Source organism: Gopherus evgoodei, chromosome 4, assembly GCF_007399415.2.
Source record: "Gopherus evgoodei ecotype Sinaloan lineage chromosome 4, rGopEvg1_v1.p, whole genome shotgun sequence".
NCBI lineage: Eukaryota > Metazoa > Chordata > Testudines > Testudinidae > Gopherus > Gopherus evgoodei.
In genome coordinates this window covers 76555768-76672503 of record NC_044325.1, presented here as the reverse complement: position 1 = coordinate 76672503, position 116736 = coordinate 76555768, and the positions used below count along the sequence as shown (strand labels likewise).

At 51.2% G+C, this 116736-nt stretch overlaps 1 protein-coding gene across 14 annotated transcripts; it reads left to right on the top strand.

Moving 5' to 3' along the window:
* Positions 1–10809: 10809 nt before the first annotated feature.
* On the top strand, positions 10810–112508 carry DGKZ (diacylglycerol kinase zeta). 14 transcript variants are annotated; one of them, XM_030559940.1, is made up of 33 exons: positions 10810–11804; positions 45096–45194; positions 73267–73375; positions 74424–74519; positions 76635–76712; positions 77068–77124; positions 80198–80266; positions 80769–80840; positions 81166–81282; positions 81371–81442; positions 81829–81924; positions 82192–82274; positions 82881–82941; positions 83782–83895; positions 84631–84771; positions 85565–85643; positions 86105–86160; positions 87107–87169; positions 87437–87510; positions 87617–87728; positions 88309–88508; positions 89130–89230; positions 89577–89656; positions 90926–90967; positions 91293–91362; positions 95168–95208; positions 98319–98509; positions 101502–101533; positions 103145–103188; positions 103699–103819; positions 104530–104566; positions 104882–104981; positions 108825–112508. In XM_030559940.1, the coding sequence occupies exons 1-33, from the start codon at positions 11563–11565 to the stop codon at positions 108939–108941; spliced, it is 3066 nt and encodes a 1021-aa protein (XP_030415800.1). In that variant the 5' UTR covers positions 10810–11562; the 3' UTR covers positions 108942–112508. The 14 variants fall into 14 exon arrangements, with proteins under 14 accessions (XP_030415800.1, XP_030415792.1, XP_030415793.1 ...); XM_030559933.1 differs by lacking the exon at positions 10810–11804 and adding an exon at positions 24698–24863; XM_030559930.1 differs by lacking the exon at positions 10810–11804 and adding an exon at positions 30754–30985.
* The last annotated feature ends 4228 nt before the right edge of the window (positions 112509–116736 follow it).

Sequence of the window (116736 nt, the reverse complement as noted above, 5' to 3'; positions counted from 1 at the left end):
TTGCCTTGGGGAGGCTGGGCTGGCGGGAGGTGGGAGGAACGGTTCCAGTGTGTGGTGGACCAGCAAGGTTCCAGCAACAGCCTCGAGTTGAGGGCTGGTGCAGTGGCATAAACTGCTCCCTGGCAGAATTTCCTATGTGGGTTGTACTGAGCATGCTCACATGAACTGAGTCACCTCAGTAACATCAGCTGAAGCCTCGCTGCCCATTCTTACATGGCAGTAACTGCTACTGGTGGGAAGATGTGCCAGTTGCAGTTTGTGCCACTACTATATTGGCAGGGTTTGAGTGACCAGTGACAGTCTGGGGGGGGGGCACCTTGGACAAGCAGCTGGGGCCAACCCTGTGTCGGGGGGCCTTGGACCAGCCCCGCTCAGTGTCCCATTTTCCCTTTGGAAAATATGGTCACCTGATCTCTGACACAATGGCTCTAGCACGGCTGCAGACAAATACTTAAATAGTCATTGGGCCAGAGAGGGAGGATGACTCCTTAGTCCAGTGGTCAGGGCACCCATATGGGAGCCCAGAGACCCAGGGTCCAGTCCCCCTGCTCCTGTTACTCTTTCATTATTTTGCCACAGTGGAACAGGAGAGATTGAAGGAGCCCCGCCCTATCCCACATCCGGCGATCCCAGAGCTCAGTGGTTAAAGCACTCTCCGAGAAGTGGGAGACCCTGTCCCAATCCTTTCTCCCCCTCAAGAAGTGTGGGGAGGGAGGGGTTGAACCTGGGTCTCTTATATCCCAGGTGTGTGTGTGGTAGGCATTGGGTTACAAGCTGGGCATCACGTCTTCCTCTAGCCATTTTGTGTGGTTTGAGGCAGGCACCCAACTCATTCCTGCCAGAAACACTTTAGGCACCTCAGCCATAGGCTGGCTCCCATTTGTGGATCACTAAGCCGAGATAGGCATCTCCTTGCATCCCAGCCCCAGGCATCTACCTCCGGAAGGGGCACACTCCTGTCGCCAGCATCTCCTATTGGCTAGCTGAGGTGGCTCCCAGCCTAGCATGCTGGCTTTTGTGGATCCCACTGTAAGGAACCCAGCTCTCCCCATTCCTTGCATAGGGAGCCTAGGTGCCTAGCCCTGGCTTTGTGGATCACACTGTTGTTCCTGTAATTTCCTAGGGCCCATGATGCTCAGCACTGCAATGCCTAAGTCCTTTCATGGATCCCAGCAAGTCCCTTGTTTACAAGCCACCTCCAGTCTCACTTTATTGCTCGTCTCAGTCTCCTATGAGCGCCAGCTGACCAGTGCTTCAAACTCTGCCACGACCAGGAATGTTCCAGACCCGAAAAGTATAATAACCAGATCTTAAAAGTCTTAAAAGTCCCATATAAGCTTTCCTGTGTTTCTTAGTGTTCATTGATAATGAAGGCCATCTTGCAGGCCCTCGTTCCATGGAGTTGGACCCCAAACACCCACCTCAAGCTCAAATCTTCAGGCACCTTTAAAAGCCCATATTATTCTTCTAACCGGCTGATGAAGACAAGGTTTGCGCTGGAGCTCCTCCTCTCAGCATGACATCTCCCTCCTTCTCTGTCTGGCTGAGGCCTGTCCTCAGGTTCAGTGATAATAGGAAGTGACTCCGAATTCAAAGAGCCAAGGACTTTGCTCCCTTAGCTAACCTGTTCTATCCCAAACTCTAGCCAAGTGACAGAAAATGTCCAGATGGGCTCTGTGCTGCAATGACGGGCTGTGCCCGCCCAGTTCCCTCTTGTCCCTCCCCCACAGAGATACAGCAGCTGCCAACAGGCAGACACCCACCTTTGAATTAGAAAATGCCTTTGCTGAATAGGGAGAAGGGAGAGGTGAGATGAGCTCCCCAGGATTCCATTCCAGACCCACCTCAGAGTCCATCCATTGCCTCGGCAGCAGCTGTAGCTACCCCCAGAGATCACGCAGTTGGGGCGCCACTCATCAGACCTGTTGCCAGCTGAAGACCAAGATAGGATTGCTCCCCTCAGTGGCAGAATCAGCTACTGTATGCAGCAGATTCCCTGAAAACTCCAGCCCCACACTCTGACTTGTTCTACTCCAGCTGTGGAGATGGGCAGAGGAGAGCTGCAGCTGGCACAGACCCTGCAGAAGCCCAAGAACTCCCCCATCTCACCTTGCTCAGTCCTTGCCCTGGGTATTATATCATTTGCCCTTTCTCCACTCTCCCATCTTTTCCCTTCTGGTGCACAGGGGCCAATCATGGGCTCCAAATGCAGGCAAAGCTCTCAGTGGCTTGCTTGAAAAAGAACCACAAAATACAGAGAGAATGAGGCCTTCCCCCATAGAAACAGAATGACAGCAGCAACGGACAGGAAAGGAGGGAGATATGTTTATCATCCTGCTCCTCTATCCCATGCCAGGCTATTTATTAGCTGCAGCTCCTGGAACAATATCCTGCGGCTGGGACTCCAAATTCTGGGAACTGATGTACCAGATAACTCAGGAGACCTTGCAAACACAGACCACCCCCCAAGTCCCCTCCTTGTAACCAGAACCTCAGGGCCAGAGCAACCACTTAGGCAAACTAGCTGCCACAGGGAGAGAGGGGAGGCAGTGGGCAGGTTTAGCTGGGTGGGGGCTGGGGGTGGCACAAAGTGGAAGTTTCGCCTAGGGTGCGAAACTTCCTTGCACCGGCCCTGCATAACCTCAATACTTCTCACTAAGAGAAGTATGTCACAGGCAGCCACCCCCAGCTAATGTTGACTCAGTTCTCCCAGGGAGAATGGAAATCACCCCCCACAACTCCCAGAATCACTGCAGATGACTTGTCTAATTAGCCCAGGGTGTCAAGCACAGGTGTTAGAGGAAATGTCACAGCACAAAAGTCACTAATGAACTAGCTTCAGGGGTTAGTAAATAGCTAAACTGGAAATGCTATAGCACCTCCTGCTGCGAGGGGTTCGGGCTGCAGCAGCTGTGAGCTGGCGCACAACCAGCGCTTGCTTCCTAAGCATCTTCTGGGATAGGCTGGGCTTGGAGTAACTGAGACCACAGCCCCTCTACCAGTGTTCCTGCCCTGTTTCCTAAAGTGCCTCCTCTAGGAACGGTCAGGAAAAAGAGCAATAAACTCCTTCACCTCTTGGACTCCTGCACCTTTTCCTGTGGCCAGTGTTGAGAGCTGCACCCCAGAAGCCATTTGAAGTGCACACATGAAGAAGTTAGCAAAGCTTTTGTTATGGTCTCCCACAGTCTTCTTGCCAGCAAGTTAAAGAAGTATGGGCTGGATTAATGAACTATAAGGTGGATAGAAAGCTGGCTAGATCATCAGGCTCAACGGATAGTGATCAATGGCTCCATGTCTAGTTGGCAGTCGGTATCAAGGGTCAGTCCTGGGTCCGGTTTTGGCCAATATTTTCATTAATGATCTGGAGGATGGCGTGGATTGCACCCTCAGCAAGTTTGCAGCTGACACTAAACTGGGAGGAGTGGTAGATATGATGAAGGGTAGGGATAGGATACAGAGGGACTTAGACAAATTAGAGGATTGGGCCAAAAGAAATCTAATGAGATTCAATAAGGACAAGTGCAGAGTCCTGCACTTAAGATGAAAGAATCCCATGCACTGCTACAGACTAGGGACCTAGTGGCTAGGCAGCAGTTCTGCAGAAAAGGACCTAGGGGTTACAGTGGACAAGAAGCTGGATATGAGTCAGCAGTGTGCCCTTGTTGTCAAGAAGGCTAACAGCATTTTGGGCTATATAAGTAGGGGCATTGCCAGCAGATCAAGGAATGTGATCATTCCTCTCTATTCGACATTGGTGACGCCTCATCTGGAGTACTGTGTCCAGTTTTGGGTCCCACACTACAAGAAAGGTGTGGAAAAATTGGAAAGAGTCCAGCAGAGGGCAACAAAAATGATTAGGGAGCTGGAGCATATGACTTATGAGGAGAGGCTGAAGGAACTGGGATTGTTTAGTCTACAGAAGAGAAGACGGAGGGGGGATTTGATAGCTGCTTTCAACTATCTGAAAGGGAGTTCCAAAGAGGATAGATCTAGACTGTTCTCAGTGGTAGCAGATAACAGAACAAGGAGTAATGGTCTCAAGTTGCAGTGGGGGAGGTTTAGGTTGGATTTTAGGAAAAGCTTTTTCACTAGGACGGTGGTGAAGCACTGGAATGAGTTACCTAGGGAGGTGGTGGGATTTCCTTCCTTAGAGGTTTTTAAGGTCAGGCTTGACAAAGCCCTGGCTGGGATGATTTAGTTGGAGATAGGTCTTGCTTTGAGCAGGGGATTGGACTAGATGACCTCCTGAGGTCCCTTCCAACCCTGATATTCTATGATTCTATGATTCTAAGTTATATTGGGCTTACAAAACTCAGACACAATGCTGCATGTTACTTAGCGCCATCTACTGGCACTTCATCTATTAACTACCGTACCTCTGTCCATCCATCTCTCCTTACAAGAACTCCTGTAGCAGGCTGGGGCATTGGTGCTAACTTAACAATCGGGGGTAGGGGGAATGAAGAGCGTGGCTGGGGCTCACTTGGGCAGTCTGATGGGACTAGCCCCAGCTTGTTTTGGAAATGTCAGGAAAATTCCAGAAGTTGAGCATAGCGCTGAATCTGAGCCAGACCCTTCAAGGACAGGGAGCTGGATCCTCTCAAATTCACTTTGGACTGGCATGATATGAGCGCTAGCTGCCTCTCTCCCAGCTGTTGCAGGAACAAATGGCTCATGACCTCACACACTACTACCATATCATTCCTCCCAAAGGAAAAACAGGTCACCCTATAATGGGCAACTTTGAAAGCTGGGGCAAAGGGTGGTAGCTCTGCTACCCCCTGCCCTGAGTGACAGCGCTGCTCTAACAGCCTGTAGCAGGAAATGAGCTACCAGATGGTGAGTCTTTCTGGCTGGTGATGGAGCCAGGAGCTATCATCATGGTGAAGTTTATGAGGAGTAAAATGTGGTGTGTTGGGAACTGGTTCAAAATGACAAGCTATCATTTCCAGGCTAAGGAACTCTGAGGAAAACCATGTGATCTGAGACAGTCAGCAGCCAGCCAGTCTGGAAAGAGCCAAGTATGGGGGGATGAGTTGCACCTTGCTGCCATAGGGAGCAGCCTGTTTTCTCACTCTCTGTTTTGGGGTTCGTATGTGTTATTCTGAATTCAAAAAGAGAAAGTAGTGTTACAATGCAACCTTCCAGCAAAAGTATTTATGTTTTTATCTAACTTCTCTCTTGTTTGGCATGGAACACAGCACAATCCATGCCCAATAAATTCAATCACTTCCTTTGATAAAATCGCAAGTGGAGGGGATAAAGGGAAGGTGTAACTGAGCTGATGTCAATGAGAATTAGTTTCTTATCAACATATTAACTCTACTTGGCTTGTGCATGACTCTCTCCCATATACTGAAAACCAACTGAGAGAGAATAAGTTGTAGTGCTCATGATCACTTAGTGCTTAAGATGCTTGCAAAATGTCTGCTTTACTTGTCATCTGGTTCCAGCTGACTGTGCATAACAACACTCTCTGGGAAGCTCAGCCCTTAAAAGCACAAGTCAAAACTGAACAAGACCCCTATCTTCCAAGGGGCCAAAACTGAATAACACTTAAAACAATCAACATAAATACACTGCAAAATTACAAAAATACTTATTAACAACTTCATAACTAAATGCATTCAATTAGTCTTTGAGCTGCTGTGTACTGTCACTTGGAGCACCAGGGCTCCCCTGGAACACCACTACTGCTGTCAGGCGATGGCGAGACTACTTGTTCTGGTTGTTCCATGTCCTCGGGCGCCGTTGTCTTAACATGGTGTGGTTGTTGCCTGTCTGTGATCCTCTTGGGCAAAACAGCAGACTCAGATCCCTTATCTCCCTCCTGTCTGGGACTTGGACACAGTGTTGCCTATTCCTCCTCAGTATGTGTCTGTCTGGGGAGACAAGTTCATATGATCGCAGGTCAACCTCTTGTGACACCACTTCCCATCATAGAGCTTCACAGGGTCATTTTTATGAAGTGGTGGCACCTCCAGTGACCCCAAATTATATTGATTTTTTTTGTTTTGCCTCATCTGTCTCTTCATATATCTGCAAGTCCCCAGTGACTCTGACATCAGTTTCTAACAGGGCTGGCATTCTTGTTTTCTGTTGAACAAAATGTCAGCACCTCCAGCAGAAGATTATCTATCTGCTAATACAACGGGAACAGAAATTAGCCCAGGATAAGGTAGAGGCAGAGAGTGGGAAGCAGCAGTGCTTAATGCTGGTCCAGGAATTGGCTGGGCTCCAGATACAGAAGGAGGCCAGGGAACAAACAGTGATGGCAGAGATGGATTGGGTTATAGTGGATACCTAGAGAGTCCTGCTACCCAGACATGTCCAGAAAGGAATATTATACCTGTGTCCAACCATGTCCCCAATATTTCACTGAAGAGGATCTTGTGGGGTCTCTCCAAGCTAAGCACTAGCTGGTTATCACTGTTAGTGTGGGACATTGTATGAGAAATATTTTTAGAGTTATGTAATTTGTAGAATATTAGGTTCCAAAACTGTTGGAGGTGAAAAATGTCACCTGAGGCAGGGTGGGGCTCAGAGCTGACTCAGTCAATGCTGACATCCCTGGACCCAGTGCAACTTTCTGTATACAGTCTGGAGTAGATGCAGGCTTGAGCATGGACAAAGACAAAAGAACCCCAAAGGAAAACACTCAGTAAGGGATCATCAGGTCTGAACTGAAGCTAATGAAACACCCTGATTACAAAATGAGACAAAAGTCTGGGACTGTGTGAGAGAAGGGAAAGGGGCACAAAATATTATCCATTATGGGGGAGACACTCTGCCAGCATGACTGTCTCATGAAAAGTAGATCCCAGCTCTCTGGACTGGACAAGCGAGGTATGGAGTGACCACTGGGTGAGAAATACCTAATTAGTCAGGAAAGTAACTTATTTAAATATAGCTATAGAGTGCATGGTACATTTTCTTTTACCTGTAACCTCCTGTTTCCAGATCCTTTTATTTGAACCTTAAACTCAAGCTCTGTTAAATAAACTTCACTTTGGTTTTACTATTAACATGTCTAAGTGCCTTGTGCTAAGCAGAGTATTGAAATGAGGCAAAGCCAGTAAAAGGAGGCAGTGGATCAGTGCATATTGTGGGTGGCCAGAAGATAGGGGCCTGGGCCCTCAGGTGTAACAAGGTGGGGTGTGTAAGCTACTATCCTCCGGTGGGAAAGAGCAGGGCTTGCAGAGCCCAGAGTGGAGTGATTGCATTGCCTGAGAGGCCAGGGCAAATGCAGTGGTCCTTTGTGGGTAGAGGACACCCGCTCCATGGGCTCCATTATGAGGACAGGGGAACTGTCAGAGCAACTGGCAGCCACAGAATGCAAGCTACAGATGGTTCCGATGAAGAAAGCAGCAAGCTGTAGCACATTGGGCCACTCTGGAAGGGACCAGTCACCTGATCATCATGGTCAGTGACCTTAAGGGAGAATTAGCGTCTCTATGTGGAAACAGCTGGAAGGTCAGAGAAGATTACGTGGAGTACCCTGGTAGGTAGGGTGACCAGACGGGATGAAGAAAACATTGGGACAGATGAGTCGCACCAGCAGAGCAAAACAAAACCAAAACCAAAAACGCAGGAGTGCGAAATATCGGGACAAATCCTGGACAAATGCCTACATATCAGGACATCTGGTCACCCTACCTGGTGGGGAAGGCTAGATTGAAAGGCTGGCTGGCTTTAAGGATTGTGGGGAATTTAGGGAACACTGATGTGTATGAATTTATACAGGGTTTGGGGTGAGAGCTGTCCAGATGGGGCCTTGCAGCTCTGAAAATAAGTGCCTGTGAAAGAGGCAGGTTTTCCTGAAAAGGGGGGAGGTATATCTCAGGGTGGCTGACCCTCTAACTGAAGTAAGTCCAGCTCCCCCATACAACAGAGGCTCTCCCTCCCAGTTGGATCAGTTAAGGTGAGGCTATAAAGAGTCAGGGGAGGGAGGAGAGACTGGCTGAGAAGGCCTAGAAGCTGAAGAAAGTGAAACCCTAAAATATAAGGGGGGAGCTGAGAAACTGGTTTGTTTGGATGGACAATAAAGCTGCCTGAATGAGAGTGGGCGTGTGGCAGAGAGGAGAAGTGGAGCTTGTTACAGCCTGCAGGCCAGGCATTGTCTCCGTATGTGTGGGTTCCATGTGCTGTTTTTGAGCTCTCCCTGCCCTACTGCCTCATGTCTCTTTTCTTGTCACATTTGGGATCATTTATCATGTCTCCACAGTCCAAGCACTGTCCAGCCCTCATAAGCTCCATTCTGGACTGGGTGACTTCCTTTGCTTGGCAAATTCAGATTGCTTTGTGCAGAGTGAATTCTGGGGCTTACAATAGTCTCTCGCTGTTTTCTCCCTTTCCCAGATTCCAACCCCAACCTGGTCCCTTATCAGGGACTCTGCACCCTAAACTTGCAAGACTGGCTCTGCAGCCTTGGAGCAGTCACAAACTCCTCTGTGGTTTCACTTTCTTTCTGTGCTCTGCTTGAAAACCTCTCTCTTGCGTTTCATTTTGGCATGGAGTGCACAGTACTGCTCAAATCTCTGTAATGCGCTTTCATTGTTCCCTGACAACTGGTAAGCACATCGTGTGCTTCAGAACCAGCTCTTAGGAATAAGGGAAACCTTCTGACTATCTTCCTTTTTGCTAGCACCCATTGCTTGCAGATACAAAGGGTTGGGGAGGGGTGAAAAGCTTCTCTTGTTTTCTATGTATCCAGAGAGTTAATTCTAGAACAGTTCAGAGTCCCCATTCTTCCGTTCAGGGTATTTCTTAGTTCCTTTCGACTCCTGCTCCCACATGGTGTTCAGTGATCACTAAGTGCTTATGATGCTTGCAGAGGGCTGCTTTTCTCTGAGTCTGGTTCTAGCCGACTGACTGCGCATAGCAACAGGAGCTTCCCAGCGCCCAATCTAGACTCTCTTCTCGGGGAAGTTCCGCCCTTAAAGGCACAGTCTCCAGTGCCACATAAGCAAAGGCTAATGTATGAAGTAGAGTAAACCTAGAGTCAAGGTCAAGACTCAGTAATACTGGTCTCTTCCTGACTGAGCTAAAAGATGATGGGTGAATAGCATTGATTATATCAACCTGTGAGGAGCCATGAACTCCAGTGAAGACAGAAAAGCACCTGAGAGGCAAATCAGAGGCACAGGCCCCAAACAGCAAGGTGAGACTCAGTCTGGGGAAACACAGCTGGAGAAAAATAACCTGAAACCTAGATCCTCAGTAGGAGGGAGAACTGGAGGGGGAAGGGGCAGGAATGGCCCAGAAAGACAGGGCTGCGGGGCAGAAAACGGGATAGTAGTTTGCAACAATATGGCCACGAAACACTGGTGAAATTCTTAAGCTGGGTACTCAAAGGCCTCAGTCCCAGAGCAGGGAGGGGGTTAGTCACTCTCTGGAGAGACCTCACCTGGGTTGCCATGTTCAGCCCTGGGGACCTCAGTACTAGAAAAATGTCCTTTTCTTCCATTGTGCTCCAATATTCTTGATTTCAAGGCTTCTTGTGGGGAGCAATAAACCATAAAACAATCACACATCCATGCAAGCAGGAAACACACTGTGCACAATACACAGTCAGCTCTCAGCCTGGTTGGCAAACAATGAATGCACTGATTTTGTCAGGGACCGAGAATGTCTGCAACTTTTGGGTGTTAATTCCACCCAGACGGTGTAGCTTGGGAAAAGCTGATGATCAACTGGAGGGAATCCAGAGAAGAGGAACAAAATGTATGTGGGGGCTGGCGGAGCTGACTCACGCACAGAAAGAGAAGAGCTGCATGTTGGGAGCTTGGCTGTGTGACAAGTCACGACTATGTGGGTGGGGTGGGTGGAGCTGGGCTTGATCTTGTGCACAGCATCTGTAAGGTGTAAACCCGAAGGAGGGGAAGAACAAGGGGAAAATGTCACAAGCGACACTTAAGGCTGGACAAAGTTCTGGTAACTAGACTGGAGGTTCCTGTGCTGTCCTGGTCCCTGAGGCTGGGGATGGGTTTTTCTAGTTTGTGTTTGCATGATCCTCCAGTCTGCATTTGGACCAGGAGTGGGAGTGGGAACACCTCATGCCACTCTCCAGCAACCACTCTCAGAGACATGCTAAAGCTCTGCCCACCCCCACTTTGGCTGGAAGGCCAGCGAACCAGTGAGGTTGAGGGAGGAAGAAGGCAAGGGTGGGAGCTCCTGGGATTGGACAGAGCCTTGGCAGGGGGGAGACCAACTCAGGCTGTTGCAGCAGGACTGGCCTGGGTACCAGCTGAGAGGTGATGATGGAAAGTGAGCATGGCACTCATTGGGGTGGGTGGTCTCAACAAGGGCAGTAGGACCAGGGCAGCAAAGAGCGACTGCAACCGGCAGGACAGGGAGAGATGTCCCAGGAGCCCCTTTCTGCTCCGGGGTCTGGACGCGAGGGAGACACAAGGCAAGTCCCCAGATGATCAGGGAGGAGAAATGACTTTTAATCAAAAAGGGACGAGCAGGAGCTGGGGCTGGGCTGGTCCTGAGGGAAGGAGAGTCACTGAGACAGCATGGACCTACCTACCACTGGGCATTCATCCCCCTGCACAGGGTGAAGCCCTGCCCTGAGCATGCTGCACACTCCCAGCCCCACCCCATGTCGGAGACTAGAGCACTGAAACTCTTTGTAACTCTTTGGCAGCCTTGTGCAACTTTTCAGGCCAATCAAATCTCACTGCGTGTGAATTTGCATGCCTTGTTAACTTGACTGGGCGGCTAGCTCCATGAGGAGAGATGAGCTAGAATAGTGTGTGTCAGTCAGAGGAAGCCCTGGCTGAGAGCAGTGAGGGCTGTGCCGTGTTCCCCAGTCTCTGCAACTCTCTGGGCTCCAAAGGGTTAAGTGCCAGTTTTGGCGTGTATCTAGGTGACACTGCGCTCTGGTGTAGCACTAGCACAGCCCCTTTCCCCCTCTCTCTGTGCGTTGTCTGTCTTCTGGCTGCTGTTTCTGCTGCAGGATCTGTGCACAGGAACCTTGCTCTTTTTTGCTTCTGAGTTTGGCTGCTACTGGAGGAGACACTGAGGTCTCTGGTGACTCAGCCCTGACCCCTTCTCCCAGCTGCGGAAGAGCTGGGCTCCCCCTCTCCTGGTGGGAGCTGTGCTCTTCACGGCTTTGTTGCCTCCTGGGATCCCTGTTTCTGATCAGGACTGTTTCTTATTCACCCTTCTCCCCTTCATCCTCCTGTATTTGCTGGGCCAGGCAGATCTCTGCCAAGGAGCTCAGCTGTGCCTGGGTTTCCCCCATCCAGACTGTTCCTGTTTGCCTTTTGCTGACCACCCTCCAAGGGGCAGAGGAGACAGACTGAGGCTGAACTACAGATTCTGAGCTGCATTAACCGTCCAGCCAGGAAGCCGATAAATAAGATTGGCAAAAAGTTGGACTGTTTTTTTTTTCTTCCCAGGAAACTCAATCCATCGCAGGAACCTCACTGGGGCCCTAGAGAACAAGTGAGGTGCAGCACCATTTTGGGGCTGGGCTGAGCATACCAGCAGCGTGCACAGAGGGAACAGGACTCTTCTGGGCAGCTGTCTGGTTGGCTATTCTTATCACCACTGTGAATGGCTGAAGCGCCCCGGAGCTGGAGAGGCTGCATGCCAGCCAGAGAGGATGAGGGGACCCAGGGAAACCCCCAACGGGCAGCAAGAGAAGGGAGTTTAGGACTGATGCAGCCTGCAGGCCTCCAACTGCATCAGGACTTGGACCCTCAACTGGACGAGATGAGAGGAGCCAGAATGGCAGCAAGGGCAGAGATGGAGGAGCAGTTCCTGAACCTGGCCATCAGAAAGCAGGTGTCCTACAGGTAGGAGCCTCCCCTCACTGCACGACTTTGAGGCTAATGCAAAAAGTGATGGAAGCTTCTGTCATAAACAGATAGCTAAGGGTTAATGTTCTTTTACCTGTAAAGGGGTAACACCAGTAACCTGAAACACCTGACCAGAGGACCAATCAGGAAACAAGACTTTTTCAAATCTGGGTGGAGGGAAGTTTGTATGTGAGTTCTTTGTCTTCTGTCTGTCCCTCTCGGCTATGAGAAGGATTTTTCTGTCTCCTGGCTTTCTAATCTTCTGTTTCCAAGTTGTGAGTACAAAGATCATAAAACAATAGGGTTTTATTGTTTTTTTCTTCTGTATTTACATGTGTGTAGTTGCTGGAGTGCTTTGAATTGTATTCTTTTTGAATAAGGCTGTTTATTCATAATTCTTTTAAGCAATTGACTCTGTATTTGTCACCTTAATACAGAGAGACCATTTTTATGTATTTTTTCTTTCTTTTTATATAAAGCTTTCTTTTTAAGACCTGTTGGAGTTTTCTTTAGTGGGGGCTCCAGGGAATTGGTGGGAGGAAGAAGTCAGGGGGAAAAATCTCTGTGTGTTAGATTTACGAGCCTGACTTTGCATTCCCTTTGGTGAAGGCGGGGGGGGTGGAAGAGAGATTAGCTATCTCGGTGCTTGTGTTTTCCAGGACTGGAGACAGGGAGGGTGGAGTCTCTCTGTTTAGATTCACGGAGCTTGCTTCTGTATATCTCTCCAGGAACCCAGGGAGGGAACACCTGGAAGGAGGAGGGGGAAGGGAAATGGTTTATTCCCCTTGGTTGTGAGACTCAAGGAATTTGGGTCTTGGGGTCCTCAGGGAAGGTTTTTGGGGGGACCAGAGTGCCCCAAAACACTCTAATTTTTGGGTGGTGGCAGCTTTACCAGGTCCAAGCTGGTAACTAAGCTTGGAGGTTTTCATGCTAACACCCATATTTTGGACGCTAAGGTCCAAATCTGGGAAAAATGTTATGACAGCTTCCCCGGCCAGTCCTGGGAAACTTCACGGCTCCCCTGTTACCTTCACGGCAGCGGGGAGCTGCAAAACAGTGCCAGCCCTTCATTGCAGGTGCGTGTGGGACCTTCTGCGCAACAGAAGCTTCTTTTCCCACCCCAGATTTCTAAGGTCATCCCCTAGGGTAGCAGGGAGATGTGTCTGTGCCCATGCCCCAATGTGCGTGACTCTGGGGGCACCTGCTGACCCCCCTCACTGACACATGTCGGTGTGGGGTTATTTTACACAAGAGGCTGTGGGAGCTGAGCCCTGGTGCACCTGTCCCATTGAGGGACCTTGTTCCAAATTGCTGTGGGTAGAGAGAGTCACCATGCAGAGAAAGAGGGTGGTGGTGAGGGGTGTCTCTTGGTTCAATAGCTGGTAGTTTGTATTCTCATTGACCTTGGGCCTTTCGGCTCTTTTCGTCATCATGCCTGTCACTTTAAATTTCCCCGAAGTCCGGTGCTAGGCCCAGCAATCCTGGGAGGTACAGATCAAATAGGGTCCTCCCACAACCTCTGCCCAGGGAAACAACTGTCCCTCCCCCAGGCTTTTTCCCCACTACCATCCCCACACCCCTATCCCCCTTTTCCTCTAACAGCCCTCTCCTGCTTCCCTTCTCTATCCATGGGGCTATGGCTTTCCTCAGGCCCTTCCCTAGCATGATGGGCCCCACACATCTGCACAGCTGCCTCCTGAGGACACTGGCATTGCCTTGACAGTTGCTTTGCCCTCTATGGTGCCATTTTCCTCCCTCTCCTCATTGTTGGACTCTCCTGGTCTGAGCTGAGACATTGTTCTTTCTCTCCCCCTTGTATCATACAAGGTCAGTGGGCCTCAGCTGCAGCCATCCTGGGAGCTTAAAACCCCTGAGCAGTGATAAGTCACTGAGGGGACTGATGCTGGTTCTCTAGCTCTGACCTGGGAAACCTTCTGAGGTTGTTGCAAAGGGACCCAGTATGAAATGATTTGCTCCTTGCATGGCTCTTCTTCCATTGAGTTTGCTCTGCCTCCAATTCCCCTGTCCTCTACATCCAAGAGGAGTTAGCCGGGGGGAGAGACAGCGTTTTTGCTACCCCTCATGGCCCCTAATGAGGCTTCCCACTTCTGTGAGCCGTTACCACACACATTCCCTGTCTAGTTGTGTTTTTATTCCTGAGTAGCTCCAGCCTCCTGTCTAGGGTTCTACTCATGTCATGGTGCCTCCAGTAGCTCGGACTCCATTCTCCCTCCTCCGAGAGGGAGGGTTGGGGCCAGATTGTCCTCTCTCACCATCTGAACCCTGGTGTAACACCACTGATCTCTGTGGAGTTGCTCCTCAGTCTTACTGGTGTAAGTGAGAAGAGACCCAGGATCTAGCACTGCTTGCCAGAGTAGGAGGGGGCACATATAGTATGGACTTTGATATGGTTAGATGCCGTGGGATTGGATCAAGAGGAGAAAGGTGGGGAACAGCTCTTGCTTTCTTGTGAGCTGGCTTGGATAATCCATCCCCCTGGATCCTGCATTCTCCTCTGGGCTCTGTGTGATTGATTATTCATCAGGGGGCCTGATGAATTACAAAGAGAGTCTGCGCTGAGGAGCTTAGAGTCTAAATATCTTATGCTGAGGAGACATGCAGAGTAGAAGGCTGGTCCCATGATCAGGATGCTCACTTAGGCCTTGCGGCGACCTGGGTTCAGTTCTCTGCTCTGCCACCGACTTCCTGTGTGACCTTGGGCAAATCACTTGGTTTCTTTGTGCCTCGGTTCCCTGTGGAGATACTAGCACTTCCCTAGCTGAGAGATATGTGATGAGACTAAATGCAATAAAGATTGTAAGGCACTCAAATACTGCCCTAACCTGGGGGCCACACAGGTACCTTAGAATGATCCCTATCTTTCTGGCAGGGCAGTAGGGCAACCTTCTGCCAAGAGCTGACCAAACTCACCTGGTTGCTAGTCTCTGAATGGGGAAAGGAGAAGTCCAAGTCCTGCATGGGCAGGCCCCTCCCCACCATGTTACTGGGTCGGATCTCTGGACCCCCCACGTACTCAAAAAAGTGAAGAGGTGCAACAGGCTGCATGGTTTGGACCATGGGGATGATTTGCCTTAGTTTGGTGCTTTATCAGCAGCTTTAAAAGGTTTCTGCCCTACCACTAGCGAGAGTGAGGGCTTATCGTGCACAGTGGAGGCCGCAGAGCAGGATTTTCCTTTCTTAGCTGTTTTCCTACAGATGTGCATGAACAGATTAGCTGGCTGCAATTATCCCAACCCCTCAGGGGAGGAATGGAACATATTGCAACCTAATTTAATCAGCCTGGACTTGTTCCAGCTCTAATATTTCTGGGGATCACTTTCATCCTGCTATGGTAGGCCTGATCTCCCTCCATTTACAGCTCTACTGATACTCCTCAGTCCTGACCTGCAGAGCCCCTGCTACTCTTCCAGCCCTGAGTCTTACACAGCTTGCAGATGCCCCTCATCCTGACCCCCAGCACCAGGGCTCTTTGGAAGACACTCTGCCCGTGGTACTGAATTTCATGGTGTTTCTGTGAAGGTGATGGGTTGACAGGGTGTTCAGAACTAGGGAGATCTCACTTGTGCCCTGATCAGGCTTTGCTGGCATCTAAGCAAAAACGGGATGGGGGTGCTGTGGTGGGAAAGTGTCTCAGAGCAGGACTCTGCCCTAGGGGTCCTGTGAAGCCAGCAGGCCTGGCTGCTCCGTAGGGACAGTGTGGAACAGGCACAGGTCTTTATTCCATTATGATACAGTGGATTCAGAGGTCAGCTCTGGGTGAGGTGAGGACATGATGGAGCCTTTGGCAGCTGGAAGGGTAGAGAGCTGCAGGCAGCATCTAGCCCTTGCTCTCTTCTCTCATATGCTCCGCCCTAGACAAGGGCAGCCCTGCGTGTTGTACTTGAGCACTTCCTTTGGCCGTTGCTCAGTCATGGCGTAAGACTCGGTAGGTGCTTACCCAAGGGCTTACATGTGGGAGGGTGCAGAGGGCTCCTGCGGTAGCTGCTGAGCGTGGATACTGCTGTGCAGGACGGTCTCCTCCGTGCGTCACACTGATCAAAGCAGGTTTCATGCCACGTGAAGGTGCACTGGCCAGCAGAATAAATGGGGTTTCTGAGTCCCTACCCGCTGGCATCAGTAGCTTGCCCAGTTCCTGCTGTGGCCCCATTAGCCAGCATGAGGGAGAGGTGACGTCAGTCATTATATAAAGGGGTTTGAAATGATCGGAAATGATATTTTAAGCCTCTGGATATCTAGTACCTTCCAGAATTAGCTCCTGCGCTGCTTGGAGTGGTGGAATGGGGGCTCAGTGCACAGATTATATTTAGTGCTTCCAGCAGCGGGTTTGTGCCAATCCTGCTAATGACGCTGAATTATGCCACAAACTCACTGCCTCAGGGACAACTGCCCCATTGGGGAGATGCCTCCAAAGTACCAGCAATTCTTGCTCCCTCTGCCACCGCGATAAGAGGCTAAGCAGGTGCCAGATTTTAATGCTTGACGCTCTGACAGTCACTCATGCTGTGACTCTGGGCAACACTTAGCCAAAATTGTCAAAGTAAGGGGCATAAAGTTAGGCTCAAATCCCCTTTTATTTAGGCCCTTCTACTGAAGTGGGCTGGTTTCCTACGGTGCGAGGCACCTGTAGCTCCCAGGCCTGGCAGCAGCAATCAGGGGTGCTTGGCCACTGTGAGAATCAGTCCATTTACCAGACTGAGGTGCCTCATTTTAGGCCTGCATGGTTGAATATTTTGGGCCACACTCTGTCCTGAACTCACGCCCAGACAAAGGGGAACTCACCCTGGCTCACTGGCCCAGGTAGCCCTGCACAGGAAGTGACACATTCGGATTCATCTGTTACACTGGCTGAGTCAATAATCATCCCTGCACCAGATGCCTCGGTGCCAGGGAATCAGAGACTGCCCCAGAAGACACATGGCAAGTGATGAAGCCCTTGGCTGCCTGAAGTGGAGCATCCTCTTCTTTCTCCAGCAGAAACCCGGGGGCTGCATGACAGGGCTTGGGCCTGTCCCTGCTGCAGCCTCAGGGATCTCAGCAGTTTGGGTCTCTCATGTCTTTGGCACCTCCACAGAGGTTCCCTGCAGATGCTTGAGCTGCAGCTCATAGCATGAGCCTCCCTTCACCATCACAACCTCCCAGCTTTGTGGGCTGTGCAGGAAGATGGGCATGGGCAGAGACTGGGGTGAGGGGCGGGCATGGGAGGGCATCGCCCCCGCACTGGATACATCACAGAGTTGATGCGTAGAGGTGAGGGCTCCCAGATTTTGTTAGTTTCCCCACATGGGCTGCCTAAGGGGAGGGCAGGAGAGCTGTTCCTCACCCTCACAGCAGAACTCCAGTGTGGGGCCATTTCAGTTTTACTAGCTTTTAAAATAAGAGACTTGTCCCTGAAACACAGACCTCTAGACATAGGGGCCACATTCTAATCACATCGTAGCAAGTGAACGTAAGATCTGAGCTTCTTCCCAAGCATCTCAGTGTACAGCATTGACTGTGTCAAGCTCAGGTGAGTGACCGAGAGAAGAGGGAAGGTTAAATGTGAGTGGAATGTGCTTAGGCAGATGGGCAATGAGTACAGGCTTTAGCAACGGATTTCTCTGATGTATGCATTGCATGTGCTGAAGGAAATCATAATTACTGGACAGGGTCTGTTTTGTGCTGAGAAAACAGTTCACACTTGTTTTACTGAACAGCAACAAAGCCCTCCCATCCCAGGAGAGCAGGGTATTTTTCTTTCTAAAAAGGTGACATAGGGAAAGAGAAAATCTAACCTACCAGTCTTGCTGAAAGACACACATTTTGATGCATGTCATGTAAGGATTTCTTTTCAGTTTAGTATGTCAACAACATAGTTACATGAAAGTGCTCAGTTCTGTTTATTCAAGAATTTGTTTTTATGCTGTGTTGATTTTTAAGTGGTAGCTGGTAAACATGGCAACTAAGTTAACACAAAAAACTAGGGGAGATTAAATAATGAATGAACCACATTTGTGATGTCAAGTATACTGTAATTTACGTACCGCTGACAATCGCTAAATCCAGCAGTTAGATCTAGGCCTGTTATTAATAGTATTATGACCCTTTCCTCTCCCCAGTATTGAAGTCAGACTATGCCAATGCAGCTGGGCCTGTTTGCACTGCACCCAGAAAGCAAACAGCAGGGGCCCAGCGTGGCAACCTGAGGCTGAGCTGTCCCCCTGGCTTGGGCTTCTTGTTGCTCATGTGCTCAGGACAGGAAATGTGCTGTGGCTCTTGCAAGGGCAGGAGAGCAGCAGGGAGGGAGTCCATTTCCCTTTTCCTTCTCAACCAGCAGGGCTCCACCTGGGCTCTGGAGACGTCCCCGAGGGCAGCAGCCAGCTCCAGCACTGCTCACCTCTGCTGGCCCAAGTGCACACTCAGCAATCCCTACCTCTTGGCCTTCATTTGCTCTGCCAAAGCTGGGGCTAATATGTCTCATTCCTGCCCTGCCAGACCCTCTCCTCTGGGCTGCTTGGGCCAGTCAGCCCCTCTGGTCTATCCTGACGCTTTCTGCTGACAGCCCCATGCTGCCCCTCTTGAGGCAGAGCAGGGCCTGCTGCAGCAGCCTCGTGCTTGTTGCCTGCAGTGATCCAGCGATGAGCTCTCATCTGCCCTGGCCTCCAGCGTGGCATTAGCCCCACATGGAGACCGGTCGTGCTGTAGCATGTCTGCTCCTATGCCTGCTTTGCAGAGAATGATGCCCCAAGGTGACTCATGGGCCGCTAATGAGGGCTGGGGTGACAGCATCATGACTTCTCAGCAGGGCCACAGGGATGGCAGGTAGTATGCACCTGATGCTTCTCACAGGCTGTGCCAGGGAGCTAAATATAACCCAGAGCCAAAGGAGGGGGCTGCTTTGCATTGTAAATCACGAGGCGGGGGAGAGAGCTCTATGGCAGCCTGCTTCACATGCAAGGGGCAGAGTGGAGCCACGGAGAGTCAGCAAGACCTGCAGAGGAGAGGAATCTGGACAACCAGGGGAGCTGGTTGCATCTGCACCTCTGCTCTCATTCAGCTGTGGCTGGCTCCTGTGCAGCCCAGGGGTTCCAGCTCAGTCATTAGCTGCTCTGCTTGCTACATTGCAGAGAAAAACTATTGAAACACGGGTACAGCTAAGGCATCCAAACCCCAGAGCAGGCAGCTGATACCAGGAGGCTGAGCACAGGAGAAAAACTGTGCCCTGCTCCATTTCTGAGATGCAGCCTATTTGTAAACCCCTTCTGCTGAGCCACTGCCTAATGGCCTCTTTGCAATTGCTGTGGTATAGTCAGATTATATGTCAGTTTTCAGAGTAGCAGCTGTGTTAGTCTGTATCCGCAAAAAGAACAGGAGTACTTGTGGCATCTTAGAGACTAACAAATTTATTTGAGCATGAGCTTTTGTGGGCTAAAGCATCCGATGAATGGGGCTGTAGCCCACGAAAGCTTATGCTAAAATAAGTTTGTTAGTCTCTAAGGTGCCACAAATACTACTGTTCTTTTAGTCAGATTAAAGGAGCTGCACAGGGCCCTCAGGAGGGTACTCCCAATGGACAGGGCCTTCAGCAGGAGCTGCAGAGATGGTTATGAGCCCTGGCAAAAGCCCTGGGGAATAGGGTTGGACTGGGGACAACAGGAAGTATGGCTGGGTGTTCTTGCACCCTGGATTCTCCCCAAAAGCTGCAAGGCACACAGGCATCTGGGCAGGAATTAGGGCTCCTGGCAGTCCAAGTGCCTCCACTTTACCCTGTGCCAGGCTGTGTGCCAGCCTGAATGTGCCAACAGTCAGACAAACTACTACCAGATGCGGGTGACACCATCTACTTTGGGATGGGACATTTCCCCTTGATGTGAAGTAAGGCTTGGGCTGAAATCAGAATAGGAGCTGCATCTGCATGGCCAATACACTAATTCCTGTAGCCTCAGCTAGCATATGATATTACTGCTCCCTGTGTGGGTAACAGGCAGGTAAAGTAAAGGCTTATCCAGACCATTATTTGTTAAAAGTGCATGGGATGTGCAGGGTTGGGATTTATTAATTCATAAGGTTAAAGTCAGCAGAACTTGACCCTTTTATAAACTATCCCATGTTTACACTGAGCACAATGAACTCCCTTCCCCATCAATTACAAGGTGGTCTAAATCTCTCTCTTTGACTCCGCTGGCTGCATTAGGAACATAATAGAATAGCTATCTGGGTAAGGCAGTGCACACAGCTGCTCTCTTGTGGATGGAAATATCACTCTCAGTTGTGTGTCATAGGTCCTGTACTGCTAAACAGGTAATGGAGATTCTTCTTTAGCCCATGTGTCTTATGGAGCAAAAGCCCCTGAGCTCTATCCCTGCTGCTCTTTGAGAGTCTCTGGGTGGTCTTGCTGTGCAGCTCATGGACTGTCACGAAGTCCTGGGTAGCTCAACACCGAGCAGAATCCTGGAGCTGCTGTCATTGAATGTGGGTGTGAGGAAATGAGATGCAAGAGCACATCAAGTGCACCAGCTCCCAGCAGGGGGGCTGTGTGCGGAAGGGGTGAACAGCTTCTTCCAGCTCAGCCTTTCCTCTGAATCCTGCCTGCTAGCCTTTTAATCACATTAATCGGCTGCACAGAACCACCTAATTAAATTCCCAATTATTCCCACCAAGCTGTGCCTGCAGCTCTTCGACAGAGCCATCCATCTGTGCTTCCCTCTGTGCATCCGGGACAAAGGGAGTGCTGCTGCAAGAGGCTGCTGCTCACTGGCACTGCTGTAGCTAAGCTCACGCTTCTGGAGTCCCAGCCGGGTACCGCTGTGGGGAAGCTCACACTGCCAGAGTCTCAGCTACACTCTGACAGGAAGGCCTAGGTAAACTGTTTGCTCCTTATAGTTCAGATCTCTGAAGAATCTGGGGAGGTGTCCCTGACTCCTTGTGTTTCCCTTGTTCCACATGGGTAGATGGATTCACTTGCTAGTGTATTCTCCTTCCACTTGCCCTGCTCTAGCTGGAATCCTGTCCATGGGACCGAAGACGTGGAAAAAATCCAGCCTGTGCTATGTGTCAGGGAGTCACTTGGCTACTCCTGCTCTGGAACTCAGTCAGCTTTTTGACCAAGAGTTTGTTCCCCTCTCAGGAGCTGCATAGAGCTAGGCAGGTGCTTCCTGGGCTCAGCAGGCTGAGAGCTCCCAGGCAGGGGCCTCATTTCAGAAAAATGTTGTGGCAAAGTTGTGTCAGAATACAGAACATATGTGATATTATAGCCTGACAAGGTGGGAGAAGTGGAAGACCTAAGGGAGCATATAGACCTCTGAAAAGTCTGGGGGAGGGCAACTCCTTTAGGAAATGAGGCCCCTGCTCCCAAATGCATGGGGGAGGCACTCACAGCCCCATTTCCTCCATGTAAGTGCAGGCTATTTCACACTTAGTGTAGCCCAGGTCCTGGCTTGGGAAGGGCTGGCTTGAAGTGGTTTCCATTCTATACAGGGTTTACAGTTTGGTTCAATGGCTCTCAGCACCCCCACTCTACAAATTGTTCCAGCGCCCATGGAGGCAGCAGGCTGTGACCGAGCCTGGCTGTGTGGAGGGCAGGCATGTGCCATTCCCAGTACTCTGCTCTAGCCCTGTCCTCTCCTCTTCCCTCCACGGCGCGTTCCTTGCGCACGCTCAGTACGTGTGCAGTGCGGTGGAAAACCTTGCACCATCTTCTGGCAGGCTTCTGGAAGTACAGTACCATGCTGGCTGGCCGGGGAGTGCTGGGGCAAAGAGATCCTGTCTTAGGGCTGCTGCGAACTGCCCTGGGTCTGCTGCATGGTAGGGGAGAGTCAGTTGGCAATTTCAGGTCCTCCAACATGGGTGTTAGTGACACAGGGATGCAGCCTGTCTCTGCTTCCCCGAGTTTTCTGGGTGCAGTGTCTGTGAGGGAGTGACGGGGGCAATGATCATCCCAAATCCAGGGCAGAGCAGGTTGTCATATAATCCCTGGGCTCTTTTACCCTGTAACCCTCATTCAACAAGTCTGGGCCGTGTTAAGTCTCTAGACCTGCCTGGTGTGATCTAGGTTTCCTGAAGCCTGAGCAGATTGACGAGGCTGCCTCTGCTCCTGTGCTGTTCACCAGAGACTGGCCCAGAGACGCCTTTCTAGCATTTATATTATACCCAGTGCATGCCGGGGCAGGACTCTGGAAGTTCAGAGAGTCTTTCTTGAGGGGATACACATGCAATGTGAATGGGATCCAGCGAGGGACCTTGCTGGAGCATGTTTGTGTTTCCATTAACCTGCCACAGTACAGTAGGAACAGGTCGCAAAAGTGCTCAGCGTTTTCCTGGAGTTATGCAGCCTAAGTAAGTAGGAGCTGCTGGAGGCTATAAAATGTACAGGGAAAGTTGGCTTGTGTTAGCCCTACCATCTACTTTGTAATGAAAGAGGGAGAATGGGAGGGGGAAGTTACAGAAATATGAAAGTCTCAAAGAACAGGGGGTTCTTTTGTGTGGCAAGGTCTTGATCAGTGGAACTGGAGTCACAGGGCCAGTGTTCCTTGGATAGTGTCTGTAACAGCCAGAGGAATTATCATCCCAAATTCTGGGTCAGAGACTGACATGCAGTGCTTGGCTCTTCCACTTTTACTCTTGGGGGAATCCTGCGCCCAAAAAATTAAAAATTCTGTGCACAATATTTTAAAATTCTGCATATTTTATTTGCAGAATAAATGTGAAGGCTCCAGGATGGCATTGAGGAGCACAGGCCACTGGCTGCACAGAGCCAGGAGATCACTGTGCAGCTCCCTCCCACACTGAACATGGACTCAGTGGGGAGGCTGCACCCAAGCCTGACACAGCACAAGGACGGGGCCTGCCCCAGAAACATGCCCCTCCTCCATGCCATGTGCGCCAGGTGTGGGCAGGCAGTCTCAGCAAGTCAGGATCCAAGTGTGGAGGGACTTAGTGTGTGGGGATCCCGCTGTGGTTTGAGAAGGTTCTGTGTGGAGCAATCTGGGTGTGGGCAGCTCAGTGGGGGATCCGGGTCCGCGGGGGATCTGGATGCACAGGGGATTATTGGGGGGTTCTGGGTGCAACAGTAATGGGACTCTGCAGGGAGGTCCAGGTGAAGGTGGTTGGGGCTCAGTGGGAGGGGTCTGGATGTGGGGGAGGATAGAGCTTGGAAGGTGGGTCTGGGTGTGAGGGATTTGAGGGGGTCCAGATGCTGGGGGAGTGTGGCTCAGTGGGGTGGGGATTCGGGTGCAGGTGGCTCATTGGGGTGATCCACATGCAGGGGGAGTGGGGCTCATTGCGGAGGTTCTGAGTGTGTGTGGGGTGAGGATCGGCAGGAGGTTGTGGGTATGAGGGGTTCTGGATGCACAGGGGTTGAGTGGTTGTGGGAGCAGCTCCCTGTACAGGCATCCCTCCACCTGCAGCTAAGGAGTGATGGGTGCAGGAATCAGGGTTGGGGTGGGGGTGGGGGTGCAGGGGGGAAGTTTGCAGAGCTTCCTGCAGCTGGGGGAGAAATCTGGGGGTGGGAAAAGAGGAAGTCCTGTCCTCCCCAGCTCAGCCAGGGCTAGTAGCTGAGCTGAACAGGGTAGGGAGCAGAGTCTTCCCCAGTCCTACCGCCTGCACCACAGTGATTTACCTCTCTGCTGGCTGCCCTGGGCGCCCAAAACATACTGCTGGGGAGAGTTGCATGACTGCTCTTGTGGGTTCTCCGTCAGAAAGTCATTTTTCTGCGGGAAGCAAAGAAATCTGCGGGGGACATAAATTCTGCACATGTGCAGTGGCACAGAATTCCCCCAGGACTATACCATGTAACTGTATTCAGCAAGTATGGGCTGTGTTGAGCCTCTGGGCGTGTCTGGTGAGATCTAAAGGTTTCCTAAAGCCTGAGCAGATTCAGACTAAGCTGAGTATCCATGTGCTTGTAAAAGTGCTCATTCTTGTCTAGCTCCCACCACATTACACCTGGCGGTCTTGCTTTTCCCTTGCTGATGCAGGTGGTGACTGTGAGTTTCAGGTATGTTCAGTCACCATAATAGACATGTTCAGACATATCAGTCTCATAACATAATGTGCTTTTGCCATTTCCACAAGGTCTGTAGCTTGTTTACTCGGCTTCCTTCTGATCTGCCACTGCCAGAAACTGTCTCAGTGTTAGTTAGTGCTGTTCTGGAGTGAGAATGGGGTAGCTGCAATAAGACAGACTGAGTAGCTGTGATTGTGACAGCTCTGAGTTTTTCTGTATACTGGACCTTTAAATATCTCAGGTCTCTCTCTGCCTGTCTTGAGCAGCTGCCATTTTCTGTGACTGTATGATGGGGGTGGGAGTGAGAGACATTCTATAATCTGCCATGGAGACTTTACTCTTGTGCTTTCTTGTTTTGTTGATCTGTTAATCTGTGGTGAAATTTACTGGATCTGAAAGGTGCTTGGATCCCACTGGTGGGTGTGATATAAGAACCTGGATAGACAAAATGTTCCCAAGCCTGGGGAATACAGCTGTCCCTACAGCGTGTATATTGTGTGTTACTTGCAGTGTCTGAGTCAATCCTGAGTCCAGGCAGGTGGCGGCCTGGGGTGCCATTCAGTGTATTTGCTACTGTGGCTGCCTCTTTTGAGGTGTTTGGCTGATCTGAGATGCTTTGTCCCTGGGGGACTGATTTCTCCATCCCAGAGTCCTGTGCACCAAGGCTTGTTTCCTCTCGCCTAAGCTGGAGTAGAGGCTTCTCTGGACACGCTTCTGGGCATCCCAGCTCTGCAAAGGAACTTAGCTTGTGGTGTGGGCTGTCCGGGGCTGGAGCATTGTTCAGCGAGGTGCAGCAACAGCGTTAGCTGTGCTTTCAGGAAGTGCAGAAAGAGGAACCAGGTGAAGAGAATGAACAAAGCCACTATTCCCTCACAATTCTGATAGCAGAGAGCTGGCAAGGACCTGCCCGTGGAATGACTCCAAAACTCAACCACAGGGAGAAGCAGGAGAGAGGACCCAGGCTACAGTGAGGAGCACCTGCCTGCACTGCAGCAGATGTGGCGGTACCAGTCATGGGACGTCCCCCAAAGCCTACCAGAGGCCACAGATACAAGGTACCCCCTGTGCTGGGTCTCTTGCTCTTGAGTGCTAGTTTTCTCTTGCTTGTTGGGCTGATGCCTTCTGCTTCTAGTGCTGACAGCAGCCACTTATATCTTACCTTGAGAGGGAAGGTTTCTTTGGAGCTTCCTGTGTTCCCAGATCCTTGCCTGTAATCCCCTTCCCTTATCCCAATGGCTGTGGTAGGGTATTGAGATTTCCTGGCTCTAACATTCAATGGGTGTCTACGTACATAGTCAGTTTGTTCCTGCATCTGATTCCATTTGCACATGGAGCGTGTGGTGCATCCTGCTAGGGAAAGGGATGGGGGAGAGGCTCATAAGACTGTCTGCCCCTCCCCCTCCCCTGAGTCTGCTGGAAATGGGTTGTGGATGAGGCTCCTTAACTCCTGCCTAGAAATGGTTGTGGGGACACCTAGGACTAAGCATTTCCCTGGGGTGCCTGGCCCACAATGACAGCCCCCCCCCATCTCTAGCAGGGGGTCTTCCCCTTCCAGCCTTTACACACTGAGCCCTCAGCCTGACTTTGCCTGGTTCAGGGACAGACACTGAGCTCACAGGACCCATCTCACTTCCAAAGTTACTTTTTTTCTGTGCAAAAAGGATTGGCAACTCCCATCACCAGGAAACAGGTTTCCTTGGTGAAATCAACATCTCCATTATTAAACATAACTCTAAAACCTCGGTGTGTCCTCAGGGATGTTGATCTGTGGAGCAGGCCAGCACGTGCAAAGCTTTCAATTAGGGCTGTCAATTAATCGCAGTTAACTCACACGATTAACTCAAAAAAATTAAGTATCAGAGAGGTAGCCGTGTTCGTCTGGATCTGTAAAAACAGCAAAGAATCCTGTGGCACCATATAGACTAACAGACGTTTTGGAGCATGACCTTTCGTGCGTGAATACCCACTTCGTCAGAGGCATGCATCTGACGAAGTGGGTATTCACCCACGAAAGCTCATGCTTCAAAACGTCTGTTAGTCTATAAGGTGCCACAGGATTCTTTGCTGCTTTCAAAAAAATTAATGGCAATTAAAAAAATTAATGGTGATTAATCGCACTGTTAAACAATCGAATACCAATTGAAATGTATTAAATATTTTTTGATGTTTTTCTTCATTTTCAAATATATTGATTTCAATTACAACACAGAATACAAAGTGTACAGTGCACACTTTATATTATTTTCATTACAAATATCTGCACTGTAAAATGATAGATAAAAGAAATAGTATTTTTCAGTTCACCTCATACAAGTACTGTAGTGCAATCTCTTTATCGTCAAAGTGCCACTTACAAATATATATATATTTTTTTGTTTCATAACTGCACATTGTTTTATTTTTAATGCATTTTCGTACATAATTCTACATTTGTAAGTTCCACTTTCACGATAAAGAGATTGCACTACAATACTTGTCTGAGGTGAATTGAAAAATACTATTTCTTTTGTTTTTTACAGTGCAAATATTTGTAATAAAAAATAAAGTGTGCACTGTACACTTTGTATTCTGTGTTGTAATTGAAATCAATATATTTGAAAATGTAGAAAACATCAAAAAATATTTAAATAAATAGTATTCTATTATTAATAGTGCGATTAATCACGATTAATTTTTTGAATCGCTTGACAGCCCAACTTTCTATTTCAAAATCTGTGAGGAAAACATTTGAGCACCTGGGGGAAAATAGAGAGACCTTCAAAGTGTGAAATGAGCTTGACGCTGACTTGGAAATGTATAGAGGGGATTAAACCCAAGTCCACTGTACAGCCCTATCCTGGGGAGGTGCTGTCTCTAGCTCTGCAGAACCTCGTGGTCTGCATCTGACCTTTTAGTAGCATTCCTACTGCTTGTTCTGACAATTGAGCGTTATAGGCTTGAATTGTGGGTGTATGAGTGAGGCAGCAAAAGGAAGGGGCTTGGAGCCCAAGAGGTTGTGGGGGTAGGAGATGCTGAAGGAGGACAGTCTGGGGGAATGATAGTTTCTGAGGCAGCTATATGAGCTCAGCCCATGTCTCTCTCTGGGGTAAGAATTAGCTGGCTGATCTCTCATTCCCAACCACCAAGGAGATGGGGAGGGATTTTTACTCTGAATAAAATGCAGTGACCTGTAATCAGTAATATTGGAGAACGTAGCGAGAGGAGTTTCCAGCAAGCTCCTGGGCTGCTCTGAGATCCTGCTCTCACGAGCTTAAGTGCAGAACGGAAGGATGCCTGTTTGGCTTCTAGCCCAACCTGTGTGTGTGGTGTTCCTGCCCATTCTTCCACAGAAAACAGGAGCATGTGGCTAGGGCTGCCCAAGCAGCAGGTAACAATGGTGCATGATTTAACAAGTCTTCCTAGCCATACAGAATAGGAGACACTGCAGTTCAGAACTTGTGCACAGGATATTGCCAGAGCTTGGTGCAAAGAGGGCAAATAGTGTTGGAGAGAAGAGTATAGTGAGTAATATAATTTTACAGCTCCCTGCTTCTTGCAAAGATCTTGCCATTTAACAAGTATGATATGGCCACAACATGTGCTGGGCAAGAGAATACTGGCAGTGGGGGAATAGCGCTCACTGTTTGTCACAGGAACATATTGCAACCTGTATTGTGGTTTGGACAAGGAAATAAGCAACCCGCCTGGCTTCTGCCTTTGCTGGAATCATCTGTCTGCTGAGGAACTTGAGAACTAATTTGTCCAGGTCTCTGTGGGACACGTGGGGGATAAAGAGAGAAGTGGACAGAGAGCATGGGGCAGCTTTTAAGGAGAGGAACTTGAAAGCTGCTGGACAGTGCCTGTCATGTCTCTGGGGCTTTCCTGAATTGATATGCATCAAGGGAGCTGATTTTAGGGCCTAAGCAGCTGTTGGGGGCACACCCAGGGAAAATTCAGATGGTTCCTCTGGGGAGATGCACAGTTAAGAATCTGGCCTCACTTTCCCCTTGCTTTGATTTTAGTATCATCATTATCTGTATCCAGAGGCCCTAATCAGCATTGGGTATAATTGAGCTGGACACTGTGTTAACACAATGCTGCCCAGAAGGACTCACAGTCCACATTTAAACAGGATGCTACAGTGAATGTAACAAAAGAAGGAAGGGGAAGCTCTCTTGTTTTTGAGTTTGGGCAGCAGCTTCCTGCTAGCATGAGAGAGGGAGTGTGAGCAACACTACTTTACTTCCTGAGCTGACAGGCTGACTGGGAGGGAGCTCAGCATGTACAGGCCCCCTGCACTCTAAGGTGCTGAACACACAGTTGAGGGTCTGGATCTCTTGAGTTTTAATTCTGGCCCTGACAGTGGTGCCCTACATAATCGTGGGCAGGGCTCTTCCCCTCTCTGCCTCTCTGCCTCTGTTTTCCCATCTGTAACATGGGGGATGTGGTCTTGACCCTCTTGGCAGAGGGATTGTGAAGCTTTAGGAGTTAGTAGTGTCTGCAGAGAATTTTAACAATGGGAGGTTGTCACAGGGTTCATGCCACTCACTGCTAGGGCACCTCTTTGTGACTTGCCACTGGTTTGACATCTTTTCTTGTAGTTTCTCTGCCCTTTGTCCCAGTCTTTCACTCTGGGGCCTCTCTCACACTCCACACACTTCAGCGCTGTCTCTTCATTGCTTGGCCCTCTGGCCAGGTCACTATAGTTTTTCCTCTTTAAGTATCAGTCTCTGAAAACAAACTGCCTCAGGCAATCTTCAAAGTCCAGTGCCTTGTCTGTGCCACTCCCGCAGCAACTGGTAGGGAACCTGGGCCCACCTTCTACACTGGGTTCCAGCGTAGGGACCCTACACTCAGCAGCTAAGATCCAGATAGTTTCAGCCTTGCTGTTGTTTCCCCTAGGCTTCTTCCTACTCCTTTCTCTCCACCCTGAGAGTGACCGCTGATTCTCTCCCTCTGGAGCAGCCCCTTTCTGCTCTCCTCTTCCTGCCTAGCTGGGCTTCAGATTCAATGAGGGCTGTATAACCAGCGTACACCTCACTCAGTGCAGCCCATCCTGGCAGGAAGATCCGTCTGAGTCATTTTAACTCCTTCAGGGGTGGTGTGGGGTGAACACCCCATCACAGAAGTACTGGATACGTGGTAAGCCCTAATCCTTCTCCTCCTCCCTTTGCTGTGTAAACACTTTAGTTCTCCATACACCTTGCTATGGCCCATAGGCCAATAACAGTAGTAGCCACAGGAATCAGTCATGGGGTGGCCCTTGGGACAGGTCCTGAAACATCCTTGTCCCTCTAGGTACACTGTGAGCTGGAATGGGTTCATTTCAAAGCTACCTGCTCCTATTGATACCAACTCCCAGTCCAATAAAGCTTCACCACTCAAGCATCTACTAGTGTGGCTATCTGTGTTTTGCTGTGTGAGTTGCTTGCAGGCTACTGATCCAAAGGGGAGCAACAGCAGCTTCCCATGGGGGAACCAAGTCTATGGAATGAGGCTGTCCCTGGATCACGCTTTCTTGCTGCCTGGTAAATTAGGTCTTGCTAAAGCATTTCTGGGACATGGAGAGCCAGCTGAAGCCAAGGTGGCATTTAGACAGAGAATGGATGAGATTGGAGCTCAGCCTCTGACTTGCTTGGGGTGATGGTGACCAGATGCCTTGAAATCTAGGATATCAACAGGGCACTACAGCAAGGAAGTTCACACAGCTTGAGTCACAGATGGCATTGCCTTGCAGTGCTGTGTAGAAGCTTGTGCTACTGGAGTCCTAGTTAACTCTTCCTTAACCAGAATGACACCATCCTCATTCTAATGTGGATCAGTGGCATTGAGTTTTGTCTCTGTGCGGCAGCTTTTTGGCTAAGATGTGTTAACTGTTGTCATATGAGGTTGATTTGGTGTCAGATAATGTAAGGCTTCTTTAATGCACTAAGACAAATAAGGTGTTGAGACAATTGCATGAAAGTGAAAGGGTTGGCAGGATGTGGCTTTGCTGCAGATGAACCAATCCAAACATAACGAAGGCACTGCCGAGATAGTCTTTGTACTGGCACCAACAAGGCACTGCTCTGAGGAAGCTCACATCAGTAGAATCTTAATTCAAGCTAAACAGGGTCAGTTCCGATCAGTGTTTAGATGGCAGGCCCCCGAAGAACATCCCCAGGGTGTTGGGGCTTCAGCAGGTGGCACTATATGCACAGTCGGCACCAAACTAGTCTCCCTGCACAGTGCGGGAGCCATTGGATGAGCGATCCCAGCGAGCTCCGGAAGGATCCCCCAGAGCTCTTTCCCCAGGTCTCAGTCAAATCCCCTTGGCCTCCTTCATTTCCCCCTGCAGTTTCCGCTGGCGAGTCATTTCCCCCCCTTCCTGCCCTGCGCCGGTCCCCCCAGAGCAGGCTGCCCAGTGCCCCGGGGAACTGTCCAGCGTGCAAGCGGGCGCTGAGTTGAGCGCAGCGGCAGGGCCGGGGACTGGGGCGCCGGCGGGCCCGGCCGGGCCCGATATTGTTGCGCGGGGCTCTGAGCTCCCTCCAGCAGCTCGCGGGGCCCGAAAGCGGCGGCCCCAGAGCGGGGCTGTCCCCTCCCCGGCGGCTCTGCACCGGTTGCCCCCGCGCCGCATCGCCCCCTTTGCAGCCCGCTGCCGCCTGGAGGCAGGAGCGGGCCCCGCCGGCTGGCTGCAGAGTGCGGCTCCGACGGCAGGTGGGGCTGCCGGCCTGGCGTTGCTGCGCGGAGGCAGCTGCGCGGGCAGCTATCGGGGGTCCTCGGGCGCTACCTTGCGCGGCTCAGCGCTGCCTCTTCCTGCATCGCTCGGGCTGCCCCTGGGAGGCGCCCGGCGGGGCATGAGCCAGGCTGCCGGCGGGGGCGGGGCGTGCTGTGCTTTCCCAGCCCCGGGGCCAGGCGGGGGGCCGGGCTGTCTCCGGCGCGCTCCTGCCGCGGCACCGCATGGGCAGGTGGCCCCCGCTGACCGCCGGCACCCACGGCTATGACAGGGGCGCCCGGCGGCAGGTGAGCGCAGAGCCCCCGGGCCGGGTCCGCCACGGGTCATGGAGCCGCAGGAGCAGGAGGGGTTCGCGGGCGCCAGCGCCTCCAGCTCCCCGTCCTCCAGCAGCTCGGAGATCTCGCTGGAGCCGGAGAAGGGCCCGGCGCTGGGGCGAAGGCACAGCAACAAGAGATTCACGGGGCTCAGGATCTTCGGGCGCAGGTGAGCGGCGAGGGAGCCACGTGCCCTCGTGGGAACTGGGCCGCGGGGCTGGTAGCCTGGGGCTGTAGTGTTCGCGCCACACTGTCCCCGGGGCCGCTTGTCTGCAGCTGTGTCTTAATGTGGGCTCTGATTCAGGATCCTGGGCACCCTAGCCTGGCTTGCCCTAACACAGGTGCCTGCTGTGCTGGTGCCCAGAGCTCGCTCCCCCTAAACTCTGGTCTTAGGGTCTACACTTAAGTTTTGTGGGTATAGCTATGTCACTTACGAGGGGAAATAAATCATGCCCCTAACCAGTGTAGCAATGCCTGCAAAAGCCCCAGCCAAGTTATACCAGCAGAAAGGTAGTTTTTGCCAGTATAGCATATTTCATTTTGAGGACTGGCTTGAGCTATACTAGCAGAAGAACTCTTACTGGTGTAAGCTGCGTCTCTGCTAGAAGGATTTGTTACTATAGCTATGGTTTTCTAATGTAGACCAGGCCCAAGTCTTTACTGTCATATTCCTGATGCTGCAACTTGCAGGGTGGGAGGTATGTAGAGTTTGGAGAGAACAAACTACAATTTAGCATTTCCAAAGAACTTCACAAGTCAGGCACAACACCTCTTCCCCTTCCCTCATGCTCGCCATTGGACGTCTTTATTTTGTTGCTTATTATATGGTTAAACTTTGGAACTCACTGCTGCAAGATACTATTGAGTCAGAAAAAGAAAAAACTCACTAGTATAACAGCAGTGACACTGGCTTTTGTACAAGCTCAAAGGGTATTGATCCTCATACTTCAGAACATCCGTTGTTCAGTAGGTGGGGTCAGCAAGAAATCCAAGCGTATAGTGTCATGAAACTAGCTTCTGGCTGTTGGAAATAGAAGAGGAGGCTACATGAACCATTGGTCTGTTGTTTTTTTTTTTTTTTTTTTTGCTACAGTGGGAGGTGATATGAGGCACGAAACTCCCTATTAGTCATACCCAGTCCATTTCCCCTAGACACACCTTTCCCTTGCTCCTGGGACCCTCAGATAGTACTGTTCACCCTCTGGTGAGTGAAGTTGAGCTGTGTTGTTGCTGGTTCACACTTCCTGACATTTGCTGATTCCTGTAGAATTTAGACTGTATGCTTCTTTGAAGCAGGGAACATGTCTTTGTACTGTTTGTGTATGTATAGTACCAAGTATAATGGGGACCTGATCCTGACTGGAGTCTCTGGGTGTTTATGTAATAGAAATACTAAATAATCAGATTGGGAATTCTCCCCTGCAACACCAGTGGAAGAGGTTCTATGTGGGCTTATCTGGAGAATCTAGGAGCTCCTAGATATAAAGCCCTTGTCTCATCCTCTCCTTAAATGGCATTGGATCAGCCTGCCTTGGAGGTCTGAGAGGAGGCAGGACTGTTCATATATAATAAAGCCAGAAGGGACAATTTTGACCATCTAGCCTGACTTCCTGAGTAACAGGCCATAGAACTTTCCCTAAATAATTCCTGGAGCAGAGCTTTTAGAAAAACACCCAGTCTTGATTTAAGCATTGTCAGTGATGAAGAATTCACCGTGACCCTTTGTAAATTGTTCCAATGGTTAATTACCTTCACTGTTTTAAAACAAAAACAAAAAACAACCCCCCCCCCCAAATTTTCATTATTTCCGGTCTCTTATCCAATTAGAGATAAGGGCACAGCTGGAGTGGAGACAGAGCTTGGCTATCGAAGAAGTGTGTTGGGAGTGGCATCCCAGGAGTCAGTATTAGGGACAGTATGCATCCCAGATGAACAGAGAGGCACATATCAGCTGGGTTGGGGTATGGGGACTGGTGACCAGAAGGAGCTGTTTCTTCAGGTTTCCTGTTGTTCCAGTGTTTGTGACTTGACTTAGCGCTTGTGGGGCAGGCGGATCTCCAGACCAGGAAGGGTTGGGTCTCTTAGGGTATGTCTGTATTGGGTGGGAGGGGAAGGAAATCCATGGCAGCGAGTCTCAGAGCCCAGGTCAACTGACTTGGGCTTATGCTACAAGGCTCAAAATGGCAGTATAGATGCCTGTAGTATAGTATAGATCAGAGGTTCTCAAACTGGTCCACAGCCCACCAGTGGTCCGCGAGCTTCATTCAGATGGTCCGCAGATAGTTCCCTTTAAGGTGCGCATGCCTGGGTGGCTGCACACAAAAAAATGAAGGGCCTCCCACCTAATTAGTGGAGCTGCGCAGGTGTGGCTCTGCTAATAAGGTGCCTGGACCCTAGAGAAGGTGTAAAGTGAGGTGATGGTCTTGTTAGGAATAGAGGTTAGGTGGGAGGGGGGCAGTGGGGTGAGAAGAAGGGGTGGGGGGAATTTGAGATGTGCAGGACTGCAGCGGCAGCTAGAGAAAGAGGTGACTTTCCCCAGCTCCAAGACTGTGGCTGCTGGGGAGAGACTCCCGCCCCTCCTTCCCAGCCCCTGCTTGAGGGCTGCCACAGCAGGAGAGAGAGGGCACATCCATTGCATTAGAAAGGTAAGACTACTGGTATTAAAATATGAGTTTTCTGCTTTTATTTGTAGGACAAAAAAACTTTATTATTATTATTCACATAGCACTTTTATCCAAAACACTTTACAATAGTTAGCTAATGGTACAAGCAACATTTGGACAGATCATTAAGTGGTCCACTGAGACCCTTAGCAATTTTCAAGTGGTCTGTGGGAAAAAAAAAAAAAAGTTGAGAACCATTGGTATAGATACCTATACTGCTATTTTGAGCCCTGTAGTGTGAACCCAAGTCAGTTGACCTGGGCTCTGAGATTCGCTGCTGAGAGTTGTTAAGTGTTTTTTGCAATATAGCTGTAGCCATAGGAGCAAGCACCATGTCTTCCTCTGTATCTTGTGCTCCTTTCTCCTTCTCACTGGGCCACGTTCCATCCTTCGACTGAGGAGCTTTCTTCAGAAAGATATTTGAGCTCTCTGCTTACTTTTTGTGCAAGTAGTGTCAGTACCACTTGCTTTGATGGGGAGTGTGGGAAGGGGCTGTGTAGGTCTGTTCCTGGCCAGCAGGGTCGGGCTGCTGTCCTTGGACTCACAGATTCTGTATGTCACAGATGTACCCTCACTGGGCTGAGCAGGGAGTTCTGTGTGGGAGGCTGATGGTGTGGATAGGAGCAGGCCATAATTTCAGTCCTAGAGATGTAGTTAGAGGCTCCTGCCCGCAAGAGAGCGGCCTAGTGTCTGATTAGTCAGTGAACAATATGCAATGGCAAAGGACTGGACCAGATGTTGTGGTGACAGCTGGTTGAATCGGTGTGTAATCACATTGGTCATTGTGGAGGCTGCACTGTGCTCTGTATGGTGGGTGTTATTTTAAGTGGTCACCTGTGTGGTAAATGTTACTAAGTGGTTGCTAGTCTGTTCACACATTGCAAAATAATTCAAGGTAATACATGGTGAATAAGTGTGAATCAAATACACCTTGTTCCTTCCCTCCTGGCCTCTGCTATTCCGGTCCCGGGCAGCCCATATACAGCTCTGACAATGCCCCTTGATCCTGACATGCCCCTTTCCCCACACCCTGCTATTCCAGTCCTGGGACATCTCCACAACTGAAGCTGCTGACTGTGTTCAGGGAGTATGTGAGGGTTATTTTTCCTGGTAATGTCAGAAGTTTTGAGGCAGGTTAAGAACTTGGCTAAGCTGTGAAATGTCCTGGGGATGAGCTGGACACAAGAGTGAAGGGGTTGGTAATGTTCTTGGACTCTCAGTGAGCACTGTTTCCTTTGAATCTCTGAATGTAAGTTGAGTAAAGGGAAACTTTATCCTCCCCCACAGCTCTCTTTCCTGCAAATATGGGACTCTGGCTTGTTTCTGCACTTTCAAGGCTGACTGAGTAACATCTCCTTTCCTCTCTCCGTGTGACAGAACAATCCTGCAGCCCCTGGGAGATGGTAGGAAATGAGTGCCATCTGCCCCCCACAGAGCATTAAGCCTGCAAGCCTAGCAGGTGCTTCAAGCAATGATTGTGATGTCCCCATGGCTGTGAGGCTCTGGGGTGCTTGCTTGTACTCCATTTTCCTTGCCTACAGGCCCCGTGTGCTGCTTCCTCCCCCATCACCCACCTGAATTTGTCAGATTTCCAGTGTTTGCCCCATTCCTCCTCAGCCCTAATGCTCTGGGGCACTAGCTCATTGTTCAGTGTTCTGGAGACTGTTTTTTTCCCATCCTCCAGTCAGGAGTCTCCCTCTTTGCTCCCTCTCCCTTGCCAGCCCTTATATTGATATGAGCAGGCCTGACATGTTGCCAAGGTGATTCCATCACAAGGCTGGCTCTAAGCAGAGGCTGAGTGGCAGAGTGGAAGCTTCTTCCTTCTGCTCCGGTTTCAGATTTGGCGGCAGAGGCTGTGACAGTGCATGATGCCATCTCTCCTTCTCCCAAGATTAGACTGTGTCTCTCCTCTCCTTCCCAAGGGGAATGTGTCCTTGAGGGTATATGTACTGCAGTTTTATGTGCAGCATTATCTGTAGGGAGAGAACTGGGGGGGGGGGTGTATCTGTATGGACCCCTTGGTGATGAGGAGGATGGCATGTCACACAGGACAGTATAGAAGGAGGCAGGGTGTGTGTGGGGGGGGGGGGAAAGGGACGTCCTGCATACTCATGACATTGTACTGTCCAGCATTGCTGGAATCTCTAGTCCAACTATCTGGTGGCTGTACCCTTTCTTGTACCTCTTCTTTCAGCAGAAGCACCATGCTGGAGGAGTAGGTTGTTCCCCTCTGGATGGGGATGATTTAGATACTAAAGAACCTCAGTCATTGGCTCTGCAGAAAAATATAGGGTAGTTAGAATTCTCTGTGGGCCTTGGAGAAAGGGAAAGTCCTTGTACGGTGATCCTTGGGGTGGGATGTGAGTACCGGGTAAGACATCACCTGTGAGCTGCTTCAGTTGCTATGCAAGTGGCTCCCATGTGAATTTCAGAGTGGCCAGTGAGTTCGAGTCCCACCTGATTGGGATTGAGGTGGGGCGGCATTGGGTGTATTAGGGGTAGTGTTTTGGGGAGGATAGTACTGGACAGTCTTTATCCCTAGTATACACTTCCTTCTAACAGTGATTGACTGAGAAGCATACACCTCCCTTAGGCTGGAATGTGGCCAGCACATAGGGGTTAAATCCACAGGGACCTTTTGTGACCACAAGTGATCAGAAATTTGTGTTTATATCCTATAGGAAAGATGTTCCCTCCAGCATCACAATGCCCCCTAGCATTTGGGTCATTCCTCACTTATGTAGGTCGGCGCCCCCTGCTGAGTCATTCACATCACTCTCTGAAGCACCTGACTGCCCCTTGAAAGTCTCCCATCTTAGCACTGCCCAGACCTGACTTTGCTCACTGTAACTTGAGCTGATGAGCTTGTCGCCTCAGGTGATATGGTGACAGCCTTGTCGCATTCAATCAGATAAGCAGTGAGTACATGGAACTACAGGCAATATTGTGTAGGAGAGACTGAGCCAATGCTAGCCCCACTGCCCTTTGCCTGGCGTGTGCCTTCACCAGCAATGTGTGCCCCAGATACCCACCCACCCAAATAGCTGACACCTGATGTGTCACCACTACCTCACTGCAATGGAATCCTGCAGGTGGATTGCAGCATAGCCCAAGCTGCTTACAACCACATTCAGCTCTCATAAAAATGCAGTGTCACTGGAGTGGCAACAAATTCAAATGGTGAGGGCATTCCCCCTGCTTCCCACTCTTTTCTCTGGGATCCAGAGTGGGCCTCAGTGGCACGTGATGCCTGTGAACTTGGTGCCGCCTCTAATAAAGTACTCCCTGAAGAGCTTGGAATGGGCCTGTTAGGTGGAAGAGGCAGTGGCACTAGCTTTCTGTGAAAGCCACAATTGCAACAAGTTAGGTTCATGCATTCTGAGGACAGGCTTATTTCTGTATCTTGTAATTGCCATAAAGGGAGGCTCTGGAATTGATACAAACAAGTGCACAGTGCATGCATCTTGGCCCCAGATGGCCAATTCTTTTAATTGGGCTGATGAAGAGGTTAGAGCCGATCAGGTGATATGGAATTTAATCCCTACCACCTTTCTGGTTACCCTACTCCTCATGGTGTAAGTGAGCAGTCAGAATGAAGTCCCTCCCATGAGGGGGGAGGGGTGCATGTGATGAGGATTAAATCCTTTCCTAACCTTCCTTGCCCTATAGGTGAGTAGTTGAAATAGGGCCCCACCCATGGAGTGTAATGGGTTTTTTGTGAGAGGGGGTAAATAGGGTGATCAGAACAAACATTGGGAGTTGTAAACCATGGGGATTTTAATGATCAGCAGTGATGGAGGTACAAGCCCCAGTCCAGGCTTGTAGATGGAGCTGCCAGCTAGCTTGTGGTATGAATCTGTCTGACCTCCTTCCCTTGGCACTGTGCTGTCACACTGTGACCCTGGGAATGGGGTGAGAGGAGCAGTTACGCTGGGGAAGGTCTGTGGGGTGAGGCAGTGTGCTGGCAAACATGAAACCAAAGCAAACTCCCGCCTACGCCTCTCTGAGGTGTTACTCGGTTTGGGGACATGGTGTCTCTTTGTTTCATGTATGTGTGGAGGTGGATGAGAGGAGGCTCTGTAGCCTGTACTCTGCTGGGCTGTCTCCTCCTCCCCCAGTTCCCATTGCACTAACTATTGTTCACTGTCCTCTTTAATTGGCTACCTTTCTGTATGTGAACTCAGATAAATTCACTACCAAATTTTCAGGCTGTTGCTCTTGTCACAAACCAAAGGGCCTTGCCCCAGGATATGGGCCCAGTTTGCTGCGGAGTAGTACATGGGGCCTTGTATATATCTCCATGCTGTTGCCAGGGAAAAGCAGCTAATGGTGCAGGGACCTTGCGGAGGACTGGTTCCAGGAACCGAGAAACCCTATATGGCAGGGGTTCTCAAACTGGGGGTCAGAACCCCTCGGAGGTCATGAAGTTATTATGTGGGGGGTCGCGAGCTGTCAGCCTCCACCCCAAACCTCGCTTTGCCTCCAGCATTTACAATGGTGTTATCAATTAAAAACACCTTTTTATATATTTAAGGGGGGTTGAACTCAGAAGCTTGCTATGGGGAAAGGGGTCACCAGAGCAAAAGTTTGAGAATCACTGCTGTATGGAGATCAGAAAGCCATGGGGATGACCTAGAATTTAAAGCCTGCAACCTGCTGTGATCCAAGCAGAGCTCCCGTCAAGAATTCAACACAGAAGTCCCACTAGGGACTCAGAGACAGCTGCACCTGGATGTGGCTCTTGAGCAGGGGGTGGGAAAAGACACCTCCTTCCCCACCCACCCCCACACACATACTAGCTGGGGTCACGGAAGTGACCCATGGTGAGCCCTTCAACCTCTGGTTCTTCCCATTCCTTTCACTTCACAGATAATGAGCATGGTCAGGGAAAAGGGAAGAAGAAGGGCTTTGCTGTTTGTATGCCTGTACAGGAGCCAAGGCCTGAGCTCCTGAGCTGAGCTGCATCTGCAGGAGTTTCGGGCTGCTGCTCTTCTCCTGCTGACATTTCTGTTTATTTGTGGGGGAGGTGACAAGCTACAGCTCCTGCTTGTGCTTCCCTGCGGAGGTCAGAGCAGTGGGCTGTCCGTGTCTCCATGTTTGCTGCTGTGGAGAAGGTGGCAGGTCTCCTAATCTGATTAGGGGCCAGAGTGTGCCTTCCAGGAAACTCTGTAATCCGGTCAAGGGGACAGGAGACCCAGGGGAGGGCTACAAACCCCTTTGTCTGGGGGAGTGGGCCCTTCATTAGAGTGCAGAGGGGAACATTCAGGGCCGTCCTTACCCATATGCAAAGAACGCAGCTGTGTAAGGCACGAGGAAAGCTTGGGATAGTAGTGGGGTTGAATTCATGTGGTGAGATGTTGTGAATTGGCCAGGCAGGCCTGGGCTCTGTCAGGAAATAAAAACACTGAGTTGTGAGGAGCTGGACAGGCCTTGTCAGGTGGGGAGAACAGAGGTTCTTTCAGAGGGTGATATGGCTCTGGAAGGAGGGCAGAGATACTGACTTAGGCTGGTCTCTTGTGTTGTAATGCAGAGGAGCAGACAGTCTCTCCTGAGACCTGTTGAAGCCTCTAAATATAGCTTCCTTGGTCCTCTGGTTTCATTTCCTACTGTTCCCAGGTCATCCCTTGAGATGACTCCCAAGAGCCTGTTCTCAAGCATTCACTTGCTGTCTCCTGTGATGAGAGGGTTGGAGCCTGTTACCTCCTCAAGGTCATTGATTCCAGTGCAGCCCAGGTCAGGGGTGAACATCCTTGCCATCTGACACTGTCAGGCTCTCAGTCCAGCCTCATGTGGGCAGGTGTCTGCATTGCAGAGTCCAGCACCTCTGGTGGGACTCTTTAGCCCAAGTCCATAGTCCTAACAAAGAAATCAGATAGGTTTTGGGACTTGAATGCCCTTTGCACCCCTACAGCTGGCCCTTCCAGGACGTGACTGAAGGACATTGGCAGGATGTGGTGTATCCCACGATTCTGTGGCTATTAAATTCACCCCTGGCCACAGAACTGTGTCCTGGAATCTCTGCTTTTAAATAAATAAATAGTTTCTTGCCATGGTGGTGGTGGTGAAGGAAACCTCAGAAAGGTGAACCCAGGGTAACCAATACAGCATTGTCTTCCTGAGCTTGTTGAGGGCCTGAAGCAATATCCCCGAGAGGCCTGCCTGCCTCAGTTCCCCCCTCTACGGTGGCCCAATAACTTCACTTCAGGCTTTTTTATCTCAATGCTACACCTCGATGGGGTTGGATAATTAAAACAATATAGTCCAAATGGTCCACAACAAAAGTCTCCCCCACACAATCTGTTTCTCACCCCAGTAAAGCAGTCATAAAAACTCAGGACATCTTGTGTGTGGTATGTGGAGCAATGAGGGACTAGTGCCTTCAACCATGCCCAGACTCTCAGTCCTCCCCTGTCTGTATGCAGATGTCCTCTCCCCCACTCCCCCCATTCCCAGTGGCATGCAGTCCTGCTATTTTCAGAAGAAACCCCCGGAGCATCCTCCCTCATTTCCCTTGCCTTTCCCGGGTCCTCTAGGTCCAGCTGTCCGGCTCCAAGAGCCAGCAGGTATCTCCCAGTGCTGCTCCCAGCCTTCATCCCTCTCCAGCCTTCTCTGGCCTTGGCTTTCTGGCTCAGTAAGGACAGCCGGCTATCCTCTCCCTGGCTTCCCCCCCCCCCGGCCCGCCCTTTTCAGCCTCCCAGCCCTGTCTTTGGGTCTATAAGATTAGCCAGTTAGCCCCTCTGCTTTAATTCTTGATGATAATTCCTTCCTCTCTGCAGGGGCCTCTATCATCTCTATCATGCAAAGCTTTCCCTAGAGACCTATTCCAGTCTCCTCCACACTGCTCTGATTCACTGGGTGTAACTCCTGACCTTTTTTAGCCCCCAGGTGCTGCCCCACCCTCTTGATTGGCCAAACTGGGAGCACACGTTTTGTCACAGGAGGGCTGGACATGCGTCCTTTACAGGGGCCAGCCACTCTGTGATAGGACTGTAACTCTTCAGCAAGATGAGTCTGTGGCCTAGTGAAAGTGTGGGGACATCAACATCAAAACAAGCTGCAGCGACCGTTAGACAGTTTCACACTTTTCAGCATGGATCGGAAGTAGCTGTAAAATGCTGAGACTTTCTGCAGCAAGATCCCTAGATCCTTCAGTGGAGTTCGGATCTGGCTAAGGAGAAAGTTGGGTGTGTGGGAAGTCTGCTTCCTATGCTGTCCCCAGTCTGGGGAGAAATAGAGGCCTCCATCTCCTGGGCTCTGAGTCAGGCATCTTTCACCAGGCCCAAATTCAGCTAATAAAAAGTTAAATTCTGCATGGTTGTGCTGTGCAGATGGCCACTGCCTCACTCAGGGAAGCTGAAAGCCAGTGGCCGGTGGGAGAAAGGAAAGGGAAACAGAGGCTTTTTTCTCCCTCCCCTCCCTGTACTGGGTATATTCAGCGAGATGCTGATGTGAAATGCCTGCATTCAGTTTATACTTCATTGGCTTGACAAGCTATACAAACACAGCCAGTGTGTAACGGAAGTGGAGCTCTCAGGTCTGTGTCACAGATGGCATGATCTGCCTAGGGCAGGGCTTCACCCTCTGTTGGGTTAATACCCAGTGATAGGTAGCTTGATGCCATCTCCACAACTCTCCCTTGTCCAGGCCCAGCTCCTCCTCATTGCTTTTTGATTAAGTTTTTTTTTTTTTTTTTTTTGTCCGTGATCAGTTGGAGACTTTCTGGCTCCTTTGTGTGCGGACCATAGCCAGTCTCTCCCTGTGATGCTGGTTGAAGTTGCTCCTTGCTAGGTTTGGAATGTGCTTTGTGACTCAGTCTCCACCTCTGATTTATGATCACAGGTTCTGCATCTGATGAGTCTGTCATAGGTTTGCACCTCTCCCTGCAATGAGGGATCTGCTGGGGTGAGGGATCCTTGCAGGCAACTGTAGTTATTTGTTCATCCCTATGATTTGGATGTTGGTCTGGTGCACTGAGGATCATTCATCTTTGGGGGAGGTTGTATGCTCTCCTGGTTGGGAGGTGACACCTGACCATGGTGCTATAGGACTGAAGCATGGTTTTAATTGAATTCAAACATCCCAGATTAATCCCCAACAACTGCTCACTTAGTCACATGTGCATGCATGTGCCTGCCACACTGTGCTTACAGAGGCTACTGCAACTGTTTTCAGTGTGCCCTGCAGAACATTCCCTGCTGTCAGTAATGGTCACTAAGCAGAGTAGTTTAACAGCTCAGCAAACTATTCATGGAGCAGCAAGTAATGGCAAACTTGAGTCACAATGCAGAGGTGGTCACAACCCCACATTTGGGTGTGTTCCAATAAATGCTGCCCTGATGCCATCCCCTTGGGCCATAGAAATCTGGTCCAGGTTCATTTTTCCTCACATTCCAGAGGGGCTTCACCCCAGGTCCATTTCAAGGGGGCACAGGATGCTAGGTTCATCTCTTCCCAGGATGGCTATTTGGGGGCAGTCCTGGTCTTGGAAACCAAGTCTGTGTTGGAAGTGACATGAGTCCATGGGCTTCTGTCCTAGGAAGCTAACAAAGCACCTCACTGCAAAGGGGTTTCCCCTACTGTGGTGCAGCTTGTCTCTACAGGAAGTGCTGGTGCCACAAACAGCCTGCCGTTCACCCGCTGCTGGAACTCTAGTGTGACAGATGGCCCAGGTGCATTTCCACCACGTGTATCCAGTAGAGTTGACGCTCCAGCCCTAGGAGTCTCCCTTCTCTTCCTCCTAGGTCACATCTCCCCCTCCCTCTCTTGAAGTCTGTGTTAGGAGCCCAGGGACGCCCAGAGCTGAATTCTCCTCTCCCCCTAGGGGAGATTGTCTGGCTCCATTAGTGGGGTGAAGAATCTCAAGCCTCAACACACATCAGCCCTGAAGTGCCTAAGAAGTGGGGGTCCATGCAGATGCTGGCTGGGACCCACTTTTGCCACATAGCTCTCAGGGGAAGGAGAATGTGCTGGGCCATGTGCTGGCTGCTCTGTGTGAAAGTTCTCTCAATCGGATTATTTGTATCTTATCTTCTAGTCAGTGCCATCAATGACCAGTGCCTTGAGTTGCCCTGATTCTGCTGTAAGCCTCTTACTGCAAAACTGGGGGCCACTGTTAAAAAGCACATCACACCCAGGAGCATTGCTGCAGGCACCTGGCAGCCAGCTGACTGTGTTAAAACACAAGAGGTTCTCCATGGATTTTGCCCCACTTAGGGGCTGGCAGATGGCAGGATTAAGGGGCTGCTCCACTAGGATGGGGTCCTTCAGTGACTTTCTTTGAGCATTGAACTGGGATCTGTTTTACTGGGGCTTGCATGGGCATTAACACAGTAGCATCCCTCTCAGCCAGCTCCTAATCAGGGAGGAGATAAGATCCAGTAATCCTTCCTCTCCTCTGTGGAGCAGTAGATCAACCCAGTGTAGGGAACAGCAGGGCTTAGGCCAGGGGCTCGTACACACTGGCTGGGCTGTTTCCTTGCTGTTGCGCTCTTGTGCTGGATACTGGCAGACATAGGCCTGCATGTGTCATTGCTCCTCCAAACCCAGCTAACTCCACTTGTAAATCCATCTGCCTTTCTCCCTATCTAGATACTTAGTAGTCCTTGTAACAGCAGTAATCCCCCTCCCCCAACGAACACACCCACCCTGCCTTGCTGTCCCATGTTTTCCAGATGCATGTGACAAGAGCTCCTTTCTTGCAATCTTCCCCATGAGCTTCCCCCTCTCCCTTTCAATAGGGGGCATGGTGCCATCAGAAGGTGATCATGTGGTTATCAGATCAGTGGGAGAGGCACATGGGACAGGCAGGATGCTGGCTCTAAGAGCTGGTGGTGCCCTACGGCGGAGGCTGTGGGCTGCCCAAGAGAGAGGCTGGGATGTATGACTGGGCTAGCCTGTGTGATACATGAGGAGGAGCAGCAGGGCAATTCAAGTTTCACATTTAAGGTGGGCAGCGCTGCGGTCCTGCGACCCTCTCAGGCTGTCCTGGGGCTGCCTTATAAACCTTGTTTCAAGGATGTGTCATTCAGCTGGAGCTTGGAATTGGAGCTGTCAGTCCAGGTAGCGGCTTTTTATAGACACTGTTGTTCATCGGTGGTTTGGGTGCTGTGTGTATATCTCATCACTGCCCTGCACGCCCCCTCTGGGAAGTGAAGGAGGACATCACACCTCTTGTCCGAAGCTGCCAGCAAGGACCCAATTGTACAGGTGCCTGACATCAGGCCGTCACCAGCCTGAAAACTTTGACTGTAATTTGAATACTGTGGAGAGCAGACAGCAGGCTAAATGGGCCCTTTTCCACCTCTAGTTTCTGTGGTGGCTAATTCACTGCACACGCAGGCCACTCATTTGGTTTGGATTTGAACTGCTGAACAAAAACCAAGTAAGCCATTCCCACCGCCCTTTTGCCTGGTCGGAAGTGCGACTGCTTTTCCCTAAGGCTGGTGTCCAGAGGTTGAGCTGTGGTGGAATTCGGGGTGCAGTTATCTTGGCTCTTGTTTTCCCAGCTGCCCTGACTAAACAAGGCTTTGTGCTGGTTCATGCAAAGTTTGTCAGGTGCCTCTATCATTTATTTGAAATTCAAATCAATAGCTGTGACTAGCAGCCAAGGTGTTGGAGTGAGGGCTGCCAAGGGAGAGGAATCAGTGCGGTGCAATGGGCAGGAGGGCGGGGGCCGGGAACACAGTTCCTGTTGTTAGATCAACCACCTGACTCTCCTCCCTCAGCCTTGCTGACAAGTATCTGGGTCACACACAGGCAGCTGTTTGAAGCACATTACCCATGCACTCTTGCTGCTCATAGGGCAGTGCTGCCACCTGGTAGTGAAAGTCATCTGCTGCATCTATTCTGTTGTCTCAGAGTTGAGCCTACAGGTGCTGTGAATCAGTGGAAGAGGATATAGAAGGGAGATGGTCTAATTTTCCCCCACCCCTGCGGTTCCTGTTTCCAGGGGTGGGGGAAATGTTTCCAGGGGTGCAGGAATTAGAGATGTGACCTGAAGGGCGTCCTGACCTCCTGGCCAGAGGCTTAGGGGTCCCTTGCAGAGGGTCAGTAGTGCAAATTTTCAGACTTTGCCCTATGTGTTTTGGGCTTGGTGGCTGATTGACTATGGGCACAAACTGGCTCTGCTGCCCACTTCCCAGGATAGTCCCAGCTGATGGCAGTAGCGGCCTGAGGGCTGTGTTTGGTCTTTGCTGGCTGTAAAATGGAAACTGAGGTCTTTCCCTTCCCTCCATGGTGTGGCCTTTTATTGTATTTAAAGTGAATTTAGTAATGTGGTGTTACACCCAAGGCACAGGTATGGGCTCCAGTGATATGTTGCTGGCATTAAGCTGCTGGAGTGGCTCATACAGGCCAAGGTCAGAAGGGACCATTGTGATCATCTAATCTGACGTGTGTAACACAGGCCACAGAACTTCCCCCAAATAATAACTTCCCAGGAGTGGTGGTGCATGCACTGTGGGGGGTGCAACCACGGTGAGGGCCTCAGAGTGCTGGGTGTTGAGGATGGGGGTGAGAGGGCAAGGTTGCTTCGTGGTGGGAGGGGAGGCTGTGCATGTCATAGTGTTGGCAGATAGGGGGATGTGGAGCTTGCTGACCACTCTCTTTGTGTCCTAGACTCCACCTGCCCCACAAAGGCGTTCTCCCTTTCCTCCAGGGCAGCCAGCCCAGCCGTTGGGGATCCAGGAGGATAAAGCACAGGCCAGCGGTGTATAAGTATGTGGCATTTTTATTAACTTGCCCAAGCCGTGTAGTTTCGGCAACTGCAGCAGCATTGCTGATGAAGAGCTCTCCTCCCTCCCATGCGTGTCTCACCTAACGTTACCCTCTTGTGTCTGCACTAAAAAAGGCTTCTGAGGGCCAGGCTGCCTGCCCACCTTGTGTGTCACTAACCTTGTCCCAGAGGGCAGCACTCTGTGCTGGACTTTCATCTGCTATCGTGGCAGCCTTGCCTTGGTTATTCTGCTACTGTGAAGCTTGTGACCTTACAGTGTCGCTGTCTATGAGCATTTCTGCTGGCTGCAGAGGGGGTGGACAGTGGAGCAGTTGGTGGCAGTCCCGGATTTATGACACTGTAGTACCTAGAACCATGACAACTCGCGCTCTATAAAGACCTAAGACTGGTAGATGATCTAAATCAGTGGTTCTCAACCCAGGGTACGCAGAGGTCTTCCAGGGGGTGCATCAACTCATCTAGAGATTTGCTTAGTTTTACAACAGGATACATAAAAAGCACTAGCAAAGTCAGTACAAACTAAAATTTCATACAAACAATGACTTGTTTATACCGCTCTATATACTATACACTGAAATGTAAGTGCAATATTCATATTCCAATTGATTTTTTTATAATTATATGGTAAAAATGAGACAGTAAGCAATATTTCAGTACTAGTGGGCTGTGACACTTTTTTGTATTTTTGTGTCTGATTTTGAAAGCGAGTTGTTTTTAAGTGAGGTGAAACTTGGAAGTACGCAAGACAAATCAAACTCCTGAAAGGGGTACAGTAATCTGGAAAGGTTGTGAGCTACTGATCTAAACAAGAGTGTCCAAGGGGTTGCAGGAGGACATGTGGGTCAGATCAGGGCATGAAGCCGAGCTTCAGGAGAGTCTGAGCATGCCAGATATGGTAGGGTATGGATGGGAACCTCTTTGGTCAGGCCGTGTCTGGTATTAGACAAGTTGTGCCCCAGGAGTGAGACCTCAGACCATCTCTCTTCACTGAAGTGGGGCAGGACCTAAAGAGGTGAGTCCTGAGGGTAGATTTCATTAGGTGAGCTGAGGGGGTGGGACTTGGTCCCAAATTCTCTTTAGTTGTTCTTTGTAGTATGGGAACACTCGGAGGCTCCCATTGTGCCCACTGTGCTGGGTGCTGCACAGACACACTGGAGCGTGTAGTGCCTGCTCTGAAGATCTTTGTTTCCTTGTTTTTGTTTAAGAGGGTGCCCAGACAGAAAATGTGAAAAATCAGATCGAGGTAATAGGAGCCTATGTAAGAAAAAGATCCAAAAATTGGGACTGTCCCTATAAAATCGGGACATCTGGTCACCCTATCGCTTAATGTGCTTGTGCCATCCTCTCTGCACAATAACCCCTGTGTTTCCATGTTTCCTGCTCTTCCCTCAATGCCCATGTGGTGGGTGGCAGGTCAGTGGTGAGCAGTGCCTTCCAGGCCAAGTCCCTTTGTGATCCCCTGTCCTGTGTCCCTCCTATGTTAAAAACAAGGAAGAGTCCGGTGGCACCTTAAAGACTAACAGATTTATTTGGGCATAAGCTTTCATGGGTGGTAAAAACCTCATTTCTTCAGATTCATGGAATGAAAATTACAGATGCAGGCATTACATTTTCACTCCATGCATCTGAAGAAGTGAGGTTTTTTTACCTACGAAAGCTTATTCCCAAATAAATCTGTTAGTCTTTAAGTTGCCACCGGACTCCTTGTTGTTTTTGTGGATGCAGACTAACACGGCTACCCCGGATACTTGACACCTCCTTTGTTAGACACCAAAGGCTTAATCAAGCAGAGATGTAAGCAGTTCACTGCTCAGTCTGGGACTTCTTGGAAGTCTTTTGGATGGAGGCGGTGTGGTTGAGACCCTGCATCTTTGTGTGGCACTCCTGGGGGTAGGGGGGACAAGTGAGCGAGCCCCAAATCTCTGTGAGGCGGAATGAAGAGGTTTGGAAGGAAATGAAGTGCTGCAGGTTAAACGTGAGGGGGCGTGTGCGCTCCTCTGTGCTGTGCTCTTAGAGGAGTTTGAGATGGAGGAAAGGTCTCCAGGGCTCAGCACAGATCAACAGCAGTTTTCTGGTGTTTTGTCCAGCCACGCTCTACCATCCCCAATGATGAGACTCCCACCAGGAGATAATTCCTCAGCCTCGTCCTTCTTGCTATTGAGACCTTTCTCCAGAGCTCAGCTTGTTGTCCCGTTAATAGGCTTGGCAAATTTGATTTTGATTTTTTTTAAATCATTTTGATGGACGACGCTGATGTTTATTTCTAAGTATTTTTCCCCAATTTTTATTGATTTACACTTCTGCAGTTGTGGGAAATTATGGAGGGTCAGACAATGGGTGAGGGGTGTCAGCCAGCAATTATGTAATGATAGTAGATGAGATTCAGAACGTTAAAGCTGTATTACCATTCAAACACACACAGCATATGTCCAAATCTTCACCTTAAATCAAACTCCAAGTTCTCTCACAGCATTATTCTTTCTTTGCCTCTCTACACTTTGATTATTATCAGTGGAAATATTTTTGGTCAGTTTGTGTGTATACAGTGAAATCAACATTTACCAACAAAAATCTTAAGCCTTCCAAACCAACCCATTGTCACTTCGTCTCATGCTCCAAGTTCTGCCCCAAGTTTCTTCTAAGTCATCTCCATCTTTTGAAATTTTCCCCTCCAAACATTTGGAGACTTTTCTGACACACATGCACGTTAGCCCAGTTAGAGAGGCAGATTGTTTAGCTTTTTAAAATCACTCCTCAGAGAGGAAGCTCAGCAGAGTCTGCACACATTGGTTGTTTAGCTCTGGCCTGGAGTGGAATGAGTGAGATCAATAGCATTTACCAATTAGCTCTGGCCCCAGTTCCCCTGACGCTCAGGCCTGGAGATACATAGCCAAAGGAAGCCATTAGCCAGCTAACTGGCTTCTATGCTGACAGCAATTCTTGGGTCCCATTAGTGTGTACATTAACCCTTTAGTGCCCACTCCTGCAACATCCACCCAGCCGTTGTGAGACACTGATGCCTGGTGTTTGGATTGCTTTCTTATACTGGTGCTCCCAGAGTGCTTTCCCCAGCAGTACTGGAAGTGAGAGAGCAAAGGCAGCAGTCTGGGGTTGGGGGCACTAGCAAAGTCATCTTACTGTGTGCAAAGGCAGTGTCAACGAGCAATAGGCAGAAACCTGGCCAGTGGCCAAGTGTCTCTTTCCATGTTGCGTGATGCCCTGGACTGCTAGCTCCTGTCAGCGTGTCCAGCTGTATAAAGGACAGGGGAGACTATTATGCCATTCTGCAAATGAATGTTACCTCCTCGCCTGGAATTCTGGAATTTTGGTCACCTTGTCTCCCAAAGGACAGCACAGAAAAAAAAACAGGCCAGAGAGACCGTGCATGAAAAAGATTAGTGGCCTGGAGAGACTTTCACATGAAGAGAGACTGAGAATGATAAGTTTAGAGAGGAGGAAAATGAGAGGGGACATGATAGAGGCACACAAAATAATCAATGGTCTGGAGGAGGGAAATCGCTCTTACTTATCCTTTCTCATAATACAAAATCCAGTGGACATTTTGTGAAAGGCAGAAAATTTAAAACTGCTAAAAGGAATTACTATTTACATAATGCATGAGTAACCTGTGGAACTCACTGCCACAAATTATATGTGACACCAAAGATTAAAAACAGGATTAGATGCTTACATGAATGATAATGTCCACAGTTAAATGAACTGGGATGGAAACTCCTCCTGGGCTTAGGCCAAAGCATAACGTGCTTGGGCTTATGGTTAAAGCGCTGGACTGGGACCTGGAAAGTCTGGGTTTCATTTCCTGGTACTGCCATGGACTTCCTGTGTGACTTTAGGCAAGGTGCTTTGAGCCTGATTTTTCAGAAGTGCCATTGATTCCTAGCCCTCCAAGTCCTCTCTCTCCTCTTCATTACAGACTCTGCTAGCTGGCTTGGGCACCTGCAGGAACTGCTGCTTGCTCTGTGGTTACAGGTGCATTTCCCAGAATGGAGCCCAAGCTCAGTTGCTTGGAAAACTTGACTCAGGGCTACGTGGTGGTGGCTCAGTGGGAACAGCCCTTCGGAGGATCATTGCTGAGAGCTGTGGTTTCTGCTTGAATGCATCAGACTGAAACTGGTGACAGCAATAGAAGGCGACAGAGCCCTTTAGTTTCCCCGTCCAAATTGCACATGGGTGTTAGTCTCTCACGTGTGTGGGCTTTAGAAAGAGATTTGCATTGTTGATTCTGTGCAAGAGTTTCTCTTTCCTTTCGAACCGCACTGGAGGGGACACCAGCCCATTTGGGAAGAGAGAAAAGAGTTCAGCCTCTGTGGCCCACTCAGTTCCCAGGCTCTGTGCTGTGATTGCCATTCATGCACTGGGAACTGGATGAGACCTTCCATTTATTCCACACTGGCCTCTAAACAGTCTTCTGACAGACAGGACTTTGGAGAACTGGCTGGGTCCGTGGAGGGGCCTTTGGCTGCTTTGCCTTTTGGAAGCACCTTGGAAGTGGAGCTTTGCTTGTTCTTAACTCAGGATTATGAAGGGCTTTTCAGGGGGTGGCCAGAATCCACATGGAGCTGAGCACCTGCTCGTGGGGCGGTAGTATTTTCATTTGCATGTCCACCTCCTGCAGGGCCAAAACAGGAAGTCTGCATGTGACATAGTTGAGAAACAGGAATTGATGGAGCTTCTATTCTCTCCTAGGGCTGTCAGAGCCGCTAGGCCTGGAGATGCAAAGTGTGTCAGTAGGACACAAGTGCCTCTGGCTGCTCTCTGCAAGGTGAATGTCACTGCCTACGATGGGGGGCCTAGAAAGATCTGTGCTGCTGCTCCCAACCACCCTAACCTGGCATCTCGCTGACACTTGAAAGCAGTGGAGGCCAAATACATCTCAATTTTTATGTCTTAAAAAAAAATTAAATTGGAAAAATAATCGCCCAGTCCCACTATGTGAATCTGGATGATGATGATGGGCGGCTCAGGAACCACCTTCTGGGTAGCCCAGCTGCAATCTGTGCCCCCTTCCTTTCAGCATCACACCCATGCTTGTTACAGCTAGCACCCCAACCACTCTGGGAGTGCCGAGGCATACCTACATGCCCAAGAAATCCACACTCCCTCCAGATCCTGAGATCAGGCAGCCCCTTTGCAGGCCCTTTAGGCTCCTTTGGAACATTATGCTGAGCTAAGGGCTGTTGCTCTTCATAGCTAGAAGAGACAGGTACTTGGGGCAGGAAATGGCCCAGAGCCTGGAATGGAGCTGGCAGGAAAAGGGGTGCTGTAGGGGCTGGAGAGGCATAGTGTCTGCTCTCTGCTAGGCCCCTCCCTGCAGGAGTTCTCTGCAGATGCTTTTTGGCATCAGAAGGGGAGATATAAGTGATTGTGTTTATGCAGGGAGTAGGAGGAGGACAGATTCCTCCCCTGTATGTGAGCTGGGCTTTACTGGAGAGTGAGCTGAGCATGGGCTTCAACAAGTTAATGTTTCCTGCTGCCCCCCCCTTGGGCATCTGCAGAACTCTGGTTCCCTTCCCAGCCAGCAAAACAAAAATAGGGCCAAAACCAACTGCATTTGCTGCAAAAGCAGCAGCTCTGTACTGCAAAGTTCAAGAATTGCTAATGTCTTGTCCTATCGGCATCTGCTGCTGCTTTGCTACAACTGTTTGTTCCCTCTGCAGTGACAAAGATCTTGTCGGGATATATAGCTGCATGTAACGGTAGCTGCTGCTCAGCCTTTGGTCCCTGGCTCTCCTCTGGTTAATGGTTTCCTGTGAGCTGCTTTCTAGATACCCATCAGCAGCAAGGGAGCTGGCCCTGTGTTTGACTGTGCTGCTCTGGCAGAAAGAACCTTGACATTTGGTGGTTATGAATTTACTATAGTCTCTCACCAGCCTCTAAAGTGTGCTGGGTGCTGTTCAAACAAACGCAAAGAGTTCTCCCAGGCTAATTTTAGAGGTGACATGGTGAGGTGAGGGGAACAAACCGTCAAAGGAGACAAGGGGAGAAAAGACGAGGTCCATCAGTAAGGTCATGCAGTGACTCAGTACAGCTGTGTGCATTTCAAGAGGCTCTAATTACCAGTGGTTTTGTCTTAAATAACAATAACCACTGACTCACTTACTACTTATGAATACCGTAGGAAGAGTGCTTCTTCAGTGCCACTCTGCTCTGCAAAATGACTGCAGCAATGGCCCCTTCATAGCCTGCGGAGCTATTCCTCGTGTATCAGTCACAGCTCTGCCATCTGGTCAGATAGGAATTGGGAGGGGCCCTAAGGGTGGAGGGCAACATGAAAAAAAACTTGGGGGGGGGGTGTACAAAGTGTCGTCAGCAGATAACACCCTCCAGCGCCTGCATTCTCTACAGTCGCACCCCCAGACTACTTTCTGGGTGTGGTGGGTGGACGTAGTCAGACTTGGGCAAAGCACCATAACACTTCTACAGGTCACAAGAGAGAATCCTGAGGGACTGACAGGCCCAAGTGAACTCTGATGCAGGGCTGTAATTGTCTAGGTCACTGGTTCCTATCTGGACCCTGATCAAGGGGACTGGCAGGCTAAGGGAGCCTGGTGAATAGGATACAGGGAGGCTTTCATCTCTAGGTCACTGGTTCCAGTCCAGCATATGTCAATAGGAACCAAAGGCTGTTCCCATCTGATACGTGTTCTTTAGCTGCTGTGTGAAATGATGTGGTGGACCTCAATACAGACACAATGGTCTGGTATCCGCAGCACATGTACCACCCTTAGCCTGGATGCTAGTCTCCCTCCTTGTTGGTAGACCCAGCAGGGAGGCCAAGAACTGAATGAGCCATGGAGACCTCTTGCCCCAAAGGGGGATCTCTCAAGGGGAGAGGAGGGATGCTGTACTTCACCTGTGGAAAAACAGACACCTCAGTCTCCAGGGTTGCCAATTCGGCACCTTTCAGGAGCGCTACGTTTACTATTTTGTTAATTATTAAGTGCTAAGTGAGCAGGAAACCCCCACTCCCTGCTATGTCACCACCCCAGCCCCCACCTCTCTATCTCTCTGCCTGGGCTCAAGAAGAAACTCTTGTCACATGTACAACTGGAGTTGCAGAAGTGGGCAGTTTGTGAAAGGAATGAACAGGGCATGTGCCCCTCACTGTGTCCCTGCAGGGAGGCCAGACAGGGACTGTCCAACAGGGAGTTCCCTGCTCTCAGCAAGCCTCCAGCCCAGGGTGGTGCCTGGGGCAGGTGGGGGGTTGGGTTGAGATTGCTCCATGAAATCACATCTGTATGCAACAGCAACGTCATTGCACACAGAGAAGGCAGCACATCACTGTGTGCCCAGGTCGCATTCCTCCCAATGAATGAAGTGTCCCTGTAAGTAGGAGCCATGTCACTAAATCTGTTTATCTAGAGAAGCTGTTAACAAAGGGAAGGAAATGAGCTGGAAGGGTGACATTTGCTGAAGTGACTGGCTCCAGGCATGTCCATGCCCTGACTGAATGGCAGGGACACATGGAAGGGAGAGACGAGGGGCAACGGTGGAAATGAGGACAGTTATCTGAGTTGGTATTGGGTTGCCTTCAACCTTTTGCTGTGTCCGTGTGTGTTTGGAATACACGGAAGCCTGCCATTGGGTCAGGAATGGACACTAATGACAGTGGATGGGGTGAGGGTACCTTGAACACAGGGTGAAGTCCTATCCCAGGCAGATTGTCCCCATCTCGGACACAGAGCAGCTGAGAGCTCATTCTTTTATGCTTGAGTTTGTCAGACCAATAAAGTATCATTGCGCTCAGGTGTGTGTGTGCTGGAGGCCACTGGGGTGTCTGAGAGTTGAGAGACAGTGAGTCTTTTCTCCCCCCTCCCTCCCCCCCCCCCCGCCTCCGGGAGAGCCTGCCTTCGGGGCTGCTCAAAGAGGAAGTACATTCAGTTATTTTAACAAGCGCTGTCACAGTTTGCAGCGTGGGGAGGAGGCAGAGGGATAAACAGAGCCCTCGCTCTCCAAACTAGGACTTAATCTGTGCAGGGCTGGCTCTGCTCCTCTGTTGTGGGCTCTTCACTTGCAGGAACTCGGCTCCTCTGCATCGGATCAGGTCACATGGGCTTTTCCCACCCTTTCCCCTTCTTCCTCTCCCCTAGGGTCGTGTCTGTCATTTGTGTGTTGTTGTAGGGGGGAGGTGGAGGAAATGAGGGCTTTGGGGAAAGGGGTGAATCTCTGGCTCAGTGGGTATAGACTGAATAGGTACCTCACCCCACCACGCTGGTTAAAAGACAGGGAGGACAGGCCTTGGGCAGGGGGAGAGAACCAATCTCAGGGTGAACTCTGAGCCCTCCAGCCTACTCCTTGCTGAGCTGTTTCCCTGGGCACTGGAGCAGGTCAGAGCTGCCCTGTTGAGCTACCAGTTTCCTGAATGTTGACATGGAGGGTCTTGGAGCCAAGGTCCCCGGTGCATGCAACTTTAGTCACAGTGCCACCCTGCTGCGCACTAGTATGAATTGACTTCAGGGAGGAAGAGAGGGGTGTCTTAGGGGACACAAGTCTCCAGCTGCGTGACCTGCCTGTCGGTTTGTTATTGCCTGTGTGTCATCAGCACACCAGCATGCTAATGGAGCTCAGGAAATAACAGTCATTCTGTGCAGCCAGGGACTCTTGTTTTCAGGAAAAGTCCCTGACGCAGATCTGCCTTGAAAAACTGATGATCTCACCGGGAATTCATCCTCTATTAGTTTGCTGGGCTCTCGGAAGCTCCCTTCTTTCTGACTGTAGGATGGGCTGTCCCCATGGCATATCACAGGGAGGCCCATGGCTTTTGTGTGGGTGTCTCTGTTTTCAGCTGCCCATGAGCCTGCAGCTGAGCGACTAGGGCTCGGCTGCCTTTCCTGCATGCTTTCAGCTAGTCTTTCCAGCTTCCCCAGTGGGAAGCACTTATACTCGTTTACCCACAGCCTTGTCCAGCTATAATGGTATGGGCAAAGCTATGCTGCTCTGAGTCCTTTATCTTGGTTTCATTGCGTTCATACTAGGCAGCTTTCATAGCAGTACAAACAGCCCTTCAGATGGACCCCTGCCAGGAATTTCTCCCTTTTGCTCCTGTGCGGCTGGGGGAAAACACTGGAACCCAGGCAGGGAGCTGTGAATCAGACTGTTGGGCTGTTGGACAAACTTTTTGTAAACAGTGTGTCACTTGGTTTGAGTCTGAAACCCCAGCGCATGAGCCCCAGAGCTGTATATACTGTAAGATGGGAGGACACTGAAGTCTGCGACAGAACATCAGCTCAAGACCAGTTTAGTTTCCTTACGCCGTGCATCTTGGGCCTCGCAGTGCTCCCAAGCTGCCAGGGGAGACTGTCTAACTCACACCATGCTTTACTTTGCTCTTATGCATGGAATTCTGCAGAGGGCACTTGGATAGGTAAGAAACACTAATGTCCTTCCCTCCCTGAGTCTCTAGTAACCCTTAAGACAGTGGTTTTCAACCTTTTTTCATTTGCGGACCCCTACAAAATTTCAGATGCAGACTTCTTTGGAACTCTTAGACATAGTCTGCGGACCCCCAGAGGTTCATGGACCACAGGTTGAAAACCACTGCCCTAAGATGATTAAAACAGAAACCAAATGGTCTTCTTCCCCAACTCGTGCTACCTGCTCATTTTTTTGCACTTCATTCTGCTTGGACAATGGAACTGGATCAGTTGTTTTTGCTTTCTGGATCTCCTGCATTAGCTCAAGGCTGCAATGTTGGTGTTGCAAACACAACAGAGAATTGTTTAGATCCATACAAAACATTTTTATCTTTGGCCTTTATAAAAAAAAAATTTTTTTTAAATGGAGGGGTGTGTGTGTGTGTGGGTGTGTGTGTGTGTGTGTGTGGGTGGGTGTACATATATATGTACACACACACACGTCTCCAATATTGTACAGGAACTTTTCCATTGGTCTTAGGGATTGGCAAACCCTTAATATAAAACTGAAATGTAGGCCCTGAGTCAGTTTGATGGGATCCCTTTAAGCAGGCTGAGAACTGACTTTGGGCTGCAGGCAGAGCAGTGAAAAGAGTGTAACTGATGAGGAAAGGACTGCACTGAGAGGCTGAGGCAACCTATACTGTATTATCTGGGGTTGGTGTATAGCTATGGGAACTGTGAAATGCTCTGCTCTTTGGTGCCAGTCTGAGGCTTGCATTGCACATGTGCCACTTATGAAGAGGGGAGCTAGGACATTTTATTTGGTAACTCTTTATAGGAGCGTGTGCTGAATTAATATTAATTAATATATGGAGATATACCTATCTCATAGAACTGGAAGGGACTCCGAAAAGTCATCAAGTCCAGCCTACTGCCTTCACTAGCAGGACAAAGTACTGAATTTGCCCCAGATCCCTAAGTGGCCCCCTCAAGGATTAAACTGACATCCCTGGGTTTAGCAGGCAAATGCTTAAACCACTGAGCTATCACTCCCTCTGAAGTTGGTCAGGATGGCTGGATATGGTTTGAGTGTGCAGTGGGGAAGACGACCTGTGGAGTCTTAGGGACACTGCTGTGCAGAATGACGGGGCAAGAAGTGGTCAGTAAAATTCCCAGCTGGTTTCTGACTCTCCTTCTCCCACTGTCCTACAGACAGAACCCTGAAAGAGTTCAGTTCCTGTGCAGGGTAGTGGGGAGAAATCATAAAATCAGCAGTTACTCGTCCCTATTGCACTTGCTCTCTGTAAAGAACCTCAAAGCTCCTGTATTCCCCTCCTTAAAACTAACTTCTGCCGTGACGCCTACAAAACACTCAGTGATGGCTAGGCTGTCAGTGTGCTGTGACCGCTGTTTATTACTCCAACTGTTGTTGTCTCTCTGTCGCCTTCAGCTCCCCACATCAGTTTGGGGTCTCCACTTTTTGTTTTTTGTCTTTTGTCTTATACTCACCAGAAAAATGTGAGTGACTTCGTGTTCACTGGTTTAAAAAAAAGTGTGTGTTTTTTACATGGAGTCAGGCATCTCAGTGTAAAATCGCAGCGAGGACAAGTCACGGGTGGTTTTATTTCGATGTAGATTGCGGAGGTAAACCCAATACCATCCCACACACACCTGAAGTTTACTTCACTGGCTGTACCCAGGAGAAAGCTACCCATGTCTTGTTTGCGCTGGGATTTGACATCGAAAAAGCAGTCTCGATGTAAAATGCATCTCTTTTACCAGTGAAGATATGGCTAAAGAGCTTTGGGGGAGTGTAGGGTTATGGGGGTTGGTAGCAGGGGTTGGAGGAGTTAAGGGGCAGGTCTTACCAGCACTCCTGTGAGTCAGATCCTTACTGCATGAGAGCAGGAGGGAGCCTGCAGGTCTGGGTGGTACCGTGGTGGGTGTCTGAAGAGAGTGTGCGGTGGTTGTTTAGGGGTGAGTGGTGTTTGCTCAGCTTCTCTCCAAGCTTTGTCTTGATTAGAAGAAGGGTGTTTGTTAGCTGGTCATGTTAACCCTAGGGTGGCTGCCCTTGGTTACAACAGGGCCAGCCAACTAATGTGTTCTTTCCGCAGTTGTCCCCCCTAGGCTTCCCCCCCCCAAGCAGCTGGTCCCCTGGGGCTTCCCCCTCCAGCAGCTGGTGCTGTGGGCTTCTCCCGTGCCCGCAGCACCCCTCCTCCCCCTAAGATTCAATCGGGGTATTTATGGTATAATTCATGGACAGGTCACAGACTGTGTTTTTATTTGTTTCTTGCCTGTGACCTGTCCATGACTTTTACTAAAAATACCTGTGATTAAATTGTAGCCTTAATTATAACATGAAGCTTGAAGGTGTGAAGGTGCTTGGCAGGCTGAAGCTGAGGGATCTGAGGTTTTATTGAGAGAGGCTCTTTTGAGAAGGCTTTGAGGAGGGATTATTCAATGTGATGACTTCAGGCAGGGGAGACAGGCAGCATTATTATATTTAAGCAAGAATGGAATGACCAGGAATTTATCAGATGGAAGGGGGCTTAGTTCCATGTTTGCTGGGAAAGGTGGTAGCCACCTGACCTGCCCTTAGGCAGATCTGGAGGGAAATTGTGTAATGACCATTCCTTTCTCTCCGACTCGACTCGCATTTGATGATGGAAGCCTTACTTGACTGTTTGCTGTTTTTTTTCCTGGGAGTCTGCATGCTGCCCCCTGGCACAAAAAATACAAAGGTGCATGATGAACTGGTATAGTAGAACTGTCAGCAAAGTTGTCTTGTTTCTGGTTCTTTACCCCTGTGTAAGCTACGCTGGGCTTCGGAATCCGAAGTAATTCTGTAGTATAGACCTTCCGCTGAATTGGGCTGCTGTTGGCTGGTATGTCCTCTGGCTGGGCCATGAAATTCCTGCCCTATGGAGTAAAACGTGTGAGTTAGCAGCCTCTGCACTGACACTACATGTCACTGCTCTCCCGTTTGTTCCATTCTTGGTGGGAGCCAGGCACTAAAGTGAGAGTGACAAGATTGCCTGTCTCAGAAGCATGTCATTTCACTGTGCTTCTTCCTTCCTGGGTGGAGCAGGCTGGAGAAAGCAGACAGGAACTAGAAGGGGAGGGAAATGTAACCAGGTCACTAGCCTCTCGGGAAGCGAAGAAAGAGAAAGATGGAAAAGAATAAGGAGGAGGAGGAGGAGGAGTGGCAGACAGGAATGGGGAGGAAGAGCCAGACAGAAAGGCAGTCCCTGACTATTGAGGGCAATATAATGACGATGAATAAGGGGGAAAGAACCCGCCCCACTGAACATGTGGCTCACGACCCTGGATCATGTGCGTTTTTCTTTCAGAAATAGAGTATTTTGGGCCTAGTGCTCCGCATTTAGCGAACGACCAGCGTCTGCAGCCATGGACTATTGGCTCCACATGACGAGAGGATGGTTCCTGTGTTCAGTGAAGTGTTGTCTAAAGCAGTGGTTATCAACCAGGGGTATGTGTACCCCTGGGGGTACACAGGGGTCTTCCAGGGGATGCATCAACTCATCTAGATATTTGCGTAGTTTTACAACTGGCAACAAGCACTAGCGAAGTCAGTACAAACTAAAATGTCATACTGACAATGACTTGTTTTTTCTGCTTGAGATACTATACACTGACGTGTAAGTACAATATTTATATTCCAGTTGATTTAATTTACAATTCTATAGTGAAAATGAGAAAGTAAGCAATTTTTCAGTACTTGTGGCTGTGAGACTCTTGTATTTTATGTCTGATTTTTGTAAGCAAGTAGTTTTTAAGTGAGGCAAAACTTGGGGCTACGTAAGACAAATCAGATTCCTGCAAGGGGTACAGTAGTCTGGAAAGGTTGAGAGCCATTCATCTAGGGTAGCAGGGAGGAGCTCCTGAAGAAGGTGTCTGACATGTCATGTTGGTGTGTGGTGGAGTTGGTCTCTCAGTGGTTACAGCTGGGTGTTTCTGAGGTGCCACCTACAGAGAGGCCTTCACTGAGCACTTCAAGCTGCACAGGCAGAGATCTCAGGGCCGTGGAGAAGTCATTTGCTGTTTACTGCACTGTTAACAGCCAGTCTGTTCCTAGACATCTCACCTGCATGCTGGGGGCCCTATCTCTTTATGTGGTTTCAGACTCCCCTGGATCAAACTGACTGGAACTGAGGATTGTCTAGTAGGTCTTCCTTACCCCTTTCTTCTCACAGGAAATAGGGGGATCGTACAGCTGAGATTGCCCGGGCCACAGCCGGCCTGAGGGGTAGCAAAAGATCATGTGTTCGTGGCACTCTGTCACTAGCCACTGAGCCTGAAGGTGAACAGCTGCACCCGTTCCTCACAAAGACATTGGCACTTGTTGCAGTTCATCAACTGAGTGAAGCTTAAAATAGAAAACAAACACAGCCAGGAGCCCATCCCCCTCAGCAGCTGCTCCCTGTGCAGTAATTCAGCATCTCAGTTGTAGAGGCGGGGAGCCCAGAAGGGGTTGAGACCTCTGTGCTGTCAGTTCCAATGTATTCCAGAGCCCTCCATGTCCTAGGAGCCCTTCCCCTTGGGTCAAGTGACAGATAAGAAGGGGCAGTTGTGTCTCACTAAGGGCCTGATCCTGCAAAGTGCTGAGGGCTCATATCAAGGTGTTGAGAAGTAGGAGCTTCAAGGGGGGCTTTGTACCTCCCAGTATCAAGCCTGTTTTCTTGCTCTTGTGAGCAAGGGCTGTATGTGTTGTGTTATTCATGCACAGTCTGTGATAGCGAATGGGAGTGGTAGCAGGGGCTGGGTGACAGCAGATGGGAGAGCTGGTGTACATGAGGCAAGCTTTCTGCTAAATTTTCGTCCTCACTGTGAAAACCGTCGAAGAATCCTGTAGCCCAGAGATTTTCATCTGCTATCATAAAACCATTGTGGAGTGTTGCTCTGTGTGATTAAACTGCTGTTACATCCTACCCCAGAGATGTGTCAGTGCTGTGTGAGGTGACTCCTGTACCCTCAGTATAAAGTCAGAGTGCTTGCATTCCCTGGGGTGGCAAGAACAGCGTATAGAAATGTCAGTTGATGCTCAGATTATTTTCAGACTCTGTTTATCTGGATGCTATGTGTGTGGCAGATTATTTTTACCAGCCATTTCCCCTAGCAATAAACCACAGAATGCTTAGTGTCTCCTTGAAAGCAGCACACCCTTCCACCTGTATGACCACGGGGTCTCAGGTACATCTGGCTTTCCTGCACCACATCAGACTGTTGGCTCATCTAATTGGGTGTCCAGTCTCTGGCGATGGCCAGTGCCTGATACTTGAAAGGAAATCTCCCCCAGTGCTCCTGGCCAATTGTGCAACATTGCGTGTGGGCTGGGGAAGTCATGGAGGAGGGAGCAGCAATGGCCCTGAGCTGGGAAGGAGGACGAGTAGGGATCTCGGCAAAGGGGAATTGAGGAAGCATCGTACATGAGAAAATTAAGGGGGTGGGGGAGTAGATTTCTATGGAAACCGAAGCTGAAGGAAAGCTATGGTATGTGAACTGAGCAGGAGTCATAATGCACTCCCTGGACAAACTCCTAGGCCGGTGCCCCTGGTCCCCTCAGCATCCTGATGGCAAGGACACAGCAGATCCCAGAAGGTCTCTGTGTCATGCGGCGAGGGCGATTAATAGCACTTGTACTTCGTGTTTTCCTGAGCTGAGGAGAGTGGAGCCCTCGACAGAGGAAAAACCCCATCTAGCAAACCAGAAGGGGCCTTTTACACACCCTGCCAGCCTTGGCACCTGTCAAACCTTTAGTCCCAGATTTGGACCTTAGCGTCCAAAATATGGGGGTTAGCATGAAAACCTCCAAGCTTAGTTACCAGCTTGGACCTGGTACTTGCTGCCACCACCCAAAAAATTAGAGTGTTTTGGGGCACTCTGGTCCCCCTGAAAAACCTTCCCTGGGGACCCCAAGACCCAAATCCCTTGAGTCTCACAACAAAGGGAAATAATTCTTTTTCCCTTCTCCCCCCCCTCCAGGTGCTCCTGGAGAGATACACAGATACAAGCTCTGGGAATCCAAACAGAGTGACTCCCCCCCCCTCTCCGTTCCCAGTCCTGGAAACAAAAGCACTTTCCTCTTTACCCAGAGGGAATGTAAAATCAGGCTAGCAAATCCAACACACACAGATCTCCCCCTGATTTTTTCCTCTCACCAATTCCCTGGTGAGTACAGACTCAATTTCCCTGAAATTTCCCAGAAAAGAAAACTCCAACAGGTCTCAAAAAGAAAGCTTTATATAAAAAGAGAGAAAAAATACATACAAATGGTCTCTCTCTATTAAGGTGACAAAATACAGGGTCAATTGCTTAAAAGAATATTGAATAAACAGCCTTATTCAAAAAGAATACAAATCAAAGCACTCCAGCACTTATATTCATGCAAATACCAAAGAAAAGAAACCATATAACTTACTATCTGATCTCTTTGTCCTTACACTTAGAAACAGAAGATTAGAAAGCAGAAACTACTTCTCCAAAGCTCAGAGAAGGCAGGCAGACAGACAAAAGACTCAGACACAAAATTCCCTCCACCCAAAGTTAAAAAATCTGGTTTCCTGATTGGTCCTCTGGTCAGGTGCTTCAGGTGAAAGAGACATTAACCCTTAGCTATCTGTTTATGAAAGCACCGCGTTAACAAATCAACAGTCTGCTAGGACGACATTGCCTCGGGCGCTCAAAACATCCACGCCATGCTCTTGGCTTTTGGTAGTCAGAGGTGAGGAAGTTCTTGTAGCCTGCCTGCCTGCCCCTTGTCATAACACATTCCCAGATTTGGACCTTAGCATCCAAAATATGGGTGTTAGCATGAAAACCTCCAAGCTTAGTTACCAGCTTGGACCTGGTAAAGCTGCCACCACCCAAAAAATTAGTGTGTTGGGGCACTCTGGTCCCCCCAAAAACCTTCCCTGGGGACCCCAAGACCCAAATTCCTTGAGTCTCACAACAAAGGGAAATAAACCATTTCCCTTCTCCCTCCTCTTTCCAGGTGTTCCCTCCCTGGGTTCCTGGAGAGATACACAGAAGCAAGCTCCATGAATCTAAACAGAGGGATTCCACCCTCCCTATTTCCAGTCCTGGAAAACAGAAGTACCGAGAGAGAGCCAAGCTCCCCCCCCCCCTTCACCCAGAGGGAATGCAAAGTCAGGCTAGTAAATCTAACACACACAGATTTCCCCCTGACTTCTTCCTCCCACCAATTCCCTCGTGAGCTACAGACTCAATTCCCTGGAGTTCCCCACTAAAGAAAAACTCCAACGGGTCTTAAAAAAAAAAGCTTTATGTAAAAAAAAAAAAAGAAAAAAAAGAAAAATACATACAAATGGTCTCTCTGTATTAAGGTGACAAATACAGGGTCAATTGCTTAAGAAATATGAATAAACAGCCTTATTAAAAAAGAATACAATTCAAAACACTCCAGCAACTACACACATGTAAATACAAAAAAAAACCCATATAAATCACTATCTTATCTTTTGTACTTACAACTGGGAAACAGAAGATTAGAAAAGCAGGAGGCAGAAAAATCCTCATAGCCGAGAGAGTACAGGCATAAGACAAAGGACTCACACACAAACTTCCCTCCACCCAGATTTGAAAAAGTCTTGTTTCCTAATTGGTCCTCTGGTCAGGTGTTTCCGGTTACTCCTTTCCAGGTGAAAGAGACATTAACCCTTAGCTATCTGTTTATGACACCCCTCCCCTCTGTTTTGAAACAAATTCTTGCCAATCACTAACAATGCAGGGAGGAGGCCACAGGAACCCACCCACTACCCCAGGGCAAGAGCATGTCTTGATTGCTGCTGGTCTGAGCCTCTGGAGCGCTGCCCTCCTAGCAGGTTTGGTGGTGGGAGATGGAGTGCCAGGACTGGCAGGGTGTGTAAGGGATTTCATTCAGTTCTGGGCAGCTCAGTACTAGGAATAGATCAAGAAAGTGGAGGAGCTCAAAGAATAACACGAAACTCAAGTAGTGCTAGAGGGACAGCTAGTGGGTGAGCAAAGTAGCAGTCTGCAATCAGAGAAAGATGTAAAGGGATTGTTCGTTGTGATGTGCAGGGATGTAACTAGGGATGATTGGGGAGACAGGGGAACTTAGGCTGAATCTCAGGAAGCACTTCTGGACGGAGAAGCCCTGGAAAATGTGCAAGAGGGACCCATCATGCCTGGGCTCCATCGGTTGAGGAGCCAAAGCAGTCAGCTTTTGGGCCTAGGTGAAGCAGGAACTCTATAGATATAATCCAGACCTGTAGTCTTTCTGGCTTTTATAAGCTTTATGGCTTGGTCCAGTTCTTTGTCTGAAAAAGGAGCCATCAGGTTTGAATCCACACTAGGAGCCTGCTGCTTCTCTGAAAGCTCAATTTTAACTGCATGGCTGAAGACTTTTACCCAAGTTCTGTGTATGTCCACTAGCTGGGATGCATTTGTGGTGACTGGAAATGCCTTTTTGCAAAGGACAGAATAATCTCCGGAAAGTCTTTTGATGGTTTGCCAGGCTAGCCAGCTAGAGTGAGAACAGTCAATCTTAACTGACTCACTGTCTCTCCATCGATCATGCTTGGTTTGATCCAGCAGTTGAATGAGTTCCTGTTTGTCACCAGCTGATCTGAATTCCTGGTACAACTTAATTGCCTCTGACCACCACCTAGGGATATACTGTTGGCAATAGCCTCTAGGGATCAAATTATTAGCAGCTACACAAATTAATTTGCAGAAAATTTGGTAAGTGTCATTTATACTGGTTGGACATGTCAAGTCCAACTCAGCCAGTTTGCTGACAGATGTGTCTAGTTCTGTTTAAAAGACCCATCGAGCTTTCAAAAATTGCACTGGGCCTTGGTAAGCCGTTTGTTGCTGATATCCACAGGCCTGTGGTGATCAAAGATGGCTGATGCAGAGACTTCGGAAAAGCTTTGAACACCTTGTGTTGTATGGCCACTGGCAGCCTTTGCCTAGAAGATGATGTTGGGTGAGGAACTTGTCACCCGTCTGCTATTGTGAAACCTTGCCATTTGCTTTGGTCACAGAGAAGTTGTAGATCAGCAACTGACAACCTCGCCACTGGACTCTCTCCGTCTGTGTTGTCGTCAGAGTATCCCCAATTGTAACTCTGCAGTATGGTCAGTGTGACGAACTGGGAAAGTTCTTAATGTTTTCTCTGAATACTGTATTGGTGCCTCAGTGTCCCCATGGCAGTTCTTAAGTATCTGGCAGAGCAAAGGGCCAGTGCACCTAAATGCCTGACACACTGTCTCCTAGCAACTGATGGCCTGGGCCCCTCCCCTGCAAAGGTACCAGCTGAAGGTGTTGGAGACAAAGGGATCAGGTGACCTCCTGGCCCGGGAAAGGGGCTGAGGAGAGAGGAGGGGCTGGGAGGGGTTGTTAGTCTGGAGCTGGCTGGGGTCAAGGGTGGACGGCAGACCTGGGGGTCTGGCTCACTGCCCCCCAGAATGGACCCAGCCGAGGGGTCCGGTTCGCTGTATCTACAAGCTCTGTTTTAGACCCTGTTCCTGTCATCGAATAAACCTCTGTTTTACTGGCTGGCTGAGAGTCACGTCTGACTGCAAAGTGGGGGTGCAGAACCCGGTGGCTTCCCCAGGACCCCGCTGGGGTGGACTCGCTGTGGGAAGCGCACGGAGGGGCAGAGGATGCTGAATGCTCCAAGGAGAGACCCAGGAGGTGAAGCTGTGTGAGCTTCTTGCCCTGAACAAGTCTGCTCCAAGGGAGAGGAGGCTCCCCAAAGTCCTGACTGGCTTGGTGGGGAGGAGTTCCGGAGCATCGCCCAGTGACTCCGTGACAGTCAGCAACCAAGTTTAATGGTTAGGATTCCTGATATTTTTCCTTATTCTCTTCCTCCTAGTGCCTAGGCAGCTTTGTGTGTCCCTCCACTGGCTCTCCTGGTCTACAGTGCTGTCCCTGCTGCCCAGGGCTCCGTGTAGGGGAGCTCTGAATCTGCAGCTGCCTCTCTTTGTGCAAACTAAACCTGGGCAGGCAACTCCAGAGGATGGGACCGTGGAGATGTGTTGCCTGGGGGAAAAGGCTCTTTCCAAGGTTACTTTATTCGTGATCGCTTCCAGCTATAAGAGCCAGAGGACCCTGCCTGCGTGACTTTGCCAGTCTGTTTATTATGCTGGGGCCCCATCTGCCTTTTGTCAGAGTGATATGATCTCCATTAGGAAAGCTCATCATGACCCTGATGGCAGATCATTAGCAGATCAAAGCCACCACATTGTGAGTACAGAGGGATTATAATAATGCAGGGCCCTGGAGTATGCAACATTATTTCTCTTCCCCCACCCTGGTGAATGCCAGATTGCCTCTGCAAGGCCCCTTTATCCAAGGTATCCTGAGTTCACTCTGGAATAATCACAGGCACTAAACGTTCCTTCCCATCTTACCGTCAAAGAATATTTTAAACAGCTTCCAAACCACAGCAAGATGATAGAAATCTGAAAGGCTCAGACCGATGGATGCTGTGGAATTTCTCACAGCTCTGTTAATGCACCTGACTCTCAACACGCAGTCGTCCCTCAGGTCTGGGCTCTGCACACAGCTCTGCCCCTCAAACCTGGGCTGTGGCACCCCCTTGCTAGTCCACCCCACCTACAGCACTGCCAAAGCACGTTAGTCTTGGCCCTTGGGGGTATGTCTACATATTTTTGAGCAAGCCTCCCGGCCCAGGCTCACACATTCTGGCTAGCAGGGCTCGCACTAGGAGTCTAAAACTAGATGAGCAGCTGGTGCTTTGAAATCACCATTTTGGCTGGAGCTCGGGTTCCAGAGCCTATTGATGGGGTGGGCTTCAGAGCCTGAGCTCCATCCTGAGCTGTGACTCCAAAGCGCTGACTACATAGCTAGTTTTAGAGCACAAGCCTTATTGCCCAGAATCTGTCAACCCGGGCTGGAGGGGTTCACTCCCGCACGCTCCAAAAAATGCTGTGTAGACAAACCCAAGCAGGCCCTAAAAGATCCCATGGTGTGGTTTGGAAGATTTATTTTGTTCTGCCAACCTGCTCTAAAATTCCCTGCAATTTCCACTGGACACGGGTTTCTTCTTCCATCTTAGATCTAAGATGTTGTGTAGCATTGCTGTGCAGCTGTTAAATAGCTGCCATGTGTGTCCCATGCTGACAGTAAGTAACACGATTCTTATGTGTACTGGATGTGCACTTTGGGACCCCTCCAGGTAGAAGGAGCCATAGCAAAGTACCATACAAAACCTTTTAGCTCAGAATTCAGATTGCTCAAGTGTATTTGCTCTGAAAAATGTCAACCTGATAAAGGAAGGAAATGGTGTTAAGACAAGTCATTCCCACCCACCACAATAGCAGCATCCAGGCATTTAGCATACCACCAGCATGACCCTGAGTGTGACCACGCACCAGTGTGCTAGCAACTCTGTAAGGCTGCTCAGAGCTGCTCTAGATTACGTGGTGGTTAAAGTTATGTTGGCCAGCTTGTGCTAGCCTTGCCACTGTTTCTCACTGTGGTGGAGCTGCATAATAATGCAATGGTAGGAGAATAGCAGAAAATCTGTCTTGTAGACAAGGCCCTTCGTATTCACTTCCGATTTAGCAGGACTGTAGCCCACAAGACACCCATGCTAGAACTTCAAAGACCTCTGCAGTGCACAATCATGCCTCCCGCCTTCGTAATGATACTTAGCTTAAAATTACAGTTCTGGGATTTTTATGTACCGCATGCCAGGCAGAGGGGGAAGGAGGAGTTAATCATATGCTCACTATCTCTTACTTACCTAGTCTGTGGTAACTATGGCAGCATTAAACTCACGAGTCACACAGTGAAGATCTGGGAGAAAGTTATTGGTAAGAGACTACGAAGAAAAGTAAAGTTCAGTGACAATCAGTTTGGATCCATGACAGGCAAGTCAGCCGTGGATGCTCTCTTTGCATAAAGATTGCTGTGGAAAAATATAGAAAAAAGAGGGAAAACATTGCACATGGTATTTGTGGATCTTAAGAAGACTTATGACCGTGTTTCAAGTGAGGTTGGCTGATGGTGTATGAGAATGAAGAAGATACCTGACTTGTCCAGGGCATTTATACAGGTGCTGTTACCACAGTTAAAAGGCCATGTGGAGAAAATGAAGAGTTTCTAGTAAGAGTTGAAATGTCCAGGCTCATCACTGAACCCCTTTTTGTTTGCCTTGGTGCTTGATGCGCTTACAGAAAACATCCAGGTGCATGTTTTTGCAGACAATGTGCTTGTAAGTGGAAGAAGATGGAGATGCTTACTTGAAAGAAACAGCATGAAAATCAGCAGAAATAAAACCGAGTGTGTGTCTGTAGATTTGATGGTACTCTAAAGGAAGACAACGAGACTTTTTAAGTCTTTGGGGCCAACCACTATCAAAGGCACAGACCTTGAAGTGCCTAGGTTAGATAGTACAGGATAATAGTGAACTCAACGACGAATTTATAAGCAGAACAGGAAAGGTATAGACTAACTGGAGAGACGTGAGCAGAGTGGATTGTGATAGGAGAGTGCCTATCAAATTGAAAAGTAAGATCTGCAAGACAGTAATTAGGCCTTCACTTTTTGTATGGGGCTGAGGAAGAGAAAGGAGCAGATATTGAATACAGTGGAAATTAAAATATTAAGGTGGATGCTTGGAGTTATAAGGGTGGACCATGTTTGTAATGAACAGATGAAGGGAAGTGGGAAAGTGGTACCACTTAGGCCTTGGCTACACTTGAGAGTTACAGAGCTGGTGGTGGCTTTATAGCGCTATAACTCACTCCCTATCCACACTGGCAAGGCACGTACAGCGCTGTATCTCCGTGGCTACAGCGCTGCTTGTACTCTACCTCCCCGAGAGGAATAAAGAGTATAGCGCTGCTGCTGGGGCGCCAGTGTAAACAGGGAATAATTTTAGTATGTTGTGACTGACTTCCCGAAGCTTCCCAATCCTTTTAAGTGAAGGTTCTGCTCTTTGTTTTGTTGTGAACTCCGGGTTCCCAGAGCTGCTTATCAAAAAAACAAACACAGCTTCTGTTTGCTGTGAATGAACAGAGGTGGGGGGCTCCCTTTGAAACGCCCACAGCTAGTGTTTGCTTGAGGGGGGGAGGGGGCTTGAGAGAAGCAGCGTGCGGAGGGAGTGGGCGGTCTGTTTTGGGGAGCAGCTGCTTATCTGGTCTGTTTGCTTTCAGTGAGTGAGAGGGGGTGGTGGAGGGGGTCAGAACTTGCAAGGCAGCTGCTGACACAGTGTCAGCTGCAAAAATCCACTCTCTCCCCCACGCTCCCTGTCACACTCCACCCCACCCCACCCCTTTTGAAAAGCACGTTGCAGCCACTTGAATGCTGAGATAGCTGCCCATAATGCACCGCTCCCAATGCCACTGCAGGTGCTGCAAATGTGGCCACGACAGTGCGCTGGTAGCTGTCAGTGTGGACAGACTGCAGTGCTTTCATTACTCACCTGGACAGGTGTAACTTCCAGTGCTGTACAGCTGCAAGTGTAGCCATACCCTTAGAGAGAAGCTGAGGGAGTTGAGGCTTTGATGGTTAGGGCATGTGAAAAAAAGATTGGAAGAATATATAGGAAACAGGGTGTTAAACTTAGAAGTGGAGGGTGAGGGAAGGGTTGGAAAACCCAAATCTAGGAGGATGCATGTCATACAAAAGGATTTCATTAGCTGCAGCCTAGCCAAGAAACTTCAAGACAGTGGAATAGAGAAGAAGGACTCATAGATCAGACCCTATATAGCTGGGATTAAGGCTAGAAGAAATGGATGGAGGCTGAGGACACGTGGCTGGAAACCGAATCTTGGAGAGGCAGAGGAGAATTGTTCGCTGGAGAATGGGAGTGTGGATCTGGTCAAATAACATCACCTCCATTTAAAAATGTGCCAATCAGGCCAGTGCTGAAGCCTTCTCCATCTGCTGCTCAAAGCTTTTCTCCTGCAGCTGCAGTATCTTGGCCACCTGACAGCACTGGGCAAAGAGCTTGAGAGTCATTTAAAGCGCTCTCCAGCTGAAGAGTGAGGTTTTGAGCAAAGCAGATATGATTATTTCCCCAGCCCTGCTCTAAGTCTCTTAACCAGTCTGTATTCTCCAAGTGCGAGGCAGGCACCTTCTACCCTACATTTACAGTTAGTTTCTACTTGTAAACTCTGAGTGCTAAGATCTGATATGTCTAGAATTCTGTAATGTGTGAAATGTCAGCACTTAGAATTTATGAGTAGAAAACTTGATGGGGTGGCAGGAGGGGGAGGGAGGAAATTGAGTAACAGAGGGTAGTGGGCAAAGAGGGGGTCTTCCCAAGATCTCCCAGAGGGGAGCTATCGTCATGCACCAGTGGGATGTGCACAGGAAGGGAGCTGTTCTCCTGCAGACTATAGGAAATCCAGCAGGAATCATTGTGTAACTGGAGCAGGGAGCTCCAAGATACCTGCACTGAAAGCATCCTGTGCCATGCTCCGTCTTGCTCAGCATGTTACCTCCTCCTCAAGTGAGAATGTAGGCGAATTTGGGTTTGGGAATGCAGTTTGGGTTAAAGGGAATTGCCTCTCAGCAGTGCTAAGTCCAAAGGTTACACCTGGCTTTAAAAAATGTCAGTTCTGTTTTTTACCTGAAGTTCTCTGCAGAGCAATGGATCTAGGAATGGTCTGTAAACTCAGTGCTGTCAGGGCATTTGTTTTAAACAATGAGATCCTTCAACTTCCTCCAGTGCTGGGAACCAGGAGATCATAGCGGCCTGGGCTAGTCCATGAGACATAGAAAGGGAAAACTAGAGTACAAGAGAAGGAGCCTCAGGAGCCAGCTCCCATGGTGATGGAGGCGGGATGCAGAGGGAACTAGCAGCAGAGCATGCTGGAAAGGGCACAGAAACCACCTCAGTGGGGACAAGTGCATTAGGTCTAAATGTTTGCTTGGGGCAAGTGGTGTTTCGTGGCTGCATCTCTTTAAGGTCATGCCTACACTGCAGGCGCTACAGCAGCACAGCTATGGTGCTGTACCTTCGTCGCTGTAGTGCCATAGTGTAGACACTTCTCAGAGCAACTAAAGGGGTCGTTCTGGCACTGTAGGTAATCCACCTCCTTGAGTGACAGTGGCTAGGGCCACAGAAGCATTCTTCCATCTGCCCCGGGGTGGGGGGTTTGGCATACAGAGCTCAGGGACAGGAATTTTTCACAGCTAAATGGAGAAAATGTTTAAGCATAGACCGGGCCAAAGAAAAGCACTTGTCTGCAGAGTGGCACTGTGACTCTCACTGCGGTGCTCCATCATTGCACAACTACCTCCAGGTCTCCTTTTAACCAGCAAGTGGTGGACTGAGTTTACACCCAGGCCCAGACTCCCCAGAGGTGTCCGTGACTCTGCTCGGTTAGGACTGATGTTGGAGTCCTGTACTCAAGAGTGCTGTGGGTCTCACTCTGTGGAAAGCTGCTGCAGGAGCATACACTGTTGCACTGTTATTAACCAGGAGACTGGGTTGAAGTAGGGGTCCCCTGTGCAGAATCCTTTCTGCTTATGCCCTTTTCCAGCACCATCAGACATGCACTTTGTAGTAGTCAAGACAAATGGGGGCTTAGAATCCGTTCACTGTGCAGTGGAAGGGCTGGGATCTGCAGTCCTGACCCCTTCCCAGAACTAGACCATGGGGCTGGAGCTGTCCCTCTTTGGTTTGGTCCCAGCTCTGCTCCCTCCCAGGGCAGAATGAATGGCACTCATCTTTGCAAGGTCCTTGTAACCCAGATGGAGGCCAGATCATACCCAACACCTTTCCCTCCCTCCTGTCCTAACCATGGTCAGCAACCCCGAGGGGGGAGGGGGCGTGAAATTGGAGTATCCTTGAGGTGCTCCATATATTGGCAGGTAGGGAGCAATGTTGTACACCCCTCGGTGGGGCTGAGTGTGGTGCCTCCACAGCATTCCCACCCCCAGCTGCCTTGGAAGGCAGAGGCTGGCTGCAAATCCAGGCTAGTGTCTCCTGCATGGAGACTACTGCCCCTCGCTGTCCTCAAGTGCAGGGTTGGGACTTATCTCCTATCTTCCAGCTGGTCCAGTATGGGATGTCCCCAAATCTAGGTGTTCTGCTTCATCACTCATGAACAACTCCTGAACCACCAGACAAACCCTTCAGACTTCTCACCATCCCACTTCTCCTTTTTTGCCTTGCGCGGGGGTTTCCTTGCCCTGCATTGGCCTCTAATGTTGTAATATCTAGTAAAGGTCTCCTGGCAGCAGCAGCACCCCATGTCAGCTTTCCCATGTGTCCCCCTCTTTCTCTCTGATGCCCCTCACAACAGTACTCATTGAGTCCCCCCAGAGCTCCCTCACAGCATGCTTCCCTGCAGAGAGTGGTAGTACTCATCCCTGACTGGGGCTTGCAAACCTTGTAGAAGGTTTGACGAGAGCCCCTCCCCCTTTAATTGCCGGTTTCTGTGTTAACAGCCACTGCTTGAGGCACCCCCAGTCACTATGGACACCTTTTTTAAAAGGCACTTCAGGAGGAAGGTGTCGTCATTGGGTTCCCAGCGTGCCAGCGTTGTGTCAGTGCCCACTGGCAAAGCCAGGCGGCGCTCCATGGTGGGCATGCCCTCAGCCTCACTGGCACAGCACCGCCGCAGGTCCAGCACCCAGCTGCAGAGCTTTTCCTGCCTGGGCTCCCCAGACAAGGGCAGCATGAGCCCCCGGCGTCGCTCCAGCACCACCCCGCCCCACCTCAGCCCCAGGTTTGCTGTCCAGAAGAAGCGCGGGGGCCAAGTGCACACCATCGATACCCAACTCATGGTTCCCTCCATGCTACTGGCCAGCCTCATCCAAGTAAGCGAGGCAGAGGAAGGGAGGCGGATGGCTTGTTCTGAAGGCTCTGGATCCGAGTCGCCCTGGGAGGAGCTAAAGAAGGGCTGTGGCAGGGAGGAGACTGTCTCCTCAGGAGCCAGGTTGGATCGGCATGAACTGCAGGCTAAGCTTCCCCCAAGGAACGGGCGCCGTACCCTGCACCCTATCCGCATGAGGTCTCTCCTGCGAGCTCCAGGCTGCCTGCGCCGCTGCTCCACCCACCTCCTGCCTGCAGATTTTGTGTACAGCAAGGCAGCCTGCGGGCTGCAGGGCTATTACCGACGCCTCAGCCAGCCACGGCTCTCAGGGGAGATCCCCAGGCCAGGCGCTCTGCTCCCACCATGCAGAGCACGGCTGGCTGCCAAGAGATGGAAGGTTCCTACTAGAGCTAGGCAGCCATCAGAAACCACATATGAATGCTTGGGAATTGAGCCTGCCTATGGCAACTATACCAGTGCCTTCCCTAAAGCCTGGAGCCCCCAGCTGCTGTATGTATGGTGTTCTCGGAGGTGGAGGGGGGAAGGGCTCAGAGGGATAGTCCAGGCCAAGGCTGGGGCAGTATTGAAGGGAGCAGAGACTGGCATAGTGTGTCTAGCTTATCTGGCATGGGTGGGAAAGGTGAGGGCTTGGCTGACACATTGGCATGGAGTACCAAGCCTTGCTGGATCAGGGCAAATGGAGGGGATGGGGAAAGGGAGCTGGAGGGTCTGCATGGGGCCTTGGGGTAGGATGAGGGAAGGGGCTAGCACAGGACCCTCTGCCAGGGCTCGCTGCAGCTCCCAGCCATGTGCTCCATATGTTTGTGGACTAGGAGAAGCCAGGGAGTCAGTGTCTCCATTTCCTTCTCCTCTGGTCAAAGGCCAATCACCCTCTTGTCCATCTGTGTGTGTCCGACTGGCTGCTGAGTTTGTTTTGAGGCTGTTTGCAGTACCCCTGTGCTTGCTGCTTCTCCCAGCTGCTGGTGCCAGGTGCAGGCGTGAATAAGGGATCATGAGAGGGGATGTTTCTGGGATGGGGAAAGGATGTGTCCAGTTTCTCCAGTTGGCTTTCTGTGCCCAGCTCCACTGGTTGCTGGGCTCAGAGGCTGCACAACTCCCTGCCCGGGCAGCTACTGGAAATGGCACTGCCATGGTGGGAGGGGTCAAAGTCTTTGCTGAGGTTGTCAGTCCCAGGCGAATGACTGCTGACCTGGAGACAGCGAGAGCCTCTTGTGAGCAGGGGCCGTGAGCTGCTTCCCCCACTTCTCACCGCACTCTGCCCCACTTCTGCTGGCTCTCTATCCTCTGTCCATTTGTGACATTCAAGTGAGAGGGGGCATCTCTGGGATGTCTCAATGTCTTCAGAAAGAGTCCCCACCCTTGTGACCTTTGCCCATCTTTGGGCAGAGGGACTACTCCCACCAGGTCAAGTCTGAAGCTTTTTGTGTGTAATGTGATGCCCCTGAGTGAGACATCAACCCTCAGGGCCACTGGATCTAAACACATGAGTGTCTACTGCCTGGGCAAAACCCAGATCTGTAGCTCAAGAGTTCTAGCAGACTCTCAAGCTGCTCTGTAGCCCAGTCACTGCTAGAGGGGCATACTGTGTGGGTATGGCTTGTGAGAGCCTATATATCACCACTGCAGGGAACCCTTCACCAGCTCATCCTCATGTCGTATGCAGGAAGGGTGGATATTGCCCAGTCTGTCATTATAGTGAATTCAGCCTCAGCCCAGGTTTCTGGCTTTGAGTGATACTAATGAACGATGCTCAGCCCCCCTTAGCCTCTTCCTTCTGAAGAGCTTATGGTGCCTTGCGTGCATTTATGTTCCCGCCTGTTTTTATAGCCACCCCTCCCTCTTTCTTCCAGGAAAGCTATCGCCAAGTCCGGCCTCCAGCACATGGTAGCCCAGCCGAACCCCACACTAGCCCTGAGGAGTGAATCAGAGAGGCAGATCCGCAGCACTGTGGACTGGAGTGTAGGTTGCCTTTAATTTTCCTTGGTGCTTGGGAGGGGACTCTCTGATGTTACAGTGGCTGACTCGGCTTGTGGCCATTCCCAGGAGGAGGGCTATAAGGCTGTACCAGGTGGCTCCTGTTTTGACACTCATAGCCTTGTGGAGCAGCTGGTGCTCTCTGATGTTGTTGGGTAAAGTGCCTTGATGCTGGGGAAAACAGACAGTGCATTTGCTCTCATTCCCCACTGCTCCTACACAGCCATCCATTCTGCACGTGGGAATGGAGACCTGGTGAGTGGTGGAAGGCACTACTCTCCTTGTTGGAGACGCACAGACAAAGTTGGACCCATTGTGAGCTGCATCCTCAGAGGCCTCGTGTCCTGGTGCAGGATGGGGACAATCCCTCTCTACACCTGTGGGGAGACCTAGCTGGGATAGTGCCTTCTGCTCTGGTCCCCTCGTCCCCAGAGACCTTGTGTTTGGAAGCTGAGAGGGGATGGTTCTCACTTGGAACACTGTGAAGGGCATTCAGAGAAGAGCAGAAACAGTCAGGGGGTTGAAAGGATTGACCTGTGAGGAGAGATGTGTCCAGTTCAGCTCAGCAGTGCGTGAGTGGGGATGTGACCGTCTGCCAGTAACGGAGCAAGAGGTGCAGACCTCTGGATGGGACGCTGGGACGGAGCGGGTGACGGGAAGTAAGGGGAACATGTAAGCTGAATCTCAGGAAAACTCCCTAGCAATGAGGTGAACCCTCTCCTGGACAGCCCCATTGCTTACAGCTAGACAGGATAGCATCCTGCAGACAGTATTTCTACATTTCTGACACGTCTGGGCCATGGTGGGAGCTTTGGGCAGGTTTTCTGGATATGCCCTTGCTCTGGAGAGTGGGCCTCTGTGCAGCCTGTGATCACAGTAGTGCTCTGTAGCACAGTGTATTGTGGGTCTGGGATGGTCAGCTGGGATATTCATCATGTTGGAGGTGACTGCTGGGATCCAAGGCCAGGCCCTGAAAGTTTGGGGACTCTTGTGGCCCATAGGAGAAGTGCAATGTATCTCTTGTGCCTTCCAGGAAACTGCAATCTACGGGGAGCACATCTGGTTTGAGACCAGCGGCTCTGGGGATTTCTGCTACGTGGGGGAACAGAACTGTGTGGCCAAGATGCTGGTAAGTCAGGCACAGTGACCCTGTTGTCAGCTTGGCTTGGTTAGATACAAGACTGTGCTGCCACCTAGTGGAAAAACCTGGGGATCCCTTTCTGCACTCTAGCCTGGCATTTCTCAGGCCTGGTCCACACTACGCTGTTAAACCGATTTTAACAGCATTACATCGATTTAACGCTGCACCCGTCCACACTACACTGCTCTTTATATCGATTTAAAGGGCTCTTTAAATCGATTTCTGTAATCCTACAAAACGAGAGGAGTAACACTAAAATTGATATTACTATATCGATTTAGGGTTAGTGTGGACGCAAATCGACGTTATTGGCCTCATTATTTTACAGTACCTACCCACAGTGCACCGCTCCAGAAATCGACGCTAGCCTCGGACCACGGATGCACACCACCGAATTAATGTGCCTAGTGTGGACGCGCACAATCGACTTTATAATATCTGTTTTATAAAATCGGTTTAAGCTAATTCGAATTTATCCTGTAGTGTAGACGTACCCTCAAATGTGGCCACCAGGGTCTTTTCTTGCTGGCACAGCCTGCTGAGTGGTGATGGGGAACGGACCCAAAGCAGCAGCCCCTCCCCTAGGGCTGCCATCAATGGTTGGGCCTTGCCTCCCTCTTGGGGGAGACAAGCTGGAGGAGCAGACAGCCAATGTGAATTCCCCACTTTCTGGAGTGGGTGGGGGGGGGTGTCAGGCTTCAGTCTTGGGGTGGCTGGTGGCAGGTTCCACCCATGGGGCTTCGAGCTCCATCCCCAGGTCCCATCCCTTGTGCATGAGGCTTCAGTCTCCGTTCTCTGACTCTGCGGTGGCAGGCTCTAGCCCCAAGCTTAGCCCTCATCACCACCTCTGGCCCCCTGCTGCCTCTCCCAGTGCCCCATTGCCCCTGGCCCCTGCTGCCTCTGTACCCACCTTCCTATCCAGGGCTTAATTTGTCCCCAGGCTTGCCGGAACAAAGTACGTCTGCTGTGAAAAGTTATATTTGATTGTTAGTTAATATCACTTTTCACAGCAGACTTAGTAGCTAGCCAGTCCCTTCCCCCTCAAAAAAAGCAACCAGAAATGCAAAAAAAAACAAGAAAAAAGACAAGAACATGCTATGCACCTTATTTGTGTTTCTGTTCTGCTTATAAAGAATAGAGACAACTGTACATTATTTTTATTTAGTCTGCCAAAAAAATCTACATAAATAAATTACAATGGTTTAGACGTGTGTATGTGCATATTTATTGAGTTTTTCCTAAAATTGAGCCGCACTCTGAGCCCACCAAAAAATTTGTTGTGAGAACCCCAGTGGAAGTTCTCAGACATTCTGGGGTCCAACAAAGAAGGGGTTAACACTTGTGGGGCCAGTGAGGGACATGGAAAACGTTTTGGTCTGGACTCTGCCTGCTGCTAATGCGGCTTTGAGTCTGGAAAGTTGCTGCATTTGAGCAGGCAGCAGGCGCCAGGGCTGTGGCTAGGATCCAGCTAGTTGAGTTGCTACAGAGTTTTTGAGAGTGGCTGTAGTGACCCCAGATGCCCCAAGAGAGTTTAATTCCAGAACTTTCCAGAAGGATCTTGCAATAAAAGGAAGAACCAAGAAATGAAGGCCCATGCCCTGCAGTTACATGACTGCAAGCTGGGCCGCCCATAGGGGCAATGTCCTTGGAGATGCTGCAGCCATCCCTTTCTAAGTGCAGGTCACGTCCAGCTGCGAGTGCTGGGGTCTGAGGATGGTGCCCATCTGATGGATGTTTATTGGTCTGGGTGAAATGAGCTTGGGGTCACAGCCTGATGGGTAGCACCAAAACTGCCACAGGTGGCAGTGATTGGCTGCCTGGTGCCAGTATCAGAAGAGATTGAAGAGTGATTGGCCAATGGAGAGTGCCTTTGCCTCTTGCCCCAGGGCAGGGCTGAAGCAGGCTGGGGGTTGGGCATTCAGATCAAGGGAGGAGGCTTTTACCTGCGGTGATCCTTATGGCTTCCCATTCTGCAGCGTACTGAGCTGCTCGCTCTCAGGAGTGCCCGCCTCGGAGTGGAGGAGGAGTGAGTGAGTGGAGCTCCAAGGGTTCCAGAGTGTAAATAAATACTGACGTTAACGTAGGGACTTTTCCCTTTTTCAGCAGAAACCTCTGACCAGACGCAAGTGTGCAGCCTGCAAAATTGTAGTGCATACGCCCTGCATAGAACAGCTGGAGAAAGTGAGTAAAGCCCAACACAGGCCGCTCCTGGGCCTGAATTGCTGGTTATTCCTTACCTGGGCAACAGCATGGGGCCAGCACTGAACCCCATGTGCTTTGGCTAATCATTGTCGTGACAGGCAGGTGCCTCCTGAGGGGGCAGGTTAGTAGTGGAAGCAGACTTTTAGCAGATCTCCGGGCATTTTAGCCCCCAGAGCTGGTGAATTGTTCCTTCGGAGGGGGTTGGATGAGGATTCCAGATAAGCATCAAATGTCCCAGAAAGCTCGCAGGCCTGCCTCATTGAACACAAGTCCAGAAGGTTTCTTTTAGTAGATGGTTTCACTGTTGCCTCCCTTGTGTGTGTTAAATCTGCAGATAAATTTCCGCTGCAAACCTTCCTTCAGGGAGTCGGGATCAAGGAACGTTCGGGAGGTGAGCGACTCAGCTGGACTGCTTGCTATGTTTGCCAGGAGGAAGTCCCGTCCCCTTCTAGTTTGGTGGCAGAGGACTCAGGATGCCAGGGAAGGGGCTTAGCTTGGTTTGTTGTGGAAGCAGCAGAAAGTCTGGGCATTTTCAAGTGTGGCAGGAGCCCCTGAGTCTGTGCTACCTGTGAAACCTTTGGGCACTGAAGAGGCACAGTCACCCATCCTGTGGGGCATTTCTTTGAAATGCACCTGCACGAGATTGGTGCTAATATGGGGCGAATCTCAGATCATTCAGAGGCAGATCCGCTTCTGGTCAGTCAGCTGCTGATCTGCATTCTCAGAACCTCCTGGGCCTGCCAGGCTGGGCCAAAGACACCTCAAGGCCAGCCTTTCCCAGGAGGAATTTCAGCCCATCTGGTGCTGGCCTTGAGAGAATGAAAGAACATATGAACTTTTGCAGGCCTCTTGGAAGGTTGTGTGGAGTTTGGGGAGAAGAGCTGTGTTTTTGCACTATTGCCCAGCCCAGGTTAGCTGCAGTTATTGCCATAGTACCTGAACTTGCCCCTGCTTAACTCTTGTGCACCCCTTACCTGTGGGGACTCTGCCTTGTATGTCTGTTAGGTTTATCTACTTCATCTCTCCCAGCCAGGGCAGGATTGTCCCCTGTAGTCTGTACTGCATGGCTGTGTCCAGGCCAGGTTAAACGTGCACTGTAGCACTTTAAACCATTTTCCCTGTGGTGACCCTTGCTGCCATCTCTCCAGTATGACCTACAGTGCCACCCAGGAAGGAGTAAATGTCTGCATGCCCCCTCAGGAGCTCTCTTGCAAACCTCTGTGCTGCGGGGGTGTGACCAGCAACAGCACCCTGTGCCTTCCCTAGGGATGTGGAACTCTCCGTGGTGCTGAAAGTTGTGGGTGGAGGGAACTGGAGAGTATCCACACAAACTAGTCCTAAGGCAGTTCCAAACTAGCAGATGTGTCTAGAGGAGCTTTTGGTAGGACATAGGCCAGGGATCTCCATGGGGAATACGCACACTTGGAATTCACCTGAACAGCTACTGCACTAGTTTTTAGATTAGAAGCACCTGAGGATCTCTCCTCTGCGGTCTCCATAGAGAACCTAATCCCATCTGTTTCCAAGGTGCCCATCATTATTGTATCTGGGCTCTCTTATCCCTCAAATTTACCTTACCAGCTTTAACCAGGAAATAGGGGTTAGATCCCAGACCTTGTCGGTGCTGTAAGGAAAGCACCCTCCAGAATTCATCATTCCAACCACTGTACAGTAGGAAACAGAACCTGGAGAAGGAAGAATAAACAGAGGTGTGAATGCATGGACAGCAGCTGTTCAGCAGCAAGTGGAGGCAGAGAGTGCTCTTGGACTAAGCAGCAAACTCGGACTCACCTGTGCTCCCCACCCTGTACTGCTTCCTTCTCCCCACCAGATGGAGGAGTAAAACGTAGGGGGGGAAAGAGAAGAAACGCTGTGTTTAAACAGACGCACCCCTTCTCCCTCCTCACCACCCAGTACAAACTGGGGGGAATGTACTACCGCCTTCTTCCATCTCTCCCTAAAATTACTCCCCTGGCTGGGGAGGGTGGACATGCCATCTCGGTAGCCGTTAAGGACCAGCACTGTGCTTGGTGATCCCCTGTCACAGAACGAGCTGCCCTTGCCCCACAGGGCTCCCAGGCTCAGGCACAGAGAAGATGGCTGTGTTTGAATGACCTGCACTCTGTTGTTGCCAGTGTGAGGAGGCGCCAGTTCAGGCAGCATGTGCTGACCGACCATCGGCATACGGATTTAGCTCCACTCATGATTAAGTTGAACTGCTGGGAGAACAGGGTGAGCATAGGGAGTTTGGAAGAACTTAATTTCTCTCCTCAGTGACTACTGTGATCTGGAGCTCAGCAGTTTCAGCTCTTTGCCTTGGTCATCTGTGTTCAGGGCCACAGGTGTCTCCAGTGTGTCTTCTGTGACCGTGAGCTAGGTAGGGCATCTGTTTTCCATTAGGCCTGTGCCAGAGAAATGGTTTGCCTGGGGGGAGGCAGTGTGGATTCACAGCATTTATTTTTCTGATTATTCGTCGTAATTGTGACACTACCCAGGGCTGTGAGGCACCTCGCTGTTGCCTGTCCTTAGGGTGAGGAAGTCGTGTCTGTGCCTGCTGTGTGTTAGCTCCCTGACTCCACCAGCCTCCAGCAACGCAAACACTCCCCTCCAAGCCTCTGCAGACCTTGTTTTCTCTCTGCAGGTTAGTAGTAGGCACACCCTAACCTCCCTGTCCTCCAAGCATCCCCTGTAGAGTCCAGCCCCTGCTCCACTGGACACTCACCAATTATCAGGCCTGCTATCCCAAAGCTGACTACACAGGTCTGCTGAACACACAGCACTTACACATATTCCCAGTGAAAGCAAGAATACATTTATTATCAAAGAACAGAGAGTCAGGTGACAGTAAGAATATTGGAAACAAATGGTTACGTTAATACAAAATCACAATATGCTTTCTAGAGACTAAACGTAACGAACAAGTTACCCTCCTGTCTAAAGAAGCTCAGCTCACCCACAGTTCTCTCCAGCATTTTCAACCAAGCCTGGTTGAAATTCCTTTCTCGTGATGCAAACATGCTGTCTGTTTAGGGTGAAGGATGCCTGGGGTGTTCTCTTTGCCCCCCAAAGGTACCAGAACAAACCTTTGACGTGCACCTCATGATAGGGTTTCCTCCTCCCCTCCCAACATGGGTTTCTCCTGGGGGTTGTTGAGAGCAGCACTGGAGGATAAGACACCTGGCATCTCAGTCAGGTACCCTGTGTCTGGGCTTTCATCTCCCTGGCCTCTCCCAGAGCTGAGTGCTCGTGCTTCTGAACCTCTCCAGTGTCTGGGCTGACATGTTCCCAGGGGCTTCTGCATTGTCCTCTCAGTACTAAAGAAATTGCAGAGGAGGATTCCATTCTGTATGGGCCAGAGAAGAGGCAAGGCCACTTTGGGTCCTAGCCAAGGAATGTGCTAACAGGATCATGTCCGTACTTTTCTCTGCATTCTCTTTGAACCTGGCCCTTCTGTTTCCATTTAGCCCATAGTCGTCCGGCATCACTGGGTGCACCGGAGACGCCAGGAAGGGAAGTGCCGGCAGTGCGGAAAGGTGAGAAGGGCTGAAGAAAAGCCGAGGTTAGGCAGGGAAGGGGAAGGTGGTAGGTGTGGGGAACATAGAGAGGAACCACTTGGAGCAGGACGCACACAAGCCCTGCTGGGCGGGGCAGCCCCCTCACAGTCAGTGATGCTACCATTCCCTACATTGCTACCTACTGACAGCACTCTGTCAAGCCCCATGTTCATCCAGTCATCAGATTTTCACACAAACTGAACTCCCAATCTGTTCTGGAGGGACCTCCTCCCCAGGCACCTTTGGCTGGGTCGTTGCCCTTGGGTCCAGAGATGCTTGTCCCAAACATGTTGAATTCCCTCATGCCAGGCTGTGGGTGGGGAACTGTCCAACTGAGACCTGAGCTGCATTGGCTGCAGAAGGACTCTTGTGGCTAACATCTGCCATAGCTGGGGAGCTGCTGTTTCCCCTTCCTGTGTGCCCCTCACTGCACTGCGGAGAGTTGTCAGGAGCTTCACGACCCTCCTCCTTCCCTCTGCAGGGTTTCCAGCAGAAGTTTGCCTTTCACAGCAAGGAGATTGTAGCCATCAGCTGTTCCTGGTGTAAGCAAGCGGTGAGTGCAGCCCTACCCTGAGTTAACGGCCTAATGACTTCTGATGGCCGGGTATGTTCTAGTGCAAGCTGAAAGCTCCTGCCTCATACCCTGCAGCACCTATTACTGAGAGAGGCTGGGCCTGGAGTAGCTGGGAGTGCCTCTCACAGCCAGGGTTCCCGCCCTTTCCTTGCAATGCCTCCTGTTGGGAGCCTTCACATTGTTAGGTTCCTGCTGCATTTCCTACAGCGCGCTCTGCTGGAGACAGAGGTGCTGTGAGTGTTCAGAGCGGGACTTCCCAGAGCAGGTTTTAGCAGTCGAGCGCTGTGTTCTTTCTCCCTCGCAGTATCACAGTAAGGTGTCATGCTTCATGCTGCAATGCATCGAGGAGCCGTGCTCACTGGGGGCTCATGCTGCTGTTGTAGTCCCGCCGACCTGGATTCTGCGGGTCCGACGCCCCCAGGTGAGTCACTCCCTCAGGCTTCGCTCCTGTTTAATCAGCAGCTCCTGCTTGACTGGCAGCTGCTGACTTGGTTTTTCTCCTTTGCTAGAATCCACTGAAGTCCAGTAAGAAAAAGAAGAGGACGTCGTTCAAGCGGAAATCCAGCAAAAAGGGGGCAGAGGTCAGAGAATGAGGCCTGCGTTGACTGGGAATTGGCGGGGGGGGGTGGGAGTTGGAGAAGGAATATCGCTGGTCACGATATGGTCTGAGACGTGGAGCAGAGAAAAATGAGGTGGAGGGAAGGTGCTGGGATATGAGGGTCATTTGCAATGGTAAGGTATCTCAAAGGGGTTTTTAAAAAGAGAACAGAAAGGCTGGCATGTGGATCCCACTCTCACTGGAGTGCTAGGGTCCTGGGGGGTGGATCCCGGTGCTGGGGCTCTGGGGATGGCTGGAATATTCAGTATTTTGTCTCCAACTACAGACCTTAGTGACTTTAAATTTCCGTTGCAGGCAAGAGCTTGTGTTTCCCCATGTTTGTTGACTGTATTGTGGTGCCTCTTGCAGGAGGGGCGATGGAAACCCTTTGTCATCAAGCCTACGCCAGCCCCACTCATGAAGCCCCTGCTGGTGTTTGTGAACCCCAAGAGTGGTGGGAATCAGGTAGGGACTTTTCCTGACATGTTCCTGGATAGCCATCTCCATGGAGGCCTTCTATCTCAACTGCTGAGAACCCAGCATGTTCGGTGATGTCTCAGCTGCAAGTACAGAAGCAGCTTACTCCCTGGCATAGCCTCTTGAGCCCAGGCCTTGCCTGACTACCCAGGACTGCAGATTCCCATCACCTCTGTCTAAGACTCTGCTTCCTTTCTTCCCCCCACGACCCCATTGAGATTGTATACTGTTTCCTGAAGTCTTTCATCCTTTTAGGGAGCCAAGATCATCCAGTCCTTCATGTGGTATCTCAACCCACGACAAGTCTTTGACCTCAACCAGGGTGGCCCCAAAGAGGCGTGAGTACTGACTCAGGGAGCCCCATCCTCTTCTCCCACTTTCTTCCCAAATAGGAACTTTGGCCCCTTCTCTTCCAGCTGGCCGCTAGTGAGGGACTGATGCTCTAGGAAAGGCCCTTGGGAAGAACTGTGTGGCTGGACACCTACTGCAAGTTCAAAGCCTGGGAAGTGTCTCTGGGGACTGATCCCATTTCACTTCCCAGTCAGTCCTGGCTCCCTTGTGTTTCCAGGAGGAAGGATGGCTGAATGGTTAAGGCACAAGGCTGGGAGCCAGACTCCTGGGTTCTATTCCCAGCTCTGTCACTAGCCTGTTCTGTGACCTGGGCCCAATCCCATTCCCTCTCTACATCTGTTTCTCTCTGTCTGTACAATGGGGATAATAATCCTGGCTTCCTTTTCCAGGGGCCTATGAAAATAAATTTATTACAATGTGTCAAATGCCATGAGGCTCTAGGGTGAAGAGAGGGGTCTAGGATTGTGACTCCTCCAGTGGACAGCCTGAGAGAGGAACCCATTGCAAACACTGGCTGGTGCATTCCCAGCTTCAAGCGTCTCCGGGATTCTCCTGCCTTTCCCTGACCCCCTCCGCTTTCTGCTTCCCTGCAGGCTGGAAATGTATCGGAAAGTGCACAACCTGCGGATCCTGGCGTGTGGGGGGGATGGCACGGTGAGTGACCCTGACCTCTCAGCTCTCACTGAGTTATCAAGGGATGTGGCTGGTGCCTTGATCCAAACCCTTTGCCCTTCCAGGAGAGGTGGCAGCTTCCTTGCTCTAATCCAGAGGTGGGCAAAATGGGTTCCCCAAGTTCTATAATATGGCTCACCACCCCCTGTGACTACAGATCCCAGCATGCCATGCTCCATCTTCATCTCAGAAGCTAGCTGCATGGTATGCTGGGACCAGTAGTCCTTATGGTCTTTTGTCTCCATTCTAGAGATGAGGGCAGCTGCAATGGTCTCCTTTTGATGCCTTATAGGTGCAGCCCTTGAGCTCCTGACAAGTTGCTGGCACAGCCCTCAGCTGGGCAAAGTTTGGGAACCAGAGTGAGTTCAGGCTTCCCCCATCTAAGCTGTCTGCAGCACTCCTGGAAGATTAACTCTCACGCTCCCAGTGTAGGTTAGGTATAGAAAGGGTCTGATCAGCCGTTGGGGCAAATAGCAGTGGGGATTCTCAGCCCCATGGGTCCTGGCAGAATCCAATGTACAGGGGCATTGACACATACTAGGGCACCAACAGGCTGTTAACTGCATGAGATGCCACCTTTGGGGAGCCTCACTCACTTGCATTTCCCCAGAACATTGGATAGAAAGATGCGGTTTGTCCCCTCTGGAGCACTGACAGTTATTGTCTGAGCATCTCCCGTAATGGCTGGGGAGTTGGGGGTCCCAGTCTCCATGTCTTCCTCTTCTCTGGCTCTTGGTAAAACTCTCTACCCCCTCAAGCTGATCACCTGACAGGGTTCTGAAGTAACTAGCTGCCTCTTTGGTGTCTGTCCTGTTTGGCCAGGTTGGGTGGATCCTCTCCATCCTGGACCAGCTACGTCTGAATCCCCCTCCTCCTGTAGCCATCCTTCCTCTGGGGACAGGGAATGACCTGGCCAGGACTCTGAACTGGGGTGGGGTAAGTGACTCTGGAGGAGGGGGCGGAGAGGGGTACTTGCCCTGGGAGAGGGGTTCATAGGGCCCTAGTACTACTGGCTCCCGAGCTTGGGCCCAGGTGGTTGGAGGGGAGGAGGGATCTGAGCTGTGATGGCAGGACAGAGGTTTGGTGTGTGGGAGAAGCGGAGCTAAGCCCCTGGGGTCAGAGTTGTGGGGGGCGGGGCTGAGCTCTTTTCTCTGGCGTGGGGAGCTTTCCCACTTGCACTCCATGTGCTGCTATCTTGGAGCCATGCACAATGTGCCCAAGAGTTCCCAGAAGAGGAGGTGAGTGCAGCGAGGGGCGGCTGTGGCTGGATGTGGTAAGGGCTACATGCTAGAGATGTGGTATGTGGCATAGATGCCACGGGGCTGGAATTGGCCTGTGGCTGGCACATGGGGATCCCTGTGGTGTATGCATCACCCAGAGGCCTGGTTTCTCCCCAGATCACCTTTGCCCCCACCAATGACATCAGCTGTAAATAGGAATCCACCCCCTTGGGAGAAATAACTAGTTGTGCCACCTGGCAAGCCGCTGTGGTGGGCTGGGAGTCACTATGGAAAACACTCACAGAGATGGAGCTTTTTAGGCTGCAGGTTACCCAGTGACAAATCCCAGCCCTGTGTTCTCCCCACTCTTTGCTCTGGAGCACTTGCCCACCCCTTCTCCGGTTAGGGGAGCCAAGTTGGGTGGCTCAGTGAGCTCTGCTTTGGCCCATAGGGTTACACAGACGAGCCCTTGTCAAAGATCCTCTCTCACGTGGAGGAGGGAAACATTGTGCAGCTCGACCGCTGGAATCTCCAGGTGGAGCCAAACTCTGAGGTGAACCCTGAGGAAAAAGACGAGACAGCCACAGACAAGGTGAGCGACAAACAGAGCTCCTCCACCATAGGCCAGCATTCTCCATCTGTCCCCAGCTCAGGCAGCACTTGACTCCCCAGGGAGTATTCCCCCCCCCCCCGATTCCACTTTCTCTCCTCATGGCTCAGAGGCCCCTCCCTGCCTCCCATCTGGGAGAAGCAGCCCCAGGGGCTAGTGACAGCCAGAGCTGGCCCAAAGGTGCAGGTCTGCAAGAGACTTGGAAGACTTGCTGCAAGCAGAAGACCATTCCTTTCGCGATGAGACCCTGAGAATAGCAAGTATCTCAGAGAGCGGAGATCATCTGACTGCTTGGTGAGCCAGCAGTGACCCTGTAAGAAGGGGGACTGAGCAGCTGGAATGGGGTTTGGTGGAGAGGAGACATCCCTGCTTCTCTGGAAAACCCTCTCTGGGGATCCTGAAGGTTCCTGGGGAAACAGGCCCCAAACCCCGGTGCATTTGGCACAGAGAAAGCATTCGCTGACTGCAGCTGCCACCCCATTTCACCGTAGGTGCTGATCTGGGCTGGACACTGCATCTCGGTTGCCTGTGTGGATGCTGAGCCTGGGCTGAGCATGGATGTGCTCACGGCAGCAGAAAGGGCTATTCTATCCCCCTCAGTATATCCCTCTTTCAGGCCAATAGCCACCTCTGTCTCAATTATTTCCTCTGCTGGCAGTGGCCCCTGTACATGGCTAGTGAAGTGTCGTCTCTCCCTTGCAGTAACGCTACATTCCTAGCCCCATGTCTGGGCATCATGGTTCCCAGCCTCAGCCTCCTCTTTTTTCCTTTTCAGCTTCCCCTCGATGTCTTCAATAACTATTTCAGCCTCGGCTTTGATGCTCGTGTGACACTCGAGTTCCACGAATCTCGAGGTAGGTGGGGGCTGGGGTAGGTTCTGGCTGGTGCTCTCTGCGCAGAGCTGCAGGGCCGGGCTGCAGAGTGGGAGAATCTTGGGATTTAGAGTGGGAGTGAGTGGGGGAAGCAGGTTTGTAACCTGGGGGCGCCCCCAGCGTGGTCAATTGAAACACCTTTGTGGTAGGGGGATGGCAAAGAGAGAATCAACTGGGGAGAGGGTGGGGGGAACTGACCAGGAAGAGTGTGGGAACAGCCAGATAGGGGAGAGGAAACGGCAAAGTGTGTGTGAATGAATGGGAGGGGAAGGAAGAAACCGAGGCGTGTGGCAGAGGCAGCTGGCGAGTCTTGGGGGAGGCTGGTTAGTGAGCCTGGGAGAGCGAGGCTGGGGTGACAGGCGGCTGAGTTGCTCCTGGCAGTGAGTGAATGACAGTAAGGTCTATCTTCTTGTTCTGGTTTTTTTTTTTTCTTCTTTCCCTAGAGGCCAATCCAGAGAAATTTAACAGCCGGTTTCGGAATAAAATGTTCTATGCTGGGGTGAGTGTGTGGGACTCCTTGGAGATGAGCACTGTCTGTCTGAGCTCCAGCTACCCTTAGAGATTTCCAAAGCTGCTTTCTCTGGGTAGCTACTAACGGGGTGTCTGAACTATAAGGACTCAGCTCTTTTAATCTCTTCATCAGTATGTCCCTCCAGCCCCATGATAATTGTTTTAACTCTTCTCTGAACTCCTCCCACTGGCCTTCTTGTACTGAGGGGCCCAGGCCCAAAAACAGTGTCACAGACAGGACCTCCTTAGACCTGCATTAGAGGGTGATTATCTGCTTCCTGCCCTGGGATGAGGTCTCTGCATATGCAGTCCCCAGGTTGCATTAGCCTTTGTCCAACCCTATCTCAGTGCAGCCCCCTGGCTAATTTTTTTTTCCCCTTGAGTCTCGGTTGCTTCTACTTCCCAGAGCTGTCCCTCCCATTGAGGATCTGGGTTTGGGGAATTAGCTATGTTAACCTAGACTGCATGTCATATTGTTTCATGCCCTCTCATAACTGTCTCGCACTGAGGAGGCTGGTGTCTTGCTCCTGTATTGGGCCCAGTAACTTTTGTTTGGCCATATCTTCTCACAGCCAGAGAATGATTTTGCATTCCGTCCCCCCAGTACTGCATCCCACCTGGAGAAGGAGGTGCCCTAGCCCTAGATTACAGCTGCTCCTGGAGGCCCAGCCTGGACATGGGGGAGTTGCAAGTTAAGGCTGAAGTCCATTGTCGGAGCTGGGTTATCAAGGGGTGTGTCAGGGCAGGAGTAAGGAGCATCTGCAGCACTGTATCAGGAGGGGCAATCTGCAGAAGGTGCAGTGAGGCCTGGAAGAGGATGTGCCCAGTCTCGGGGGCTTGAATTGAGACTCAGCAGAGCATGAAGGGTCCATGCGATACAGCTGCTGCTCAGGGACGCAGTCTCCAGGCATTAACCTTGTCCCTTGTGTTGGCAGACGGCGTTTTCCGATTTTCTCACGGGCAGCTCCAAAGACTTAGCGAAGCACGTCAAAGTGGTGGTGAGTGTCTGAAGAGGAGGGTCTGGGATCATTCCCTGGGAGCTGTGGGGATTGGTGAATCCAGGGCATTGTTCCTTTGGGGTAACAGTAACTGGTACCGCAGCGGCTGAAGCAGCTGTTGCACTATGTGGGACATTCCTTGGGTGCTGCAGGGCAACAGCTCTCACTCAGAAATGGGGAGTTCATTCCCCCCAAAATACTAGGGCTGGGCCCTTCTCCTGCAGCCAGCCTAGGTGTTTGACTGTCTGTCCGTCTGTCTGTTTTCAGTGTGATGGGACAGACCTGACCCCCAAGATCCAGGACCTGAAGCCCCAGTGCCTTGTCTTTCTGAACATTCCAAGGTGAGTGGCTCCTGCACCCCTGGATGCTGAGCAGCTCCATGTTCGGTGTTTGAGGAGCCCTCCTGTTGGTCCCAGGTAGTACTCTGCTCCCGTTGTCTCTCTGCAGGTACTGTGCGGGCACCATGCCCTGGGGCAACCCTGGGGAGCACCATGACTTTGAGCCCCAGCGCCATGACGATGGCTGCATTGAGGTCATCGGCTTCACCATGACATCCCTGGTAAATCAACTCAGCCACTGCAGCAGCTTCTGGCTCTGTTGCCCTGCACCCTGCCTGACCCACAGCTCCCGACCCTGCGACCTTGACTTGAAATCCAGCTGTGCCTGAGGGCTCCAGGCGGCACCCATCCTCTGAGTCTGTGGGACCTTCCAGTCTGCAGCCAGCATGGCTGAGTGTAGTCAGGAGCAGGACCCTGGAGGTGCACCCCCAGGTATAGCTTGGGGGGACCTCTGCCAGGAACAGCAGAGCAGCCTTCCCTAGAACACTCACCAGCCTGTGCCTAGGTGGCTAGTGGTGGGAGAGAATTCAAACACCATAAGCCTTGTTTGCTGGGATCTTTGTGTGCCTCTGCATCCTGTCGCCTGCCTCCCCACCAAGGGCCTCTCCAGAGCTGAGACACCTGTGAGGACTCCAGCATGTGCTGGTCTTTGTGGATTCCTTCTCCCTGGGGACTGAGCTGAGCCCCTCCAAGCTCAGTTTGCTTGTGACTCCACTTGGTGTTGGATGCTGCTGCTCTGAGATATGGCCATGAGCCTTTTCACCACAGGCAGCCCCACTGTAACCCTGGTTCTGTTTGCAGGCTGCCTTGCAGGTGGGTGGACATGGAGAGCGGCTGCACCAGTGCCGGGAGGTGATGCTCACCACATCCAAGGCCATTCCTATGCAGGTGGACGGGGAGCCATGCAAGCTGGCAGCCTCCAGTATTCACATCTCCCTGCGCAACCAGGCCAATATGGTGCAGAAGACCAAGCGACGCAACTCCATGCCCCTGCTCAATGAGTACGTTCACCTGGCACAGGGCAACCCTGGAGGGCCCAAATCCAGCAACTTGTCCAATTTGGATCGGCTCCTTGCCACCACAGCAGCTGGGCATGGGGTGGTACCAATCCAAGAGGACATTATTCACCCATTTATTCTAGGTGGCCTCTCCTGGCTCTTCACACTTCACAGTTGCCTCTAAGAGGCATGAGCAGGGAGCCTTCCAAAGGATCTCTGGGCAACACTGGAAGCAGAGTGAGTGGAGGCTTGAGTTGTGGCAGCCGTCCGCTGCAGAAAACGAAGCCTTAACTGTTGTCACCTGCTGCTGGGACTGGGTTAGCAAGGGGTTCTGCCACACAGCCTGCAGCACCACTCCTTGGGGGAGTCAAGTACTGGAATGGCAGGGCACATCACCCCACGTCCCTAGCCTGCCACACCAGTGCTCCTCCCATCCTGCTTACAGCACCACTTGCTGGGAGAGAGAAGTACTGGTTAGCTGGGAGCTTCCTAAGACAGTGCTCTTGCCTAGCTTCCTCAGTTGCCTCTTGCTGGAGGAGGCTGGGCTACTGTAGCTATGAGCTTCTGCTTACATCTATAGGGCCTCCTTTCTAACCCTGCCCTTTTCCTCCTGCCTGCGTGTAGCCAGCAACCAGTGCCCGAGCGGCTGCGAATCCAGGTGAACCGAATCAGCATGCATGACTATGAGGCACTTCACTACGACAAGGAGAAGCTCAAGGAAGCCTGTGAGTGACCAGTCCGGGTGCCTGGGGGCTTTGGGAATGTGCTATCCCAGGGGGTGATGGATGAGGCCTCCTTGAGCACTTTGGGCCATTGGGGCAGCTCTGGGCAGCCGCAGCTCTGCTGTAATGAAGCCATGGTCTGCAGATGGAGTACTGCATGCTTGAGCTGTAGTCTCCCTGGGTGGCTGTGGTCAGCCCCGTTTTATACAAAGTGGCAATGCCCTGTTGTTCTCACCATGTCTCTGGTGCTGTTCTCCATGGGCAGTGGCCACGCTGTCTCAGGGGCCCAGACACTGGGGGGAGGACTGGCAGCGGGCAGCTCCCTGAGATGTCTGTGCTTTGCTTTCAGCTGTGCCCCTGGGGATCATTGTGGTTCCGGGAGATAGTGACCTGGAGGTCTGTCGGACCCACATCGAGAGGCTGCAGGAGGTGAGGCACTGAAGGGGGCATGGGAGATGGTGGGAACTAATCGTTGAGGGGAGGGAGGCTCTGGAGAGGCTCTCCTGACCCCTGGTTATTGTAGCCTCGCACAGATGGCGTTCTGAGCATCCAGCATCGGCCTTTGATGGAAACCGGATCCCAAGCTAGAGAGATCATGGATCTGTTGAGTCTGACAGCTCCCATGTGTTGGCCTCACTATTCCCCTTTTCACCATCCTGCTCACCCTGCCCTCTAGTCCTCCCCAGGGTGTTGGGCAAGGAGAAGCCGCTAGGCAGGTGGAAAGAAAAGGCCTTTCTCCCTGACTGAAGTATATTCCACAAGATCTTAGTCCTTCCCCCAAACCTGGAAACACTGCAATCAGTCTTACCTGTGTCAGGTGCCCCTTTCTCTCCCCTCTCCCTCTCCCCAGTACCTGTGGATTTATGCTTTTCCCCTGCCCAGCTCTCCTCTCACGCACAGACTGAGAAGTTCTGGAGGGTGTGTCCGATGACACTGCACTAGCCCAGTACCTGGGCTTCTTCCTTTCCTACTTCCTGGAAGGGATTTTGCCTCACCTGGAGGGGCCCTGTGCAGCTTGAAAGTGAGCTCCTTGTGGCTTAGGAAGTGCTGCAGGATCTCTGTCTGGTTTGAATCTGTGACCACAGAGAGAGGAGCAATCTACCATGTTTAATTGCAGAGCACATTAAGCAGGCTGGCATGAAGGGACCTGCCTATCCCTCTCTCTCTTGTCTCTGCATTTCTGATGGACCCTTCCCTGCAGTGGCTGAGTTGGGTGTCCAGGAGCGGGGACACTCGCAGGCAGGTGGCTGGGCAACCGTGATGATGGGTTAGGTGAGGGCCTAGCATCTCAGCCCTTACCCAGTGCCATCCCTCTCATAAAGTCATGGAAAGCAACTATGCCCACAACATGGGGAAGTTCCTGCAGCTGGAAGGGGTGGGGGCTCTAGAGAGTGGCCTGGCCTGTCTCCTGGCTGATGCTTTAGATGACATGTCTGAGCACACAGAAGCGGGGCAGCTTGGGACATGTAGCTATTGGGTTCAGCTGCTGCCTTTCTCCCCTATTTCTCATTCCATCTGGAGCACATCATCACTAAACTCTGAACCCCAACTGCATGCTGCAGGGCAGTGGGGGCTCAGTACTGGGAATGCATAGGCCGGGGTGGCTCCTCATACAGGAGGGGGCACAGAACAGGCTCTGAGAGACAGAAGGGGGGCAGCTAAATGAATGTGGTAACCCACCCCCTTCCCTCTTCACAGGATTTTCTTCCATGCCCTTCTTTACAGTGCCTGCTCCTTCAGGTGTGTATCACCCGCCTCCCTCCCCTCCCGGGGGTCTCTGTCATGTACATGGTGCCAGTCGTCTGGGCTTGTTTGAACACCTCCCCAGTGAGTTTGGCATATCTGTCTCCAGCTGCATCCCATGCCATGCCTATGTTCTCCACCTCCTGTGCCTCACTGTCTCTGTGCCTCACTGTCTCTGTGCCATGCCTGGATGCAAACTGCTTCTGTCAAAGGGCCATAAATCTGAGCCTGTCTGAACGCCCAGTGCAGGAACGAACCTAGGAAAGGTTGGGGGGGGGAACAACGAGGAGCTGGGAAACATCACTCTCTTCTCTCTGTGCAGGAAGGGGATGGAGCCAGATTAAAGACGCTTTCATCCCAGAAGCTGTCTCTCAGGTGGTGTTTCTTAGACTGTGAGTATCTTGTCCATACAGTACAGTAGCACTGGTCTGCCCTGGGAGGTGGGGTCCAGCTCTGATCCGCTCTAGGGATGTAGCAAAAGTCCCAGACCAATAATGCGCCCTGGGAATGCTTGTTTCTTGGGACACGCTGACCGGCTCACCCCATGGCACCATTGCCATCGGCCAGGTGCTGTCTGCATGTGGCTCCCCAGCTGTCAAGGACCTGCCCCATTACCTATTTTCTCAGTTTGCTTAGGTGCCTGAGTGTGGCAGCTCTGAGCTTAGGGAATATGCCTCCCCTGCCCCCAGCGCAGCAGCTGTGCCCAGTGCTGCTGGTCATGTGAATCCAGCAAAGACTGCCAGGTGTGGAGTGTTTGCTAACTGCACACTTGGCCTCAAGTCCTTCCTTCTGGCCTGTGCATGGAGCAGGCTCTCCAGGATTGGACTGAGGTGCTGTGCCTGTGTCTGACAGACAGGGGGCTCCCTCGGGCTGGGAACGCATCCTCAGGGACGCACTGCAGAATCTTCTGTGCCCGTGGGGAGTGGGATCTGGGTGCAGCCACTGGCTACATTCTGTGCCTGGCTGACACAGACTGGCCTCTTATACAAACAGCCTTCTCCTCCCCAGTACTTGGGGTGCTTCCCCAGTCAGAAGGGCCCATTATTCTCCCTCTGTATGTGGGAGAGGACTTCCAGTGGAATTCCAGCCCAATGACTTCCAAGGAGAGTTTCTTAACTACAAATAGCACTGTGGTCTTTAATAGAGCAAGTGAGTACTCCTAGCCCTGTACTAAGTGTTCAGAGCATGAGAGGTTGGGGGAGAAGTGAATTAGGAGTCCTGCTCCTGAAAAATAAGTCCAGTGTGATAATGACAAGTCAGTGTGGGCCAGAGGGGAAGGAGACTGGGGAGAGGGAAGGTGAACACTGAGAGCTGGTCCCAGATTCTCCCAGCAGGAGGCACTGCAGTGAATAGTGTCGGAGCCTTGGTCAGGAGGGAGCTACTGCAGTGGCAGCCTTCTCCAGCAGGAGATGCTCTACAGAGCAGCATAGCTGCTGCAGGGGGAGATGCATTTGTACATCTCCTTCAATTACAGGCTGTACATTAGTGCCTTGTGGAGGGGGAGAGTGCCTGATGTGCTGAGCCTGTGACCCAACCTGCTGTGTTTGCAGGAGCCCCCGAGTGCTGATGCAAAGCAATGGGGACTTGTTTACAAACTCCTTTCTCAGCCCCTTCTCCCCTTTCCGCCCCCACCCGAGGTCGACACTTTGTTCTTGAAGCTCCAGGCTGCACATTCACTTTTATTAGCATATTTTTGGTGTCTCTGTTTTTGATTTGAGCGATTCCCTGGGAATCCCCCACAGCCTGGGACAGTAGGGGCTTTTGTGCCCTCGTAATGGTGCTGGAGCAAGTTCCCAAACACACAGGGAGAAGCTCATGCAGGGCATCAAGCAGGGCACTGCACTGATCTTCAGAGCCAGCAGGCCTGCACCAGGCACTCACTGGGCACCAGCCGCACCACCTGAGGAGCCTGATTGCGGATAGACAAGCTGGCCTTCAAGGGGGAGACCAGCATTTGACCCCACCCAGGGGAAACACTGGAGGGACCAGGGGAATGAAAAGGCCAGAGCCTTGTCCCAGATGCTATGAGGATGGGCTGCTCTTTCCTATCCAGTTTCTGGAGTTTCTGCTCCTCTCCCTGTTTGCCTTGTGTTCATTTCCCTCTGGCTCTGCCTCCCTCCAGGCTCCCCACCAAATCTCTGATTTCAGGAGCACACCTTGGCCCCATCACTGCCACGTCATCCAGGAGGGGTATGTGTGCCAGGAGCAGTCCCAGCAGGGGTGCAGACATTACCCCTGAATTTGGCCGGTGGTGGGGAGCCAAGCCAAGTTAGGCTCATTCCAGTGAGAGGGGTGCTGTCCCTTGTCTCCTGGGAGTGTGGGGTCCCACCCCGCGGGGGTGGGACAGACACCCCACCGCATGCACCGCTCACATGATCTTTGCTCCCAGATATTGCTACTCTGGATTATTTTCTCCTTTTGCTGGTTTCCCAGCAGCAAATTCGGCGCTGAGGAAAATGTGCCGGGAAAGAGGTTGGAGCTGCATTCAAGGGCAACACAGGCTCATTAAAGTGGCTGAATTACAGACCTTCGTTAGCAGTTCCGTGGCCATAAATCTCTTGCAGGGACAGGATAAACAGGGCTCTTTCACTCCTCTAATCTGCTCTGGCTTGTGTCATGGACACCCCTCCCCCCATTCTTGTTCTGTTCCTAGAGAGAATTCCCCAGTCCCTTTAGGGCCCAGCCATAGCAACCCCAGTTGGGCAGCAGTCCTCGGCCCTGTGGGGGGCACAGAGCCCGTGGAGAAAATGCCCATAAACCACTGGAACCCACTAACCCTGATCTATTCTGGCCCTCTTCACCACATTGAAACAAGGCTCAGGAGCCCCCGTTCCCTCCTCAGCCCCTTCGCCTCGCTCGAATTTTGATTGTGATTTTCATAGTTACTGGCTGCATCCCAGAGTCGCAAAGTGCTTCCAAAATACTCACACCCAGTCCACTCTACTCCTCTTGTCCCAGTATATCAATGTGGGGCTTTTCTGGCCCTTGAGCTGGTGCTCAGCAGGGACAGCAACAAGCATCCCAGGACAGAGGGACAGACTGTGGACCCGCTTGGGTACAATTCTTGGTTACCCACTTGGGTACAATGCTTGGGTACAATTCTTAGCCCCCACTGGGAGAGTGGATGTTGGGTGCTGGTTTTAGACTGCTACCATCCTGGGGAACAGGGATCAATGACCAGCTCATGCCCCATTGGGGAAGTGTGGTCTGCCAAGGCCAGGAATAATACAGAAGGCCTGGAGCCTTGGTGCTGGTTTGCGATGAGCCCTAGTCAATAATGTAAACACGTAGTGCCGTGGCTCTCAAACTTTTGTACTGGTGACCCCTTCCATATAGCAAACCTCTGAGTGTGACCCCCTCTTATAAATTAAGAACAACTTTTTATATATTTAACACCATTATAAATGCTGGAGGCAAAGCGAAGTTTGGGTTGGAAGCTGACAGCTGGAGACCCTCCATTTAATAACCTCGCATCCCCCTGAGGGGTCCCGACCCCCAGTTTGAGAACCTCTGGTGTAGTGGCACCAAGTCCCCAGGAGCGGAGAACAGAAAGGCCTGAGCTCTCCATCTGGGCTGCTCCATGTCCCCGTAGTTGTTCTGTCGCAATAACAGTGGCCATGAGGGATTTTAAGCCAGAGGGATAATCTCTCCCCTGATGTAAGCAATGGGCTGTCATCTCTGCAGCCCGCTCAGGCAAGGCTCTGCTCTGTACGATGTCTGAGTCACAGAGTCATCACCAAAAATCCAGAGACCCAGGAGGCAGGTCAGGGGGCCTGAAAATCCCCAGAAAGCTGGAATTCCAGGCCAGCAGCTTGAAGGTAGCCAGGTATGTCCTGCCTTACCTTGCTGCTTCTCCTGCTCCTAATGGTGATCAGGGCCTAGGACAAGGGCTGGTTGCTCAGTCAGGCTGGAATGTTGCGTGCTGCAATCTGTAGTCTGTGAAGAGAACGGCTGTGTCTTTAGGGCACATTGTGGAAGTCGCTGGGCCATCTGTGGTCAAGAGTTAACTGTTTTCCCTGCTGTGTCTTGCTGTTGCATGAGTGCACTCACTCAAGGGGTTGTAAGGTGGCTGAAAGGTTTCCTGTTGCCCAGGGGTGGGATGCAGTGGTTATAGACAGTCCCATTGCCTCATGGTCTCCTGCCAGGTTCTGGAGACAGGAATCACACTGTTTGTTTTTTTCTCTCTCTCTCTCTCAGCAACTACAGCTGATCGGTTTTACAGGATAGACCGCGCACAGGTGAGTGCGGCCTCGGGACTGTGGGGACCGAGGCACTGTTGTGCAGCTACACTTGACCAGCAGCACATATGTTTTCAGACATGCAAACGCATGCACACGGGCCACTGCTTGTATGCTTTGTCCCCATGCTGCCGGAGTCCTGTGATTACATAATGGACGAGGGGATACAATTTCCTGGGAAGGTTGTAAACCCCGGGAAATAGAGGTGCTCTGCCCTCTGCAGTCAGGCACCCCTGGGATCATCTGGTATTGGATGCTTCAGGTGTCTCACCATCTCCTTTAACCTCTGTCCTAGTGAATTAATGAAAGAAATATTGAGAGGAAAAACTGACAAAAGGTCTGGAGGATAATTCCCCCCGGGAGCAAAGGGCAGTGGTGAGGATTAGTGAGAAGCCCTGCCATGCCGATCTCATTGCCCTGGTTGATAATGTCACAAAGTTAGAGGATGGAGGCAGTCCAGTAGCTGGATATAGCTGGATGCAAGTAACATATCTCAGACTGTTGCCCCCATTCTGGGTTCCGCACAGCCCAGGACATGGGAGCAAAGGGAACTTTAGCCACCTCTGTACCACTTGGACTATGAGGTTACTGGAAGTTAATTCAGTCCCCATCATAAACCAGAGTGATCCCAGGGATTGCTCTAACTTGCACCCTAGGTACAGCAGCCCCTAAGGGACTACCTGGCATCCTAGAATAGCTAGAGCTTAGAGCGTAACCAAACATACCACGTCCCTCACTCAGATACACCCCTACTCCTGGGGACAGCAGAGGGTCATGCTGCTGGCCCTACTCACTGGGAAATCCACCTTATACTGGGTTATTCCCGGTAGGGAGATCTGGCTGGGCACTGGGTCCGTTCTGCTGTTGGAATGATGTAAAGGGGCTGGGACATAGCCCAGACTTAGGCTCAGCGTCTCACAGTCTTAGGGTATGGCTACACTTACAGCTGTACAGCGCTGGGAGTTACAGCTGTCTTCATACAGCTGTGTAGGGAAAGCGCTGCAGTGTGGCCACATTTGCAGCGTTCGCAGCGCTGTTGGGAGTGGTGCATTGTGGGCAGCTATCCCAGCTTTCAAGTGGCTGCAACTTGCTTTTCAAAAGAGGGGGGTGCGGTGGAGTGTGACAGGGAGCGTGGGGGAGACAGAGAGAGTGGATTTTTGGAGCTGACACTGTTGTCAGCTCCCTGCCTTGCAAGTTCTAAGGACTGGAAGATACACAGCACCAACCTTCAATCATTTTAAAAGTTTTGACCCCTTTCCCCACCCCTCTCTTATTCACTAAATGCAAATTATGCACTCCTAAATAGCCTTCAGATCACATAAGCAGCTGCTCAATACGAACTCCCTCCTCCCTCTCCGCCATGTGGCTTCTCTCCTCAAGCAAATAGCTGTGAACATTCCAAAGCAATTCCCCTGCCTGCCTCTGCTCGCTCGCTCACTCGAGCAAACAGGAGCTGTGTTTGTTTTTTAGATAAGCAGCTCTGGGGTGCCCAGAGTTCAGCCACTCTTCCGGTTTGTTGTGAACAGGCATTCTGGGATACCTCCTAATACTCTGGAGGCCAATTACAGCACTTTTGGTGGCCACACTTGACGAGCAGTACTGCATCACCAGCGCTGCAATCGTTATGCCCCAAGCAGACGGGGTGTACAGCCAGCGCTGCAGCCAGGGAGTTGCAGCGCTGGATGTGCCTTGCAGGCGTGGACAGTTACTAAGTTGCAGCACTGTAAACCCACCACCAGCACTGCAACTCTCCAGTGTAGCCATGGCCTTACTTGAAAAATGAATGCAAGTTGGCTTGGCTAGGAACACTGAGATGTGGATTGGAAAGTGCCTGAAGGACCTGAACAAAGGGTAGTGATAAACAGCAGTGTATTGAGTTGAGGAAGGTGTCCATGAGGACCTGCAGGGCTTGATCTCAGGTGTAAACTTAAGTGTTATTAAATAGCTCCATTCATGATCTAGAAAGAGGATCATGATGCAACCAGTGGGTCACACTGAAATGAGAGGAGTTGTAAACCCTAGGGAAGATAGAGAAAATCCAGAGGGACCCAGAGTCGTTAGGCACATGGGCAGGAAACAACTAAGTGAGACTCAGCCTGGGGAAATGTAGATCCTGCAGCTGGGGGGAAAATTACCCGAAACCTTGATCCTCAATGGGAGGAGAATGCCGGGAGCAGGAATGGCTGAGAGAGACTCTGCAAGGAGAGGAGGAAACAAAAGATTTTACAGTGAGATGGCTGCAAAACACCAGGGATGTTCTGGGGAGTGGGAGTGCAAAGTCCTCAGTCCCAGCATAGGGAGGGGCCAGTCCCTCTATCTACAGCTCTGGAGAGATCCCACCTGGAGTCTCCTAAGCCAAGAAGCCTCACGTCAAGATGCAGGGAGATGATCCCTTCCTGTGCAGTTCTAATGCACCCACACCAGGCCTGTGGCATTCCGCTTTGGGCCCCTTGCTGACAGAGGGAGATTGGAAGGCGTTAGAGGAGGGTAACAGGAATGAACAAGGGTTTGTAGGACGAGATTAAGAAAGTTGAATCCATCCAAGTTGCTAAGGAGCACTTAGCGTGTGCTGACAGTCTGCAAACATCATCCCCAGGGTAAGTGCTGAGGGTGGAAGGGGATTACATAGAGTCATAATGAGAGATTTGAGAGGGGATTTGGAGAGGTGATGTTCCAGTGGAATCTCTGCAGACACCCTGGCAGTGATATGTGCGAGGCTGTGGAAGAGTTTTCCAGGAGAGGAGCGACAGCTTAAAAGTAGGCTGGACGCAACCTCCACTCTGCTGGAGACAAGAGCCCCTGATAAGGTTTTTCCGTTTCATTAAGACTCCGCTCCACACAGTGATCGTTGTTTAGCAGCATCTGATCCGGCTGGGGTCATGGTTATCAGTCTAAGGAGAGCTGTGTGGCAGGCTGGGGCTGCCCTTGCTAAGTCGCCATGGGCATCAGTCCCAACTCCATTCCCATGCCAGCTCCTTTGAGCTGGCATGGGCCATCACCCCACTGAATGCTGCTCTGGTCACTAGTGGGTGGGAAGGGGGTGTTTCCCCAGAGTGACTGGCCTGTGGTGTGTGGATCCCCTCTCTGAAGGGCTGATCTCTGCCTTCCAGGAGCACCTCAACTACGTGACGGAGATCTCCCAGGACGACCTCTTTGTGCTGGACCCGGAGCTGGTGATCACCCAGACCGTGGGCACCTCACCCGCCATGCCTGACCTCGTTGATACGTCCTCCACACCCGCAGGGCACCATTTTGCTTTCCCTTCTTCCTCATCCTCTCCACCCTCCTCACCAGCCCTCAGGTGAGACTGACAACTCTGGTTTGCAGGTGAGAATGGCCTTGTGGGCGGGGGAGAAGGGTACGAGAGATGAGTGGAAGAAGGACCAGCCTGAGAGGCCTGGCGCTGGCTTAGCAGCTCTAAATCCTGAGTTCTGAAGCAGCTCTGTGTGACACGAGTGAGAATTGTGTCTGCAGCTTGTCTCTAAAACACAGCGGGATCATTCTTTATGGAGACCGACTATCTTCCCCTTCCTGCCCCATGCGTATTCTACCCTAGGAAAGCGTGACTGTGGGGCAGTGGGGCTGCACTGGGGGGTTGCACCCGTGGCTCTAGCTTAGCCGCATCAGCCCATGGCTGACTGAGACTCCAGAACTTGTTCCCCATTGTTAGCCCCCATGGCAAAGGGAGATGGGGGCCCGAGACACAGAGCTGAGATAGGGGTAGGTGTCACTGACTGAGCTGGGAAGGGAAGAAATTAGAGGTGGAGATGGGCCAGGAGGGGGAAAGAAACCAAGTCTGGAAAGGACTTTGCTAAGGCAAGGTTCATTCCCTCAGTCTTTCGGTTTGTAAGCACCTGGTGGAAAATAGGGTTATAAGGAATAACCCGCATGGATTTGTCAAGAACAAAGCTTTCCAAATGATCCTAATTTCCTTCTTTAACAGGGTTATGGGCCTAACAGGGTTATAGGCCTAGTGATTAAGGGGAAGCAATAGCCATGATACAGCTTGATTTTGAGACAGTCCCATATGACATTCTCATAAGCAAACTAGGGAAGTGTGGTCTACGTGAAATTACTATAAGGTGGATATACAACTGGTTAAAAAACTGCACTCTGAGAGTAGTTCTGAATGGTTCACTGTCAAACTGGGACAGTGTATCTAGTGGGGTCTCACAGAGGTCAGTCCAGGGCCTGGCACTACTCAATATTTTCATTAGTGACTTGGATAACAAAGTGGAAAGTATTCTTATAAAATGTGCAGAAGACAGAAGGCTGGGAGGGGCTGGAAGCACTTTGGAGGGCAGGAAGAGAATTCAAAACAACCTTGAACAATTAGAGAATTGGTCTGAAATCAATAAAATGAAATTCAGTAAAGACAAGTGCAAAGTACTTCACAAGGGAGAGAAAAAAAGTTAGCTGTTACAACTACAAAATGGGGAATAACTGGGTAGGTGGGAGTAGTGCTGAAGAGGATCGGGTGTGTCTAGGGGATCACAAATTGAATATGAGTAACAATGTGATGCAGTTGTGAAAACGGCTAATGTCTTTCTGGGGTGTATTAACAGGAGTGTCGTATGTAAGATGGGGGAGGTGATTGTCCTGTGCTACTCAGCACTGGGGAGGCCTCAGCTGGGGTGCTATGTCCCATTCTGAGCACCACACTTTAGGAAAAATGTGGACAAATTGGAGCGAGTCCAGAGGAGAGCAACTACAATGATCAAAGGTTTAAAAAAACTGAGCTATGAGGAAAGGTTTAAAAAAACTGGGCATGTTCAGTCTTGAGAAAAGAAGACTGAAGGGGGGACCTGATAGTCTACAAATATGTTAAGTGCTGTTATAAAGAGGCCTGTGATCAATTGTTCTCCATGTCCACTGAAGGTAGGACAAATAGTAACTTGATTATTCTGCTGAAAGAGATTCAGGTTAGATATTAAGAAAAACTTTCTAGCTATAAGGATAGTTAGGCTCTAGACTAAGCTTCCAAGGGAGGTTGTGAAATCCCTATCATTGGAAGTTTTTAAGACCAAGTTGGACAGACACGTGTCAGGAATAGTCTAGGTTTGTTTGGCCCTGCCACAGCGGAGGGGGCTGGACTAGATGATCTCTCAAGGTCCCACTCAGCCCTACATTTCTGTGATTCCTTGCTCCTGTCCTATCCGAGCTGTCATCGATGCAGCTGGCCTCTCAGCAGCAGTGTCTCTCCAGCGACAGTGCACTGTGTGGCAGGCTGGTACATAGGACACTTCTGCCGCTTATACAGTCCCAGCTTGACTAGCCATCAGGTAGGGCTCCGGCAATGGGGAAGTGTCATGGATCCATAGGATTGGTGCTACAGCCCCAGCTTTGGAACAGTGTCGGGGGGACACCCTTTCAGTGCGCCAGACCCCAAAGGAGTCTCTCATTTCCTTCAGAGGAAGCCATGCGGCTTCACCGCCTCCTTAGACTAGACCTCTGGGCCTGCAGCACTCCTGCTTCACACTGTGAGCGCGGTTCAGCAAGTCCAACTGAGACAGAAGATTTGTACACTCTTTAGGGATTAATGCACCTTGCAAAGCATGTGCAGTGGCATACAGCATTGTCAAAACAGGGGGGTTTAGAAGTTATCTGGAACAAAGCATTGGATGTCCTTAAGTAAGCAGAGAGGAAGGAAGGTTAAAGCCTAGTCCATTCTGGTTAACCAGAGCCCAGCCAAGCTGTAGTGAACCCCATTGTTCAAGTGTGCACTCGCTCTCTCTCCTCACCTCCCACCCCCATCAGGCTCCAGGTGAGAGCCTCCCTGGCTGCCTCCAGCAGCCAATACTTGTCCCCCCACCTAGAGTCCTCCTTTGTTCCAGACCTGGGAAATGGTGCTCAGCTGTGTGCCACCCCAACCCCCAGTGAGAGGTGGGGAAGTATACTTCTCTCTAGGTCGTTGGTTGCTAGGTCTCAATGTCCAGACAACTGGATTTTCCGTCCTCTCTTCAGAGGTTCCATTGATATGGGGACCAAGCCCCAGACATTTAGGTGACACCCATATCTATATCTGAGCAAACAGCCCTTTTCTACTCCCTAAGTAACAGCACGGCCTATAGGGGAAACTGAGGCACAAAGAGGACTCAAAAAATATTACAAAAAATCCCCACAAGGAGTTCCCAACTAGTCCAGTCCTGGCCTCTCCCAGCAAGGGATGCTAATGGGCTCTGCCTGTGGGAATCACAGAGAAGAGTGCAGGGGAGGGAATTTGCTGCAGAAGACTTGCGTACAATGGCATTTGACAGCATCAGTTCTGAATCTCTCCCTCTCTTCTCTTCCAGCTCAGAAGCAGGGGGCTGCCCCTGCCGTGAAGGTGAGTTCTTCAACCTGCGCTGCAGGCCTCTGGCACATCTCAGGCGTCCCTGTTCCTGTCACACTTAAGGTTACACCAGCAGATACTCCCGAGTCTCTGCCCTGATTCTGTGTTCCGCACAAACTGAACACTATCATGGTCTGAGAAAACGGGGTTGATGGGAATGTCTGGAGAGTCCCGCCCCTGCTAGTGTCACATGGCACCACTCTGTCAGGGATCCAGACCCAAGCACGGGCTCTGCAAGCACTGCACAGCCTATGGGGTGGCTAGAGAGCAGTCACACCTGGCGCCACGGTGACTGCACAATGCACTGCCATTCAGGGGTATCGGGGTTCAGGTTCTCCGGGGAGATGCCCTGAGGGGAGTGGCAGGAATGACTGCCTGGAGAGACCTGATAGTAATTTGCTCGCACAGTGGAGCAGTGCAGGGAACCTTTTCCCAGCCTGCTTGTGAAGTGTGGAGTCCCAGTTGGGGACGGCAGGAAATGACAGGATGGTGAGGTTAATCTCCCACCTGCAAAGCCCATGCCTTGAGCTGTGTTGCTGGGGGTGAGGTTTGTCTCTGCCAGGCACCGGCAGGGGCTCTGGGAGTGGGGAGCACAAGGTCAGGGGCCTCCCTCAGCTGAGCAAATGGAACGAGTTTCCTGGAGCTTGAACAGAGCTGGTTCCTGAAAGTGTGATTGAGTCACTGGTGAGAGGCATCCCAGCTGGCTGGCTCCCCAGGGACCCCCGCGTTTGCCCTTTGCCCTGCTCTCCCCCTCCACCTCAGGAGTTACTTTTCCCATGGTCTTGAAAACATTCCTTCCGGACCTCGCCAAAGCTGGGGCCTGGCCTTGCCCCTGGGAATGTGGTCTAACTCCTCCCCCTCCCATCGGTGTTTCTCCCCTCACAGCCCAGCCTGTGGGCTGCCCCCATTTTCTCCTTACCTCTCCCCCACCCCTGGGGGCACCCAGCATTATAAAGCTGAGCCCCCCACTAACCCTCTGGTGCATGCCATGTTCCAGGCAAAACCAGCCTGTCCGGTGGCCGCTGATTTCCGGACCCCCCCAAACCCCTTTCCTCCCAAGCCCTGCGCGAGGGGATTGGACTCAAGGGAATTCCAGGCCCAGGGATGCCCTGCCAGCAGCACCCTGATGTTCAGGGACTGTCAGCAGGAAGTAGCCGGCTATGCCCAACAGCTGCGGAGGGAGGGGAGATTTTGACCCTTCTCCCACTGGGAGAAGGTCACCGGCACGGACTGTGGTGCTGGAGGAACATGCCTCCGGCAGCTCCCATTGCACAGGCGCTAACAGGCTGTGAGCAGTGTCCCAGGACAGCTCCAGAAGTGCACAATGTGAACTGGCCTGGGGCGAGCGCAGTGTCACTCTGCCATTGAAACTGCCTCTTACTCCCAGGGGAGACTGAAACAGAAGGAAGCCTGGGAAAAAGAGGCTGCCTCCCATCTGCACCTCCTTGGTGTTTCCACTTGCCCCACTGCAGGATACGCGGCAGCTCAACCTCTCCCAATGCGCATGCATGCACATACAGAGAGAGTTCCCCCGCACAAGCAGCCCTCTCTCTCCCCATCTCCTGCTTGGCATCTGTTATCCTGACCAGTGTCTCCTCTTTGCAGATAACCCCTTGATAGCTGCTGCCAAAAGTAATGATTTCCAGAAGGTAAGAACTGCCATGTGCCACGAACCCAGCCACAGAGCTTGGGGGTGTGCTATGCCTTTCCCCACAGCAGCTAGCTGGACCCCAGTGTGGCATGAGCATCCCTTCTCCATCACCCTGTTGGTGCCTGCTAGCCAGGGTCTGTCATTGCCCTGCCAGCCCCAGCTGTGACTCCTTACTCAAAGCAGTGCAGGGAGAGTCCTTAACAGTGTGAGCTTCCTCCGAGCAGTGTCGGATGGAGTCCAGACAGGCTCACAACAAGGAATCCTGTTCTGGGAGGGCTGGCACATGCAGCGTTAGATGAAGGCAGCTGTAGCCTTGCTGGCTGAGCTTGGAGAGCGGTTCAGTTCCCTACCCAGGTAATCTTGCTGCAGGTTCTGCTGGCGAAGGCCCGCTCCGCAGGGTGAGAGTGGGGAGGGCCTTCCCACAGGCACAGCTCTTGCTCTGGTGCTCAGAGGTTAGAGGAGGTCTGAGTAGGAGAAGCTAATCCAGAGCTGACTTGTGTTCCTGTAGTTCCGAGAGGTGCACCAGGCGGGAGGGGACCTGATGATGCGAGACTCCTCAGGTCAGACCGTGCTGCACCATGCTGTCAAATCGGGGAGCAAGGAGATTGTCAAATACGTCATTGAGAATGGTAAGCTGGGAGCCTGGATCCAGTTGTTGGTACAGCTCTGGGATGGGGGTGCCGTGACCCCAGGAGCTGGCACAGAAGGATGGAGACCGATTTCACTGATCCTCCCTATGAGTCTCTGCTTGAAGGGGATGATGCTAGTGTTCAGATGCTCTGCTCTCTGCCTTGCTGTGTTTGTGAAAATCTCTCTCCTCCCTGCAAGGGTTGGGAAGTGTCCTGTCCCTCCTTTCTGTTGTATGTATTCTCACTGGCAAACACAAGGCCTCAGACCTGTGTGATACCTGTGTGATCTCACCAAAGGCAGAGGCTACTGAGGCTGCAACGTGGCTTGGTGTATTTTGGTGTGTTTTGAGTATTGATACCTGGTTCGCCTGTCTCTTTGCTAGATACCTGCTTTTGCCACTGGAGGCAGCTCGCAGCTTGGGTTTTGGTGAATCTCACCAGACTGAGGGCTGGTTTTTCTTTACATTTCTCTGTATTTGAGTCCAGAGGCAACTCCTCCACAACCCTACCAGTCAGATCCCGCCATTGTTCCCAGGCAGCTACAACCCTAGCTGCTTGAGTCTCCCTCAGTTATCAGATGAGGTCTCTGTAGTGGTATTCAGGAGATCGCAGATGTGTGAGAAGAGGCTCTGTTGTGCATTGCTGGGGAGCAAGAAGGTCTCTGTCAAGCAGGCTGGTCTCATTACCCCACATTGTCTTTCTCTCCCCAGCCCCTGCAGAGATCCTTGATGCGACAGAAGAAGAGAAGTAAGTTGCTTGTGGTTTGTATTATTCATTGCCCAAACCCTGTTTTCTATACCCAGCTGCCTGCACTGCAACCTCCAGTCACCACTTCCATACCAGGCTTGGACTGAACAATCCCAAGGACTGAATTCTCCTCTCATCCAGGTGCTCTCTGATGCAGGGATGGGGTTCACTAGTGAAGAAGTGTGACCAGACTGAATTCGCTTCCCATCCCAGGCCTCCCTTGCAGGGGTCCCTCACTGCAGCCCCAGTGTATGTCACTTGCCCTCTCACTTTTGCTTGGGGATCTCACTCCTTCCTCTTGTCACTTCTCCCCAGTGGTGAGACAAGCTTGCACCAGGCAGCTGCTCTGCGCCAGCGCACTATCTGCCACTACATTGTGGAGGCTGGGGCTTCACTCATGAAAACAGACCTGCAGGTAAGGTCAGATGGGCTGGGGATGGGAGTGTTGGGAACAAGGGTGTACATGGGGCATTGGTGAATGCCTAGAACAGAGATACAGAAGGTGTGAGCCAGCTGGCTCGACAGAGGAGTGGTGAAGGGAATGTGAGAGCACTAGCTTAGAGCCCAGCCAAATGTGCCACACATTCCCTATGTGAAGGGGGTCCCTGGATACAGTCTGGAGTCTCAGGCTTCTCCAGTAGTTCAGCATGGAGCACAAAATCTCACCTAGCCCTGCTCACTCACTAAGGAGCAGAACCTTACAGCTGCACAAAGAGTTTCTCCTCCTAGCTCTTCTCTGCTTCCCCTATGGTTTTCTAAATGAGTGGGTAGAATGTTTCTTTTCCCCCCTTCCCACCATCTGAGGTCATTGCAAGGACAGTCTCGCCAGAGAGTTCCCCTCCCAGCAGCGCTGTCAGCTCTTCCGAGTGAGGGGATGGGGAGGGGAGGGAGCTCTGAGAGATGCCAAGGCAGGGCGTGCTTTAGAATAGCCAGCCCCACAGAGTGTGTTAGCAAGTGGGTCAGGCAGTGTCACTTATGTGCAGAATAAATTCTGCTGTGTCTTGGTGCTGGTGGCTCGTGAAAAACAAGACACAGGGGCTGGAATGCAGTCATCTCTCTGCCAGAGGAGTTGTAGCGAAGAGGGCAAGGTTATGTTTTGATACAAGAGGTTCCCAGGGGCTGGCATACAGCAGTGGGGAAGCAGACGTGTCTCTGTGTCAAGGCTCTGTGTGTTGGGATGAACATAATAGCATCTCGGTGCCGGGCCAGCTCTGGGAGTTGGTAGATAGCCAAGAGGTGCAGTCATGTCTTGGTGCCAGAGGTTCCCAGAGCTGGGATACAGGAGAGGAGCTCACCTGGGCAGCTAGGCCTAATGAGGCTATAAAAGCTTTTGAACGCTTTAGACCGCGATCAAGCCCTTTGCCGGCAGTCAGGGAGATGCTCTACAAACACTCCCCGGCATCTGCCTGCCTTCCTAACTCCCAGCGAATGACTTGGGCCTTGAGATGTGCCCAGATCAGGAATGGCTTTGCTTGGGGGCACATTGAGTGGCCATAGAAACAAAGGAGAAAGGACCAAGGTAGGAGGCTGAGGGACTGGGTGGGGGCTGGGAAGAGTTTGCCAGGGCAGCGGTGCTGAGGTCCCACCACAAGATCTCTGGGCATGGATCCTCTCTGTTGAAGTGAGAACAGCCTGGATGTCTGTCTGTCATCCTGAGTTTCTTGGGGGCAAGGCCCCCCCTCCCCCGCCAGTGCTGAAGGGATTTTAAGGACTGACTGCCCAGCTGTGTAGGAGAGGGGGCCCAGCTAGGGTGTATTTGTTCATATAAATGCACACCTGGCCTTGTGACTGTCTAGGAAAGTCCTGCATCCTCCCCAGCACTGACCTCTTAGAACTTGCCTGTAGTTTGGACGAGAACAAACCACATTCTGGACGCTATGTGTGAATCCTGATCCTTACAGAGTGTAATACAGTTTGGTAATGTGCATACAATACAGTTGGGTCCCATACACCTCAGGCAAAGCAAGGGTAGAATGAGGCTGGGCTTCATCATGTTACATGAATCAGTTGGACTGCGCCGGGGGCCCCTTGCAGCTCTTGTTTCAGACTGCGTTTCTGGAGACACGGGCAGGCAGCGCTGCATCAGGGCTTGTGCAGTGAGAGGGGAAACAATATTTCCTTTTGCTAAATGAGCATTTAGATTCTGCATACTGAGGAGACCCCTGGAGAAGCACTGGGCAGTGAAGCACAACACACTGGCTCCAGCCTTGCTGGGGGAGATCCCTGTGATCTTGGGGGGGGGGAGGGGTTGAGGGGAGAGAGAGAGACTGCAAATGGACTTGTGTGTGCCTTGCGTCTATCTGCCTGTGTGCCTCTGTGTGTGTGGGCTTGTGTCTGCGTCTGCAGCTGCATCCATGTTTGTGAGACCCTTGCGTGTCTGAGCAATGTTTGCCCAAATGAAATATAGATGTGGATTGTCCCAGAGGCTTGGGATCCCTGCCCCCTTGTTCTGGCTGCCTTCACCCTGCTGAGCTCTGAGGGCCAGTGTGGGTAAGTTACACTCTCCTTGGGGAGGAGGTTTTCAATGGAAGTGGCAGAGTGCCAGGTTTCCTTGGCCCTGCTCAGCAGAGGGTTTGTTCAGCGTGGAGGAGCTGGGGCAGTTAACCAGTGGGAGGGGGAAGGGAGGAGAGAGGAGACTGAGCTGAAAGCTGGTAACAGATTTGCTTTTTATGGAGTGCGGGAGTTCATTAGTGGACACAGTCCAGATGGCTGCAATAAGCTGGTGAAATGTGAGCCTCCTTGAGGAGCAGGAGCAGTTACTGGGGGGAGGGGGAGGGGGAGAGATGGTGTTTCAAAGCTCTCCCCAGACATACACCTCACTCCTCCCCCCTACATCTCCCTCAGCTCTCTCCCCCTCACTCTGTCTAGCCTGCCTTCCACATACAGCTGAGAAAGCACAGGTTACAGGGACTGGACGGTCAGAGAGACCAGTCTTGGTCATCTTTATATGCAGTGCGTGGGGAGGGGAATACACGTAACAGGACGATCTCTGTCCTAGCCAGCAGGAGGTGCAAATGGGCTTGACACGGACTTACCTAGCCAGCACCTTCCAGTCTCTTAGCAAAATCTAAGTATCCTTTCCAGCATGCACCTATATCTTCCAGTCATGCTTCCCTTCCCTTTATGGCAGACCTATTACCACCAGACGTAGTGCACCGCACATCTCGGCCATGAGCCCTGCAGTGGACCAAATATGGACAGCAGCAGTTTGACCCTGGGCTCTGCACTCCTAGAAACCCTCCTCCCAGCCTGTGGCTTTTGGGGAAAGCAGCACTTCTGCTAGGCCAGAAGTTTCCAGACTCTCTTACTGAGCCCCCCTTCAGAGATTCATGTCCCAGGAGCACTGCCCTTTTTCTTAAAAACAGTATTTCCACGGATGCCTGAGGGTTGGGAGCCCAACCTAGCCAGGGCGCCCCCTTGCTCCCCAGCCCATGAGCATCGCCTGCCTGTGACCCACTCCAGGTGAGCGACCCCAGCAGGACACAGACAGGTGGGCTGCACCCCCTTCCTTATGCCCACGCCTATAAGGGCCCCTCTCCCTCCCCCACCCAACCTCCTGTGCAGGGAGAGGCCCGTCCTCCTCCATCTTTCAGCCTGGCAGATAGTGTGAGGAATTCTTATTTTATCAACAATGTTTTGAAGAAACAAGAAAAAATTTGTAACCAGTCAGGTCCTCGCAAATCCTCAGTAACTTAACTGTGCGCTGCCCTCCCACCCCGTGCCTCACCGTTTGAAAACCAGTTTACTAGGCTACAAACAACACAGCCATGAAAGGGGAAGCCATGGGAGGGCTACCCGAGGCACAGAGCTGTTAAGGCAGGGAGGGACCCAGGTGTCTGCTGGAAGGAGAGCAGCATAATGCTAGTGGTGTCGCAGCTCTTCCCTAGAGACACCAGGCCAAGCAGAAGCTGTAGGCAGAGTTCTCCCCACATGGTTAGAGCAGCTCTCTGATGCCCGTGGTCAGCCCAGCAGGACGTAAAATGACAGAGAGAAAGGAGTGCAGTTGTGGTGGCCGCCATCTTGGCTACCACACTGGGGATTGAGTTGGGGCCCTCCAGAGCTAAAAGCACCAGCTGCTACAACTGGAGCTCTAGGTTCAGTGCTCTGTGACGGGGGCTGTAACAGACTCTCAGCCTCTGCGGATTGGGGACGGAGGAGCCCCTCTGACATTTGCAAAGTTACTGGCTGTGGGGCAGGATCTCCTGTGGGCTGTGTTTGGACATTTCACTTCCACTTTGCTTCCTTTTCCTCTGCACAGGGAGACACCCCCAAGCACAGAGCCGAGAAGGCCAACGACCCTGACTTGGCTGCCTACCTCGAAAATCGACAGCACTACCAGATGATCCAGCGGGAGGATCAGGAGACAGCTGTATAGTGCTCAATGTGCCTTACCCCGTGGTCCTGCCAGTGCAGGCAGGACAGGAAGGCGACTGCCATGCTGCAGGTCCGGCCCAGCCCTTCCCGGATCTCTGCTTAGTCCCAGAGGAGGGGGAAGAGGCGGCAGCAGCTCTGTCCCAGGCCTGGCTGAAGCTGTATTCATTTGTATGGTGGACATTTGAGACTCAAAGCCTGGCTCGCTCTCCCCCGTCATCTCCCACCACATTCCATACACCCTGCACTGGATGGATCTGCTCCGGCAGCTCTCCCACCTGCGCACTCTATAGGAGCCAGCTCCACAGTTGGGGACTGATGAAGCCTCTGTGCTGCCCATGTAAGTGGGAGTGAGTGATGACTGGTGCCCCCTCAACGGACTCAGTAGCCCTTGTGGGCTCTTGTTCAGCTTCCACCTGCCTGCCCCAGTCATGGCTCCATGTGCTGCCTTTCCACTGGACGCATCGCCACTAGTACCTCCCCTACCCACCCTCAGGAGCCTACCCCCAGAACCTGCCCACACCACTCCCTGGGACAGCCACAGGGGGTCACCAGAGAGCAGCCCTGCTCCTGCAGTTGGCACTAGCTCTGCTGTCCAGACTGCAGAATAATTGGGGATGTTTGTGGGCCTGGGACAAGTTAACTGCTATCCAGTTGACATACCGCCTCCTACTCCTACTTCCTCCCTTTGCCCTGAGTCTCTGTGCAGCCACACAAGGGACCCCCGACAGCTGGAGGGGACCCCGGGCATGTCCAGTGGAGCCGTGGCCATAAATCTGCCCTGAGTTCCAAGCAAGCTGTCTGCTTGTTGAAACTGGACCCAGGTGCCACAACAAAATTTCAGCAATGTGCCCGGGTCTCCCATGCTTCCTCCTTCTGGCACTCCCCCAACTCTTTCCTGATTCCTCTCCCCAAGTTCATCTGCTGCCTCCCCTTCCTTCACATGTGTTTCTAATTTGCTGAACACCAGCATGCTTGAAGTGTGGATAAAAGAATGTGCTGCTTATGCAGCAGGGAGGCTGCCAGGCTGAGGAGGGAGCTTGTATCTAACCTTAGTACAGGGTTCCTGCCGCGCCAGCACCCGCATTGGAAACACTTGCCCTGTACTCTTTCAGTGTTGGGGAGGCCTCTTTTGTGTTTGGAGTGTGCCATAGACCAGATACTCCCATACCAAGAGTCCCAGGGAGCCGGATCCAGCATCTGGTACAAGCACCCCAGGGCCTAAGAGCTACAGCTCCTAGAGGTAAGGAATAGTCAAGGCCCTGTCTAGCCCTCTGGCCCCATGACCAGGGCAGGAGTAGTCCCTACAGTCTATTCCTAGGGCTTTGCCAGGCCCCTAATAGCATGGTTTGAGAGATGCAGCCTGTCCCCATTTGCCGAGCTCTCCCTACTCCTCCACTTTGCTCCCTGCGGGGCCCTGCATAATTCCACCCCTTGCTCCTTGGCTTTCATGCAGATTCCCACTGTCTGGGCCGGGGCCCCCAGTTCTCTGTGTGTGGCCCCTCCTGTCTGCCCCGAGCTGCTTGGAGCTCCGTGCTCACCCAGCACTGCACGCCTGCCCCATCGCCGTCACTTATTTGCCTTCTTTTCAACAGATACACAAATAAAGAAGGGGAGGGGGAGCTACCTCCCTGCAATGGCCCCGATCCCAGGCAGAGGCAGCGCAGTCTGCCCCAAACATTCCAAAACAATGAGGTTCCCTCCTCTGCCTCGGGAGGGTTCTAATCCTGGGACCTGGGAGACGTATTAAGCAGGTAGCCAGCTGACCTGCATTTGGCTTTGTGCTGGGGTGGGTGCAGCAGCCTGTAATAGTCCAGGGCTGTTTGGGGTGTGACCCTTCACACTGCACCAGTGTCTGACCCTGCTAGAGCACAGGAGCTGGGAGCTGGCTGAAGGAGAGCAGGCTGTTACCAGGCCTGTCCAGACCAGAACTTGAGTAGTTCAGAGGTGAATCTGGTGTGGAGCACAAGTAGTGAAACAGGAAGGCTCAGTGGGTCATGTTGTGCCCTGAAGCAGCCAGGAGGTGACTGCCTTCCAGTGAGTCCATCTCAGCCTTGGGTTCCTAGGTGGCTCTGAGAAACAAGGCACCAGGGAGCTCCACTTGCCCAGCAGGTCTTTGACCACTGGGGCTGTGGGCTCGAAGCTCAGGGAGAGGGGCTGGTGTTCCTTAGGACCCTTCTGGTTTTGTTTACAGAGGTGGGGAACCAGCTTTTTGGTTTGTTTTCAGTAGCTAATACCCGGCATGGGTGGAAGGAGAGCAGGATTGGGGCCAGGAAGGCCTTGGATCCACTTCTTCTCCCCTCCCCTCCATTATTCCTGTTGGAGTGGAGCTTATGTCTTTGGGGGCTACTCTGGTACAGAGCTGGTTGCTGTGATTTGTCCTTGAGGCTGTTTTAATTAACCTGCTCCATCAGTACTATGATGACAGGGGTGTTGGGTCTCTGCTGCTGCTAGGGATTCCCCCTCCTGTGCTGTGTGTTCCCGTCATCTGCATGGTCTTGACTGACACACATCCACTCCCTAGGTGAAGATAGAACCATATGGTGAAAACCAACACATGCCTGGCCACCACAGGCATAATCATTGATGAGTTGCAAGCCAGATGCCCCTGGTTCTGAGGCAAAGGGAGGATTTGGACCTGCAGGAGCTCTATGGGGCACCAGCAAACAACCAGCACATGTTCTGGCAGGGGTGGGGGGGAGGGGGGAATAGGACTTTCTTGCATCCAGCTGTGCCCCAGGGCACAAAGGGCCAGAGTGACCCATCTCTCCAGATGCTTGGGGAGGGGGAATGGCAGTTTACCAAGCTTGCACCCAGCATCCATAAAGTGAGTGCTGCTCTCCTGTGCAGGAGCGCAGCAGCCCCTGGGAACTGAAGGTCCTGGCATGCATGCACTGTGGGCAAGCTGTTTGGGTCAGGTGGGCCATCATGGGCCTGCCGTTGTGCATTAAAGAGGAAGGTGATTCTGAACCAGCTTAGGCTGTTGGTCATATGCTGGGCACTATGGAGGATGCAGCCTGATGGATGGATCTCCATGTCCATCTCTCTCTCACATGCAGAGGGTCAGGGTGAAGGGCCTCATCATCCAGCTATGGCTGCTCATTAGCCAACAGCAGGACAGACACTATGTCTCTTTAATGGCACCAATTGCTCGCTCTCTGCTGGGACACTGATCCTGGCCTGGAAGCGTTTACACCCTGAGCCCATCTTCTCGATCCCCTTTTTGTACGCTCCTCTTAGTCTTTGTACAGGTAGTTCAAACACATGCTGACCACTTCCCCCGTGTGTGTATGTGTGTGCGCCCATGAGCTGAGTTGCTGTGCAATTCCAAGCCTGGTTTGTTTTTATGCAAGGAGGAGAGTATTTTGTAATACTGGAGGGTGGAGTTTCTGTGCAAAGCCCGGTTCCTGTCTGCTAGACTCTATTAGGACTGTATATTTGTAACTCTGTTGGGACTGTGGCTCTGGCAGGCCGAGTGCTTGGGCAGCAGCCTGTGTTCCCATCGCTTTTCATCTTTGACAGTTTGGATGTTGTCGTTTCTTGCCATTAAAATAAAAAGATGAACATTTTACTGACTGTTTCTCTCCCTCTCTGAGACCTGCAAGGATGATGGATGCGACAGGAATGAGTTAATCTGCATTGTGTGTGGCACTAAGGTGCCCCTTCAGTGACACCACTTCCGTTCTAACCCTGGCCTGGAGCTCAGAAGGTGGTGTTTTCCCTGCTGGATCAGATCCTCCCTACCTGGACCCGGGCCTTTCTTAAAGAGGACCCCTCCCCACCCATGTGCACTTGGCCAGTGATCCAACAGTGCAGTGTAGCATGGAGAAAATTCTCCCCCTTACCCTGACGATCAGCATAACAAGCATGGACTGTGAGCTCCTAATTTTGCTGCCTGAGCAGCTTCTTGTTCTTTCTTTTGGGAGAATGTTTGTCCCCCTGAATCAGACCTTCCTTGCCCTTTGCAGCTGCAGGGTTATTTGTTGTTATAATTTGAGCACTTGTCGCATTAATAGCAGCCTACCTCTGAGAGATCAGGTCATGGGGAAGGGGTGCACGCTGGTGGTTAGAGCAAGGACTGACCCAAGGTTCCTGGGTTCTTTTCCCATGTTCCAGTAGTTAGAGGTGGGCCTTGGAAGGCAGGATTCCTGGACGATCTTCCCACATCCAGGAGGGGAATGGGAGCCAGTCACTGAATCGAAGGGCTAGCAGCCAGGATTCTTGGGTTCTGTTTCCAGCTCTGGTATTGACTCATTCATGTGAGTGTGAGCAATTCATCTGTGTCTATTTCTATGTAAAATGGAGATAACAATCCTGATATACCCCCACAGTGCTCTGAGCTGCACCTATGACAGTGTTGGAGATGGACATTTTGCTAATCAATGAGGTGGGGTGAGGGCTGGGAAATTGACTCAGACCTCAAATTCAGAACCTTGAGGGTTGCATAGTAATCATCCCACATTCACCCCCCTACATTCTGTACACTATTTGGGGTTTATAAGCTTCTCCTCTGCCCCCAATATACACCTTCCCTCCCCCTGGGAGCCTTGTCACTAACAGCCCTTTGGAGCTAATGGCAGGAGTGTGTGACTGGTGCAGTGCACGCTAAATTGCCCTAGCCCTTCTGGTTCTGTGGCCAGGGATCAAACATACATGCTGGGATTTCAGGGACGGGTCAGTTCCACTTCAGTGCCCAGACCCCTCAGCACTGGACCATTTCTCCCCAGCAGTAAGTGCCAGTAAGCACAGAGACCAGAAATTTCCAGCAGGGTGGGGAAGAGATTTCAAAAATCCCATTGCTCTTCTGGGAGGTTTTGGGACTCTGCCTCCAGCTCCCTGGGCTGGGAGGAGAATTCTACGGTTCCATACAGAGGGTAGTGGATTTCTGAAACCTCCTGGCCTGCAGAGGTTCCCATGCAATCGTGTGTGCGTGTGTGTTAGAGGTGGTTGGAGGTGTATGCCAGAAGTACATTTGTGTGCATCTGCATGCTCATATATGTCAGGGGTGCCTGAGTGAGTGCCAGCTGCATGCACTGCCAGCATATGTATGTCACTGAATATACACACAAACCCAGCCCTCACTAACCAGACCCTGTGCTGAGGGCGGGAGAGCACACACATGGCCATGTTAATCATTACCCCCATCAGCTACCCTGCAGCCCAACTACAAACAAGACAAGGCAACCCTTCCAGAGGACCCATGCCATGTTCTCCCAGGGCAGAGCTATACCCAGGCAGTGCCACCTTCCTATAGGGCATGTGCCATGCTTTCACAGGGCCTTTTGAAAATCAAGACAAGAGGCAGTAGATTATCTCTGTGTGACTTTTTATTTTTATTTATTTATTTTGTTTGTTTATTTGCCTTACAGATATCCATACAGCTGCAGGGAAATGCCCTTGGGTTTCTGGCCCCTTGGTCCCCTCTCCACTCTGCTCCCTGAGCATGAGCCCCCCTTTTTAACAGAGCCTTGTTTCTGTGCCGGAGGAGGATGTAATGTCCTACATCCCCTCCCTGAGTGCTCAGAAGGGACAAGCACAGGACTTTCACCTCCATTGCAATTAGATATCCCTACAGATGCACTCTGCTCCCCACTCACCTTCCCAAACAGTTATCACCATTCTCTGGTCCCCCAGGGGCCACTGGGAGTATGGGAGAAAGCCAAGGGGAGAGACATGGAGGAAAGAAAAATACTATTGACCTTCAGTTTGGGCAGATTCGGTTTGAGACGCTAGCAGGCTCCTGCTGCAGGGCCCTGGTACCTCCTGTTCTCATGGTCCAGAAAGGATTGAGCAATACCAGCAGCTCTTGCCTTCAGCACTGGCTATTTCACTGATACCACAAACCAGGGTCTGTTACATCACAGGTCATGCCCATGGGCATAATGGTGATGCTAATGTTGGAGACTTGCAAGCCCTACCAGCTTGCCACACCCAGGGCAGGCAGCTCCTCACATTCTGTGCAGTTGGACTTTCTTTTCCAGGCTCTGTTCAATCTCATTTTAAATATCCCCAGTGATGGGTCTTTCACCTTGGCCCCATGGGGAAACAATTCTCCAGCCTTCAAGATGCTTTGTGTAAGATTCAGCTGGAATGTCCCCTTCCTTAAATTCACTCCGATTGCTCCTCATTACATCCCTGTGGAGAATGATAAAGAATCACTCTTGTTCCTCTCTGGGGTTTTCCCTCTTCAGATGCCTACTGCCTTGCTCTCACATCCCCACAGAGTCCTGGCTTGGCCAGACACCCCCCCCCCACACACACACACCTGGGCCTGTGATAACAATGAATGAGGAAGGAGGCAGCTGATTGTCATGGATCGTGGTAGGAAGTTCTGTTTGCCCACTAGTATCTGGGTAATGTGCAAAGAGACAAGACAATACAAAAGGAATGTGTCCTCTGCACTGCTTTGGGGGCTCTCACCCCCTGTATGCTCTAGACATCATTCCAGAATCATAGAAATGTAGGGACCTTGAGAAGTCCAGCCCCCTGCACTGAGGCAGGGCCAAGTGTTTGTCCAACCTGACAGGTGTTTATCCAACCTGTTCTCAAAAGCCTCCAATGCCATGCTGGACAGTCAGTCAGGAAACTGCCAGCAACCTGTGAGTTAAAAGTGGGACTCTCTTGGAAAGAGATTTTCAGATTCTGAAGCGGTTTATGAAATCTGTGGCTTCTTGGCTCTCTCTGCAACATCCTTCCAGAGGGGATGGTGGAAAAATGACTTCATTCCCCACCACAACCCCATTCCTTAGGCATGACACCAGTCCTGCAGTCTGCTGGGCAGCAAAGCAGGAGAGCTGGCTTGGCTCCTGCATTCCCCTCCTCACTGGAGAGGGAGGGGGCACGAGGGAAGAAATCACTGTCACCAGTGTGCTTTTATTTCCCTGAATGGCTTTTTTTGATCTGGGCCCAGTGTGAGATATCCAAGCAGGGGGGGAAGATGCATCCAAGGATAGGGGTTGCAGAGTCGCTGGACCAGATTCAGAGGTAGTAGTGCACGGGGCCATGACAGCCTAGAGAGCGTAATGTATCAGTGCATGAATAGGCTATGTTGTGGCGGGAAGGGGGGTAAACAGGGTATAGGGCAGTGTGAGGTGGGCCCTGGATCAGCATGCGGGAGCTGTGTCCGTGCAGCAGGGAGGGGAGTGCACCTCCACCAGGCACAGGGCTGGCCCATAAGGAAGAGGCATGTGTGGAGGATGCCTCCCATAAGTGGGAGGCAGGCTCAGCACAGGCTGGCTGTTGGTTGGTCAGTCAGTGCCTGGGAGGCTGCAGTGGAGCCCAAGGAGTCACTGAAATCACTGTGCAGGGCCTAGAACGCCATCATGGCAGAGAGACCATCTGAAACGGTCTGCAAATAGGACTTGGGAGTCACTGTGCCAGATTCAGAGGTGGGTCTGACTCTAAGGGGTGGAACTAGCCCCTTGTCTCAGGTCCCCTCAGTGGCTAAGTGATGCCCTTTGATCCACTCTCTGACATGTAACTTCCCCCGTCCAATCACATCCCCCTTGAATCTGCCCCCAAATCAATTCAATTGAACCCAAGAGACTTCATTGACATGGCCAGTACTGCAAAAGGGTAACAAAGAACCAGACTCCTCACATCTCTGTCTGGGGTGGATACAAGGCACAGGGGATAAGGTCACAAACTTTGTTTGCTCCTGGTGTCTGTTGGTTACTGCTGCCCATGCCTGGTCTCTAGACAGGCTGCTGAGTGGGTGATGCCATCGCTAACTCCCCAGCTGGGTTACAGTTTTGCTGCTTTGTTGTTTGATCAGATGTTTTTCATTATGCCCGATCCTT

Excerpts from the sequence above, each read along its gene's own strand:
- DGKZ (XM_030559940.1), top strand. The coding sequence starts at position 11,563 with ATGGCTGAAGCGCCCCGGAGCTGGAGAGGCTGCATGCCAGCCAGAGAG. Across the intron at positions 77,125-80,197 it reads GATCAAGGAACGTTCGGGAG|CCCATAGTCGTCCGGCATCA; the intron begins GTGAGCGACTCA and ends GTTTCCATTTAG. Across the intron at positions 84,772-85,564 it reads ACGAGACAGCCACAGACAAG|CTTCCCCTCGATGTCTTCAA; the intron begins GTGAGCGACAAA and ends TTTCCTTTTCAG.